The sequence below is a fragment of the Liolophura sinensis genome, chromosome 9 (assembly GCF_032854445.1).
Source record: "Liolophura sinensis isolate JHLJ2023 chromosome 9, CUHK_Ljap_v2, whole genome shotgun sequence".
Lineage (NCBI taxonomy): Eukaryota > Metazoa > Mollusca > Polyplacophora > Chitonida > Chitonidae > Liolophura > Liolophura sinensis.
This window is the reverse complement of record NC_088303.1, coordinates 35,356,354-35,483,646: the sequence shown is the minus strand read 5'-3', so window position 1 is coordinate 35,483,646 and position 127,293 is coordinate 35,356,354. Positions and strand designations below refer to the sequence as shown.

The window sequence follows — 127,293 nt, the reverse complement described above, 5'->3', positions numbered from 1 at the left end:
ATTTAATCAAGTTGGGTTTCGAGTTTTCTTGCATGAAAAGGCCTTTAATTGTAACTGATGGGAATAACTGCTCGTTAATCTGTTTGGTCATTTACCACTTTGATTGGCCACTGCTTGTCAGCAAGATAATTCCTGAGGACCAACCTTAACACCTTTTTTGGTGCCTATTTGTCTATGCACCAAATATTCGTTTGGCAAGTAAATCATTGTCTGCTGGACTACTTATACTTCCTAGAATTTAATCCAATGGCTGAAAGCTTCAACTCAGAAAGATTCAGTGAATGTACTCTCTGGTAAAAGGTTAGGTCATTGTCAGAGAGTTAGCTTGGAAGCACTGCGGTGTTACATCTGCCACCATAACTGTATGTTACCGTCAGTAACATAGTGAACTGCCAAGAAAATACAACCAAGACTGTTGCAATGCTATAGAGTTACTGGCGTGGGCGGAGGTCGGGTGTTGGGGAATTGAGGCATTTGTTTTGATCTATAGAAAACCTTCTGGCCAGGCTACAGATTCTATGACACTGCCCACCATGATGGGTTGCTACCTCGATAAGGCTGCAAACACATCTCCCAACCACCCATATACACGTACACAGGATATTTTGCCCTGGCTATAGGTTCAAGGTGTGGATTATTGAGTCGTTGGCACGCAAAGGAGAACATCCCCAGCTACCCTAATTTGTAGGACAGATATTCGTACTTCGAAAGGATTTCTCTCAAAGAATTCAGGAAAGCAAAGATATGAATGTGTTGTTCATTAGATGGACTAACCATGTGGAAAAAAAGGGAATTATATGTATACTGGCTAAAAAGAGCGGATCAGGTGCCCCAAGAATGAAAAGAATTCGGGAAAAATGACTTAATCCCAAGCGGTGTGGCCTGCTGCCCACGTCTTCCTTTGCGACTGTGATTTCTGGGCAAACGTAGTCTACTCATGTATTACCACAGATCAGGGACGGGGGAGCCTCCGTGGCGGAGGGGGTTAGCATGCCAGGCTCAGGAGCCTCTCACCAACGCGGTCGCTGTGAGCTCAAGTCCAGATCATGCTTGCTTGAGTCCTGCGACGTGGGAAGGTCTTTCAGCAACATGCGGATGGTCGTTGACTTTCCCGGGCTCTGTTAAGTTTCCTCCCACCATATTCCTGGTCGCCGTCGTTTAGATGAAATACTCTTGAGTACGCCGTAAAACACCAACATAACAAATAAATACGACACACAAAGTCGTCAAATCCAGCTTAAGTCTTTTCATCATTTCCCATAACAACGGCCTGTGTGTAACTAAAGGATTCGACCTTCTGCGATATTTGTTGCAGCTATTGCGCATCTGTACTTGTTTTCAACTTGTTATACCTGTATACATACAAATACTCTCAAAGCTGCACCCAGAAGATGTCTTCTTATTATGCATAGGGAATAATAATTCTTCCATCATATTGTTAAATCAGTGCCTCTCACCATCCTAATACTTCCTCACTGGGAAGCCATACCATACACAGACTCAAGTCACAGAACCCTCACAAGTGTCTGTTTTCTTTACTCCCTTGCTGTGAACCAAGCCAGTGTGAAGTGCCATGATTTGGGATTTTGAAGCCTTGTGTTGAATCCGATTTGCCAGTGGGACACAGATCTCATCGGCAACAACAAGGAGTCCGTGTGGTGGAACGACATGGATGTTTCGTTGTCTGTAGTGGTTTGCGCAATACCACCTTGAAAAGTCTTCATTGGAGTGAGTGAGTGCTCGGGGTTTAACGTCGTACTCAACAATTTTTCAGTCATATGACGACGAGGAAATCCATAGGGTATATGTAATATGCCTCCTTGTCGCAGGACAGACTTCCACCGCTCTTTTATCTAGTGCTGCTTAACTGAGGCGACTCACCGAAGGCAAGCCGCATTATACTGATACGAGACTCAACCAGTCGTTGCACTATGCTCTTCATGCTGAACGCCAAGCGAGGGTTACAACTTTCTGTTTTGAAGTCTTAGGTTTGACTCGACCAAGGATTGTTCCTGAATTTACCGCTCCCGAAGCGGCTGCTCTACCAACTGTGGTATTCGGGCCGGTGTCTTTATTGGACGACAGATACATGTAATTTCGGGAGACTTATCATTGCTTGCAGGAAATCACATTGTCTTAAACTTAAGCCCAACATAATTCCAGACCAAAGCTGAGCCCATTCCACATGGCAGTATTTGAAGTCAAAATTAAAAACGTTACTCTAAGATACAATATGAGGTTTAGTTTTAAGAATTTTCCGTCCATTTGTCCAAAATATGGAATCTGTCCCAAAGACGGGATTCAAATGAGACACCTGTTGATTCTGTTGACATAGTTATTTAAAATGACCCTCTTACAGCAATCATTACAATTACATCCTCTACAAGATCAAGCTATTTCACATACGCTCAGTCCATCAGTTTAGTTCATACTTCTGTAATACTTTATCCCGTCACAAGACTAATTCTTTAATTTTTTCAGATAACTCAGGTATTTCTGCATTTCTTTAGATAACTCAGATATTTCTGCATTTGTTTGATTGGGGTTGTACAATCAGAAGAAATATCTGACAACTTCAACATATGTTTTTTGGGCGATGCTAGAATAGATTTATTTATTTATTTAGTTATTTATTTGACTGATGTTTTACGCCGTACTCAAGAATATTTCACTTATGCGACCACGGCCAGCATTATGTATGGAGGAAACCAGGCACAGGCTGGGGGAAACCCTTGACCATCCGCAGGTTGCTGGATGACCTTCCCACTTACGGCCGGAGAAGAAGCCAGCATGAGCTGAACTTGAACTCACAGCGGCCACATTGGTGAGAGGCTCCTTGGTCATTACCCTGCGCAAGCCCACTAATCGACTGATCCACGGAGGCCCCTACCAGAATACATTTGTTACTGTAACAGAATGTTAAGTAATGAAGGCACAATATCCTATTACACACACAAAAGAACTCTGTTGGAACACAGTGAGTAATTTAATAGCCTGTAGAAATAACATCATAACTTGTGGTCAACTTCATAAATTGGTTCTTGGAGTGTATACAAGCATATTTCACTTATGAAACAGAGGTCAGGTTTACAGGCAGAGAAAACCCGCGCATGTACTGGAATAGCCTGTTTCAGGCCTACATGCGGTAACCTTACATTGTGACACGTGTGCTGGTGAATGCTTTTAATAGCCTGTTTCAGGCCTACATGCGGTAACCTTACATTGTGACACGTGAGCTGGTGAATGCTTTTAATAGCCTGTTTCAGGCCTACATGCGGTAACCTTACATTGTGACACGTGAGCTGGTGAATGCTTTAATAGTCCATCTTACCTGCACTAAAAACGTTCTTTTTTATGCCTTTTTGGATTTAATTATGAAGGGTGAAGCTGTTCAGATGACACTTGAAAAGTGGACTACTACAATGGTAGTATTTTTTGACAAACATGCCATTAGTCCTTTTGAATGAACCAATCCTCTAAATGTAATCAAATCACAAAGGATTTTAGTATAAAAGTACCAAAAGTGTTAAGATAGCTAGTCCTGAATGTGGTTTTAAATCAATGTAACTTTATAGTCTGCATTCAGCATTGTTAGTCTAGTATATTTTACAGCTGGCTAGTAGTTTAACTCATAACACCGTATAACACTGTTTGCTAACATCAGATGTGCCTTAAATTCAGACTGAGCCCGATACCCAGCAAGCTGTCTGGTTTGATATCACACTATAAAACATTCAACAGAATGACACTGTATTTTAAGTTGATGATGCCAGTGAATTGTTTTCCGATTATAAAAACAACCTTGCAACACTTTCTGTCTCTGTTGTATTTTGAACATTTCAATGATTCTAGCACCCGCCTTTTAAGTGCCTAAAATTAACAAGGTACATTAGTTGGAGAGATGTATATTCAGTTGCAGTGGTCAAATAAGAAAATATATATGGGTGCACTATGTGCACTCAAATTTTCTACATTGGTGCACAGGAATGCATTTAGCTCAACCTTAAATATTGAACTAATGGCTGTAGTAGTGATTAAAGTGACACTTATCAATCTATCAACTGATGGGAAGTGCTATCTCTGTGTCATGAAAAAATAAAATAGTGAACAAATATAATTAAAACACATAACTTTAATCTTCAACTCTATTGAACATCAGTTGTACATGTACATCAATTCTTTGCTTCTGTGATTTAATGCATCCGGCTCTCTCACTAAAACTAATACAATCATGAGGTGTCTCTCATTTGACATGTCATCTTGTACATTCTCAGCTGGCCGATATCTCCTATTAGTCCTAGACCTTCCAATTAGTCCTAGACCTTCTCACACCTCAGGTATGTAATTAATACTTGCCATATTTCATACTGTCAAAGTCCTCCTGTGTTTATTTACATTTTACTTAAAGTTTTAAGTTCAGTTGATAAAATTCATCAGTTGCACTCAGACATCTTGAGTGCTTAGTCATATATTCTCCTGGGCTGAGGCACACACCATGTCGTGCAATCAGCTTACTGCATATCCATTATAACACAAAATGATGGAAAACTGATCAGCTTAGAAATAAATGTTCATAGAAATAGTAATTTCACAGCGACAACAATAAACTTAGTTACTTATCAAGCATAATGCGTGTATTCTATTGTGAAAACCAGCAATTAATATATTTGAAATTAGCAAAAATATAATCAAATTATTTCAATTTTGTGTTGCCCTAGAAGACAAAGCAGACATAAGTATGTTGTAAGCCTGACAGTTTTCAAAACACCATTTTACAGAGAGTAGTAGGATCCGTATTCTTCATGCTGTGTAAAACTGGACCAAGGTACATGTATGTAACACGGAAAATACACTGGTCCAATATAGATAACATGGCCTTTTCACTTTCTCCAAAGGGGTGTTCTCACAAATGTCAGGCACCTGTTTTCTAGCTTGATGTTCTACTCACACAGGTTCTTACCAGATACAAGCGGCTGACATATTTGCAGAGGACAAGCAGCAGCAGTATCAGATAGTAATGGACTCCGTGATTCATCATCCACTGTGTTAACATTTTGGAGATACCCTCCCCCACCCCCGTATCCACATGGCCTTGACAACATCAAAGAAATCTGTCAATACAACTGATAAATGCTAACAAAATATATACATATGTACATTTAAACTTACAATGTTCTCATATTCCATTAACGTTGTCATACATGTACATGAAGCAAGAAGCTTACACATCAGGGGGAGTAACTCTTCATAGAATACTTGCATTGCTGATTTACATATACATGTAGACATCTTCAAATAATTTCAAAACATTTTATGTTTTGCTTCAAACTTTCCAGCAGAAACACAGCCCTGTTTTCTTTATATTTTAAGCATGTAGCCATAATTAAAACTAACAGCTCTCTGGGAATCAATAATGGTATTCCACTTTTCCAGATAAACAAATCAGAGGCATCAGATACAAAAACAATGCACAAACCTTTTATAAATGCTTCATGTAAAGGTGTCACTCCACGTCTGGTCACAGTTTCTAAACAGCATCCTGCCTTCTCCAGTATCTGCAAACTGTGTTAATATCAACATACATGTACACTGGTTGGCCTGAAATATGTAGAGAAGCAGTGAAAGATAAGGCACTTCATCAGAAAATAAAATTCTGTGACATACTGAATGTATTTGTTTTATTTAAGTTCGTCAATAAGTTATTTAACAGAAGACCTCCTCCTTGAGAATAGGGGTCTGTTTCATAATGTGTACTCAGTGTTACATAGCGCTTAGCAAAGTGCACTTCATATGTCTACAACATACTGTGTTGTGGTAGTTAACCACTTTTAACACTTAGCTAAGTGCATTTTGTGAAACTGGACCCAGAGGTGATGAGGTCAAAAGAAATACATGTACATTGTAGCCTGCGAACATTTAGAATGTAAGACAGGGATGGCCTGAACACAATATAAGGTATATAAGGTGGTATAAGGGTGAAATGCTTTTAAATCTGCATTCTTTCATAATTTTTGCACAAATACCAAACAAAATCACAAATGTAATGCAGGAAACACACTTGAAATAATGTCCATAAAACTGCCATTTAATGCAAGTTTTACTTCATGCTGAAGTGGAAAAGTTGTTAAATTTGGAAATAATGTTAAATTATTACAACATAAACTCATCCACATCAATGTGATGTAAAACAAGACTGTCGGTCATTACTTTTAAATAAGTCTGTCAGCAACCTGCAGATTGTCAATGACTTCAGAGCCTTGTTTCTTCTCACCAATATGCTGCTTGAGGTCACATAAGTGAAATATTCTTGAGTACACCATTTAACACCAACCAAATAAATAAATTACTTTTTAATAGGGTCACAATAAAACTGTGATAAAAATGTGTACAAGCACTTCACCCGAAATTATTGAGTACATCTCCAAATACCTTTCCTGCAAATGCACATCAGCCAATAACTTCATTACATTAACTATATATCTGTATTAAATATATCAAATAAAAACAAAGTCATGAATTCTGATCATCCGAAAATCTCCTCTGATACACCTGCACAAACCTTGGTAATGTCCACGAGTCCTCGACGAACAGCCAGGAAGATGGGCGTTTGATCCTGACTCCCTACGTCAAGGACAGTGCCCTGACTTCACGTAGGCAGGGTCTTGACTTCTGACTGCTGCATACAGAGGGGTACTCTGCACATTGTCATAGGTCTGCACATCACAGTGCGAGCTGGGCAGGCAGTCAACCACATCCTGACCAGTGATTATGGTCAAATTCTACAGCAAAAGATGTTTCACCTGATCACGAAAATACAAGTAAAATATTACTGTGCAGAAGAAACAGGTTCCACATTAAGTTTCACGTACATCTATTATAGTTTTAAATCACACCCTGTGTCCTTCACATTTCACATACATGCATGGCAGAGGTGTTTGATGTGGAGTAAAAAGAAAACTGACGCATGTCAACAGCTTTATGTCTCTGACACACTAACTCAGCTACATGTAAATGTTAGTCTATAGCAATATTTCAGATGTCTAGCGCTGTCATCTGCTAAAGCACAAAAACAACGTGATTCACAAGTATTAACGAAGTTATCCAGCAAATGATTATACATGACACTAATACAGTTGTTTTAATACACTTTGCCTACGATTCTTATTTCTGATTTCTTTATTTTTTGGATTATTGCTCATTGCCTAACTCAAATTTTTTTTACTCATACAACGGTGGTCATTATTATTGGTGGTGGAAACTGAGGTGCTTGTGGTAAACCACTGACCTTTGGCAAGTTACTAACAAGTTTTCCCATAAGTGATGTACATAAATGCATATCATACTGTTGGAAGACCGCACAAACAGGAACTTGAGCATTGCCAACTGCTTATTTTCACCAAGGTTCACGCATAGTATGAGCTGGGAAATAGTTGCTGAAGTTTCTGATGTTGGATCAGAGCTGTGTCTCCATTCTCGCCGTATTCATCAGGGTCACACTGTGTGTAGCCTGCACCAGAGGCCAGAATCTCTAACTGCTGACGGGCAAAAGGTTTGGGGAATGTCTGGAAAAAAAAAAAAAATAAAAACATATGTGGCTTCATACACAACATGTACAAAATGGCCTGTCCTACATTAATCATCACAAGAAAAGCAACAGTCGCAATGATTGTAAGTTAACAGAATGAAGCTTAATTCAGGCACAAACAAGGTAAAAAAAAAACCAAAAAAAAAAACCAACTATTTATATAGGGCATGCATACACCTTCATTATTTAACACAATGATATGTTCTGATGTGTTAAAGTTGTCAGGCACCTTTCTGCTCACCTGGCCTGATAGCTCCACATAAAGTTTAACTACAATGGGGGTACAGACAAAAGCTCAGGCGGACTAAAACCCTGTGGACATAAACCCCTCAATCAGTATCAAGTGTACATGGTAAATGACATAAGCTGTTTGCATGTTTGAGAAAACTTGACACATTCTACCTGAACGTGTCAGATTCCAATACATGTTTGCATTCAATAGAACCCCTACTTACTCGTTTAGTTTTCCATGTATTCTAACCATTTTTGACAACATCAGAAAGAGCTATATATCTCTCAGCGGTATACAGAATGCTCGACCTCAATTCCAGGCTTACCTGAAAGCTAAAGAAGTCTATGAGAATGGTAAACATTTGCTGTATTGCAGCTTGTGTTAGACTTTTTTGCGAACTGCAGTAAGCTATAATGTGTATGCCATGCTGAATATTTCAGCCAAACAAACTGAGTATAGTGGTAGAATAAACTTATATTTGCTTGACGAAAAGCACTCAATAATAATATTAAAGACATCAGAGACAGTCATTTTTGGGGATTTTGTTTCGAAAATACAACACTTATGAGAGGAAAGCTGTTGAACCCGAGTGACAGACTGGGGTACAACGTGATGACAAAACTGAGTGACAGAGTTGGGTACATCTTGATGACAAATCCAAGTGACAGACTGGGATACGCTTTGATGACAAAACCTAGTGACAAACTGAGGTACACCTTGATGACAAAACTGAGTGACAGACTGGGGTATGCCTTGATGACAAAACTGAGTGACAGACTGGGGTACGTCTTGATGACAAATCCGATTGACAGACTGGGATATGCCTTGATGACAAAACCAAGTGACAGACTGGGGTACGCTTTGATGACAAAACTGAGTGACAGACTGGGGTACGTCTTGATGACAAATTCGATTGACAGACTGGGATATGCCTTGATGACAAAACTGAGTGAAAGACTGGCGTACAATTTGACGACAAAACCACGTGACAGACTGGGGTACAATTTGATGACAAAACCGAGTGACAGACTGGGGTATGCCTTGATGACAAAACTGAGTGACAGACTGGGGTACAATTTGATGACAAAACCGAGTGACAGACTGGGGTATGCCTTGATGACAAAACTGAGTGACAGACTGGGGTACAATTTGATGACAAAACCGAGTGACAGACTGGGGTACACTTTGATGACAAAACCGAGTGACAGACTGGGGTATGCCTTGATGACAAAACCGCGTGACAGACTGGGGTACGCTTTGATGACAAAACCGAGTGACAGACTGGGGTATGCCTTGATGACAAAACTGAGTGACAGACTGGGGTACACTTTGATGACAAAACCGAGTGACAGACTGGGGTACGCTTTGATAACAAAACCAAGTGACAGACTGGGGTACGCTTTGATGACAAAACCTAGTGACAAACTGAGGTACACCTTGATGACAAAACCGAGTGACAGACTGGGGTACGCTTTGATAACAAAACCGAGTGACAGGCTGGGGTACGCTTTGATGACAAAACCGAGTGACAGAATGGGGTATGCCTCAATGACAAAACCAAGTGATGGACTGGGGTACATCTTGATGACAAATCTAAGTGACAGATTAGGATACGCTTTGATGACAAAACCTAGTGACAAACTGAGGTACACCTTGATGACAAAACCAAGTGACAGACTGGGGTATGCCTTGATGACAAAACCAAGTGACAGGCTGGGGTACGCTTTGATAACAAAACTGAGTGACAGACTGGGGTACACTTTGATGACAAAACCGAGTGACTGACTGGGATACGCTTTGATGACAAAACCGAGTGACAGACTGGGGTACGTCTTGATGACAAATCCGATTGACAGACTGGGATATGCCTTGATGACAAAACTGAGTGAAAGACTGGCGTACAATTTGACGACAAAACCACGTGACAGACTGGGGTACAATTTGATGACAAAATCGAGTGACAGACTGGGGCATGCCTTGATGACAAAACTGAGTGAAAGACTGGCGTACAATTTGACGACAAAACCACGTGACAGACTGGGGTACAATTTGATGACAAAACCGAGTTAGGTACGATATGTGTTACGGTATAGAAAACGGCAACAGAAAACAGACTCAGTGACTCAATATTACAATGTAAACAATGCTTTATATATAAAATGAGATGTACTGTTTTACAGACAGTTCAACAACAACAACAACATACACATCAGTATTACCGGTCTTTACAAGTTTCCAGTTCACCTTTGCATCCCAAGGAATGTATTCCAGGAAATCCAACGTAAAGACCATGGGATAAACACACAATTCACACAAGTCACAAATTGTCCCAGACAGGTACTTCGCTAGGTTAGCGAACACGAACACAGTACACAGGTTACACAGAACTGGAACGGTCAAACCTTTGAATGACGTCACACCCGCAGAGCACAACACAGGGTAAATACAGGCATGGAGGTATAATCCACTTCAGATCAGTCACAGCTCCCGCAGAAGCTCACAAACGAGCCGTTCAGAGACGTAGAGTAATGTCACCTTGTGGCAGAACGAACGTCCTTTGCAAAACTGAAAACTTCAGTTTAGAGTCCTTGACGACCTTGTCGGTCAGGTGAGGTCAGCGTGTTAAACAAATTACACAGTCCACACTGTATAATCATAATAAAGATCCGAACACCAATAAACGTGACTTCCGCAGAAATTCACATAAACCAGACATCAGTACTACTGTGGTACACAAACGGTGCCGGCATAAAAAAACTGTCCTCCCAAATGAAACTGGCATCAGCAGCTCATATCAAAATAATGGACTCGATACGAGAGCGTCTCACACTCTCCTGGCTCCCAGTGGATGCAGCAAAAATACCTCCAATCTGCACAGAAAACACGGCTTATATACGGTCCAGGTGGATTCAACTATTCTTAGACACAGAATTAACAGCCAATGAACATCCAGTTAAATAAACAGAGCATTGAACGAGGTGCTTTCGGCCAGGTCCGCACTGTACATATATAACAGGGCCTGTTATGCTTATAACATACAACACAAAGGTCCGCAGACTAACAGTACATGAAAACGTTAAATAGTCATACATAACACCCCCATCCTTCAGGGAAAGAAAGTTTTGCATAAAACTTTCTTTAACATATTCATAATCATGAATAATAATAACGTTTGCCACAATCTTTAAAAACAAAGCTGCAGAAAACCAACTAGACACGTGACAAACAATCAGCAATCACATTATCTTTCCCTTTTATGTGTCTAATCTCTAGATTAAATTCTTGCAAAAGCAAACTCCACCGTAACAATCTTCGGTTTTTACCTTTTAGTTTGTGCAAGAAGGTTAAGGGATTGTGATCTGTATACACAACAATGGGGTAACTTGACGAAGTCACATATACTTCAAAATGTTGTAATGCTAGAATCAAGGACAAACATTCCTTTTCTATTGTCGAATAATTTCTCTGGCACTTGTCAAATTTGCGAGAAAAAAAACATACAGGGTGATCAACGTGATCTGTTTCATTTTCCTGTAACAAAACTGCCCCAGCAGATATATCACTAGCATCAACAGCTAGCTTAAATGGTAAATTAAAATCAGGTGCTACAAGTATGGGGCCGCTGCTTAGCATGGCCTTTAATCTATCAAAAGATCTCTGACACTCAATGGACCATAAGAATTTAGCACCTTTCTTTAACAGCTGAGTTAATGGCTCACTAACAAATGAAAAGTTCCTACAGAACTTCCGATAATAACCTGCCATGCCCAAAAAACGCTTTAATTCTCTCTTACAACTTGGCACTGGAAAACAAGAGATAGCAACTCCACTAGGATGTATAACATTGAGATCAGTGCTATCTCTGTCTACATATGGCTTTAACATGTTAATGTGACAAAGTTGTCTAGATTTGCGCCGATCAGGAGTGAAAATAATATAATTAAGATCACTTTGCCTCTTGTCTACTACATAAGGTCCAAAATAACGAGCCTCAAGTGGCTTACCACTAACTGGAAGTAAGGCCAATACCTTCTGACCAACTTCAAATCTGCGTCTTACTGTCTCTTTGTCATACTTAGTTTTCATACTCTTCTGAGAAGCTGTAAGATTCTCTCTGGCTAACTCACATACTCTGTTGAGCTTAGTACGAAAACTTGACACATACTGTAATAGGTTAACATTGTCACTATCACCAGACACAAACTTTTCCTTGAACAACTGTTGTGGACCACGCACAGTATGGCCAAACACAAGCTCAAATGGACTAAATCTAAGTGACTCTTGTACAGACTCTCTTACAGCAAACATTAACAAAGGTACACCCTCGTCCCAATCTTTCCCTGTCTCAAAGCAGTAAGTTCTTATCATACTTTTCAGTGTCTGATGGAATCTCTCTAGTGCTCCTTGACTTTGTGGGTGATAAGCTGAGGATTTATACTGGCTAATACCTAGCTCATGCATAACTTGTTGGAACACACCAGACATGAAATTTGAACCCTGGTCTGACTGTACTGACTTAGGCAGACCAAACATGGTGAAGAACTTAACTAAAGCCTTAATTACAGTCTTGGCAGTAATATTCCTTAGTGGAATTGCCTCAGGGAAACGAGTTGAAGTACACATTATGGTTAACATATACTGATTTCCAGACTTTGTCTTAGGTAGCGGACCAACACAATCTATTAAGATTCTACTGAATGGCTCACCAATTGCAGGAATAGGCCTCAAGGCTGCCTTGGGGATTGTCTGGTTAGGTTTCCCCACTAACTGACATGTATGACAAGACCTGCAAAATTCAGTAACATCTTTCCTTATTCCTGGCCAATAAAAATGACTGAGAATCTTATGATAGGTCTTATTAACACCTAAATGACCTGCTAACGGCGTTTCATGCGCTATGGTCAGTATGTCTTTTCGATAAGACTTGGGCACAACTACCTGATGCTTAATTGCCCATTCATCCTCCAACGAAACATCAGGAGGCCTCCACTGCCGCATCAATATGCCAGACTTGACATAGTAATAGCATGGGTCAGGTAAAGATTCACCATCTTTAGCTGCATCATTAAACAAGCAAGAAATACTTGGATCACTGTGTTGTTCAGCAATCAACTCAGTCCTACAAAATGGCTGATCACCACTAACAAAATTAGTATCTACTTCCTGCTGGCTGTCTAATTTGGAAGAATCTCCATCCAACATTTTGTTGAGAAAAGTCTCACTCAAATCAACAGTACTATCCTGGTCTGTACTGACTTTTCTAGACATAGCTCTTGTAACAACACAGGACGGATATAAACCCGCTATCTCGCTTTCAACTGGCTCTGTGACTGAATTCAGAGAAGGCTTATCAACCATTAAGGGATCAACAGTAACTTTATCATGTGCCAAGTCATTTCCCAACAACAAATGAATACCCTCAAAAGGTAATGAAGGCTTAATGCCTACCCTGACAGGTCCAGATATCAAATCTGATGACAAATAAATATCATGAAGGGGAACACTGACAAAGTCACTAGACTCTACACCTCTAATAAGGGCACGAACCCCAGAGTATGACTCTTCAGAAAAGGGCAGAGTATTCATCAACAACAGAGACTGAGATGCCCCAGTATCCCTTAATATCTTTATAGGGGTAGCACAAGACATGTCGCTTCTAAGCGACACTGAACCAGAATTGATAAACGGAGCGAAGCTATCCATAGAGCATTTGGGAATTTTATCCAATCCCGTATCAGCTAACTCAGATCTGCTTTTAACTGCTGATGTAACTTCCGGCAATGTTTTGTGCATTGCAACACAAAGACCTGTGGGCTTAGACTCATTCTGAGCTTCCCGTATCCTTTTCAACTTGTAACATTCACTCATCACGTGACCTACCCGCTTGCAAAAATTACAAGTGACCCTATTTCGAGGACTACCATTCCAATCTGAACTACGTGAACCATGAGCTGCAGAACCATTGGAGCCTGGTGTAGAACTCTTCTGTATAGAGCTACCTCTACCTGTTGCATGTGACTGGGTATTTCTACGTGTAAATGAATTAAATGGCTTACCCGTGTATGTAACCTTATGTGTCAAGGAATAATCATCAGCTAAACTGGCTGCCTCTTCAAGTGTACTCGCCTTCTGCACATGAACGAACACCTTTACATCATTATGAATACAACGCTTGAACTCTTCTACCAGCACAAGCTGACGCAAACTTTCAAAATCCTTGCCTATTTTCTTGGCTATACACCAGCGATCAAACAACTGCTCCTTAGCTCGACCAAACTCAACGTATGTCTGATCTCTACCTTTTTCATAGTTACGAAATTTCTGGCGGTAAGCTTCAGGCACCAATTCATAACCCTTCAAAATTACCTCTTTCACATAGTCATAATTGGAAGCACTCTCTACACTTAACTGAGTGTAAATTTCCCTGGCCTTTCCAATTAGCACACTCTGTAATAACATAGTCCAGAACTCTTTAGGCCACTTCAAACTATTTGCAATTTTCTCAAAATGCAGAAAATACTTATCCACCTCTTTTTCCTGAAAGGATGGAACTAACCGAATGTATTTGGTCACATCAAATCCTGTACCCTGTCTACCGGAAGGACCCAGTTTCTCATCTCTCTCTACCTCTAACTTTTTCATTTGGAACTCCAATTCTCTTTCCCTCTCTCTTTCCTCTCTCTGTACTTCCCTCTCCTCTCTCTGCACTTCCCTCTCTCTTTCCTCTCTCTGCACTTCCCTCTCTCTTTCCTCTCTCTCTCTCTGCATTTTCAACTTTTCTAACTCTATCTCATGTTCCCTCTCTTTCTCTTTTTCTTCATATTCCCTCTCTTTCTCTTTTTCCTCTTTCTCCAATCTCAACTTTTCTAACTCTAACTGCTTAAACTTAAGCTCGGCATCAGACTGACCCTCGAACTCATAATCAGATAATGCAGAACTATCAAACTTCCCTATCTCCACTAAATGTTTCAACAAAGTATGCTGCATATCTCTTTTCCTCCATGAAGACTTTATGGACAAACCTAAAAATGTCCCTAACTTAACCAAGTCTTCCTTCTTTAAACTCTCAAAAACATCCTGATCGGGCACACTAACAAACTGTTTAGGATCAAAATCTCCCATTGTAAATATTTAGCCACTGAATCATTCACCGTTAAAATTAAGTCATCGCTTCTCACTTGTGTTTAACTTCCAATATCCGGTGCAAAACAAAAGGGAAACAATCAGTTCCCGGACAAGCCCCCAATTTCTGTTACGGTATAGAAAACGGCAACAGAAAACAGACTCAGTGACTCAATATTACAATGTAAACAATGCTTTATATATAAAATGAGATGTACTGTTTTACAGACAGTTCAACAACAACAACAACATACACATCAGTATTACCGGTCTTTACAAGTTTCCAGTTCACCTTTGCATCCCAAGGAATGTATTCCAGGAAATCCAACGTAAAGACCATGGGATAAACACACAATTCACACAAGTCACAAATTGTCCCAGACAGGTACTTCGCTAGGTTAGCGAACACGAACACAGTACACAGGTTACACAGAACTGGAACGGTCAAACCTTTGAATGACGTCACACCCGCAGAGCACAACACAGGGTAAATACAGGCATGGAGGTATAATCCACTTCAGATCAGTCACAGCTCCCGCAGAAGCTCACAAACGAGCCGTTCAGAGACGTAGAGTAATGTCACCTTGTGGCAGAACGAACGTCCTTTGCAAAACTGAAAACTTCAGTTTAGAGTCCTTGACGACCTTGTCGGTCAGGTGAGGTCAGCGTGTTAAACAAATTACACAGTCCACACTGTATAATCATAATAAAGATCCGAACACCAATAAACGTGACTTCCGCAGAAATTCACATAAACCAGACATCAGTACTACTGTGGTACACAAACGGTGCCGGCATAAAAAAACTGTCCTCCCAAATGAAACTGGCATCAGCAGCTCATATCAAAATAATGGACTCGATACGAGAGCGTCTCACACTCTCCTGGCTCCCAGTGGATGCAGCAAAAATACCTCCACTCTGCACAGAAAACACGGCTTATATACGGTCCAGGTGGATTCAACTATTCTTAGACACAGAATTAACAGCCAATGAATATCCAGTTAAATAAACAGAGCATTGAACGAGGTGCTTTCGGCCAGGTCCGCACTGTACATATATAACAGGGCCTGTTATGCTTATAACATACAACACAAAGGTCCGCAGACTAACAGTACATGAAAACGTTAAATAGTCATACATAACATATGAAAACAGTCACACTGTATGATTTCCCGTCAACAAATATTTAACATCATGTTTGTTAGACTGTCGGATATGTTTTGTCAGTTAATTAAGAAGATAGGGGTTTTGTCCGCTGGGGGTTCTGTCAGCAGGCTTCTGTCCCCTGGGGCTACTGTCCTGGATTCACAACAATGAGGTTATAAAAATCATATGTGGTACACTGGATTTTTCATGACAAAATTCTCTTGGTCTATAATTTGAGGCTGTTTAAAAAGAAAACACTAATTCCATATAGTGAATCAATGCCTTGTGTATACATTGACCCCATACATTTACTGTGGATACAGCTTAGCTAGATACATAACTATGGCAGACTTAGTTATCTTGGATGTGATGGAGATAAAAACACTCACTTTGTGCCCCAAGAAGAGACATAAGATGTCAGCTCTCCCGCAGTAGGCAGCAGTAACCAAATTCATCAATCTATATCTGACTCTATCAGCCATAAACCTTACGAAAAATACTTTTGAAATGGACATCACTGTTTCTTGTTTGCTACAAGATCACAGACACAAGACTGTACAATCTGAAAATTAAATAAAAAAAATGTTTGAACACAACTGAGGACATGTACATAGATACCAATTAACAAACTGAATTAAATTATTTTTAAATTACTGTAGTACACCCACGAATGAAACGTATATATGCATAATTCTGCATGAGACCCAAAAATAATGCATGTCAAATCTTCAACTCAGTATTCCTTCCTGTTATTGCGCAAAATAATATATAACAAACTTCACAAATTCCACTGCCTTGTAAACATCGATATTTGTTCTAATGGAAAATGTCACCATCGCGGAACTTTACATTACTGATACTGAACTTTAAAGCTGATGGCATTACATAAAATAAGTTCTATGTAACGTGTATAATATATATTGTACATACTGGCTATTCACTTAACCACTAGTACCGGTACTGGATTGCTTTCTGCAATCTTTCATTGCGTGATGATGAACTGAGGAAGGATGTCATGCTTTTAAAGTGTGCATGCAAACAAATAATGTTGTTTGTTTTTTTTTCTAATTAATGCTTGAAGTAATTTTCGGATCGCAGCCGATCGAAGAACACAAAGGTCTGAAAACATAAATGTCAAATTTGGCCTAACAATGCTACCGGCAGCATACACATACATGTACATGTACGCCTACATGTAGCTTGATTATGCAGCATCGGAGGCAGGCACGTTTATTTACTGTACCTTTTCTAGTGCTTTCCTGGTTCCGTTCAGTCCTTTCAAAGTTAGGCACTGAAAAAGCAAAATAAAGTCGCCATTTACAACTCAGATGCGTTTATCTCTAAATGACCCAGTTTAATCGACTTCCACCAGTGTTGATAATATTCTTCGCCGGTCTACTCTCCTGGAGTGACATCACACTTACTCGATGATTCACTTCATGAATAAATTATTTCCGTACTCCGCATGCGCAGCCAAGTCATCATCCGGGCACTTTCGTCATCAAGATGGCGCCCGTCGGCGAAAGGAACGATTCCTTGGTGGAAGAAGATAGCACAAGCGACGAATCGCAGAATTTATGGTGAGTGTCCATCAAGGAGAAGACACTGTATTGCGTTAGCGTACCCCTGTGGTTCATTTTGTTGAGCATATTGTGGTGTGCAGATCTTGAAATTCAGTTTTTGACCAGACAGACTTGCGTTTCCTCTCCACCCGATCTCGCTGCAGCTTGGATGTAGTGTCAAACAGGCAAGCTTTCTGTTGTGATAAATTCCTAAAATTCCATAACATCCCCATCTTATAGAATTTTCCTACTGCCGGTGGTAAAGTGTAAGCTTTGAAAAGGCTATGATCTGTTGTTTTATTTTGTCATGTTTTCCAGATATGTCCCCCAGATATTCAGCGCAGTCAGCCGGCATTTTCATTATTCAAGCACTTCCAGATCTATATCATTAAGCTTGACATACTGGACGAGTGTCATTTTACATTTTCTTGATATCCTCCTGAGTAATTTTTAAAAACATATTTCATTTGCGACAGGTATACTGTTCAACAAAAGGCGATTTATCAACTGACTATTGTATTATTGCTGTAAATGAGTGTTTTTAAACAGTAGACCTATTTAATGTTCCATAAGCTTGGTATCATGCAGCTGTCAAAACATGATCATTAGAGTGTGAATGTTGAAACATTTACATATTATTAAGGAAAGACGATATATTAAGTCTATTCATTATCATCTGTATTTAATAGGCATGCATATATCAAATGCAAAAGAGTCTGGTACATGTGATTTATTGGAGACATATCATCTCCATGAATGCAAGGGCTGGGACAAATAACAGCGTAGCCTTGCTATGTATGGCCTGAAATCTTGCAGCTGATGTGCTGCACAACAATTGTTAAACAAGTGCACTTGATCAGTAGTAGAACTCAGAGATTGCTCTGAAGGAGAGAATAGAGTATAGAGTTCTATAGCCTGAGATTGTGTGGGTAATTTTTTGTCTCAAATGCCATGACAAACCGCCACGGCAGCTGCATCAGGTTTTCAAATGGAGCGAGCTCTGACGTTGGTTCTCAGTGGTTAGCGCACTTGTGCAGCGTAATGACTCAGAAGCCTTTCACCAATGCGGTCGCTGTGAGTTCAAGCCCAGCTCATGCTGGCTTCCTCTCTGGTTGTATGTGTGAACCTGCGGATGGTCGTGGGTTTCCCCCGGGCTGTACCCAGTTTCCTCCCGCCATAATGCTGGCTGCCATCGCATAAGTGAAATATTCTAGAATATGGCGTAAAACACCAATTAAATAAATAAATAAGTATTGTTTGGGATTTGTATAACTCACAAGTCTAAGTAGATTTTTTCCATTAAGGAGGCCAAGATATAACAGATAAAATAATAACAAGTCTTTGAACACTTTATAGATTCTTTTGCAGTGATGTAAAAAATTTATCAAATTTATCTATGTTGAAGCTGGCCTCCACCTGTAGTTTTTGGTTTCACATCTACACATATAATCACACACATATAAACAGGTATGTAAATATGTGGACCCTTTAACAGTAGAATGATTTCGGTGGCCTAATGGTTAGAGCTCGACCTCGGGATCAAAGCTGGGTCGAGTCATAATAAAGATTTCAAAAATGGTACTTCCTGCTGCCTCGTGTGGCACTCACCACTGAGAGGTTAGAGCAATGAAACATGATTGGTTGGCCCGGTGTATGTAAAACGTGACTGGCTGGGGTGTCATGTCTAATGACTGGCGTGATACTTCAGTGGCGACAGCCTTTTAGCAGCATGAATGTGCCACAAGCGGACACAGTATACGTACACACACATAATAATGGAAAAATTGAGTTGAATACTGAGTTGAACCCCAAGCGTAAGATGACTTTTAGTCAGCAGGTTTGTCATGTACTTGACAATTAATGGTGCAATGCAGGTGCATCCACCTGGGCAAAGGCAAATTATAATTGTCAGAAGAATGGAATTTTGAACACAAATGTGGAATGTAAGAAATCAAACTCAAATATATTAACCATGTTTGTGTGAGACGAGGTCTTTTGAATACCTAAGTTATAATGACCTTTACAATATCAACATTATGTGAACTTTTTTTTTTGTTCGTTGATGCCATCAAAGAGATTATACTTGGATGCATTTCTAATTTTGGTTAATTTTCATTTGGCTTATGTTGGGGGCCACACTTTATCAATATCACACTCAAAATAAGTCTGAAATTTAAATTTAGATTTCATGAGGATGTTTGATCTGGGGCAGAGTGCAAATGACTGTTCACCTTGCATGTATTGAGCATTGCGGAAGGTAATTCAGACAAGGCAAACCTTTGCATGTGATACTAAAAGATTGTCATAGTCAGTTTGACTTCATTAATTGTTTTGTTTTTATTATTTATTTAATTTTTGTTACCCTCTTACATCACGAGGTGTCACTGTGTGCATATTTTGGTTTCTATTTGGTTAAGAAAATATATGTTAAGAAGTATGAAGAAGATTACACTGTAATCTTTTCTTTCCAGGGCCACCATCTTGAGTGAAGTCCAGTCTAAATCAACTTCTGCATTGCCAACAAGCAAGTCTCTGATTGTTCTAGGTAAGTTAGTGATCCACAAAGTTATCTCCCTTTAATTGAGCCTTGAGTTTCTATTTATGTACATATTTAATGATTATGATTTTATGTTGCATTGGCAATGTTTCTGTTCTTTTGACGCTAGTTTTATGTACATATAACCATTTTACATATGCGCCAAGTTCTTCTATTTCCGGCTGTTTTTAAACATAAATGTAAAAGTCATTGTTGCACATTCCTTGTATAATAAATGTGAACAGAGCTTCAGGTTTTCAGTTGTATAGTAAAGAATAATTGACATCTTAAAAATAAATTTGTTAATTTAGTACAGTCAGAACAAGAGTACATGTATGGTTTATACTTATGGTTTATCTGTAAGAGTCACATGTCAGTGAAGTGTTATGTGTTCATGTAAACCAAATTACAAGTACATAAATTAAGATTCAACTACCGACACTTAATACAGTAGAATGCAGCATGTGTGTGCATGCTTTTATCGTACTTGCATCACTTTATCTATTCAGGTGATAATGAGTCTGGAAAGACTACACTTATTGCTCGGCTACAGGGAGCAGAAGAGCCTAAGAAAGGGTCAGGTCTGGAGTATTACTACATCAGTGTTAAAGATGAGTACAGAGATGGTGAGTAAAACTCAATTTGAGAATCATACACAGGGATAAACATTGGTCTGTAGAGGGAGAGTCATGGCTAAGTGCATGTATATACACTGCAATACAAGAGACTACATGTGAACAGTGCATCAAAAGCAAGTTCCCCCCAAAACATTGTTCAGCATTTAACCAGATTTTTGCTGAATTGTGAAATTTTGACCACAGCATCTCAGTAATCAAATCAGCGCACTGTAGCAAGGATTACCCTGTAAACACAGATATGCTCAAATGAGGATGCACAAACATATTATTGGTTAGATTTTTAAAGTTTTACAAACAGAGGGAAGATAATTTTGCCTACCTATAATTTTGTGTCAATGAGGCATGTGATCCAAGTTTGAGGAATGACTAATCGCTCCTCCTGAGGAAGACGTCTAACATCATCAAGATCTGACACCGTCGTAATACGGCAGTACAACGCTCGTTTCAACTGGTCCCACAGATGTTCTGCTGGATTGAGATCCGGAGATTTGGTGGGCCATTGCATGTCCTCAGTTTCCTCATGTGCCATGACAAGCATTGTCATCCATGAAAAGAAATCCATTGCCATCTGGAATCTGTTTGTAAAATGTTCAGAATCTGACCGGTAATGCATTTGCACATGCTTATTGGAGCACATCTATATCTACAGGGTAATCCTTGTTACAATGTGTTCACTTGATTACTGAAATACTGTGTGCAAAATTGCACAACGATTTTCACAAATCTTGGTAAATGTCAAGCACAGGTTTGGGGGGAACTTTTGATGCACTCTTTGTTTGTACTGGGCGCTAGTTGACTATCGCAGTAAAATGTCAATGATTCTTTTGAATGTGCTTTGTTTTCCGTACATGTATGTGTCTGATACATGTGAATGAGTGATCGCATGAACTGGGTTGACCAGTTTCTTGTCTACACAGGATGCATGGTTTCATCAGAGTGGACAAAATAATGTCTAAGTATTCTGTTGTAAATGTCATGTTACCTCTCATGAGAAAAATGAAATGATTAGGTAATGTATAAGGTGATAGGATAACATCCTTTTAGCGTATTGTCTGAGTAAGCAGTTGTATTGGTTGTTGTGTTTGTTAGACCAGGACCGCTTAGGCGTGTGGGTGCTGGATGGCGACCCTACCCACACAGGGCTGCTGAAGTATGCCCTTTCAGAGGAGAATTTCGCCCACTCGGTAGCAGTGATTGTAGTGTCGATGGCCCAGCCCTGGACTATCATGGAATCCTTACACAAGTGGTGCACAATACTTAGAGACCATGTTGACAGATTGAAAATACCAGCTGAGCAGCTACGCGAATATGAACAAAGTTGTGAGTATAACTTAGCTGTTTTCACATTTATGCATTTATAAAAGGAAAAATGAAAAAGTAACAAGCATATATTGTTGTGAAATAGTAAGTTGCTTCTATGATTTGTTGCATTTATGACTTGTTCCATGACTCGGTAGTTTCGTGGTAGTCCCATTTGTCACATTTTTACTTTTGGTCCCAATCTCAGACACACTGCCCCCTTTTTGAATATGTTGATTGACTGATTGATTGATTGATATCGTCTGTGGGTAACAGACTGTGTGGCCCAGTGGTTAAGGTCCCTGTCTTCCAATTGCTGGGTGAAGCTTCAATGCTATTCTTGGACAGGGAATTTTCCAGATTTCTTACTTTCGTTGTTCTTTGGGCTTTGGTGGTATTAAACACTTCTCTGGTGTTGTCATTCTCATTGGTGTTCTCTGTTGTTGGAAATCACTTTTCCACCAGATTGACATACACTCTGTCTTTTGAGGAAAAGTTCGAAAGTAAAAGGTACCAAGGTCAGTGGTTACTCCAGGCACCCTTGTTTCCTCAAACCATAATATATTGGCATCATTACATCAGTTAAAAATACTTGAGTTTGGCATTAAACAAGTCGGAAGACAAAAAAACATTTAGTTTTGATTTTAACAATTTAAGCAGTATGTCATCATGAAGCTAGTTTCTAGAATATAGTGGAAAGCACACAGATACTGGGCCTTTATGTACATGTATACGGATGCTATCGGAAAACTTTACCATTGTCTACAGATTATACTCTGCTTTGAACCTCATCTGGCAAATAGTTAACTGATGTATATTTTTGTAAGGATGTATGTGTAAGTAAATTAGATACTTGTTTACATGAGAGTATGTCAACCGGTGCACATGCAGGTATCATAGTGAGGTGCATACATGTATGTCTAATTTTGATCACAGATAATTTATAGCTTACCACATGCATTATTCTACATTAAATACTTAACTATTATGCACCCTGTTATGAAGTTGGATATCAATAGATCTGGATGTTTCTTTTGGGTGGGAAAATTATGTACAGTTGAAAATATATGTCAGAAGTAGTTCCTTAGGAATGTACACATCATATGTGGCTTTACCTGGGCAAATTTGCATACTGGTATTCATGAAACACAGCCAGTTAACCCCATGTCATTGTTCTGTGGACACCTAATTTGGTAACAAAATGACTCGCACAAAGTACAGCCGAAAAATGGTCAATGTAATTCGTGGTAGTTTGAAAACCTTGCTTTAAAAAAGTTTTCTGTTAATGGGAGGTTCCCCATTTCAAAACGCAGGAACGGTAACTCCTCAGCAATAGGATGGCAGTTCTGATTGATAGGATGGCATTTCCGATTGATAGGATAGCATTTCCGATTGATAGGATGGCGGCTCGAGTTGATAGGATTGCGGCTCGAGTTGATAGGATGGCAGTTCTGATTGATAGGATGGCAGTTGCGATTGATAGGATGGCGGCTCGAGTTGATAGGATTGCGGCTTGAGTTGATAGGATGGCAGTTCTGATTGATAGGATGGCATTTCTGATTGATAGGATGGCAGTTCCGATTGATAGGATGGCATTTCTGATTGATAGGATGGCAGTTCCGATTGATAGGATGGCAGTTCCGATTGATAGGATGGCAGTTCTGATTGATAGGATGGCAGCTCCGCTTGATAGGATGGCAGTTCCGATTGATAGGATGGCAGTTCTGATTGATAGGATGGCAGTTCGATTGATAGGATGGCAGTTGCGATTGATAGGATGGCAGTTGTGATTGATAGGATGGCAGTTCAATTGATAGGATGGCAATTGTGATTGATAGGATGGCAGTTCTGATTGATAGGATGGCAGTTCTGATTGATAGGATGGCAATTGCGATTGATAGGATGGCAGTTGTGATTGATAGGATGGCAGTTCGATTGATAGGATGGCAGTTGCGATTGATAGGATGGCAGTTGCGATTGATAGGATGGCAGTTCTGATTGATAGGATGGCAGTTCTGATTGATAGGATGGCAATTGCGATTGATAGGATGGCAGTTTCAATTGATAGGATGGCAGTTCTGATTGATAGGATGGCAATTGCGATTGATAGGATGGCAGTTGTGATTGATAGGATGGCAGTTCGATTGATAGGATGGCAGTTGCGATTTATAGGATGGCAGTTCTGATTGATAGGATGGCAGTTCTGATTGATAGGATGGCAGTTCCGATTGATAGGATGGCAGTTCTGCTTGATAGGATGGCATGTTCCGATTGATAGGATGGCAGCTCTGATTGATAGGATGGCAATTGTGATTGATAGGATGGCAGTTTCGATTGATAGGATGGCAGTTCTGATTGATAGGATGGCAGTTCTGATTGATAGGATGGCAATTGCGATTGATAGGATGGCAGTTCTGATTGATAGGATAGCAGTTCTGATTGATGGGATGGCAGTTCGATTGATAGGATGGCAGTTCTGATTGATAGGATAGCAGTTCTGATTGATAGGATGGCAGCTCGAGTTGATAGGACGGCAGGTCTGATTGATAGGATGGCAGTTCTGATTGATAGGATGGCAGCTCCAGTTGATAGGATGGCATTTCCGATTGATAGGATGGCAGTTCTGATTGTAACGAAATGAAATGTACCTGTAAAGTGACATACTTCATTTAGATGATATGAGAGGTTGGTGACAGATATTTCTCATTGAAATCCATTTGTAGCTGAACACATTTGTACACATATTTGTTGTGTAATCATTGCCCTGAACAGACAACTGTTCACCAGATAATGCTGGGAGATGACTTCTGCCTTACCCGAATAATCATTCGCCGGTTAAACTGGCCTGTACATGTACACACCTGTAGCCTGTTTGGCATGACCATGGATCAAAGAGAATTTGAAGATTTGTAATAGTCATCCCTTAACTTGATCATTGTTTTGGTTTTATTCGTGGGTATAATTAGAGGTGCGCATGAGCTAGTTGGGAAAACTACACACCTCGCTGTCAGTGACTTGACCCCACGTGCCGCGGATTAGCGACCAGGGCTGCCATGCGGGGTAATGAAATGGGCTGCAGGCTAATCTCTTTCTTCTGTCATCTTGCGCCAGCCGTGCAAAAATAAGTGACAGTAACTGACGGGCGAAACTTTGGCGGCATTTATCGTAATTGCTCTAAGTAAACCATTTATGACGACAGCTGTGGGCAATTTTCTGTACATTTTGTTTTTCAGTCAAATATATGTTGTAGAGATACAATTATTTGCTGTGTTGTCAACTGTTTACTTGGGTGACATTTGCTACAGAGACTAGCATCTAGTACTTTTAAATGTACTGGGAGAATAACACTGCTGCACTCAAGCCTGTGACACAGATGGTCTAGCATATGTATCTATTCTGACTCGGCCCCCTCCTACCTTTAATCAATACAATGTAGTGTGTATTAAAGGCTGGTATACACATACATCTGATCCTTGCAGCAGTTACCTTGCTTGATATGCAGATTTTAGTCACTACATGTACATAGTTACTACATGTGTCATTGTCATATAACTGGAAAAGTTTTCAGTGCAACCTAAAAACCTCAAACATACATACATGTACATATATATGATCTGTTCCATCAGTTGTTGAACAGGGAAAGGTCTGTCAGCAACCTATGGATGGTCGTGGGTTTCCCCGGGCTAGGCCTGGTTCCCTCCCACCATAATGCTGGCCACCGTCATACAAGTGAAATATTTTGGAGTACGGTGTCCAACATCAGTCAAATAAATAAATAAATATTCCATCAGTTTATTCAGTTTCACATCTTTGCTCATAGGAGGTCTTAAAGTGCATTTCTGAGCACAGAACACTTTCAACCTCCACCAGTTTCACCTCTGTGTACAAAAGTGCCCCACACTGATTTCACCTCTAGGCACAAAAGTACCCCATCAGTTTCACGTCTGCACAAAAGTGCCATCATCAGTTTCATGTCTGTGCACAAATCTTAACACTTTTATTTCTGTGAACAGAAGAATCTCCACCAGTTTCACCTCTGCACAAAAGTGCCACCACCATTTTCATTTCTGTGTACAAAGCTCCCCAACAGTTTCATCTCTGTGAACAGAGGAGTCTCTTCCAGTTTCATCTGTGCACAAAGTTCCCCAGCAGTTTCATCTCTGTGAACAGAAGAGTCTCCACCAATTTGATATCTGTGTACACAGTTCCCCAACAGTTTTATCTCTGTGAACAGAAGTCTCTCTTCCAGTTTCATCTATGTGCACAAAGTTCCCCAACAGTTTCGTCTCTGTGGACAGAAGAGTCTCTTCCAGTTTCATCTGTGCACAAAGTTCCCCAGCAGTTTCATCTCTGTAAACAGAAGAGTCTCCACCAATTTCATATCTGTGTACACAGTTCCCCAACAGTTTTATCTCTGTGAACAGAAGTCTCTCTTCCAGTTTCATCTATGTGCACAAAGTTCCCCAACAGTTTCATCTCTGTGAACAGAAGAACCTCTTCCAGTTTCATCTATGTGCACAAAGTTCCTCAACAGTTTCATCTCTGTGAACAGAAGAGTCTCTTCCAGTTTTATCTGTGCACAAAGTTCCCCACCAGTTTCATCTTTGTGTACACAGTTCCCCACCAGTTTCATCTCCATGAACAGAAGTCTCTTCCAGTTTCATCTATGTGCACAAAGTTCCCCAACAGTTTTATCTCTTTGAACAGAGGAGTCTGCACCAGTTTCATCTCTGTGCAGAGAACACTTTCAGTCTCCAACAGTTTGACCTCTGTGCGCAAAAGTGCCCTGCTGATTTCACATCAGTGCACAAAAGTACCCACCAATTTCACCCCTGCACAAAAGTGCCACCACCAGTTTCATCTGTGTGCACAAAGTTCCCAAACAGTTTCATCTCTGTTTCCACCAGTTTCACATCTGTTCACAAAAGTTCCTGAACATGTTCATATCTCTACAGGTTTCATCTCTGTGCACATGAGATTATCCATCAGTTTTACTAGTACTTCTATCAACCGACATGTGTGTATGAGAAGGGTGTTGTGTAGGAACCACACATATTGTGAGAGAACTATCCCCCAGTCAGAAATCAGTGTGTTATCATGTGTGGTGCCATGTGGCTCAGGTCACCATGCTCTGTGACTATTTCAGCTGCCAGCTATGTGCCATGCTGGCATCTGGACAGCAGTGGGCTTAGTGCCAGGTCTATTTGTGTGGGATGAGTCACAGTTTTACCTCACACTCAGTCCCACTGGATACAAAGTACATGCCAAGGTGGCAAATGTGACTGTGGTTTTGTTGTAATGTAATTTCATTTAGAAATCATACTTGTGGATTTACTTCTTTGTTGTTGTTAGTGTAATTTGAATACATGTGCATTAATATTTTATTTTAGATTTGCTGAATTGCATTTAGTGTGGCATCATGTGACGATAGTCGTTCAAATAATTAATATTTTTGAGATATTTGCAATGTATGTGAATGCTTTTGTGACATATTGTACGTTATGTAATTGTTCAAATTAAGGATATACATGTACATGTAATTTCTGAATAAACAATGATGTTAGTCGATTTTTTTTAGTGTAACTTTGGACTCTTAACTTAATTTTGAATGCTTTAAAGGTAATGAAAGCATTGTCACTGGTGTAACAAAGTGAAAATCTGTTGGTTTGCACATTTTTTTTCTCCATAGCCACTTGCTTTTACTGAATGAAGTCTTTCCTATTTATTATATACAGTGTGTTATTTCTGTCCACACAGAACTGTTAATAACACTCCCATAGCCCCTGACCAATGGCATTTCTGACCACACAGAACTGTTAATAACACTCCCATAGCCCCTGACCAATGGCATTTCTGACCACACAGAACTGTTGATAACACTCCCCTATCCCCTGACCAATGACATTTCATGTTTGAATCCAGTTCTTGCAGGGTTGACTGTAGACAGGAAGGTTATCTGGTGTCTGTTTAAGTAATCCATTTACTCATGCATACCTTTTACACCAACCAAATAAATAAGTAAAATAGACAGGGAGGCTCTTAAGAAAGTGATTCGCAGCCACCTGAGGCCTGTTACTTCTGTAGAAAATAGAGCAGCTAATCGCCAATGCTGCCATTTTACTTAATTCTCTGCCAAGAATCTCTCTACTTTTCCAGGGTAACATTCTGCCCATAAAGTTAATGAAAGCCCCTGAGAATATTCGTTGTCAAAAGTCACTGGTTTTGTTTACTTTTTTATACTGGTAACAAAATATATAGTTTGTCAAACATATTTGGATGACAGAATGTGATAAGTTGAAGAATAATACTGTGATACGATATGAAAGGCGATAAAAATGCCTGATGCAGTTAAATTAAAAAACTGTACAGTGATTCTGTTCTACCCGATAAAAGACCAGGGAGTGTTACAAAGCAGATGCAAAACAAAGCCTGTGCATTCATGTACATGTAAATACAGTATGTCTATAAATACAGTGCTTGACATAAAATTTTGATCTGGACTATTAAAGTTGTCCATTTTGATGGATTCTGAGAGATAGGATGATATCCTACTGAAAAAAACGAGATTTTCATCACCCAAAGTAGTGTTGTGTGACTTTTAGTTGCCACTATAAAAGCATTCCTTCATGCAAATTTTTAGGACCAATACAACACTTGCATGTGCACACAACACACTGTAGGTTCCTCATAATTTTTACCCGATTTATATGTTGCTGTGATAAATGACTAGTACACCATCTGTTGTTTTCAGTGGTACGGTTCTTCCAGGAGTACACAGAGCCTGAGGACGGTCAGGCTGCATCCACGGGGATGAGAAGGGAGGTAAATCCTCTCCACCCCTCCTCCAGCAGCACAGACGAGGAGAAAGTGCTGTTACCTCTAGGGGAATCCACCCTCACACAGAATTTAGGTATACCTGTCATAGTGGTAGTAACTAAGGTAAGTTACACTCTGCTGTTAGCCAGACCAGCCATAAAAATATGTTTTCTGTGTGTAACAAGACAGTACCAATCCATAAAATAAACATGCTTCAGTGTGCCCAACGGCACGTCAAGTAGATTTTTCTGAAGACCCAATCGTTTTGAAGATTGGTGAAAATACAAAAAAAATTCATCAGCATCTTGAGTGATGTTTCATGCTGAAAGGGTCTGATTGCACACGATAAACATACTTGAAGGATGGAGGTGCTTCCTTTGGAGCGAAAGCTTGGAAGTCTATAATAGTTGTGATACATGTACATTTGTATGTATTATTTTCTTGAAAATGGAAATAGGGCTTTAGTATACCATTTGAGAATTGGTACACGTATATTGATTTGTAATTACATATATGTGCAGTATTGTCCTGACTTAAAGAGGCTATATGTAAACGTAATAATTCTGTTCCACGATTCATCATTTTGATGTCAATAGCAAAATTAAGAGGAAAAGTTACATGCTTAATTTTTGAATAGAAATACTAATCTACTATCTGTGTTTCAGAGTGATGCAATCTCAATGTTGGAAAAGGAGCACGATTATAGAGAGGAACATTTCGACTTCATACAACAGCATATTAGAAAGTTTTGTCTGAGTTGTATCCTTTTACCAGAACAGTGTATGTGAAGGTGTTGGGAAAAGATTTTCATATTAACTTTAATAATAATTTTATGATAAAAATTTTATTGGACGCTCAGTGAATAAAACGGGAGACTCTTTACCACAAGGCACATAAGGTGCATGCCCAGTGCCTGCCATGGTGACAGTAACCAGTCAGCAGTGTTTGTAGGCCTTTTCCACTGTTGTGCCTTGATTGAAGATTGTTCACCAATATGCCATGCCAGTCCATATGTTACATGTTTTAAATTTTATCAGCAACTTTGCACAAGTCAGTGGTTTACCCTGGTGTTGTGGTGTTAAGAAAGAATCAGATAATTACACTTTTACATTTGAAAGGACAATGCCATTCATATTGCCTTTGCTGTAGTGCTGTAACATAGCAAAAACAGTTACATGTTGTTAGAATTGACTCTCCCCCCCCCCCCCACCAATAAGCTGCACTCTCTCTGAGATTTAATACATGCATTAATATATTTACATGTATGTATGTATGTAGCATGTGCTGGAGTCTAATTCACAAGACTAAACCACACACTTTCAGATATTTATAAAACCTTAACTTTTTCTCAGACGGTGCTTCTTTGTTTTACACGTCAGTCAAAGAAGACAAGAACTGTGATTTACTGCTTAGGTACTTGTGTCACAGGATATACGGTTTTCCATTCACCTCCTCAGCTTATGTGGTAGAGAAAGACAGTGTGTTTGTGTGAGTATTTGACTTTCTTTTTGTGTCTCGAAGTGGCAACTTTTGAACATTTTCAAGTTTTTCACGTATACGTGGAGTTCTATCTGATGTTTCATAGAGAACTATATGAGGAAGGAAATTAAGACAAAAAGCCTGTTTCATAACATTGTTTGCTGCACTCAGCTTACTTCATGATTTTCAAAGCGTTAAGGTTTAACTGGTTGCATCTCTTTCAGCTTACTGGATTAACTGGTTGCATCTCTTTCAGCTTACATGACATGTATTGTGACTTACCACAAAGCTACAGGCACATGTGCTTTTGTTTATTCCAGGAATAATGCTGTGTTTTTTGTTTTTTTTTGTTTTTGCAGACCCTGTGGCTGGGATAATGAGAAGAAAATTAGTATTCTGTATGAAAACTTGAATAGTATGAAACCTGAAGATACTTATGGAGAAGTCATAGTTAAACCTATAACAAGAAAGGTGAGTGGTTTTGCTGCTTGGTGCAAGATATACTTGCTTGAAATATCCAGTCAGATACTTGTTGACTGATACCATTCATACCAACAGCTCCTCTCCTCCCCGCCCCCCCCATCCTCCCCGCCCCCCATCCTCCCCGCCCTTCATCTTCCCCAAACTGATTTAGCCCAAGTTCATAGCACAGCTAACAATTTGTTTGACATCATTGTCCATGTCTGGGTTGTCTGCCTGTGCACATGTTTCCGCTCAACCGAAGGTAGATAACATAACATGCAATCATTTCACTGGTGACGAAGAAGAAAGAAGAGAACGTGTGAAGGAAAATGTACAAGTACATTTAAATACAAGCATTATCTATTTTACACTTACATGTATATAGATGTACTTTACATGTCATACTTAGAAAGACTGTATCAGAGATTTTGGACAAAAAAAATTGTTCCATGCAAATCCAGTCAAATATTTCGCTTTTATTTTAGAATACCCCAAATAATTAGCTTTGATATGTGACTATTTGGAATTGGTAATGAACTTCTTTAAAGTTATAATGTGGGTTGCTTTATAACATTTTCAAACTTCAGAATCAGTTTAACTTTGCCATTTGCTGGAAGGTAACAGTTTGAGCTATTCTTGGTAAAGATAGAAAATTTGATTAGTGAATATAGATTTTTTGCCCAAATCTCTGGTATAGCCTCTTAAACTGGATGCACGTGTATTAGGTATTCACTGATGCCATTGCATGACAGTGATGTTACCAGTACAGGACTGTGACTGACACACTATTACCATACTGGTGCATTATGTTAAATATCAATTCCACCTCGCCAACTCCTGTCCTATGTGAGCATTGATAACATTATGTCCCACCATCTGAATACTAACCTACATGTATTGCCACTAATTTCAGGCCACCCAAAGGGGCACCGTTGAGGTTGGTACAGAAATCTAGTCTCTTAGATTACCCTTTTAGTGGCACCCGGGTTTTCACAGTCCCAGTCCCAAAAACTGTGCAGTTTGCTATAGAAATGGTAGCTGGTGAGGGGAATTTTAAAAAAGGTTGTAAAATGCCTTACACACCAAGTGAATTTGACAGCACTCGCACAGAGGATGGATTTGTGGGGTTTGGTTTCGTATGTTGTTTGTAGGGGGTCATTGTAGAGGCAATGAACAGACTCACACAATAAGTCTCTGCACCCACCTTAAGAACTGATTTGTTGGAAATGGTTTTGTATGTTGTTTGTAGGGGTATGTTATGAGAGGCAATGAACTACCTCAAACAATACATTTACTGCACCCACCCAAAGGTTTGATTTGTGAAATTCCATACATGTATATCCTTTGACGAATATTAAGATCAAAAAACTTTGATCAAAATAAATCAAGAAATGAATATTCATCTGAAATTTTATGTGATTTACGAAAATCACTTATATCTTAACACGGTTTTTCACATTTTCACTCATTCCTGTGGTTAATATTGCAGTTGGTGCTAAATTCCACAAAATTCTGATTTATATCTCTGTAGGTGTATAGTCATGATCAAATTAGAAGGCATACACTTTACAGGTGCACGTGATGAAGTTTATAGGCTCACCCTGCATGTAAGCACAGATTCTGCCCTGACCAGTCACATAAGCTTTCATTTTTGCACTATCATGTTCTGTAAAATATACTGTTATTGATCTAAAAAATTGCTCAGGAACACCGTATTTAGAGGCAAGTAATCAACAGAACTCTCAGAAACAGGCAAAATGAGTAATTAAGTCATGGGCAAAATTTTGCGTTATTTACAGTATGTACATGTAGTTACAAGTGCGCATGTATCGTCTATAATATGTAAAATTTTGTAACCGTAAGTATTATTTCATTGTTAATGGTTCTTTTACAGATCCACCTCAGGTGTGATTTGATCATTAAATTTGTGTGTCTTATGGTTTTATGTGATAACTACATGTACATGTACTTAGGACCGACATGGCTGAAAACTCTCATAGAACAGTTACAGGTGTTCAGGGTGGCAAGCATGATCAACTGGCACAAGGTCTACCCTCCCTGGTGTAATCTGAAGAGTGCTGCATGCTACCCATAACGTCAAACCCTTACTTCCTAATTAGCCAGATGCATTGTCAGTGGACAGGTGGTGAAAAATACCTCTGGTGTTTCATCTTACCAACAAATGTTATGCAAACTGCACCTTCTGACTTTCAGATTGACGTAGAGATCATTTTCCAGGCTTGCTGGGATCTTGATTTTGGTATCGTGGGCCCCTTCTGTTGTGTGTGTTTATTGTTGAATGATTCATGAAAAGGAACTTTAAAGCAAACATTACAATTATTTGGGAAGTAAAGAAAATTATGCCAAAAAAGTAAGTTTTTTTTTTTTTGGTTAGCATATTTTGTAACTTTCTATTATACCTCTATTTTTTGCAAATTTTCCGTCTGTGGTCAGAAATTTTGGAAATGTTGCCAATGGAGAACTTCATACCCCCTCCAATGTATGTTTCATGAATCCTTCAAGTGTGACTGTATTGATGTAGTCTTAAAATACTGCAGTGCTCAGGTGAAATGGTTGAATAATAATTCAGATCAGATTATTTGTCTTTTATCTTAGAGTTTGTTAAGTAGGTTATTTCAAAAGCGCTCATATACAGTAGCAACCGAGGAAAATGAATACAAAAATGAAAGTATTGATACATGTGAATGACGTTGTTGCAGAAGTGGTCAGTTTTCTAGCAATCCAGCATGAGCATGAAAGAAAGGAAAGTCAGCATCTGGTTTCCAGCTTGTTTGTGACTGTTGTGTTTTATGTTTTATGTTTTTCAGCCAGTACAAAGAGATGCAGAAGTTACAGCTGAAGATGAACAAGTGTTCCTCATGAAACAACAAAGTCAGCTCAGTAAACAGCCAGCTGCAGGAGCTGCTGGGGTAAGTCCTCCACAGCTGTCTCCCTTGGTTTAGATGTAGGCTTATTTTAACCTGTAATTGGTAATTGTTTGTAATTGGTATACAATTCATGTTGCTGATGCTTTATTGCATAGTGAGATTTGCACATGTACTTGCAGAGTTCATTGAAATGAAAAACTGTGAATTGGTTTAGTCAAAAGGTAAAAATTGTGTGAAATAAACTTGAAGTGTGTTCTGTTTTCAATAGAAAAGTAAAATATTACAGATCACGCCATGGGAATGCATCTATAGGATTTATAGATATGTTTGTCATGCGATTTTAATAGAATTTATGCTACTTTGTTGTTCAGTGATGTGTATATCTGTCATTTTGCAACACTGAGATGCACACTAGTCATATCTGTAATATTTTACTACACCCTGATTTAAGGTAAACATATACCTGATATACCGGGTAACATACGTTTTTTTTGTGATTTCTTATAAATGTTAGTGAAGACATGGCAAGTTAATATCACATTAGAATGATCAAAGCTTGTTTTTGAGCCTCCACTGCTCAACGGTAAAGTCAATGAGGCTACAAAAGACATTATTGACAAGACATTTTGTAGTAATGCAGGAAAGCACATAATTTGTTACCTTAATTACGTATTGAAACTATTTGAACACCAGAAGTTAACTACCTGACAAATATCTCTTATCTTCATCATAATTTGTAATCTTCTGTGTAAGAAGTAGTTTTTTGGTTTGATTTTGCATGATCAAAAAATGCATGACAAAGATCATTGAGTTTGCATTTATTATGCCATGTAAGCAGTTGTGGTTGCTTGTATGTTGTTTGTTAGGAGTCCCCGATAAGGACACCAGGGAGTCTCTCACGAAACGCTTCCCCGAAGACGCCATCAGGAGGATCAGGATCATTATCAGGGACGCCAAAGAAGGTGAGGCGCAGACGCTATCCAGGGACCAAATCGCAAATCAGTTTTTCTGAACTTTCATCATAAATCATGTTACTTTATAGCTCTATTGTATAGACAAAGTCTGTTTTTTTCTTTACTAAATATGTTTGGAGGATTGGGACTTACATGTACAAAGGTTTGTAAAAGTGGTCATAAAGGTTGGCACCTGGAATAGTATTGTCTTCCCCCCTTGATAATATTTCTTCTTTGGTGTATAAGACACAGACCATTTTATCAAATAGTCTAGAAAAAAGTTTAAACCTCGTATCTTTGTGTCTTCTGGTGAGTGGTGTAACCCGAGTCTGATGGCATTCTCCTCTAGACCTGACTAGCCCATGACCATTGCCTCTCCTGTAGTTTGGCCACATGCTTACATGTATATGAGGGAATTTGTCAGGTATCTGGCCAGGCAGAGTTACAGATTACCTTTCACTTTGCAGTACCATATCTAGAGTCACTTTGGTTCTGGAAAATGTTTGGGCTCGCAAACTGTTGACTGCCCAAACTAAACAAACTGTGTTACAACCCACAAGTAAATTATAAACAAAAATATGATGGTTTACAAAAAAAAGTTAAGTTTTCATACAAATTTCTTTCAATCACTGACTTAAAAGCTCTTAGAAAGCAAGGGGCCTCCGTGGCTCAGTCGGTTAGCGCGCTAGCGCAGCGTAATGACCCAGGAGTCTCTCACCAATGCGGTCGCTGTGAGTTCAAGTCCAGCTCATGCTGGCTTCCTCTCCGGCCGTAAGTGGGAAGGTCTGCCAGCAACCTGCGGATGGTCGTGGGTTTTCCCCGGGCTCTGCCCGGTTTCCACCCACCATAATGCTGGCCGCCGTCGTATAAGTGAAATATTCTTGAGTACGGCGTAAAACACCAATCAAAAAAAAAAAAAAAAAAAAAAAAATCTTAGAAAGCATGATTTTTAGTTGCATTTGTTATATTTCTTCATGCACAGTCATAATGTAACTGTTAAAGTTTGGGATCAGAACCTTTGATGTTTTTCTAGATATGGCCCTGCTTTGACTGCCTGTTTAAATGTCCGATATTGTTTAACGGAGTACAGCACCTCAAGAAGTGATTGAATTCATCAGTTTTTGGGTTTGGTGATTAGGATTATGAAAAATGTCAGGTACTTGGCAAAAAGAAAGGGTGGGTGTTAATGTGTGAATGAAATGTTTTTCAGATGGATGGTGCCAAAGGTGCTACCGGTGAGGGAGTCTTAGCCAACTTCTTTAACAGTTTATTAACGAAGAAAACAGGGGGTGCTGCTGGTCCCCCTTCAAAAGCAGGTGAGGAGGAAGTGAACAATCTATGGCAACACCAATTTTATTTTGTGTTTAATGGACGAGCCGACGCTAAAAAATCGAAAAATAGTATAACAATTTTTCAAGGCTTTCTGATCATGTAAATATGTTTTTAACATAAATAATTGCTCTGCGGATGGTTGTGGGTTTCCCCCGGTTTCCACCCACCATAATGATGGCCGCCGTCGTATAAGTGAAGTATTCTTGAGTACAGCATAAAACACCAATCAAATAAATAAATAAATAATTGCTGGACCAGTCCACATTTCCCACATAGTTTTATTTTATTTTTATACCTGCCTCAGACATTAAGAAAAAAATATTTCCGCCTACATAACATGGATTTAAATTTGTGTGGCCTAATGCATACAAGAATTGGAGAATCAAATTTGATCCCAGCAGCGACCTTATGTCAGGAGGTCCGTCAGGTAGTGAACCTGGCAAAGTAGGGCGACTTTCTCTGTTGGTGTTGTACTTTAGTACGGTATAAACTAGGATAAATAAGAAAAGAATTCACCCCTAAGGAGTTCAGGTTTTTGTGATTGCTCTCAAATGGCAAGGTAGACTTTAAACTTCTAATATGTTAGGTTTGTGGCTCCTTTGGTAGAGCCTTGAGGCTAATTCTTCTGTTTGTCAGCAACCTATGGATGGACATGGAGTTCCACTGGGCCAGGCTCGGTTTCCTTCCACCATAATGTCAGCCACCGTCGTATGAGTGAAATTTTCTTGAGTACGGTTAAAACACCAATTAAATAAATAATAAGTCTTGTGTTGGTCATGATTATAGTGTTTATATCTTGCATTAGGCTAGCTGCATGTTGTATTCCCCTTGCATTATTGCCCGTTATACGGGGAACACAACAATCATTCTGTGCTTAAAAAGCAGACAACTTTAGAATCTGTTCTTGCAATGAAATAATATTTGTATGGGTGTAAGTATTATCCTCTGAATCAGAAAATTATTGAATGTGTGATTGGAATAGTACAGAATCTCTAGCATGTTAAACTGTTGATTCTGTCGCCATTAAGAATTGAATATTGGCTTTTGTAGTTTAGACCCCATACCATTTTTTTTTTTTTTGGGTGGAATTTAGATATTAGAACTATCTTTTTGCAGAAAGTTTCCAAACTCTTTTCAGCAATAAGGGTGATGAATTAAAACTTTGTTTTTTAACAAAGTGAATGTTTTTCTGTTTTAGATAAGTCTGGTGTTTCTAGGGAAGCAGCTGCAGAGTATGAACGGATGAGTCGAGCGAAGAAGTCAGCTAGTGAGCTCCAGACCAATGATACAAATGCTTCATCACCGTCGTCCTGATTGGCCACGCCCCGTTGTATCTAAGCTACCATATTTCTCACTGTCTGGATCTTGTCATGGGGCACTGACTTGGCCTGACTGTCTCGGCTGAAGAGTGTGGCAATTCTCAGCTCGAGCTCTGCCAGCGAAGCTTCGTTGTGTCAATCAAGGCCTCATTCAGTGATGCTTGCCCTTCAACTCTAGTCCAAATGTGATGGGCGTAACTAACTGTTGCCATGGTGTTATTAATGCCCCTTCAAGCTTCCTTCTTGTGTGAATCATGTGTTTGATTAGCGTGTCAACTGGTGTAACTTACATGTAGGCCACGCCTTCAGGCCACGTTGAACACATGTACCGCTCGGCTAGAGAAAACAGATACTCCGAAAACAAGGCACGGGCAAAATATTATGTTGTTATGTATAGTTTGATTTAGTAACTTAAGAGCCTTGGTAGCAGCATTACCTGTCTGCATGGTCTTGTCCTCTTCGCTTGGTGTCTTTGGAGTGCTACAATACAAATTGGCATAAAAATTTCCAATAAATTATATATATATATGTATGTAAATTTAGCCATTTCGTCTCTCTCCAAAGCTCTGAAATGGCATCCTGTATAAAGTTCAATTGCCTCTCCGATAACAAATATAAATATATATATATATATACATACATATTCACTTATTGATACATGTGTAATTGATATCTTCTATTTTTTTGGAGAAGCTACTTGAATGACACTGTAAATTTACTTGCGTGTTAATAGAGGTGTACCTGTCCTCAAAAATGGCTTGTCAGACTGATTAATGTTGGGAATACGTGTACTACTCACTCCCAGGTAGGAACAATGGCTCAGTCCATTCTCTGGATTACATGTGTGATGTGGTGCGGGTTGATTCCAATAATGTGGAGAGTGAAGGTGTGACTCTCTCTCTGACTTCATATCCATGACTAACTCTAGTCCCACCCATGTTAGGCACATTTTGATTACCGATATTCCTGAAGCAGCTGGCCATCATACTGTCATTCAGGTGCACTGCCTAACAGATTTAGTTGCATTCTCTCTAATACTCAAAGGAATTTTCTCTTTGTAATCATAACATTGCAGATAACCTAATCAGTGCACGCTATGAAGAGTGAACATCACTGTTGTAAGCAGTGACTGTAATATGTCTATGAAATGACAACGCTTCCACATCATACTGGCAACTTGAGCTAGTTAAACTACCCTGATACATTCAACTGTGTCACCAAATCTCAAAAGAAATTGTCTACTTAATGTGGATGAAAGGCTAGCAAATAATTGCGATACAGTATATGGATTTGTAGTTGTGCTACTTAAGAGTTTCCTTTTGTGGAATTCAGTGAATTAGCTCTTTTATTTAAATCCTTTTGTTTATCAAAGCACAAAAAGCCATAAACAGAAGGATGTGGACCTTGAATATCTGAACGCTGTCTGTTTACAGAAAATAAGTTAAAGCGAATAATGTACTTGTTCATTTACAATAGGCTTTCAAGCCACTGTAACATTTGTCTATCTGCTCCCAAATTGCTGGTAAGTGTTCACTCACTTTTGTATTGATAAAACTGGTCAATAGTACCCTGGAAATTGTTGGATTTTTAAACTAACACGTCAGATCACCCCTTCGTTAGTCTGACAGGCAGATTGGAGATATTGTAGAATGTACACGTTCCACTGGTACATGTATGAGCAATCGTGCAGACTGAGAATGAAGTATAAAGAATGCTGAATTGTCCACAGACTTTCTTGGCTGTGTCTGATTGGGATGAGAGTGAGGTACATTCATGGATAATACTAGACTTATTTGTTGTCATTCACTGGCCTAAGTGACACAGTAATTCCACATTGATATCATTTGTCTCCCATAAAAGGGTAAATACATCTGGTAGATAAATACTGATGGTGTAGGAATTCCCCTGATGCACACAAAATTGGATGAGTTACTTCTCGCTGTCACAGAGGCACATGCACAAGGCCAGCTGAAGAATATCTATGTAGGTTCTGTAGGCTCATTCTACAAGTCCAGATAACTAATTGTAATGTGATTATTATTCTTCTATTTCTTTCCGTTGATACCTCAAATTGAGACCGTATTATGGGAAGCATAAAAGATTTCAAGTACAAACCCTCCTCTTCATTCAATCAAGCAAGCGTTATCACCGCATCATCGATTGTGCTGCCTGTGGCAAGTATCATCCTTGCTGACTGGAAGATGTGAACCCTGGGTTGTTGGTTTTTATCATCAGATGTTCGAATGAATTTTTAATTTTATCATTTATAGCTTGAGTTTATTTTAATAGGTACAGATTTCATTCAGGTGCAAGCCTACCCAGCCCTTATTTGTACAGGATGGTGATCTGCAGTTCATGTTAATAATGGTTTATTAGATGTATCATTGTCTAATATGTGTTTCCTAATTTATTTTTTGCTGTGTTGCTGTTAAAGGGTATACCTATACATGTTTTGTTTTCTATTTTTCTACGTTTTGAAAGCAATCCATATGAAAACTGCTATGCTTTAAATTGCTATACAGGTAAAATAGGGCATTTTTGTCACCAAAATTTGAGGAAGTTGCAAGGTATATGTACATGTACATATTATGTAGTACAGGAATGCCAAGGACACATTTAAATAAAACACTACATGCTCAAAGGCTTATTAACTGAGCATGCTAATTGCATAGTATGTTTGTGAATATATTGACTTGACCCAGTCAGGTTTACCTGGACAAGGCAATGTGTTTTTCTCATTGTATCTTGCTACTTAATGGAGACAGTCTGTTTGTGAGTTGACAGGTTTACAGACCAGTGTATTAATTGGGATCATGTCATAAAACATGCTTATAGCCGTTACATTGATTTCGCGTCTTCCTTTAATAGCTGAAAATTTAATATAGTAGCTTCGTAAGGGGAGGTAAGGCTTTGGTAAAGGGAGACTACTCTTAATCTAGTATCTTGTTTTGACTTCCAATCAGATAATGGTTCTATGATGCACATCTGTAGATTCTTTGTCTCGAGTATACCAGTAAGCACATTCCATCAGTCTTAAGGTCTGTTTTTTAAGGACAGATAGTATTTTGCCTATGTAACCAATCATCCTCATATGGCTAGAAATAACATGTTACAATCTGCTTCACAAAGGCCCCCCACAGCTTTGTTCCAAATTTACAGCATATATCTCTGGCTTTTCCCCCATTTTACAGTGTAAGTCTGGCTTTCTTCCCATTTTACAGCATATATCTCTGGCATTGTCCCCCATTTTACAGTGTAAATCTCTCTTTCTTCCCATTTTACACCATGTCTCTTATTTGAATAGAAGGTACTCTATACACCTGAAACAACTGAAAACCATGCATCTTTTTGATTCTACCATGCACTTGCAGGTTACACTTTTTTGGGGGATGTGTTACTTCTGACATACCAATACTGATAAAAACATCTTTGTTTATTGTCTTTTATATAAAGGCTGCAGGAAATACCAACGATACAGTGTTGAAAGGGACACGTCATTAACACACACGCAAAACTTTAAAATTCTGCGCATCAGTAGAACCGTGAAAAGCACCATTTTGCTTACTTGTAGATGTTGGAATCCCTGTAAGGTAATCTGGTGCCTTGTGGAAGATTTTTGTGTGTTAAATATCTGTGCGAAAGGTCCCAGGTATTACAGCTGAAGTCTCTGCTGTAATGCTTAATGTACCATGCTTATCATCAACCTGCCCATCAAAGTCTGTTAGATAATTAAATTGGTTGAATCAAATAGGTATATTATGATTTTTTTAAAATTTTTTTTTGCCATATTTTACTGGTGTTAGCATGGTTTAACAGAATTCCTGACGTAATATGTAGGTTTGGTAAATGTATAATAATATCTGCTTAAAAACATCTTGAAGGCTTGATAGGAACTGTCAACAGATTTTGTATTCTCCAGTATGGATCCGCTATTATTACATTTTTGTTTTGTTTTCTTTTGTTCTGTTTGTTAACTTATTCTCTTACTTTGCATGATGGTGCTTCTGTTATAGTGCAAGTTAGTTGTGACTTTCCAAAAGAACAATAACTATTTATGCAGCTGAAATGTACTGCACTGATACAGAAAAATAAAACCGCAATATTCTGTCATCTTGGAGTAGTATAACATGATCACTGCACTATAAACATACGTAAACAATATCATGTATTAATTTACGTGCATAATCCAGAATTATGGAATATAAAGTAATTTTCATGTCTTTCTGTCGAGAGCCTCAGCTGTTGACTTGTTAAGAGTGAATGTTAGAACACTAAGGTTTTCTCACACTGGCATGACCACTCCTTGCTTTCCGAAAGAATGTACATCATTAGCCTGTTGTAGAGGTAAAGAGTGATACCAAATCATTGTGAATAAGTGACTTTATATGTATGTCTATAGCTTAAACAACCCTGGGGTAGACTTATTTTGTCAGATGTAGGATTACTTAAAACGAAATTTGAAGTAGCAAAGCTGTAAGATTGAAACAGTAATTTGTCAGCTACTATAAATATTCTTATCTAAAGCACAAGTTCTGAATATCATCAAGAAATTGCTGGAGTGCCTGCTATATCATGTTATGATTGGTTAATATAAATTATGCCAGGGACTTGTATATTTATGCTTTCATTAATAGCCAATCTCTTACTGTAATTATAGGCTAACAACATCATTTGTGTCACGAAGTTTCAGGCTGTATTAAGAACGGATTGAAGCATCATCGCATCCTCCTTCAATGATTTATGTAAATATATGTATTTAGTGAATGTTTAACTTTTGTATTGCTGCAGTCATCCAAGAAGAAACTGTTCAATTTGCTTGCTGCATGGTGTTTGGTTTGTGCAATTAGCAGGCATGAAGTAAAGAGTAGACTGCATGATGTTGATCATGGGACACTGAATGAGAGGCATCAGGAACTGGCAGATCAGTATGTATGTCTCTTTAATAATCATGCTCTACGGTACAGGTATTTGATTTCGCAAAGAGACAGGAGGGAGTTCAAAGCTATAATGGAATAGCCTGTAACGTATGTGATTTCTTCTCTCATTTCGTTGTTTTTTTTTTATTTTTTCGATAATGGTGTCAAGTATTCAGGTTTTTCAATTCTTGGCAGTCGGAGATGACCCCTAAATGCCAGTGACCAATGTGTGCCACCATCCTATCGTTGCCATGGCAACATTATGAAAAATACTGTAGGCATTTCTGGGATATGGAAATTAATGTTTATTTGCAAAATAATAAAATGGTCTTGAAAGACAATTAAACTTCGTCTTTTTTCTTGTGCTTTGTGAAATGTAAATTACACATATAAAAACAAATTCTGTGGATATGAGCTTGGCTAATTTGCCAATTTCTATTTTCATATCCTGGGTAAGGAATATAATAAATGCTCTTGATCTGTTTTGACAGAAAATTGTGCATATTAATGTTGACTTATGAAACAGAAAAAGCAGTCAATCCGAATTCTGCAGATCTGTTCACCAAGAGTTCTAGAGGTTCATATCTGACTAATGTCAGTGTTTCATCCTCCAAGCTGCCACCAGGTTCACAGGCCTCTGATGTACCCGGGGTTCTGTTTGCTTACCTGTCTCTTCTCAGTAGAACCAGCTGTGACCAATGCTTGAACCTAGCTTTTTGCACAGTGCTTCTTTCGTGTGGTCTTCCATGAAGTTTTCGGGAGATCACTTGCCATCCAGGATTACGTGATGTACATGTATCTTGCACATGTGGTTGGTGGTTTACTCCAGGTACTCAATACATAAAATTGGAAACCTTTGTATGAGTGAAAAATTCTTGAGTATGATCCAAGCAATAGTTAAATAAATAAAATAAACACAGCTCATCTTGGTTTCATTCGCACTGGCTTTAGAGTTCGGAGGTTTGGCCATATTGGTACAAAAAGAATATCTTGGTACAAGGACAGCTCCTTGTGAAATAGGCAGGCTACTGTGGTTGGTTGTTAAATATATAAAGGCAAATAACTGTTGTTCCTTCGAAATTGCATATAATACTTCCTTTTCATTCCACACGTGCGGTTGAAACTGATCTCTACTGACGACAATAAAACACGAACAAAATAACTGAAGAGATTTTGCAGACGTCCACTGCTTTTACTGGAAAAAATGGGTTGCATATGATCACCAAGACATGTACATTATACACTGACTTATACAATGTTCTCCAAAAGCAAATTTCTACCATTGTAATCTCTGAGAAATCATTTAAACAGTTCAATCAGAAGACATGGATTACAACAAATTTGCATAATAACAAAAAAACAGAGGATTAACCATACTCCTAAATTCAAACAAGGGAGTGCAGCCATAACTGACACATACATGTATGATCTCCCTGAGGGAAGCCTGTGGATTCTCTAGCTAGCTTCACGTTTTTCAGGAACTGAAACGTTTTGCTGTTCTTTAATAGAACACATGACATCTGAGAACACATACAGTACATAGCATTGTACACAGCAGATCTACACAGCATTAGACTTTCAATACATGGTACCTGTATGTTGACTGCAAATAGCATGCAGCTTAAATGTTAACTGTAAAGGGTTTTGAAATAGTATTGCCAACACACGGCAAGTGTACACAGCATACACTCGCCAAGCATATATATTTATAATTATATATACAGTAATGCTCGACTTGAAATTTTCTGAACTGTACAGTTTGGTTAACAGAATCTGTCCTGCATGATCACCACTGCAATTATACATTAACATTCTAAACCTGCAAAAACACTCTTTTTATGAATACTTCTTTAACAGACTTTTGCATAAACACAATAGAAAAAAAGGTCTTTTCTTTTAAGGGTGGGAATGATTGCAAACCAAATAGTGTTACATAATGAATGCAAAAAAAAAAAAAAACATGACACAAAACTGTCTCTTTTTAGGGTGTTTCAGATGAGATTCATCATAGTTCATCTCAGAATCTGTAACTGTGACAGGAAGTCAATATCTCATTACAAACAGAATTCCTGGTTCATTATATCTGTGGCAATACCGTTTTTATTCAGCCTTCCATCATGTGAGCCTGCCATGAAATGCAACGTTCCACTGAAGCTCTCTTGCCAGATCCTAAGATCACCAAATGAATAAATCCAGCTATAAAATTACATGGTCTCAGTAAAGACTTACTTCCTTGGTTTGAAGGCAAAAGAATCATAGCACAGCTGAGACAAGCAATTTTATTGATATGGATGGTTTTTGATGCCTTTCACATAAAGAGGCAATGAAAGATGGGTATTCAGATGGTACTTTTACCGTTTTCTAAGTGATCTGTTGGTACAACAAATGCACATAACATACTAGTATACTGCAGGTACCTTAACTGATAAGACCTACAGCTATAAGGCCATCCTCCTCCAATCAAATATTTTAATCACAGCGGTTCTGAAATGTGTAGTTTATTACTGCAATGGAAAATCTTTCCTGCCTGAAGTAATTTTCACCAAAGATGTGGTTTCTATTGTTCATTCCTGCCTTTGCAGTGACCTTTTTGTGAGCAGATTGGTAAAGTAATTTACTTGTGGATTACAAGGGAACAAGGGTCAAATTCAGCCAAGAAACCAGATGCCATTGCGTGGGAAAAGGCACCCCATTACAGTTACATAATTGTGTTGTGGTCAATGGCATACTGGTTGTACAATAATATGGTTAAAACAAAAGGGGAAAAAATCCATATTACTGTATTTACCCTAATAATTTGCCTAAGAATGCATTTTTAGAGACTCATAAAATATTAACTTTGGTGGTTGAACTTCCTATTTTCCAGTAGGATTTCATCCTAACTCAAAACACCACCAGAACTCTCAGTCTGGCGAAAAGAGTAAATTTTGTCATGGACGAAATTTTGGGTCAAATAGTGCAAAAAGTGAAATTCAAATACGCTCATCAACACATTGTGAGTACCACACTCCTGTAAAAAATTTAGAAAAAAAAAAACAAAAAAACCACAGTAGGGTCAAATCTGCCTAATTTAATTTGTCCACCCACTTTATTAGATCCGCATATATATCCACTTGTGGCAGCTTTTACACAGATATTATTGATGTCTGATCAATAACAAACGTGTGTACAATGTGGGAGGGATTTAACTTTCTTGACTAGGAATCTGTCGGTGTTAAGTTTTCAGTGCAGGTTCTCTAGGTGTTGTAGTGGCAGGGTAGATTGATGGAACGTAGTAAAGACTGAATCTACAACTCAATCAGCGGAGTACTTCCAGCTTTGATTTATTTAACTGGTGTTTTACGCCGTACTCCAGACCATTTCACTTATACATGTATGAGCACGGCCAGGATTACGGTGAGAGGAAACCAGGGTTACCCCTTATAGCCTTCAGGTAAAAAAAATACAAAACATTAGTACACAGTACAGGAAGATAAAATAAATCTTATTGTAATATAGCTTGTGGCTGATCATGATCTCAGATCTGTATTAAGAATAAGGAGAATTCCAGTAATAAACAAAAGAGTAAATAAACATTTAGTTATATCTAAGAAGGGAGCAAACCAGTAGAAGTAGAACCTAAACAGATGCATATGTATTATGCTTACAATGTATAGTGTTCATAAGGCTGGCTTCCTAAAAATATTTGATTAAAAACCTTATCCATAAAATTCAAGAACCTCTAAAAATGTTTCAGCTACTGGTAAAAATAATCAAACACAGCAAACAGTTATGTGAATATGGTGATTAAATATATAAACAATGTATAAGATGAATATCAGAGGCTATAACATCCGTGTACACATGTACTTACTGAGTTTAAGGTAAAACCTTGTCACATTATTATGGCAGACATTAGGAGACAAAAGTTAACAGTTTTTGGTCAAAATGATCACAATTAAACTATGCATTCATGTATGAAGATTTGGTCCATCTTGTAATACATTAATCCATCCATCAGAAAAATCTGATTTCTTTCTCTTTCAAAAAAAATATAAGATACACATATTTACAGTGAGAAACATTTCTTAAACCAGACCTATGTTAACATGCATTGTTTTACCCTTCAAGAAAAAAAAAATTAACACAGTTATTTTATTTTACAAATATTACTTATATTCTTTGAAATGTCTTTAGGCAATACTTGTATAAAGCTTATCCATTCATAAGCTGTAATGCTTCAGTTTTAGCCATTTCATATTGGACCATCAGTGCACGCACACATATTACTGTACACTGCCAGATGCATGTTCACTGAATCATCAAATATTATGCAGGAACTTTTTCAGGTCAGCAAGCAACGGTCATTTTGTTCATTTCTCCATGACATGGTCATTGAGGAATCATCACCATACGAATTATTCATCATGCAAGTGACTTAAGCTATGCACGTACATGAAGGTCATGTGAAAGGTCCTATCCTTTTCTGCTACTTAACTGTATGATTGTCGAAGCAATAATGCAAAGTCATGCATATTTTGAAAACAGCATTATTCAATCAAACTGCATAAATTGCATGCAATTAAAATTTACACGTTAGAAAAAAAGGTTGAATGAGTCAATGAACGCACGATTATATCGACGGATAGGCCTGTCATCAGTATTTCAGCCATACTGTGGTGAAAACATTAAACAGTATGACAAAAGGATTTACTAGTAATAATCAAAATATATCCATTGTATATGTCAGGAGGCTAGCTGCTGATGACTTCATAAAATTGTTTGTCATTATTAATGACAATCACAATTTCAGGATTCTTTTCCTACTTTAAATAGCACAGTCACAATATGGAAGGTAAGTACAAACAATACCATTTATTTATTTCATTAGTGTTTTATGCCGTACTCAAGAATATTTCACCGATATTTCATTTGTACATAACAACTGAATCAACTACTGTGAGCTTCCATCCTTACTGTAAACAGCTTTCTGCATTTGCAATGTGGACTATATGTATATTTAAGACAACATGTCAATTTTGTTGGTGGGGTTTCCATGGTAAGATTTAAAGCAGGCCTAAATCCTTAATTATCATAATTTACTTTAGTGCAGAAATGTATGTGGAATACATTACCAAAGTTTGTTTGTTGGCACCTAGACTTCCTATAGACTTTCTATGCATTTCCATTCTTATTTATAATTAATAATTCCTTCCACTCTTGTTATGCTGGTCAGTCAAGTTCTATATTAACCCAACAAATGCCTGCATGAATGCACAGTTTTGTATTTTAATTTGACAATGCAAGCCTGCATTAATTCTGCAGCTCCAACAATTTAACCACTGCTATTTTTCAAATCATACAAAAGTTAAGTATTACTTCATTGAATAAGCCTGCAACTTTATACAACTTCACTGCCTGGCACTAATACCAAGCTTCAAAATTTCAGAAGTCCAAGATATTTGTGAATGTTTTTCATTTGACTAGAATAACAATAGCACTTTTAGGAACCACGTTTATACAAAACACTTTTTGTTCAAAGCCATTCATTATTATGTATAATTCCATCTTTATTTTGAGCTGTGTGTTTCGTTTATCTTAAATTAAGTCTCACAAAACCTAAAATTCTGATAGCATTTAAATTTGCTCAAATAAGAGAAAGCTAAATTATGAAGTAGGGTTCGTCATACAGACAACAGCAAACTATGTGTAAAAATACTTTCATTTATTTTTTAAGACTTCTTGTAGGAGTGTTGAAAGGCATTCAAATATTTGAATACTATGGTGGGCCATACTGACGATATCTAGGAATGTTACAAGATTTTCCATATCTTCACCAGAAGGGAGGGATAGTTGGGAACATTATTTCAGTAATCTTTCACTCATAGGTAAAAAGAGTTAGTCCAAACGTTCAGTGTTGTGATAAGAGTTGGATGAAACCTGTGACGTCAGAGTTTCTAACCCCTGATAGTATGGTCCATACAGCCCACCTTAGAATTCAAATTTTTTAGCGCCTTTTTCACAAGAATAACAAAAAAAAAATAAATGAAAATATATCTATGCATAATTTTAAATGGTCTATTTAGTGATCTTATTTGTGGTCAGTCCAATAGTCATGAATGTTAAAACCTTATCCAACTGCAGATATTATGTCATGCTAAAAATGCCTCAAAACTAAGGTCATTTTAAAAACACTAATATTGTTCAGCAGCTGTGAGTTATGATAAAATATTAAAAATGGCATTTGTCAAAACAACTGAGAAAGGCACAAGTATATACGTATATAGTATCCAAAAACATAAAAAAAAACGTGCACGATTAGCATGCATAGCTTATGAAAATATAAAAATATACATTTTCCTATGCAAACTAAAATCTATACGATCAAAATTAAAATTTGGACATGTGCATCAAATCTTACAGTTGTTACACTTTTGCTTCTTTTTTATGACGTCATCTTTGTTAGAGGTTGGGACTTGTAATACAACCCCTCTCGTAACGTCATTCTGGTCTCGAAGTCCTTGTGGAGGATTTTAGCAATATCCATGAACATTTCCATGACGCCACTATTGTCTTTACACGAGATTTCATACACCCCTGACAAAACATCTCCACATTCGCGCACAAAAACACTCAATTTCTGAGTCAGACACAGAGTTATCTCCCCTGCAATCCGCCATTGTTCCCACACAGAAATATCTTGGCCCCTTCTGCATTCATCACAATGTCCAATACATACTGAGAGAGGAAACTAAATGTCTCTCGATTGGCTATGCTGTAACATAGCAAACGCTGCATGCGCTCCGCGATAATAGCTCGCGCCAATGAAACTCATCCGCTCCATACCTCCTGTGTCCCCATAGCAATAGCTGGAAGAGAAAGATACAAAAAAAATAGTATAGTGATATAGCAAAGTACATTTGAAGAAACAAGACAAGACGGCAAAAATGATTTAAAATATTCCACGACACAGAGTTGAAGCATTGTGATTTGGTGACTTTTAAGACTCAGTGACTGTTTGTACAGAGGACAGTACAACTGTTCAGGGCCAGCAAATCGCAGATCGCTATGCCAACCGATCTTCCCACACACAACCGGAGAGGAAGCCACATGAGCTGGACTTTGAATTCACAGATACCACCCAGACGAGATGCTCCTGAGCCATCCAGCACACAATAACCCCTCAACACGGAGGCCCTTACATGAAGTATTATATCATAATTATTCTCTTTTTTTTTTCTACATTTTTTTTTATGTGCAATTTAGGTACAAGGATGTATGGCATACACACATTGAAAACAAATTAATGCTCTCTGCTACGTTCCAATCACAGATACACTATATCAGAATAATAAAAAGATGATTTCATGTCTGTTGGTTCCCAGGTCCCAGTCCGTACAGACTGACAGATGAAGGTTGGCGTTATGGTTAGTGCCAGATAAAAAAGACCCACTGTTAACTGGACTGATTTGAGGCAATCTTCCAGAAACCAGCTGTGAATACAGTGGGTCAAGCACTGTGCACAAACACTGGCTCAAGACACAAGGAAGTACCTACAGCAGATTACTGGTCAAAGGCATTCCAGATTATCTCCAGATACAGCAAAGGTACAGTCACATCAGCCATTTTCACAGACAAAAATTGCTTTTCTCCCACTACCAATCCTTCTTACTTTTCCTTCCTGCACTGATTTCTTTCCAAATTTTTGTTCACTTGCCGTGGCCACTGCAAATTACAGGGATGCACATGCATTAAAGAATTTAGCCAAAGACTTATAAAAAATGTTGCCTCAAGCAAATTAACTACAGAGAATTAGTACGAAAAATCTTTGAGGCTCCCAAGAATGTTCATCATCTTTTTTCTCGTAAATAGAGATCAACATCCACATAATATCATTCTCCTATTTTTCCATCCTGTCTTATTTCTGTTCACAATAACGCTACTGTCATATCTGCTCTGCAATTTGATGTATACAGCTTGAGACAACTAAACAAGGTAAATCAACAGTGTTTGGCAAACTTATACTGACAAACTTTTCCATTGTGATGTAGAGATATGAACGCCACCTTGGTGGAAGAAAGGTGCATGGTCTGAGTAAATGGTCATACAATTGTCCTTGACCTTTCATTGTTGCCACAGCTCCACAACCAATGAAAGCATTAGAAGTATTCATGACAAAATGCTGGCAAAGGCCATAATCATATAAGTTCTCCAAATGTCTTCATCTTGTAAACTGCAATTTATCTCTTCTGACTAGATTACATTAAAAAATGGCGATTTGTATTGATCAGCCTATATATATATATATATATATATATATATATATGTTTCTGGTTCCCAGTTATTGTATTGTTAATTACTGTATTTTACCTGAAAATCAGCATTTTTAGAGTGACACTTTTCCATGATTTTAACTTATTCATCTACAGGGCCACATAAGAGTTTTTTTGTGAAGTTTTGTGTAATTCCTTACAAGAAAAAAATTAAATGTTGGTCATCAAAAGTATCATTTTAAGGTCTTTATGTACTTCTGAATGTGCATTTTTACATACTAAACTTTAGGTAAAATACAGCATCTGTCAAACAGCTTATACAGAACAGGATATTGAGAATGATGCTTGGTCATGCCATTACTATGACGGTACTGTTATGAGATACACATAAACCTTGCAGTGACCACTGACCCAGACTCTTAAAAATCTGGAAATAAGCACTAGAGACATCAGAAACCTGCACATACTAGATGTCACGACAACCTATCTACTGATGAGGACAGTACATGTGTGTATAGGTGATGAATGTGTGAGTATGTACATGTTAATATCCTATACCTCAATGAATATATCATTTGTGTAAATATACACATTAGGCAAGACCGCTTTCTTTTTGTGTCTTACAGGTAAGCCTATTAATCCAAAACTGGAAAACAAAACTGAAAATCGACCTTTTTAGTTGGCCCTCCTAAATGGTTTTAATCATTTTCTTGTTTTTCATGATTTTCTGTTCAAAAGGAAAATTGCTGGCACAGTAAAAATTCCCCCATAAACAAGAAGATCTTTTTTTCCATCTCATTTCCGACAGCCTGTCCGACATTAAAAAGATTAATCTGCCTCCAAACAAAAATATTATTTGGTGTTGCCTTATGATGAACAGAAGGTGAAAATTATCTATATGTTTCCAGGATAATATCTATAAAGAATATCAGAATTTTTGTGCTAGGCTTTTGGTAAAAAATTTTTTTTTTTTTCTTTCTCTCCTAATTTCTATTTTTGTATTTATTTTCTTTGTTTCCTTTTTTGACCTATTCAGCTTTTGCTTTTGAGCCAAAAAGAATATGTTGGTTCTGTTTTATGACTGATTGAATACAGTAGCCTCAGGGTGATAAACAATAATGAATTAGAAGGAGTTCACACTCTACCTACATGTACAGACCCACTTTTTGTCTAAACCCTTGTTGGCTAGAAAATTATTTATGCACATTGAAAAATGATTAATAACTGACACGATCATGAAAATAATCCTAATGTCTATCAGTACTGTACATGTGCATGCAGTTGTGGTCATTTTATATTGGATAGAATCACCAAGGGCTCAGTCTTTCAATGTAACATGTACCTACAATTAATACTGCCAGACCATATACATGTAGATTTTCAACCACAATTTTCACAATTAAGCATGTGTGTTTGTTTGATTTTTCTTTATTGGCTTCTTTCTATTTGCTTATTTAGTCTGGGCTTGTACACATGTGAAGTCTCCAAAAACATTCTTGAAATATTTCTCATGAAAAGAGAGGGCTAAGTTGCAACGAATGACAATGCATGGTAAAAATGGGTAGACATTTGGATTTAGCTACAAAACTTTGGTGAAGCTGACTAAGAAATCTCTGGTAAATAATTTAAATGCTGATCTGGAATGGTAATGGGATTGCCACTGAAATTTCAAAACAAAAAGTCAATACCTTTTCATGACCAAATCTGACCAGAATTTATATGATTTCAACCATATTAAATGGCAAAATCTAAAGACCACTATTCCGCCATTAAACAATGTAACTCAGATGTTTCACCACCAAACTGGAATAGTGAAGACAGAAAAAAGCAACGTATAGCAGCTTTCATTCATAAACTTCAGTACATATGTGAAAATGCACAAAGAAGGACAAAATTCATGGCTACTTCATGGTGTTCTTGAAAATATTCCAATTGTTGACATTGTGACTTGAATTCTTAACAAATCATGTGTAGAAGATTTAGTCAACCCAGGCCTAGGGTGGCTTATTAACAAGTATAAACAATACTGGTTCTTAGGTTTTGCCCATGCATGCACAACTATCAAACTGTGCGTAAAATATCTGTGACAAATACACTGCTTCAGGTGCTATTAAAATGATTATAAGCTGAGCTATCAGTTACACCAACTGCAAACATATGTACAGACAAACAGTCCATATCTTTGAACAGTGTAACACTGTAGTACATGTGACAGCAACAAGGCCTGGCTGAGATATGTCATCTGGGTCAGAGAGTGTTTACACTTATGATAGGCAACGCCCACACCTGTTAGTAATGTCTTGTCCCTCAATCAGCAAGGGAGATGAATTCTGTTGGTATGTGGCTACTGACAGATGAATGAGACAGGAGCTAACTGGACCCCAGATGTTTTACTGGCCAGTCAGAGAGATAAACTGACAGATGGTAGAGGGACACAACAGTCAGAACTTGGTTAGTACATGTAACACAATACCCCAGACTTCAGCCCCTCCATGAAGGACAAACCTATAACCCTGCTGTATGTACATCCTGTCTGAAATGAACAACAGCTATTTGAAAATATTCTTCCACAATAGTTTTGCAAGGATAAAGGTAGGAATAATCTGAAAGCAATTTTCTGCTTGAACTGGAAATACTTTTTTTTACGCAGATCTAATGTAGGGAAATAAGTCACCCCCAAAAATGACCTGAAATGTTTGGATCAGACTAAGGTAGTGTTATTGAATATACTGTAGCAAAACAAGTATTAAAATGTTAACAAACTCCATGACATGTTTTTGCACCAATCCAGACATTATGCCAGCTTTAACCAGTATGAAAAAAATATTGCTTCATGTCAAATATAATAAATTAAAGAGGGCTACACTGAAGATTATTGACAAAAAAAATCTATATTCACTAATCAAATCAAATTTAATGTATCTGCCATGCAATAGCTCAAATCAAATTGTTGCATTTCAGAAAATATCAGACTCGTATTTTTGATAGTAGTTAAAATATTCTAAAGTTTGAAAAAAGTATGAATTTTATTATGCTGCTCTTGAATGTGCAGATGAGCCTGACATTTGGGATATTCTAAAATAATAGCACCCCTCTGATCTGCAGTGAGTGCTTTAAGACAAAAAATCTCTAGAATACAATCTCTTAAATACTTTTCCAAATATTGCAATATTTAGATAATCTAATGTATATAATCATCCCTCATCTATTAACATCAGCTCTCAGCAGACTACTGTCCCAGCTTTACAGCATTGGGATGAGGGCAAATTGCAGGGAGCACTATTCCCTCCAGTCCTGTTCTGCAGTGTACAAGAATAAACATACTTGCCCTGAATACAGTATTATTATGACTGAACAAACCAGTAGCCTATTAGCATATACATGTAGTTACAACTGTAAATATATCAGGTTGTGTATAATCAGTCCATGTCTTAAAAACAAAATATAATCAAGGAAACAAAAAAAGCTGATTTAATTTCTTTGTATAACAATTCTGGTTTGATTTCCGGCACAATGACAACTTTATGGTTCAACCCAATAAGCCATAAAACAGCCGTATGTAGCATGTTTCTTATTTTCATATTTTAAATGCAAAACATGCAATAGTGTATAGGGCCTATAAACTAAAAAGTTCCCTCCTATTTTCTGTAATATAAGTGACCACCCTATAACATTACTAACCTTAACATCAGTGCTGTTAACACTGAAAGTCCGTGAGCACTGGTCAAGTCCTACTGTTGACCGGCGATCAGATCTAACAGTGAAGCTGTTGTCCAGAAAACGGCGGAAAATGGAGCTTTTCCCCACACCATATTCTCCGCAGAGAATGATCTTATAGGTGGGGACCCCTAGAGCCATCCTGCACTGGTTTTAAGCCCCCTGAAAATTAGAAAAACAACACTGAAACAATAATTTTGAAGACAGAAATATATATACATATATATATATACTATGGGTTCAAATAAAAGCAAGGGGGCACGTCGCATTACGAACACGTAACTTCCATGGCAACCAGTGCTGTACGTGCTCCATCCTCATGGTAAGTTATGTGAATGTAGCACTGTGTGCGCTTGTGAAACAAGGCCCGGGTACTCTTTTAGCCAGTCTAAAGCAGATTAACGAGAATGAATTATTTATTTACTTATTTATTTATTTATTTCATTGTTCTTTAATGCTACACTCAATAACCCTCTGGAGTCTCTGGCTCTGTTTCTATCCACCACAATGCTGGCTCCCATCATTTACACTGAATATTCTTGAATACAGCATAAGACACCAATGAAATAAATAAATAAACAACATACTCAATTATCTGTCTGGGCATATTACCAGCAATACTATATACATGAACTCACTTTAATAATATGTAACAACATAATATAAACATATTGTAAATTAATATATGCAGAAAGCGTACTCTTTAATAATGATAATACTGTTATTTATTGTAAATTGAGGCTCTAAACATTAACATGGAAATAAAGAAATGCATCCTGTACAAAATGTTCAGTACAATCAACTAAACACACACAGGTTTTTATATCCTTGAACTTCGGTTCGATACAGGATGAGACAAGCCATTTCCTTCCTGCTACCAGATATCTTTTGGCACTATACTGCTATAGAGTTCATTTCCCTATAGGTACTGATGACACACTATAGTACAGCTAGCGCATGTATAGAAGAACATGAATACATAAACACTCAAATACAATCACAGCTACCTACACATAATTAATATCATTTACTTACACATATATCTACATCAAGCCCACCAACAACAACACAGTAATTTCAGTTTCTGATGGAATTCCTAAAGATCGATCTTTTCAGTCCCTCTGGAAAAACACCACTTTCATTACATTCCTTGGAACTGCAATACAGTGTGCAATAAAGTGTGAAATGAAAACCATGGCCTCAGAGTTCTTTGTGTATACTATGCTAGTAGGTCACTGGTACTTAGATGTAGCACAACTGCAGCTGACTGGCAAATATAGCTCCTGCACTACATGTATGTCAGCATATGTCCCAGTGCCTCCCTGTGATAAGGAGTTTGTAGGGGGGGGGGGGGCAGAGGGGCAAAGGGGCAGGGCATAACAAAGTGGCAAGGGAGGCAAGAGAGACAAGGCAGCAGGAAGTAAGGCACAAGTACAGATAGCCACAAAACAGGGCTGTATACTGTCCTGGCTGGATCTCAGCTATACCACTGCAATTACCTGGCTGCACCTCAGCTATATCCCTGCAATGTCCTGGCTGGATCTCAGCTATACCACTGTAATAACCTGGCTGCTTCTCAGCTAGATCACTGCAATGTCCTGGCTGCACCTCAGCTATATCCCTGCAATGTCCTGGTTGCACCTCAGCTATATCACTGCTATGTCTTGGCTGCACCTCAGCTATATCAATGCAATGTTCTGGCTGCACCTCAGCTATATCAATGCAATGTTCTGGCTGCACCTCAGCTATATCACTGCCATGTCCTGGTTGCACCTCAGCTATATCACTGCTATGTCTTGGCTGCACCTCAGCTATATCAATGCAATGTCCTGGCTGCACCTCAGCTATATCACTGCAATGTCCTGGCTGCACCTCAGCTATATCACTGCCATGTCCTGGCTGCACCTCAGCTATATCACTGCAATGTCCTGGCTGCACCTCAGCTATATCACTGCCATGTCCTGGCTGGATCTCAGCTATATCAATGCAATGTCCTGGCTGCACCTCAGCTATATCACTGCCATGTCCTGGCTGCACCTCAGCTATATCACTGCAATGTCCTGGCTGCACCTCAGCTATATCACTGCCATGTCCTGGCTGTACATCAGCTATATCACTGCCATGTCCTGGCTGCACCTCAGCTATATCCCTGCCATGTCCTGGCTGCACATCAGCTATATCACTACCATGTCCCGGTTGCACCTCAGCTAGGACTCTGATATGTTTAGTGATATACAGATAACCTAATGGCAATCCGTCTAGTGGTACTGATTTTCTCAAACAACTGACTTTTGAGGAAGAAGAAGCCATTTTAAATGAGACAGTGAGTATAATATACAAACAAGGGCTTCCTATTAAAGAACCACTTATCTGTAAATATGGTAGTTCTACTGATACTGATACAAGAACCTCACAATTAAGATTTGCAACAATTAATCTGCATACAACAATTCAAATCAAACTGAACATTCACATTCTGACTTCATTTAATGCATGTCACTCTTTTAAACTTTAAAACTCATTCATTCATGTGGGAAATATGTAAACATCTAATAAACTACTATAAAAATATTTTTCATTGTTTATGTCCGTTTCACAGAGGACATAATATGAATTGAAACATTTTAAAAGCTACCATGTTGAGTTCAACAGCAAGGGACATACATGTACCTGTTAGATTTATGTTTACAAAGAGCAAAAGTGTGATAACTGGTGAATATGGCTAGCAACTGGCCCTGAACTTAAATATGACAAACTGGTCATCCTGTGCACACAAATTCAACCCAAACTCCTGGATATAATCTTACTGACTGACAGATGCATGGATAAGTAAACAAAAACACAACCTCCTTAATGGAGATACCTCTTTGGTATATTTATGTCTGACAGCCTGGGAGATATCTGAGAATAATATAAGTCTCAGGATATACGGAGCATGCAGAAGATAACCTGGCCAACAGCTGGACTTGTACTGATCAAGGGAAAAAAATCAAATGTCTCAGAACTTTCAGTGAACAACAGCTACAACACTTTGGTATATTTATGGCAGTGTGGTGTCTGCAAGCCTGAGACATGTACAAGGAGCATCAGCAAGATAACCTGGCCAACATCTGGACATACACCGATCAAAGCCAGCCAAGAAAAAACAACATCTCTGGTCTTCCATGCAATCAGAAACAGAAACATTTGTAAGTGCAAAATTCTACAATGACCATAAATGTGGTCTCCAATTCTTTGATATGCTATGCATTATTATATATTTTACATCTATACAAGTATCTATTAGCTGCTGACTTTGTACATCTTAAAAAGATCTCAAATTTCCAGGCTTTTTCAAGGTTTTCTAGGCTTAAAAAAATTCACATTTTACACTTCACTTGGTGTAAAATTCTAGCCTTATATCAGCTTACGGCAATGTAAAATGACAGTAACTGGCTGAACTGATCATCTTTCACATATACACAGCAATTTCAAGAACGTTGGAAAACGAATTTCAAAAATTCACAAATTTTGAAAACAGAATGTCAGCATATACCATATATACAGTATCTTGAGGCTGGTTTTGCTAAGGCTCAGTTTCAGGACTTTTTGCAATCCAATTACAATTTGCCCTGATAAGCCCGGGAAAAGACAGAAAAGTTACCTTTTAAAATTCCAGGCTTTTCAAGGCTGCATATGAACACTGTAGCTGTCTGGCCTATATGGGTGGAGGAAAGTGCTGCCCTACTATTACCAACCTTTACCATACACTACACTGTCAAGATACTTCACAAACCTCTTGGCTTGATAAAAGCCTTAGTCCCGCCCACCAGCTGGAGATGAATTTGAATATGTTACCACATCATTGATAGACTGATCACATATTGTAAAAAAAATAGTTCAGTGTTTACCTTATTCTAATAAAAGCTGGTATCTATCACCTGTGATCAATGTAATTAAAGTCATGGCCTGTGTTAGTAACTAAAGTCATGGCCTGTGTTAGTAACTAATGTCATGGCCTGTGTTAGTAACAAAAGTCATGGCCTGTGTTAGTAACTAAAGTCATTGCCTGTGTTAGAAATGTTAAGAGGTATAAATTGCACATCTGAATGTCTGCAGTTAGTCTTCTGTTTTAGTTTTCTGCATTTCTGATGTACAGTTTAAGCTGGAGTAGACCTCCATCCTTGACACCTTGTCTAAGCCCCACTATTTACTAACATGACCCCCTCAAAGCAGCCCCTCCTCCCATCATCAGCTGTAATCAGGCACACATCATGTCAGTGATAAGATTAAGTGTGCATTTCACAGACATACAGCTCTAATTCACTCAACATCAACATCCTGAGGTAAACACCCCAAACAGCTGCGCTCCAGAAAATCAAAACTACAGCACTGTCTTGTAGAATTGTACCACTACATTCATTTTCTTTGAGGGGTTAAAATGGGTTTGTATGATTGTATTGTACAACAAAATTCTCCTCCTTTCCAAAACCCAATCAAAAACCAACAGAACAAATTATTTTATCACCAGAAATGATATGTGACAGACCTAGTATGGTGACTTTAATACAGTTGTTTCAACATAACCCTGTTCTAACTGGTGTAATAAGATATTAACATAACCTTTAACATAACCTAATAAGATATTAACATAACCTGTAACACAAGCTAATAAGATATTAACATAACCTGTAACACAAGCTAATAAGATATTAACATAACCTGTAACACAAGCTAATAAGATAGTAACATAACCTGTAACACAAGCTAATAAGATAGTAACATAACCTCTAACACAACCTAATAAGATAGTAACATAACCTCTAACACAACCTAATAAGATAGTAACATAACCTGTATCACTCTGAACACATAAGTGTTAAATTTAACAGATTAGTTTTTTAGAGTGTATATTATGCACCAAGCAAACTGCCTCAACTTTTTGCATATGAAAGAGTAATTTTCAGTGGAATTTATGCAAATGTTTAATTTGATTTTGGAGACAAAAATACATTGGTTGGATTGGCTGATCTCAGGGTTTCACAAAATCAGTCAACTCAGAATAATGCTTTCTAAATATGCTTACATAAACATCTTACAAACATGCTATAAGATTGAAGGAAATCAGCACTCTATTGACACAACAACTTGGTGACATTGGTGAAATGAATCAATGCCTCATCAGATATGATAGGTCTACTTGCCTATCTTTAATATGGCTGAAATTAATTTTGGATAAAATTATCAGAATATCAAGGCTGTTTTCACAAATTAATACCCAAACCTACTCAAGAACACTAATTCAGAAGGTAAATCTAATCCTGTTTAATTTAAACTATATATATATATATATTTATATATATATATATATATATATATATATATATATATATATATATGTATATTCGTTCTACCACACCATGATGGAATTGGGAGATAGACACTACAATGCTGTAAAAACAACATATCGGCACTGGATGTGCAAGCACGTAAAGAGACACATTGCCGCCGGCAAAAACAAAATGTACTGTTATTTTAAACATCATCAGCATAAAGTTAACACTTCAAAATGTCTACTCACATGCATCTAACTTTGAGTGGACGATCGAATGCTTTGTCCGGGGTTTCCCTTCCATCATCCTTTTTGTCTGGTCGCTATATTTAGAAACATGACCGAAGGTGACTTTTTGGACTGGGTTACCTCCCTTTGTTGTTTAGATAACAGGAGATATTCAGTGAAATGTCAGACTAGTTCAGCTTGTTGTTTAGATAACAGGAGATATTCAGTGGAAAGTCGGACTAGTTCAGCTTGTTTAGATAACAGGAGATATTCAGTGAAATGTCAGACTAGTTCAGCTTGTTGTTTAGATAACAGGAGATATTCAGTGAAATGTCAGACTAGTTCAGCTTGTTGTTTAGATAACAGGAGATATTCAGTGGAAAGTCGGACTAGTTCAGCTTGTTTAGATAACAGGAGATATTCAGTGAAATGTCAGACTAGTTCAGCTTGTTGTTTAGATAACAGGAGATATTCAGTGAAATGTCAGACTAGTTCAGCTTGTTGTTTAGATAACAGGAGATATTCAGTGGAAAGTCGGACTAGTTCAGCTTGTTTAGATAACAGGAGATATTCAGTGAAATGTCAGACTAGTTCAGCTTGTTGTTTAGATAACAGGAGATATTCAGTGGAAAGTCGGACTAGTTCAGCTTGTTTAGATAACAGGAGATATTCAGTGAAATGTCAGACTAGTTCAGCTTGTTGTTTAGATAACAGGAGATATTCAGTGAAATGTCAGACTAGTTCAGCTTGTTGTTTAGATAACAGGAGATATTCAGTGAAATGTCAGACTAGTTCAGCTTGTTGTTTAGATAACAGGAGATATTCAGTGAAATGTCAGACTAGTTCAGACACAGAGTTATGTTGTAATTATGCTGGCAACTATATAACTTCAGTTCTGCTATACAGCTAGGTTGCTGGGAATTACAAATACTTTACAATACATTATCGATAGAAAAATAGAATTTGGTTTACTAGACTAGTAATTTGCTCTATCAAATTGTTTACATGTGCAATCCATGAGCGAACCTTGCATTATGGGAATTTTGCATTGCCTCATTTGCATTTTATCTTGTTGGATGGTCAGCTTAGGCCAGTGACGGATTCTATCACCTTATAATTCGCAATCTTAACTGACATTTTTAGGAAAATAAAGTATATATCTGTGCATCATGTGACCGTTATTGTCCAGTGAAAAGCGGAGTATTTTGTGTGATGCAGGACAAATTCCATCCGATTTGTAAACAGAGAAGGTGAAAAGTTAAAGACACATATACATAAATAATGTAGATAAATCAGACAGTGATATGTGGCACCCCATATATATGTACTTTCATGAACACAAATCTGAGGTGGTGAACAAAACCCTGAGAACAAAACTGTAGGCCTAACAGTGTATCATATATTAAAGAAATTTTTCTTTTTTTTGGTTGAGTATAAAGTAAAATATATCAACTGAATCAGTTATATACTGGTACATGACATAAAATATAAATAAACGACATGTTTATTTTCAGATATCTGTGGTCACCAACCAAACAAACAAAAAATGTGAATAATGCCCATTAAAATTGGGCTGGCACAATTTGAGTACACATACATGTGCTGGCATATGTATGTGCATTTGTGTACCTAAATATAGGTTTTCGTTTTTGTGATGGGAAAACTCTTTGATCACAGTTTTTAGCTGAACATCTCCCGAGGTATAATAGTGGACTTATATGCATTCTGACGAAAATTCTATCCCATTTTTTTCTTCGCAAACTTATGGTAGAGCATCAGGTCAAGAGACCAGGTTCTCTGAGCCCACTCATGGTTCTCTACCAAACACATGTAAATGTATATACCCCTCAATCAGCTGACCTGACTGAACTCACTCTATCTATATCTCACCCCGGGAATCTTTGGGGGGTAGGGGGCAGTTTTTTTTGACTGGGGACCATGACTGCCAGATGTAAACCCATACCACATGACCAAAAATATACCCACTGCCATCATCCTAAATCAAGACCCAAAGAGCAGATGTGCCCGTAATTAGGGGTGACTTTGAGCCCACCTATGTCAAGTCTAAGCTATGCACTCAGCAGCTGCCTCTGTTCAAAAGTCTTCAAAAAGCAACTCTCAGGATTTAGTGCATGATCGAACAAAAATATTTCAACGAAATGTTTTGCCTAATGGTTTGGTTTCCAGACCAAACTGTCATTGGCATCTTCATGATAGGTTGGTGTTATACTGGGTGCAAAACCCCATTCAGACCGGGCAGGTAAAGGAGAGTTTTTTTGTCAACATATATGTATCTTCAAAACCTAATACCTGTATTTCGCTTTGAATGTTCAAATGTGAAAGTGCATTTGCAGAGGTAAATGTACATTCCTTTTGGTGCTGAAATATGCTTTTTCCCATTATGATATCATCTGAAACATGCATTTGTCCCCAGTAAGATATCATTTGAAGCATATATAATTTTCCCAGAAGATTATCACCTGAAATATACATTTTCCCAGTAGATCATCTGAAACATACATTTCCCCATTAGGACATCATCCTACTTTCCAAAAAAGTCTACTTTCTATACACACACCAATCTCATTGAATAAAAACATTCAGCACTTTTACAACAAATTCTATTTTTATGCCTGTCTTCCTGCCTGTTAACCTGGTAGATGTGCACACTCACCAAATTCTTAGTTCATACCTCACACTATTCGTGATTTTCATGCCAAGAAATACACAATGAATCTCAATGAACTAAGCAATACTTAGCCTTCCTGTCGTAGGCTGGCATGTCAGGACAATCAGGCTAAATGTAAGTGTGCCAAGATTGTGAATTTCCACCATTTGCTATCATCTAAGCAACAAAGTAAGTTAATCCTTCATAGTAAATGTAAAAGGGAAGTGGGAAGTATCTGTAAGCATCCTGGAAGTATAGTGAAAGCAATACATGTACCCAACCCATTTGAGCCAACAGTATAATATGAGCCATCAGAATATTGAGCCAACAGAATACTATGAGCCATCAGAATATTGAGCCAACAGAATACTACGACCCAAAAGAACAATATGATATTTTTTTAGTTAAAATACAGCATTTGTAACAGACTAGTTACATATAAATATAGTTAGAATAGCATAACACAAACTCTCCCATAAGAAACAAATGTCTGTGACCCTGAAGGAAAGCTCCAAGATGTACAAAAACAAAGCATTGAAGTGTCACAAGCTCTTTAGTCATTCAGCTAGCTTCTTTCAGAATCATGGCATGAAGCAAGCTTTGCATGGAATTATGAATGAGGCTAAAGGATCATAAAACAATTAGTTTTGAGATCATGACGCAAGTTCTAGGATCATGATGAAGGCTCAGGAATCATAAAACAATTAGTTTTGAGATCATGACACAAGTTCTAGGATCATGATGAAGGCTCAGGAATCATAAAACAATTAGTTTTGAGATCATGATGAAAGTTCTAGGATCATGATGAAGGCTCAGGAATCATAAAACAATTAGCTTTGAGATCATGACGCAAGTTCTAGGATCATGATGAAGGCTCAGGAATCATAAAACAGTAAGTTTTGAGATCATGACGAAAGTTCTAGGATCATGATGAAGGCTCAGGAATCATAAAACAATTAGCTTTGAGATCATGACACAAGTTCTAGGATCATGATGAAGGCTCAGGAATCATAAAACAATTAGTTTTGAGATCATGATGAAAGTTCTAGGATCATGATGAAGGCTCAGGAATCATAAAACAATTAGCTTTGAGATCATGACGCAAGTTCTAGGATCATGATGAAGGCTCAGGAATCATAAAACAATTAGCTTTGAGATCATGACACAAGTTCTAGGATCATGATGAAGGCTCAGGAATCATAAAACAATAAGTTTTGAGATCATGACGAAAGTTCTAGGATCATGATGAAGGCTCAGGAATCATAAAACAATTAGCTTTGAGATCATGACGCAAGTTCTAGGATCATGATGAAGGCTCAGGAATCATAAAATAATTAGCTTTGAAATCATGACGCAAGTTCTAGGGTCATGATGAAGGCTCAGGAATCATAAAACAATTAGCTTTGAAATCATGACGCAAGTTCTAGGATCATGATGAAGGCTCAGGAATCATAAAACAATTAGTTTTGAGATCATGACACAAGTTCTAGGATTATGATGTAGGCTCAGGAATCATAAAACAATTAGTTTTGAGATCATGACGCAAGTTCTAGCATCATGATGTAGACTCAGGAATCATAAAAAAAAAATGCTCTATGTATTTTCTTTCATCAAAATTTGTTTTCTCTAAGCCTGCACTTATGGTGATCAGGCAGTATCTAAATTGTAAATTAAAGATTACACAATTTAATTCTGACAGCCACAAAACAGCCTCTTATCTGATATTCATGTGTTGGTGAGCAGAGAAAAAGTACATGTTATTACATGGTTGTGACTTCGATCACCATCACGAAGTCTGATGTTTAAAATTTATCATAGCCATCTAAGTACACTATACCCCATGTACACACATGAACGTGACACGGATAAGCAGGTGTCAGATATGTATATGAAGTGACCTGGGGGTAAATAAAGGAAGATTAGCTGTATTTACGTGGCTAATAAATCATGCTATTAAGTGGATGCCAGGAAGCTATGCATCACCCAATAATATGCACAACCGTTTGGTTTGTTTATCAGAAAACACCTAATGTGACTACACATACTTATATTATCAATGAACATAGTATGACTAGAGTAAAATATAATATTTGTAAACACAGGTGTAGATATTTCATGGAAATAATCAATTCACTTCCACACAGAAAAAAAGAAGGAAGGAAAGAAGGGAAAAGGAGTACAGGTCAAACCGAACTATCGGCTGACCTGATTATTCCCATAAAATCATATCTCAGCCGATGAATACGACAAATTTACACGGTCAAAAGACTGATGTTTTACCCAACACGTACCAGTGCAATGGTGGGAGGAAACGAAGGAGAGCCTGGAGGAAACGAAGGAGAGCATGGAGGAAACAAAGGAGAGCCTGGAGGAAACTCATGACCATACACAGGTTACGACCGCATTAGTGACAGGCTCCTGCCTTATTGTGCTGTGTTGGTACATTTACCACTAGCCCCCCTCCCCTACCCCCCCCCCCCACTACCTCCCACCTCCACACATATTTAAATGCTTCAATATGATTTATTTTGTGAAAATGATTTTCTCTAAATCACAGAAGAGAATGTCCTTAAAGTGCCACTCTGGTCAGAATACAAATTGCGTAGAAATATTACAATGATATGAAAGAAATCCTACTGACTAAGCCTTACACCAATAGGATTTTGATGAATACCAAAATAACTGATGATTCCTTGAAAAACAAACTCTTCGGCTGTGTCCGTAAAATTTCCCTGATGTGATGTGATGATATTCCCTGTATGACGTTGAATCAGGCAGATGTGATGTTGAGTAAGGCAATTATGCTGGGGTGATGTCAAGAACGTTTGAAAGGGCAGCGTCATTGGTGAATATACGTCAGTGATTGATGATGTCATGTGTTCGTGGGTGATATCACACCAGGCAAAGTGGAAGGGACAGAAATATTTTGTTTCCGTGTACTCTGACAAAACGTACAATATCGGTTTTAATTTGCTGCAATATTTTGACAATTTAGGAAAGCAATTCAGACTATCCCAGTCTTTATCAATTCACCTTGGTTTAAAACACAGATGTTTTGACACCAAAGAGCTCTTTATTTGTGAGAAAAAACTGCTCCCTAGACTGGAAATCTCCTTGATTGACATCTTTAGTGATTTGAGTCCATTCTGAGGAAAAGTGACAGCTCCCTGCAACACCTGGCCAGTCCACAGATCTGACAACTAATAGATCAGAGTTGTAGGGCAGAGGCTAAGTGAACAGGGCTACCCAGATGTCAGGCCTAAATTAACAAGATGAGATAAGTCTTTACCCCTAGAGAGACCCTATGTAAACAAACCTTAACAGAGTGAGCTATTGGCACACAACACTGTCATTGATAGGTTTAACAGCCAGTGTATAACTGGACTCACTGACACATCACTGTGGCAAACATTTTTGACCATCCTGGTAGTCACTGACCGCACAATCATTGACAATTTTTGGTATGATTTTGGTCATCCTCCTCCTACCTGACAGCAAATGGACATTTCTTGGTAAGAGTTTTTGATCATCCACCCAAAAGCTGACTCAGCATTAACAATTCTTTGTATGAGTTTTTCATCACCCCCCAGTAATTGGCAGCACATTTCCAGTTGTTGGTATGGGTTTTTGATCACTGCCCCACTGACGCCACATTGAAAGTTTTTAGTAAGGGTTTTTGATCATCCTCTCAGTGACTGGCAGTACACTAACAGTTCTTGGGAAGGGTTTTTGATCATCCTCCAAGTCACTGACAGCACATGGACATTTCTTGGGAAGGGTTTTTGATCATCCTTCCCATCACTGACAGCACACGGACAGTTCTGGGTAATGGTTTTTGACTATCCTCCCCATCACTGACAGCACATGGACAGTTCTGGGTAAGAGTTTTTGATCATCCTCCCGTCACTGACAACACATGGACATTTCTTGGTAAGGGTTTTTCATCATCCTTCCCATCACTGACAGCACATGGACAATTCTGGATAAGGGTTTTTGATCATCATACCAGTCACTGACAACACATGGACAATTCTTGGTAAGGGTTTTTGATCATCCTTCCCATCACTGACAGAACATGGACAGTTCTGGGTAAGAGTTTTTGATCATCCTCCCCATCTTTGACAGCACATGGACAGTTCTTTGTAAGGGTTTTTGATCATCCTCCCTGTTACTGACAACACATGGACAGTCCTGGGTAAGGGTTTTTGATCATCCTCCCCGTCACTGACTGCACATGGACAATTCTTGGTATGGTTTTTTGATCATCCTCCCCGTCACTGACAGCACATGGATAGTTCTTGGTAAGGGTTTTTGATCATCCTCCAAGTCACTGACAGCATATGGACAGTTCTTGGTAAGGGTTTTTGATCATCCTCCCTGTCACTGACAGCACATGGACAGTTCTTGGTAAGGGTTTTTGATCATCCTCCCTACTACTGACAGCACACAGACAGTTCTGGGTAATGGTTTTTGATTATCCTTACCATCACTGACAACACATGGACAGTCCTGGGTAAGAGGTTTTGATCATCCTCCCTGTCATTGACTGCACATGGACAGTTCTTGGTATGGTTTTTTGATCATCCTCCCAGTCATTGACAGCACATGGATAGTTCTTTGTAAGGGTTTTTGATCATCCTTCCGGTCACTGACAGCACATGGACAGTTCTTGGTAAGGGTTTTTGATCATCCTCCCTGTCACTGACAGCACACGGACAGTTCTGGGTAATGGTTTTTGATTATCCTTCCCATCACTGACAACACATGGACAGTTCTGGGTAAGGGTTTTTGTTCATCCTCCTCGTCACTGACAGCAAATGGACAATTCTTTGTATGGTTTTTTGATCATCCTCCCTGTTACTGACAACACATGGACAGTCCTGGGTAAGAGTTTTTTGATCATCCTCTCAGTCACTGACAGCACATGGATAGTTCTTGGTAAAGGCAGTTAGGAAAAGCCATCAATGATTCAGTCCTTGATGTCACATAACAGCTTCACCGATTACATACTAAAAACTTTTTTGTTCCACATCGAAACATACAGTGGTTACCAAGAACAAAAGAACTTTGAATTATTTAAGTACCTGTACTCAAGGGTTTAACAAATACCTGTTGCTACACTCTATCACTTCCAAACATTCTTGAAAGGGTACGTTCAAGGTCTTGTGGCAAATATTAACTAACTGGGGACCATCATTAACGACATGTTCGTTTGACCAATGCTTCACATAAGTTTTTTAAAAAATTTTTTTATTTTTCTCTCTATGTTAATTTCCTTTTTTTAAGTCTTTTTTCAGAGACCATAAGGAGTACACTCATGAAAGTCATGCGAAAAACTTCTCTCTATTTCTGTACTTCTGGTTACAACTTTTTAGTGACAAAAAATTTATTTAGGATGGTTTTTCTACATTCCAATCCAATTTGAAGTAAAGCTGTACATAGGCCTACTGTCATTTGATTTTCGTGACTTAAAGGACAAATTATTTGAAATCTTGTTCAGCATAAAAATTGGTATTATAAACATGAAGTAAAGAATACTCATTCCTAAGACAAAACACAAGTGGAAACTTCGATCTTGGTGCAAACTTCAAAACATTAATCAACTTTAATACATGTCATCAATAAATATACAGTTGTGCTTTAACAACCCTCATATCACAACCAGTAGATGTCACATTCATATGGGGGTGGTATTTCCTATCTACACATCCCCAATAGAGTATAATCGGACCAACCCACATCCATCGTGCTTACTGCTATTAACATCTGCATTGATTATAGGCTGGACAATTACTTTTAAATGCTTAATAAGGTAGATGAAATCAGCTGTCAATTACACCTGTCATCTTTATCACGTACCTGCATGAATGTGTAAAGAATTCTCCAAAATAGCTTTTATCGTGTACAAGATTCAGCGTGTCAATTAACATCGTCAAGGTGAAAAGAGTGCAAAGTTAATCCAACCATATGTCTGACCTTGCATAATTTTCCCTGCCAAGTATTTCATCCCAAACAAGCTTGCATGCTCATTTGGCTACACATTTCTTACATTTAAAAAATAAGCATACAGTATAAACAATTGCATATTATTTAAGTGCATTTTGCATTTATTTTGCATACATTTTGCACTTTCAATGTATTTCATTTTTTTGTATTATACCCTAAACGACAATGAATTTTGTCTATAAATAACTTTTTCCTGATTCTTAGAGTTGGGTGCATGTAATTTCTGACTTTTTTTTACCCCTCACTGTCTTACTATTATCATATTAGTGAGAAATTTGTGAACTTTCATAGCAAGCACATTTAAAAATTTTTTTTTTCATTTCACAGGCAGCCCGGTTTCTATCTTGCAGAGAGCAAGGCCACTCCAGGACTAATACCTAATATGTAGTTTTACGGCCTACGTACAGCATAGAGTGTGAGCTTTGAAGACAACAGGAAATATTTCGACGCAAATTTTATTCATGTAACTGAACATTTTACTCCATGCACCCCCACCCTCCCCTCACAACCCCACCCACTACTTCTGCCCTCAACAAGTGTTTATATAGCCCAGAATATGTAGGTCAGGAAAGCACAACTTGTTTCATTGTCCATACATAGTGTCGGTAATGCCAGGTTTCCAAGCCCTATTTTTTTTCAAAATCTGGCATGAACAATGAACTGTTCCCATAAGAATCATTCCGTTGATTACGTAGAGAACCTTTGCATATCCCATCGGTGAAATGGAACGGTCACACACGATCTTCACTGAAACTCGATGTACATGTAATGTACAAATAACATCCATTTACTGTGTCACAATTTCTAAACAAAATACATACATGTACATTTCCCAACTCAAAACCATGACAAACTATGTTCTGGAGCGATGGACAGCAAGTTCACAGCATAAATATTAAACCAGGCAGCAGTTTGTTGTACCTATCCTATCATCCTTCTCCTCATCACTTAAATAGCTCTGCGTAACCATCTGCAAAATCGAATGACCATTCTCACCAGAAAATTTGGCTTGCATCTCTTCTTTAGTTTCTATGCTGTCCCAACATGCAGCAAACAACTGCTCTATTTGTCCTATTCTGTGCTCATAGGGCATGTTCAACATGAACTCAAAAAGTGCTAAATGATCACCAAAAGTAATAAATTCTTCCAATAACTTTTCAGCTGATGCATGTATGAACAACAGAATTATTACGGTTAAATAACGTTTTCCTGGCCTTTAGATTACATTATTTTGGACATATATCAGAGCCACATAAATTTTGAATCCTCTGAGCCACATTAAGTTTGAGTCCTCTGAGCCACATTAAGTTTGAGTCCTCTGAGCCACATTAATTTTGAGTCCTCTGAGCCACATTAAGTTTGAGTCCTCTGAGCCACATTAAAAAATAGCAAGCTCACAATGAACGGGAGTGGGGTTCTTTCTTAATGTCATATTTACATGTACATGCATTCTTTACAATGACCATCTCAATTATCAGTTAAACAAAAGTAATCAAGCAAGGAATCCATCAACTTACCATTTTCATTCATTAAAATTATGATTAGATACTCATATATTATGATTTATCAGATATTGAAGATTTGCCTTCATCACACTGCAGATCAGCTGTCAATATCATCACACTGGAGGTAACCTGTCAATGTCATCACACTGGATTCAATCCGCCAATGTCATCACACTAGAAGTCAGTTGTCAATGTCATCACACTGGAGTTCATCTGTCAATGTCATAATGCTGGAGATCAGTTATCAATGTCATAGCACTGGAGTTCATCCACTAATGTCATCACACTGGAAGTCACCTATCCATGTCATCAGACTGGAGGTAACCTGTCAATTCCATCACACTGGGGTTCATCTGTCAGTGTCATCACACTGGAGGCCAGCCACCAATGTCATTGCACTGGAGGTCATCCATCAATGTCATCACACTGGAGGTCAGCTATCCATGTCATCAAACTAGAGATCAGCTATCCATGTCACCACACTGCAGGTCAGCCATCAATGTCATCACACTGGAGTCCATCTGCCAATGTCATCACGCTGGAGGTCAGCCACCAATGTCATTGCACTGGAGGTCATCCATCAATGTCATCACATTGGAGGTCAGCTATCCATGTCATCACACTGGAGGTCAGCCATCAATGTCATCACACTGGAGGTCAGCCACCAATGTCATCACACTGGAGGTCAGCCACCAATGTCATCACACTGGAGGTCAGCCACCAATGTCATCAAACTGGAGGTCAGCTATAAGTGTGCTCACACTAAAGGTTAGCTGTCAATGTCACCACTCTGGAGGTTTGCTGCCAGTGTCATCATGTACACTGAATGTCTGCTGTCAATGCCTTAAAGGACACATAAAATGCTTGGATTTTGATCCCTAATATTAAGTATATCACATGGCCTAACATATAAAAGTGCAAAAAACCTTCTCCACATCCTCCACTTCTTGGGGTGTATACATGAATTTAAACCACATTTAACTATCATCTGAGTAACATTTTGAAAACATTAACTACACATCTCAATTTTCAGTCCTGTAAATTATTGATCATGTATCATAGCATAACACACACTGTCACTCTGGTGTAATAGGAAATTATTAGCACTTAGTCCTGAAGGGTTTAAAAGTGAACCAACATGACTCTTACCTACACAGTGCACAGTACAATCCCAGGCTTGGACAGAGAATTCCTATATTATGCTGGCAGTTCTCATTGTTTTTATGGCGAAGATCACTACAGCTCCTATGGGGCAGTTTAATGACAAGTACAGTCACATAACACGCTTATTTTGGAAACTAATTTTGTCACCTAGTTAACTGCATTGTTTATATCCACTATCATACAAACTTTAAATCATGCAACAGGGTGTCTATTGTTTTGCACAGACTTCATAACAATCACAGTTGACAACATTATATTACTTTGTATACAGGGAGAAATCAAAAACTATTTTCAACCAATGTCATATATATATCCCACTGATGGACAAGAGAATGTTAAGGGAAACAAGGGCTATCTGACAAAGTGGGTCTGACTTTCACGCTGATGTCAGCTGTGCATTGGTACTGGATCCAATGGATATTCTATCTCCACACATGTGTATGGTGTCCACGTTCATTTTATGCATATCACCATTGCCCTGGCAGATGAATATCAGTTAATGTCAAGTCCAGGAAGTACATGTAGGCCTATGCCTAGGCTTTCTTCTCACCTAGACATACTATACATTTTGTCACTGAGCACCACACAGCTACATTGTGTTCAAACCCAAGTCCGTGGTTTATAGCAGCACATTGTAAGTTTTAAAGAACAAAGCCATTGAAATGTGGAGTCAATTCTTAACATATGACAATACTTAACTGGAGTGACGTTGGTACACTGGTTAACTGAAATTCAAAAATCTGGAGAAATTATCAAAACAAATCCTGTGAAATTCATTGGCTGAAATACTCACTGGGGTTTCGTCTGGCGAAAACTCTGTGATATCGCACATTCAAATTCCAGTGTGCCCTGCCATCTGTAAGGAATACGATACCATGTATACAGCCTGTGGGAAGTGACCCAAAGGGCAGTCTGCACGGTATGTCAGTAGAGCGACCTCGCCTGTAGAGGTCGACCACTCTGGGCGGCCGGAGACGGTGGGCAACACGCTTCCTTCCGTGCTTTTATCATGCAGCACATAGACTTTTGTCTGCGTCGACACAGGACAATCACAGCTCGCTTTTGATAAACCGCTCCCTCGAAAATGCAGGGATGAATAGGATGCAGTGACACATCTCTGCTAATAGCGACTTGCAGCTGAGGAAATCCCACTAGGCTATCCTGTATGAATTGAGTGTGTATATATACGTGTATCTCGTCCCAATGCACTGGGTAGACTAACCCTGCAGTCAGGGATGAAGCGAGCCAAAAGTGACGTAGTGCCTGTTCAGACTGTGATCTGCTCAACCGTGCGCATAGCTGGTACTCCTCTCTTTCTCCATGTCTGTGAACGCAAAACATCTCTGTCAGGAGTTTGTCACAAACTCCTGGGCCAAACCACGTGACGGGGTTTCCGTTCTAATTTTAACCTTTGTGTGCTACCCTCGGTATTACAAGCCGATTATCACATATGTTACACTAATTTTGGCGAGACGTGGTTGAACGCAGTTTCAATTAGTTCCAGGGGACAGCTGATGACATAACAAGATGCAAACGAGGGGATGCAGGGGGAAATCAGTCTGCATTCATCGATGCCTGCATGCGCCCTTAGACAAAAGGCAGCGTGCAGTCCATATGTGTGTAGTTTTGTACGGTACACTTTCATGACCATTCCTACACCCGATATTTACACTGCTTATACATTATGTAAGCCATGGCACACGTGTCCACTTACCCAATTCTAAACATTACGTACGTGCAACTAACAATATATGTTGCGGGTTGTATACAAACTAACTGGGATTTGTCATCAAGTATACATAAGGTTGTTAAAAGGCTCACAATAAAAAATGTGATAGCTAACAGTAAATCCTCAGTCGATGTTTGTATCTCACTTTGGAAAATGTGTAACTGGCAAAACGTGCTTTTAAAGATTGTTTATTTATTTATTTATCTGATTGGTGTTTTATGACGTACTCAAGAATATTTCACTTATACGAGGGCGGCCAGCATTATGGTGGGTGGAAACCGGGCAGAGGCCGGGGGAAACCCACGACCATCCACAGATTGCTGGCAGACCTTCCCAAGTACGTTCAAAGATTGTAGATTAATCCACATGCATCTAGCAAGGGATTACTTGAGGGTACAGGATGCAAAACATAAATCAGACAAATAATTCCATATTCTATCATATAACACACAAGGGGAATTATTTCACACGTCTCAAGCTTCATGGTGCGCGCTAGCGCAGCGTAGTGACCCAGAAGCCTCTCACCAATGCGGTCGCTGTGAGTTCAAGCCCAGCTTATGCTGGCTTCCTCTCCGGCCGTACGTGGGAAGGTCTGCCAGCAACCTGCGGATGGTCGTGGGTTTCCCCCGGGCTCGTATAAGTGAAATATTCTTGAGTACGGCGTAAAACACCAATCAAAAAAAAAAAAAAAAAAAAAATCAAGCTTCATGGTCATTTTGTGAAGGATCTCATGACACTCTTTGGTTTGAGCTTTCAAATGAAACCATAAAAATATAACCAATGTTCTCAATCAAACAAATAAAATATTCTTTAAGCCACACAACACTTTAAAGCAATAAATTAACACTATGCCTAAATAATATGAAAACTTCAGTACATTTATTTTTTTCTCTCTAAAACGTCTTGTAATGATCCTTATTGATGATCGCACTTAATGATTTGAGGTCTGGTTTCCAGTATTTTATGGGTTCCTTTGAATAATAAACACTCAGAAGGAAGATTTAGAATATGGCCAAATGGAAAGACATCTTGTTGATCATAACTGAAGCTAAAAATGTGATGATTAATCCTTTGTATATATGCAAACAAATAAAGCACAATGTAGTACGTGTTTATATTTTAGATCAGATTTCAGTCATTTCTAAGATGAAAATATAAACATCTGAATACAAAACAATGACATTAGTTTAAATGTTGCTTTTATTACATTCTTAAAACACTGTTGTACAAAGTATACCAGTCTGGTATGACAGCTGGAGTAGCCTCCCTTGTACGTGCCTTTTTGGGGCTGAAAATTTCATGCTTAAACAGCCGATGTGCTACCGTCTGAACCAAGAGCACTGGGGCATTACAAATTAATCAATGACTAATCGACCTTAGTACAGTTAATCTACTTTCAAGTTAAAATACATGTGGTTTATGAATGAATTTGAGGTTTGTTGTTCTTCATACTGTATCATCTCTCAACTTCTAAATATAAATATTAATTGATTTAAACTGAACAAAAGGGGCAATTCATTACTAAGGGCCCATATATAGGATAAAAGGACATCTGCATTTTGTAATCCGAGAGAATACATAAGTACATGTATTTTACACTCATTACCGTCCCTTGAAGATTCTGCAGCTAGTGAATTGAGAGTTTACGATATAGACCATTTGCACTAAATGATTTAAATTAGATTTATATTTCAACCCAAGACAATGATTATATTAAAGTATAAAAATGTGTGAATTTAAAGATATACTGATATTTAAAACATTTCCGGCAGAATACAACACAGTTGCTTTATGTACAATGTTTATTTATTACGTTATTACTTCATTGGGAATACATGCAATAATAAAAAAAAAATTGGCAATCAGTTTTTGTGGCTGGAGGAAACCATAGGCTCACTGAACCTTGGCAAGTCAATGGCAAACTTTTCCACCTCTTCGCACACATATTCAACCAGTCAGATCAACGTGAATACCATAATGGTGGCAGGAAAGCAATCTTGCACAAACTCCTGTTGAAAACACATTTTTTTTTTTTTGTTTTTTTGCCAAGGCCTTAAAATTGAAACTGAAGCTGAAGAATAGTGAGAATATCCTGTTCATGGCTGGAATTAAACTCTTACCATAATAAGTTTCTGCCGTTGAAGAGTTCGCATCTTAACCCCTTAGCCATGACCCATCCCGTTTACATTTTATTATCTATAACAATTCAACGGTGTGAATATAAAATCCATATATATGCAAACAAACATTCATCCTCATCAAGTTTCTTCCATGGCTGCTCTTTTACGCTTACGATAAGTCTGCACCAATGAGGAGGTTGTTATTTTTTCCGTTTCCCTTGATTGCCAGCGATGGAAGTCATTTAAGGAAGACTGTCCTGTTTTGAACAGCGTCCGTTCCATATCATCTAGTTTTTCTATCAAAGGTGTCGTGTCTGTGTTGAATGAATTCTGAGCAGAGTCCATTATTTTTCTGAAGCGACCCTGGAAGGCCTGAAGAAAAAATTATATTTATCATGACTTTCTTTAAATAGACTATACAAGAGATTTTTGGCCAAAAATCAATCAGCAATCAATCCAATCAACACATTTTTTTTTCTTTGCTGTTAAGCCACACTAATTTAATTCTCTGCTTCATTTATTTAGTTGATTGGTGTTTTACGCTATCACTGAAGAATATTTCACTCATACAGCGATGGCTTCTTTGCCTTACAGGCAGAATGAACCTTTTTTCAATGTCGTTGCAAGGAATAAAGATAAAAATACAAATGAAACATCATTTAATCTGTGGGAAGGGTGGACCGTGTCAGTAATTGTTAAAGACAGTTTTGTGATTTGACTAACCTTGAGAAGACACCTAGCAATGGCAGGACTCTCAGGTGTCTCAAAGTTCAGTAACTTTGTTCCAAAGTTGTAATAGTTGGGTCCAAGTTTATGAAGGTTCACCACGGTGGGATCAGCCATTAAAATCTCCCTATAGCCCTCCTTGTAATGCTTGGGAATGTCTACAGAGATGATATGCCGGTTGCGTCCATGTAGAGCTTTAGCCATCCAATACGGCAGGTCAAGTTTTGTGTTCGCTTGAAGATTTTCATTGTCAGAGCCAACATCAAGATATCCTGGAAATAATAAGAAATGTATTAAATTAGGCCCTCAATAAAAATATTTTTGTTGGGTTCAACCCAGCCGACTATCCAAAAAGCCTTCAAAGGCCCTACTGTAAAGTTTTTCTGGCCTTTTGATGGAAATTATTTCTCAGTGTTAATTTCTTTAAAATCCCTATCTCTTATATGATTTATCCAAAATGAAAAACAATTCTCTACACCAACCTACTCTATTTTTTCAGACAGATCTGTGTTCATCCCAACAATTTTAAAAATTTAATAAAAGCATTTGCATCCCAACAATTTTTCAGTCATGTGACGACAAAGGAACCCTTAGAGTGCATATAATGTGTTTCCTTGTTGCAGGACAGATTTCCACAGCTCTTTTACCAAATGCTGCTTCAATGAAACGACTTACCAAAGGCAAGTAAGCTGCCCCTCCCTAGTCATGATATTGATACAGGTTAACCAGTCATTGCACTATCCCCTTAATGATGAACGCCAAGGGAGGGAGGAAGTTACAACTTCCTCTTTTAAGGTCATAAGTGACCCAATTCTGGATTGACCCTGGATCTACCACTTCTTGAAGCGGACGCTCTACCAACTGTGCTATCCGTGCCGGGTGTCATAGCTGAGCTTAGTGCCATTTACCAGCACACTCTTTGGTGATGTGGCTAAAGTACTGGGTGGGAAAACAAAGCTAATTTAACTCAGGTAAGATAGCTTTTAGATAAGGAATTCTGTCTGGACAAGTAATCAGTACTTTGAACTTTGAAGGAATCAGCAAACATTAGGATTTGGTCCAATGTCCTGGTTAATTGCTTGCCAATAATCTGACATACCCAGCTACGACTTTGGTTTTTTTCTGAGTGAGCTACCATACAGGAAGACCAATTTTTTGAACAATTATCCAGTACATTCAAGCATGGCAAATGCATGAGAGATGATGCTTGTAAGTCTTTTGATCCAGTGCATGTTTGCAAGGCAAAGCATATCACAGACTAAGCAGACATATATTTTTATTTATTCATTCAAACAATGGACGCAGGAGTGGCCACTGTTTACCGAAAACCATGTCATACAACGAACAAAATTTGGGAACTTTGGCAGACTAGATTTGTCCTCAGATGTTCAGCTGGTTCTTAAATGAAATGATGTCGCTCTACCATGGGACAGTAACCTCGGATATAAAATTTGGGAGTTGTTAAGACTAGGGTAATATTTACATGTTCATTTCCATGTACATTCTGATGTCATTCTGTTTTTTTTTTCCCCACCATCACATGCTTTAACTGATTTTTCAGTTAAAAAGATCCTAGAATGTGGTTTTTAGACGTATTTTAGAACATGATAAGAGTTGAATGTGCGTGTGCGTGTGTCACATGCTTTTGGTAAGCGTGCTAGCGCAGCGTAATGACCCAGGAACCTCTCACCAATGCGGTCGCTGTGAGTTAAAGTCCTGTACATGCTGGCTTCCTCTCCGGCCATAAGTTGGAAGGTCTTCCAGCAACCTGCAGATAGATGGTTGTTGGCTTCCCACGGGCTCTGCCCAGTTCCTCCCACCATAATGCTGGCCGCCGTCGTGTAAGTGAAATATTCTTGAGCACGGTGTAAAACAACAATCAAATAAATAAATAAATCTGAAAAGGGTCTCCTGCAGCATTTTGCCAGCGTCATTCAGAGAAGCATCTCTGACGTAAGTAGTGACGTAGAAAGTCAAACTTAAATGTCATCCCAGTCTTTACAACTTCCTAAAATTTCTCATCATCCTTTCGTTGAGCACAGAATACAGAGAACCACGCAGTGCAAGGTAACTTAGCGCTAGCCCCACTGAGCCAGACTACATCATGTCATAACAGTGTGGTTGTTGTAGCCATTCTTACCCATCCTGTTGATCGTCATGTCTATTTTACAAGGGACCCGCTCCTGGGTCGTTAAGATATCTTCAGTGCTGAAATAGCCATCAAGGTGAATGGCCGCGGACCGTTTTGATGACATCTTACGAACTACAAGAACTGATCGCTACCCCCATTTTAATTCTACATGTAGTTCACTTTATTTTATCTCAAACTTCCCCGCCAAATATTTACGATGACGAGTTGAAAGTAGTTCTGACGTCATGTCATTCCTAAGCTAACCTACACATTCAATGATACTCCCACGTGCAAAAATACCTCTACTCCAATCATTAGTCATCTTTGTCAAGACGGATAACTCAGTCCTTCAATATTGAACTCTGCATAAATACTGAAGTCATATGTCAGTCTTACTATGCTATCTGTTTAAACGAAAGAAGTTGAAATGTTTTACGTGACATGTGTTCTATCGATATCACTGGGTAAACTAAGAATCCGAATCAGCGCTCTCTGGTTTGGAATGGCTTGCAATGCGAAACGAGGTTTATTTCCTTTGTGCACAAAACTTGCAAGACTACGAATACGACTAAGGTCGCTTTCTCCGCATTCATTTGGTCGTAATACACATTTATCCTATCCTCTCAACAAATGACAGCCCTAAAACTGAGAGAGCTTGCCCTTTAACCTAATACCTATATCTTAAGCCTGTAGTAAAAGTAATTAATCACCAACAGATACTGTAAATTGTGGGACTACTTTTCTGTCGCTTGCACTTCCGTCTGGAAACTTCGGTCTTGTTTACAAATCAGTCGTTTCAGAAGAGGTGCTCTTTGATTTATCGTCTGTGTGGAAAAGTTGGACCTGATTTTTAATAAGTAATCGTCAGAAGGAAAGTTAACAATGCCAGTGATAATACTGGACCGAATTCCTTTGCCAAGTCTTCAAGCTTACACGGCATTTAGTGTTCTTCTGCTGTCGTGTGCCTTATTTTACACCCACCAGATAGTGAGCAATGTCGAGACAGACATTGGCGAAAACAACATGTCACCGGGAAGTCAAACTGTCACACCCGTGGGACAGGTGACCCAGACAGGAAGACAACCGCGGCAAAACATCGCCCAGTTAACAGAGGAAGGGGAAATGACTGAAAAGCCAAACCATGAAGCTGGAGAGTTGTTCAGCTCGCCGGCAGATCCATTTAGACCACCGGAGAAGGGAGACAACCCTGGTGTATCTGAAATGTCAGAAACTGATAATGTTGAAATGGAAGAGCTCGATGAACCTGTGAACTACACCCTCCCATATGACAACTATGTAGCAAACATGTTTTATGTGATGACAGTCGAGATTTGGTGCGTATGGGTAAGTATTCTTAAATGGTGTCCAGGCCAGGTTTTATGAAACCTTCACATCATTACAACTTCACGGGTTTATTAGTTCAATTAAATTAAACGTTGAGGTCTATTTTCAACAATTTCTGATATTTACCTGCCTCAGTGGTTAATCGTTGAATTCAAAAACATGGCAGGTCCATTCCACAAGCCCATGATATCCACTCCTGAAAGGTGACACATGCCAATTTCTGGTGCGCATTGGGAGAGAGGTCCTAAGAGATTAGGACCTTTATTACCACTCCTGCAAGTGTGAATCCATTCCCGAGTCAAAATGTTGTTGAAATCCCCAGAAATATTTCCTTCTCGCTCATCAAAATAATCACATGCTGTCATGTCAAATCTGGACAGGGTGTACTAAAATCTTGGAATCAACCTCACAAGATAATTTTCAGCTTTTCAGTCTGAGTATTTTTGTAGAGCTTACGTATTGTTTTCTTGTACAACCAAGGCTTACTGTTCGCTGTTTTGCCTATATTTCGTCATGAGGTGGCCATTTTGCATTCACTCACACTAAGACAATCACATGATCAGAACAGAGTAAAGGACTAAGAACAATATTCTCAGAACTATGCGTGATGATACTGGAAATTATAGTATGTTAAGTAACACAGCAATCTGCTTAGCATGCACAAATTGTGACCATAAATAAAACATAGTTTTGGACTAATGGGGCAGAATCAGAATAGACAATACAGCATGAGAGGGGGTGGCTGCACATGAGGCCGTTACACAGAATCTACTGCATGGATATTTATCTAGGCAAGAAAAGCATATTTCCAGCTATCCAGATATATACAAGTCATTATGTGTGAATTTAGTTCAGTTTTGTGCCAGTTTTATTGGACCAGACGAACGAAAAACGTGACTACAAATGCTGCCCTATTAAGCCATTTTGAATGGGTTATCTCCCCTATTGGCCCTGCCAGTTTTGAATACATGATTCAAACAACATGGCACCTGAATGGAGGAATTGCACTTGTGATATTTTTTAGTGGGGCCCAAGAAATATATCCCCAAACAAAGACACTTCCTAAAACAAGGTCTTAGGCTGAAGTAAAAAGTCAAGTGCGCTGTTGTTCACACATATTTTAGCATTTCTGTACTTTTCCGTAAGATCTCGGCAGTCAGTGTGATGTGACAGAACTATGGAACAGCTCCAAGAAAAGTAAATAAAGGTCGTGTGTCATACATGTATGATTGCAATGGAGCATGAACATCAGTGTATTTAAGATACAGTCTTCTGATGAAATCATTATGGAATGGATAAAGCAGATGCCCTTATTGTCTTACTATGCTGACATGATCTTAGTATTCAAGACATTACTAGTCTTACAGTTTTGCAGACCTTATTCGCCACAACTTTGATGGTACCGAACCACTAACTCCCAGATCCCATTTCGTTAGTGCCTCACCTGTCTTATCACAAGTTCAGAATATACAGCTTGAAAAAGTTACTGAGGGGCCATGCACTACACCTTCCCACTCATGCACGTATATGTCTCTGTTTTAAAATTCACTAGGATACTGAATCTGTAAAGATAGATTACCTGATTTTAGAAGTCAGTACAGCTTCAGAATGTTATAATTCTAATTTTTTCTTTTTTTTACATAAAGGAACTGGCAGAAAGCTTCCTTTTGGCTGTTTACAGTTTGTTTGTTTGTCACACCTTTTTTTCCCCCGCCTCAATACATAGGTAGCTTATATGTCATACATACTGGTTTCCTCTCCAGCTGATGTGGGAAGGTCTATCAGCAACCTCCGGATGGTCGTGGGTTTCCCCCGGGCTCTGCCCCGTTTCCTCCAACCATAATGCTGGCCGCTGTCATAGAAGTGAAATATTCTTGAGGATGGCGTAAAACATCAATCAAATAAATAAATAAATAAGCGTTCAGTAACAGGGAAAGCCGTGTTAAACAAAATGCTACTGGTGCTGAGATCAGGTCTGCACACATATAGAGCACAATAGCACAAGGGGAATATTCAGTTGTTGATTTAGTGTGTACATATGAAATACCACAAATTACTGAATTCCTGACTTAGTGTACTGTGTAAAAGAATCAATGTTAACCAAAATTTTATGGATGGTGTCTCAAAAAGTACTGCATCATCCATGTATTGATTATGTAGAGCACAATAGCACAAAAGAGCATAACAGAGTTATGGATACTCCATTGTTGATTGGGTGTGTACATATTACATACCGTAAATAACAGAATTCTTGACTTAGTATTTTGTGTATTAAAATCAGTGTTAAAACAATGTTAGGTTTGGTATCTTAAATAATACAGCATGTATTGAACTCAGGATTTGCACATACGTAGAGCACAATAGCATGAGGGGGTTATTCTATTGTTGATTTGGTGTGTACTTATTAAATACCATAAATTACCGAAATCCTGATTTAGTGCATTGTGTATTAGAATCAAAATTAAACAAACTATTAAATGTATTATGTCAGAAAGTACATGATGTATTGAGTTGAAGTTTTACATGCATATAAAGCACACTGACATAAGATGGATGTTCCATTGATAATGCTCAGTGTGTATATTACTTACCGTTAATTACCAAATTCACGATTTCAGTACTTCATGTATTGAGCTGAAGTTTTGCATTCATGTGTTTCTCAGAGGCAAGCTCTGTGGCAACCTTCCTACCAAACCTAAGTTAAATCTGATATTATACTGTACCTAATTTTAATACATTAATTAAACAAATTTGTAACAGATCTGTTTCAAACTGTAAAGTATACAGTTCTTAAAAATCACAGCTCCCTGATACACCTTTTCTTCAAAGCATGCTGTTCTGCATTAAAACTTTCCCATTTGTGAGACCAGATGGTTTTACCCAAAATCTGTGGATTATGACCTACATGATTTGGTGGTAAATGGAGCAGAAAATGAAAGCTAATGCAATTAATTTGAACCCTGATAATCTGTCTGATCGGGCTGAGTTTATAAGAACATAGCATCAGATGAACATGTAAACATGTACAGTAAATCTGGTGAATGTCTTGCATTTTGTATTGTTCTTATTTGTTTTGGCAAAAAACTTTGAGCAGAGGCGTTCAACAGGTTTAGGAACTGCACATACATATACATCCACATGTCAAATGCCAAAGAAAATATCGCCACCCTGTTTTAATTGTTGGCTTAACTGTCATGTTAATGTGCTTGGTCAGAATATGGTGGCGTAACATGAAGCTGAAAATGTACGAGGCTAAAATGCAAACTTACTCAAATTCAAATTAGAAATTGTTGGGTGCACTGCATGTGTTTAGATTAACAATATGAGGGCGCAGTTACTTGTAAGCTATAAATTTTGAACCCTAACCTACAGTTTTTTATATTTTATTTTTATTCTTCATTTATTTCAGATAATTTCATGTTCCATTTTTGATTCTAAACGTCTGTTGGTCAGTGTCAATGTTATTCAGTATTCTGTGTGAAGGATTGACCTAAGGGTGACCTCATAATGACCCATGTCGTCTCGACATGTACATGTATGCTCATGTGACCTAGAATAACTTGTACATGTTACACGGCATGACCTACATGCTTGTTTTTGTACATGTTTTATTCTCCTATGACACTTTTTTTTTTTTTTTCACTTATAATCCGCCACAGGCCTACATGTATTGCAGATATACAAGTAATTATGTACAGCTGTAAATTGGTATGCAGGGCTTTACTTTCAATGGGAATTTGATACTCATCATAATTCTACAAGTTAGAATCTGCTTGGATTAACGTAGAAAAGTCACATTCAAACGTTTTAGTCTTTTTTTTTTTCAAAGTTTGTATTGCAATGGAATATACAATGGTTTCACAAAGTTAAAGTTATAAACAATGGAATTGCCAAAATCTGTACACTTTTATATGTATGAAAACCTTTGCCTGGAGATCCTTTTTTTTACATGTAGGTTAGAACTAGATTCTTGTGGATTCCCCACACAAGGTTAACCTATGGGAATCCCTTTCAAGATTGTGGTTAAAAACCATGAAAATAAACACCTGGTCTGCAATTGGTCTCTGACTGTGTGTATGAACTTAGTGTGTATTTAATGACTTGGAACTAGTTCATATGTTATACACTGTACATCTATGTGAGGAAAAAATTTCTTTCAACGGTATGGTCAGGTGTAGTAGTGGTGGACTTTAATGTTCTGTAAACGCATCAGTGTAAACGTACAGTGTATAATTGTTGGCTCCTAGTGGTTACAGTCCTCTGATGTGCAGTTGTCTTGGTTCAGATAGATGAGTCTTTTGTTTACAACAGGTTGCATGTTGTATTTTGCATGTTTTATTTTTTATCCGATCAGATATCAGGTAACTCTATCAGATATAGTAGAGTCGGCTGGTCATGAATGAAGTAGAGATTTCCAAGAAATTGACATTGAGAGTAAATTAAGAAAAGAAATCCCAAAAAACTTAATTGACATTAGGGCCCTTTTTTTGAAGGCTCGGTCAGTTATCCCCCAAACAAATATAACCAATGGAATATCTCATTTCCATTTTTGTGATCCTTTGAGGATGAAATTGTTGGAATACTTTTGTACATGGTTTTGGACGTAGTTTATTTCTTCTGGTATAAATCCAGAAGACTCTGTCTGAGTATAAAAAGTTGTTTCACGTACAATATACTGCACTTTTTCTGAAATAGGGTGATGTCATTTGTACGCTTCTAGCAAGAAAACTATTAATTGTAGCTCAAAAATGTTTGGGTCCCATAGAAAGTGTATATCTTTGGTTACAATTTGGTGCCAATGACAACTTTCTAACACTCATATTTTGAAATTTTACAGGCTATATAAATGGCTTTGAATGCCTAAAGTTATTTTATTGTGCAGGTAATATAAACTACAGGGCAAGATACTGAGCGATATGCTCGATGTAGGCCAAGACTGTCTTCTGGTGCCAGTGGTGTACTGTGAGCTGCCTGTTTAAACAATATGCTTGAATATTATTAAACAAACAGGGAGGCTTTGTGAACAAGGATGTGTACATTATATACAACACTGTACACATGTATATCTGTTGACATAATTGATCACATACAATGTCAGTATGGTCCATAAGCAAATTCTTGCAATCGAGACATTTGACTACATTTGCTTGAGTGAAAAATTTAAAAAAATTAAGGTATTTCCAGATATAGTTTTTTTAATGGTCTTTCTGTGGATGCTTGTAAATTTCCTTTTTAATGTTTCTTTTCCTGTAAGATGTTTTGGAATTTACCTAATATAAAAATATGTAGCAGATGACCTATACATACGTGTACAGGTCATGATCATTGACTTTCCATGTGTCCATTTTACTGCAGTATAATAACAACAACAAGAAGCTAGATTATACCTGGTACAGTCACAGAACATTAACCTGGTTTTCTGTCAACTCCTGATGCAGTCTAAACATAGCTTCTGCCATTACTCAACTCTTGTTTTCTTCCTAATTTTATCTGGTTTGAGCAAACAATAAATATTTTTATTTTAGCACGAGACCGTGTCTCCCAACTTTTCTGCGCAGCATTTGACCGCAGATTTCAATGATAGGGCAAGAAGTAAGCCACGTGCCACAGGGATGTACATGTACATGTAAACATCATTACCATATGTCTCATATATTTTTGTTTGTCATCTGACACACTTTTTACACCTGGCTGCATTGTGAGGTACTGATTCAGTGTACACACAATTGTATGGGCTGAATGGCTGGTTTACAGCATATTAATTCATATGTGTAATGTATGTGGAGCAGCTGGACACAATTACCTGTAATGTGTACCTGTAAATGTTAAGCTCATGGAATGAAGAACTGTGTACAACACGGATGAGGTCATGCACTGTGTTACCGGTCACAACCCAAGTGGACTACCTTATTTCCAGACGGGAAGCATGTACATCAGCCAGTAAGCCTAAGCCCTCTATCCAAATCTGCTATACATGAATACTGCTCTGTGTGCAGAACTGAAAGGGGAAAGACAGTTGAATGTGGATTTTGGGGAATTCCTGAAAAATTCCCAGGACTTAAACTTAGGACTGTTTACGTGATGTATTATGATGAGAGATTTGCATCCACCCGTAGACAGTAGCCAGTTAAGTGCTGTCAAATGTGATGATAACATGGACCTGCCATCAGAGGAGATGAGTCTGAAGTGTTTATTGGGATGTTTTAATATCTTCAGTGACATGCTAGTTGAGGTCAGTACGATCTTAGAGTACAGATAAGGCACAAATACATGTACATGTAATTTGACATGCACAATGTTGTATGTACAGTCTGGGACTACTGTATTAGTCCTAGGTACAATGTATATGTTCATGTATTCAATGTAGCATGGAGTTAACTGGGGATCAGATACTCAGTGTATTTATGTATTTGATTTTTTTTAAAAATCCGTACTCAAGAATATTTCACTTGTACAACGGCGGCCAGCATTATGGTGGGAGAGGAAGCCAGCATGAGATGGACTTGAACTCATAGCGACAGCGTTGGTGAGAGGCTCCTGGGTCATTACGCTGCGCTAGCGCGCTAACCAATTCAGCCTCGGAGGCCTCATACTCATTACAATTTATTCCCACAAAACGGGACATGTACAAGTTTGTTTTATTGCACATGTACAATTGTGTGCATTACATGTACCTGTAGCCGGGCTCTGAAATCAACACATATTATACCCATTTTTTCTCCCTGGTCTCCCATGTTAATTTCATCAGAATAGGGTATCTCAAAGACACTGAGAAAACTCTCTCGTTAAACAAAGATAGCATTATTTTGAATGTTTTGGGAGCAGAACTGGACCAACTTCCTAAAAAAGTGCATGCCATGCATTTAACTCTCATGTTTTTTTCTTTCCTAATCAATTTCTCCTAATCTAGTTTTTTAAGGATTGGCCTACATATATTTGGCTGCATATACTCATGGTGTATTATATCCATGTATTTTCAGACATTAATCAACATGGCATTTTGTTGCCTGATCCTCCTGGGGAAGGTCATCCAGAAGGTTGTGTTTGGGGAGCTCCGGGTCAGTGAGCTGCAGGTAAGCACAGCTGAATCAATCACTGTTGCTCATCACTGTAGGTTTTATGCATTTATTGACCAAGTTACGCTGGTGACTAACAGATACTTCATTTCGATCTAATATGTATGTTTTTTAATGCTTTATGCAACATGTAATAAGTACATATATATGGTTACGTGTAGCGAGGTGTAATATATATGGTTGAAGAAAGGAATCTTCATCTTGCCATTCAAGTAGAACTTTTTTCTACCGTAGAAGCTACAGGTGAATTGACCTTCTGAATTCTTTATGATTTTTCATGACATATTCCTAATTCTGTTTGATCTGTTTGTTCTAGCACCTGAAGGACAAGTTCTGGAACTTTGTGTTCTATAAGTTCATCTTTGTCTTTGGCGTGATGAATGTTCAGACCATGGAGGAGGTTGTGTTGTGGGTTGCCTGGTTCACCATGCTGGGCTTCTTTCACCTCCTGGCACAGCTCTGTAAAGACAGGTTTGAATATGTAAGTAACCAAACAACATACATGTACTTCTTCTTCTTAAGGTGATCAGTTATAGAGTAATCTTTAAATCACATTACCGCGATGATATTTGTGGTATTGACTGGTCAGATGTAATTCGTTTCATATGATTGGTACCAATACTGAAAAACGAATAACTGTTCACACAGATTCATTTTGTTGAATTCCGCATGGTGGTGCAACATAAATGACTGCGTCAGTTTGACTTTTGATAACATGTGGTGCACTGTTTTTCTAAAGTAAAGCAGATTTCATGCATGGTCAGTGTGGTGTTAAACCCATTCATTCATTTATTCATTCATTCCTTCCTTCCTTCCTGGAAGGGTTTCACTAAATAGTGTATAAGAATAGTGTTTTGAATAAATTTAACGTAAACTCCCAAGCACATAAAAAAATTTTTTCCACTATGGTGAGCTTGCATTTTTATTTTTTTTTTTATCCCAAAGTAAGAAAAGCTGGATGAGAACTGAAGACTCGTCTTGGTAAAATTTTAATGCCGAAATGCTTGGAAGGTCATTTAATTATTAAATAATTACCAGACATTTAGCTACAGTGCCAGTAATGAAATATTTAACTTACTGTTGTTCATTCAGATGAGATTTAAATGTAAGAGAATAGGACACTCTTTCCTGTACACGTTAACCTGATGGCTGTCATACAGGTCAAACATTTTTAAGCACCGCGTAAACTGTAAAATGTCACTGATCTTGCTACACTTACCTTCCTCGCAGCTGTCTTTCTCTCCGACCACCCCGAAGTGGGTTCACATCAAGCTGCTGTCGTTGTTGTTCTGTATTCTACTGGCTTGCGTGGGGTTGATGTTGGTCTGTGTACTGGCTGGTCTTCAGGCTGGGATTACAATTTTCTGTTTTATGACAGCAGAGGTGAGAAACTATAATCTCTTAGCATTTCACTTTTGATGCTACCAGTTATGCGTAGTACAGTTATCGAATTGCATTTTATCAGGTCTCCAGCTGTAAAACTGAGTATGATCGTAAAAATGCCTTATTTTCTCAACCTATTTCCATGTTTACAGGCAACTTTAAATGCGATTTATCAACTTTGGTTTATTCATTTTGGCAACGGTTTAGGTTTGATGAATATTGCCTTATAGAAAACATGCAAAAAAGTTACAGAAATAGAGTACTGTGAAAATTCTTGACTACATCTACTTGACTGTATATATAGTGTTAAATGACAATAAAATAAATGAATTAATAAAAATGTAAATGCTAAGATAATATGATGGCACAGATTTCTCCAGTTTGGGAAAAATATAAATTCTAATAAAATTTTATCTCAACCTGTTTTGAAAATCTGTTGCAATTCTATGATCTTTAGTCTTATAAGCATATGTGTTGATTGTGTCTTTTCTTTTTCCTCAGTGCCTTCTTCTCAGCATTAGGTCACTCCACGTCGTAGTAAGGTTAGTAATTTGTGTTTTCTCCTAGTCGACTTTAAGAGTTATAAAGAGAAAAATACAGTGTTACAAGATCTCGTTGATAAAGAATATATGCTTTTTTTTTTTTTTTCAGAAATAGGTTTTCAACTTTCTCATAAGGCAGAATTTGACCATACATGGAATTCTGTTTGCAGGTATGCCATCCACCTGTGGGACATGAACCTGGAGGGCGTGTGGGAGAATAGGTCCTTTATGGCTTACTACACGGAATTATTTTTCGAACTGTCAGCTCTTTCAATCGATTTTGCCCATCACCTTCATATGCTAGTGAGTTATTCCACTGCTGTGTTAAAGGTTATCACATTTACCAGTGTTGAAAGGGGAGTAGGACAAGTGACTTGAAATTTCTATTTTATTTCATAAGCAAATTAATGTAAAAAAAAGTATTACTTTTGGTGCTGAGATTTACATTTTTCCATTTAGATATCATTTTTTCTTTCAGATAAATGTCACAACTCCCACCGTGATTAGTTAGAACTCTCAGAATGTGCAATGTTAGGTCATGTACCATAGTTAAATTTCTTTGCTTGCAAGTTCCCCACATGTAATGAATTTGAGCAAGAGTAATCTTCTAGACAGTCTATATGTAAATGTTCCTTCTCTTGAATGGATGTGAGTTTATGAGGAATGTAGTGGATGTAGACAGACCCAGAGTATAAGACAGCATTCCTCATTTCTGCTTTGTGCCTATTTCCAGCTGTGGGGGAACATCTTTTTAAGCATGGCCAGCCTTGTGATCTGTATGCAGCTGAGGTATCTTTTCCACGAGTTCCAGAGGAGAATCAAACGTCACAAGAACTACTTACAAGTTGTTCATAACATGGAATCAAGGTATTTCTTCTCACTGGGGCAGGATGGCGATGTCCAAGGAATATCTTGGACGGAATCGTAAAGAAAAGCAATTATTTACCCTAATTCCTCAACCTTTTCGCATGTGAAAGAGCAACTTTCACTTCAAGTTATGCACACTTTTGATTGATTTTGGAGACAAAACTACATTGGTTGAATTGGCCAGATTCTGAGGTTTACAAAAAGTATAATGTTAAGAATCTACAAAAAATGATGCCTTCAGAATGTGCTTGAAATAAACACTGTGCAAACTTGGGAAAAGGTTAAAGAATTACAGTCGACAAAATATTAGTATTTCTTTGCTCTAGCCGTAGTTTCTGACAGATTTGATAGTGTGTGTCACAATAACTAGTCAATCCAATGCCCTAAGTAGATGCGCGGTTGAGTTTTGGTCCAAATACCAATTGTAAACCAGCCTGTGTGAATGTTCTAAATTCACCATTGACAATATTATTTGAGATTAAAACATAACAAAGTCCCTCTTACACATGTAGCAGCAGTGGTACATTGTTTATTCCCCACTTTGCAGATTTACCATGGCATCAAAAGAAGACTTGGAGAAGAACAATGATGACTGTGCCATCTGTTGGGAGAGAATGGAAGTGGCCAGGAAGTTACCCTGTGGGCACCTGTTTCACAAGTATGTGTGCTCATTAGCGAAAAGAGATCATTTAAAAACAGTTCTACAAACATTTTATTTTTGTTGTTGCGGACCAGATTTTATCTTTGCAGTTTGTAAGTATATAGAATATATTTAGTGTCAGTATAAAAATTGCCTTACATCTACATGTATGCATGTCTTGCCAACAATGACTTTCAAACTTGTGAATCCATACAGGCTGATTTTTATTGATTTGTTTGAGAAGGACACAGAAGGAGAGAAACCTCGACTATTAATGACGTCATCTCACTTCCTAACATTTTCTCTATTTGACTACAGAACATTTTGGAAAATATTTTCAGTGAAATCATCTCTGAACTACCTTATCATCATTCAGTTGACTTTTAGTGGGGTCTTCGGCACAATAATGTGTTTAAACGTGGCAAAACCGACCTCAGATAATAAATGCTTTTGTGAAATGTATTGGTAAGAAAATGAAGGTTAAAAAAAAAAATGCCTGTTAGGGGTCCACGTCTAAATGTTTCTGCACAAAGTTCTCTGTTCAGATAGGTATAGATGTCATTTAGAAAGTGGATTAAGTAACAGTATTATCGTTAATAGGGATTACACTTTCTGAATATAGCACAGATTCTAGTGCTGAAATTTGGCTGAGACCACTGCGGGTTTCGAAAGTTCTCTGTTGCCTTTCATTTGGGGCAAACATTATCAATGTAAACTTTAAGATCACCGTCTCAACAAGGATAATGGAATCTGTTTTATGATTTGCATGTCCATGTGTGAAAATCCCATCGGATAACCATCATGCCTGTTGCTGTGTTGTTGTAGTTCCTGTCTGCGATCCTGGCTAGAGCAGGATACGTCCTGCCCAACATGTCGCATGGCGCTGAACGAAAGACCAGAGGGCGATCCCAACGGCAACAACATTGATGGCAGAGGAGATGCCCCTAACAACGTGCCACAAGCCCCGCCTGGCAACACAGCCACCACCAACCACTTCTTTCACTTTGATGGTACGTGTTCACACTGGCCTTAGGGCCTGTCATGGATCTTTTTACTTTTTTTTTATAGCCCCTCCAAACGGCATGTCAGGAAACCATCAGTAACAAACTTGTCTCAGTCTCATGGCAGTGATATCGTTTTTGTCGGCATTTATTTGTCTATCTGTTTTTAGAAACTTGATTATGACAGTCATGTATTAGTATGAAATTTCATAAAGTTTGAAATTATATTGTAGTGATGATCCCTATCTAGGAATTTTTATATTATTTATCAGCATTTTCAAAAAAACAAAAATCCATATATTTCTTTTAGCTTGTAATACTGCATTGTATTCTGTTAGAACTCATCACATGGTAGTGAGTGGCTGAGCAGTAATGGAGAAATTTGTACATTTAACCGTTTCAGAAGCGTGACGTCCAGGAGTGCCTTCTTGTTGTTCATATTGTCATTTTGTACGTAAACATCGCAGTTTTCATAAATTTTAAAAAGAAATGGCTGCAGTTGTACTGAAGGAGACTGTCATCTCTCACACTGGCAGTTTCACTCAGCTGCTTGATTTCAGAGTAATTATCAAAACACACACTGATGCTATTGAGGTCACATACACAAAAGTGCCTCAATTGGTAACTGGATACAGTATTGCCACAAACCAAATTGCCAGTCCTTGATCTTTTTAGAGTACATACATGTATTTGTTGACAGCTTCCCGTTACGTGTCCTGGCTACCAAGTTTCTCCGTGGAGGTCACTCACACCCAGCTTCTGCCTGGTCAGCAGATGAACAATGCCTTCCAGACCTCCCAGCTGGACAACATGGTGAGTGGACAGTACTCAAACTCCTGGCCTATACTGGGTTTTGATTGTGACGCTGTTAGTTGGATGGTGTTTATATGATAATCATTATTCCCATGGGCCCTTATAATCCCTGATTTTTGTGGAATGATTTCACAGATCTTGAAAGAGATCTCATTTTCAGATAAGGCCTTGAAAATACCTTAGTTTTTAGTGCTAAATATAGGATTTTGCTGTTTGTTTGAGATGGATTGATAAGTAAGCCTCCACAACAGTATCAGTTAATTTCCACATGAAGGCTTGTGCTTAAACCTATCGTACTTAATGATCATTAAAAGTGCTGGAAATGTAAGAAATTAGGTCCTTGAAAGCTATTGAAAACCATTTTCTTGTCTGGGAACCAGATACATGTAACATTGGGCCTTGGTATTTGATGGAAACTTTCAGGTTATTGGCAAATCCGGCATTATGAACTTGCTAATTCAGTAATAACACTATATTAAGAATGTATGTAAATGTAATTTAATTTTAATGTTTTTCTCATGAAGAAATGACAATCCTGGCATTATTTTGATTCGAGATCTGTATGGACTAGGTTTCAAGTTTAATCACCATCTGGAGGTTTCTATGAAATACGCAAAAAATGGTGTGATATTTAAGATGCTCAAGTGGGTTAGTTCAGTCCCATTCTCGCATAGAACTTCCCTCTGCCCCCACTGCCTTTGGAACTTTGGTTCCATAGAATGAACCCATTCTAGTGACAAGGGACACTGTACAAGTGAAAAATATTTGAGCACAGCCGTAAACAACAATGTAGAGAATTAATACATACAGGTATGATTATAACAAAAGCAGCCATTGATTGGTTAACAGTAGTGCTGGGTGTGGGAAAGTGCTGGTGCACATTGTCCATTAATATCTTGTGCATCAGGGCTTTGTCTATCTTGTGGATCAACACCTTGTCCATGAACATATACATGTTGTCAATCAACAGACTTGCCCAAGAGCATTTAGTCAGTGAACAAACTTGTCCAAGAGCATATAGTCAGTGAACAAACTTGTCCAAGAGCATATAGTCAGTAAACAAAATTGTGCAAGAGCATATAGTCAGTGGACAAAATTGTGCAAGAGCATATAGTCAGTGGACAAAATTGTCCAAGAGCATATAGTCAGTGAACAAAATTGTCCAAGAGCATGTAGTCAGTGAACAAAGTTATCCAAGAGTATATAGTCAGTGAACAGAATTGTCCAAGAGCATATAGTCAGTGAACAAAATTGTCCAAGAGCATATAGTCAGTGAACAGAATTGTCCAAGAGCATTTCCATGTACGTCTACACATTTTCCATCGAGAAAATGACCATGAGCATATTGTCCTTCAACACATCATCCATGATCATAGTGTCCAAGAACATATTGTACATGAACACATTGTCCATTTCACAGGCCCGCCAGGTACAGAACGTATTTCAGCACATGCCTCTTAATGTAATCATGGATGACCTTCACATCACCCGATCCGTCGACCACACGATTGACAACATTCTGGAGGGAAGGCTTGTGGCTCCATCAGTAAGTCTGCCACTCTTAATATGCACTACTTCTGTAAGCTGACATTGTCTAAACAGTTTGTTCATCACAGCGGAAAACTCAAATCAGTGGAATAAATAAATGAATCACTTTATTGGCTGATTCATTCAATTAAAAAAAAAAAAAAAACATACCAGTTTATAAACCTGTTACGTGACTGTTCTGTGCTGTATAACAGACATCGTCAAAATTTACTGTGTTTGATCCAGAATTTTGTTTTTGACTGTTACTCTTTGTGCTCACGTCTTCTGCCAAAAAATAAGTTTGGGCATGAAAAGTAACATTTCACCATCATATAAGTGACCTAGCCTTGAGTGCCAGCATAGCCTAGAACACTTATCAAATCAGTAAATTAAAAGTAGGATTTTATCACTTTTATTTCCCCCCGAGAATGTACATGTACTTTTTAAGGTGAAATACAGTAAGTAAAATAAACTTGGAATTTGTGGAATAAATGAATAAATAAATATATAGCTCTTACAGGTATATCTTTGTGTTCTATATAGTTCCTACATGTACATGTTTGTGTTCTATATAGTTCTTACATGTATATGTTTGTGTTCTATACATTTCATACATGCACATGTTTGTGTTCTGTACAGTTCCTACATGTACATGTTTGTGTTCTATATAGTTCTTACATGTATATGTTTGTGTTCTATACAGTTCCTACATGTACATGTTTGTGTTCTACATAGAGCCTACATCTGCATGTTTGTGTTATTTATGATTCATACATTTATACACATGTTCAACTTGTCATGTTATATAATTGTCAACATGCAAATCCTGTTCTTGCTCCACAGAATGGTACATTTCCAGCTCGCTCTACTGTTGACCCGTCTGGTTCAGAAACAGACGTTGATCAGGATCGACAGGTACACTACCTGGGAAATTATAGCATTAGATCTTGTAGACTGATGAATTTCTGTGATGTGTATTTTTCCCCTGTAGTATGTACGAAGTTATATGTTTCCATGCAGAGCAGCATTTTTCTATTACTGTCTCCGGGTTTTCTCACCACGATATGGCTGCAGTGGTGGTAAGCCATGGTCATTCATTCATTCTGATTTACCTTTTGTGAGCAGGGAAATATTATTCCCATGTAAATAATTTTATAACATTATTTGATACTAAAAAGTACATATGTATGTACATGTATGGTTTAAGGTATACAGTACATTGCCAGTTTGCAGGTCACATATTCAGCTGTAATAATTCTCAAAAAAATAATGAAAAAATAGCAAATAAGATTTTGTAGCTCTGTGAGACTTTCTTGTTTCTTCTCCATTACTAGATCGTGTTACCCTCGGTAGTATCAAGGACAGGGGCTACCGCGTTACAAGCGGAGATAGGAAGGAGGTCCAGCGAGCAGTATGAACATGTGTCACCTGACCTCGCTGCTGACACGGAGGCTTCTGATTCTGACTTAGCAACGTGTAGAGGTGTGGCCAACCTCATGGAGAGGGTGCTAGAATCAGACACAGATAATAACACAAAGTAAGTCCCTGGGGACAGCTTGAAACAGAGCGAATGCGGAGTAAAGTAATGATCTGCGTTTGAAATGTCTGCTATGGCGTTAGTGTTCCCAGTAAGCCGTTTAGTGATAATTGACCTCCACAAAAAATCTCCGGAAAACCAGAGGGTTCTATGAGATGGGGTAACAGATTACTATTTAATCCAACCCCCCTTTTTTATTAGCAAAATGGAACTGTTCGAGTGTTGAAGACAACGACGGCAGCTGTGTATAAATTGTCAATTTGAGAACACTTCACTCGCTTTTTTTTTTTTTTTGGAGGTATGTGAGAATGAAAGATAAATCATCATCATATTTTTTTATGTGTTAAATCTTTCGTGCATTTTTATCTTGAAATGCATGTGGATTAGTATCAAAATAAATAGTGGTGAAAAGTTGCACCTACCATCCATGTAAATTGAATAAAGTGACGGGTCTTCATGAAATCTGTTACCCCTACTTACAAAATTACCAGGCTGTTTCAAGATTTCCATTGAATACTTCCTAATAATGGGCTGTATGTTGAAAATAGGCTTTACATCGAGGAATATCCGTGTAGAGCTCCAACAAGCTGAGTGAAGCCGCTCGTTATTGTATAGGCTCTCTGGCTATGAAAAATGATAAAACAATTTACATTTTGCATGACCATCAGAAGAAGTAAAGTGGTCTCTGAACACAGTCAGGTGAAAATTGTCTCCTTTGTTGGGAAGTTATGGAAACTTTTCTGTGAATGTAAACAGTTAATAGAATGAAGAAATACAATTGCTATGTAAATTAGTTTCAGCTTCCACTCCGGCAATACGTGGGAAGCAACCTGCGGATGGTCGTGGGGTTTCCCCCGGACTCTGCCTGGTTTCCACCCACCATAATGCTGGCCACCGTCGTATAAGTGAAATATTCTTGAGTACGGCGTAAAACACCAATCAAAAAAAAAATAGTTAGTTTCAACCCTTTTCATACATTTCAGAAGTCATTTTCCTGTATGTCTATTATTGTGAAAGACATGTTGGGTTATGCCGGACACAGCAGGCTGTTGACTAAGGAAAGGGCATGTTCCATTCCTGCTTCCTTTCAATTGGCTGCAAATTTCATATCAAGTGGTTTGTAAGGGCCCCTGGTGAAGGGAAATGGTGTCCTCTTGGTTTAGTTTTCTTAGCTTAGGACAACTTGCATGAAGCCCTTAACTTTAAGACCACTAAATTTCCATGGTGATGTAATACCTACAGTGTGGCTTGCCACGGAAGTTACATGCTTGATTAAAGAGGTGTAATTCAATTAAAGAGGGCTTCGTACTAGTGGGCCAATATGTCTGTTATTTTTACTTCTCTATGAACTGTTCTTGAGTATGGTGAATGCTCCCAGTCAAGTGCCTAAAGAGCTATGTATTATGTTGTGATAGTGTACTTAGAGGAGGAGAAATGCCATCAGCCACAGGGAGCCGGTTCTCTAAGTCTCCATCAGAGAGAGAGACAATGTTACAGGACAGGAAGAATGCCCTCATGGAGCAAGCCAGAAGGTTGGTGTGACAGTACCAAGAGTGTAGCATTCATCGTGGTAACAATTGAGTCAGTTTTCAGCATGTTATTCCCCCCACCCCCAATGGCCCTCGAAAGTAAAGGCAATTATGAGTTTCTCAAAAACACCAAACTGTGAAATCTTTTATACCTACTTTATGAATTTGACTGGAATTAGCAGATTAATTTAGCTTGCCCCTTACTTTTTCATCAGCCAATTTACTTACTCTGTCTGACTGAAAATCTCTTTAATGATGCAGTCAGACCTTTTGAATGAGAAGTCCTCCAAATTCTGGAGTTCTGATCAGCTCACGTACGGTGAAATCTTTTACAAAAGTAATGTCATAAAGTGATAAAAAGCTGCCTGAAGTCTTAATGTCTTAGTGTGTGTCAAAATAGCTCAAATAAGTAAGCTTAAATGAGATGAAAAAAAGAAGGAATTGATGACAAAAAGTACAGAAATTCTCAAATCATAGTAATAATTGTTGAGGCATTTTTTTAAGTGAATGAATTCTTAATTCTTAAAAAATGAGTGACTTTAGTAGGCAAATTTTATGTCAAATACAGGAACTGTACATGCATGTGTGTTTTACACAGTACTATCCTGAATGGTGACTTAAAGGTGAACTGTCTCAGTTTTACTTGCATTGGTCACTTTACCTAACTGAATAGTATACCCATGATATGGAATAAAACTGCAGCAGGTGCAAAATTAAAAATATATCACCAAAAATTCTGAGAAAACAAAAATCACATCACTTGTCTGCCCTTGAATGGCGTTAGTGTGCCAAATATGTGTGACATAGCAGTGGTACTCTGGTTTAAAGGCACAGTGTTGCCTGCATTGGATTTGATCTAAGCTTTTTGACAAGAAAACTGCTTTTGTGACCAGGAATGCTGAAAATATTTGGTACTGCTTTCAGTTTCTACTGTCGTCAGATTTTTTATTTTTCATTCCAATTTGGAATCGAATTTTAAGCCCCATTTTTAGCCTGTAAGCTGGATCAAAACATGCCTCCTCACAGTGTTTGGAGCATAATGTTAAGGTTTTATCCTGCCTGAAACGGTCTTGTCGCATGGCAATAATTCATTTTCGTCGTATGGAGGGGTCCGATGGGAAGGCATGAAAACGAATCCTATGGTACTTTGGTGCGCGATTAGCACAGTTCACAGCTGCACAAAATGGCATGGCTCCACTGTGACGTCATAAACGAGGGAGACATCAAGGGCAGATAAGCTTGTAGAGAATACCAGACTTCATAAAAGTCGGCCTATCGGCCTTGAACAAAATTGTTTTTGTTTTTTTTACATCTAACGATTTTAATTCTTCAAATCACTTCTCAGATTCTCAGATTCATCTAGGATATACTCTGTCAATTTTGCGAGAAAAATTTGATCAACTTGGAACAGTTCATCTTTAAAAGAAAACGCAACACTAGACCAAATATATCTATGCAGCGATAAAGTATTCTGTTTCAACCCGTCCTACCAAATACATGTAACTAAGGTTATTTTTTATTCTTTTTTTTTTCAAATCAGTCTGCTTTATTTTACAGGCGATTTTTAGCCATGGAGAACTCAAAGCCCGGTGAAACAAGCTCCTTGAATGACTCAAATTCTTCCCCTGACCCCGAGGGGTGGCTTAGGAGACGTGGCGAAGGTGATCAGCGTGACCCCAGGGAGCTGGCCTTCCTAGCAGCACAGAGACGGCTGTATCAGCAACACCACTGATACACAACACTCACATATAGATCTCGACTTTTTTTAACTTTATTGAAAGTGAGTTTTGTTTCTGATCTATAGAGCAGCCACAATGCATTGCAATACCTAGGGAGCTTACATAATTGTCACAATTTCAGTCGAAATACTGTACATGTATTTTCCTGATCTAATAATCTATTGATTTCCTTTTTTGTTAATTGTGATACAGAGTTTTGTTATACTCTTGACTTGACCTGCCTTCATAATTGCATAACTACTGGTAGTTATGTGTGAAGTTGTAATATCAGTCTATATCATTTGATCACCCATAAATATCATTGAAGATTTTTTTGTACATTATTTATCATAGTTCTTTTCTGCTAATATTGTCAGTGATGCTAAGATAGCATGTACGATTTTGTTTGAATCTGTAATTGTTGTAGTTTCCTGCCACTAAAAGCACTTTGTTACGGTTAAATGTTATACAGTGTATTCATCTTGTAAATATTGATATAGAGGAACTAAAGGTTATTCTACAAATCATGTGAAAATCTACTGATTAAAGGAGAAGAAAACATAAAAATGACACAAATATGAGATGAAAGTGTCAAAACTTATTTGCAGATATGATTAAATTTTTTTCTTTCAGGAGAAAGGCATTTGAAAATATTTTTGTATGGTGAATACTTCGGGAGCACCTCTTGGTATATATCCTCTTTGCATAATAATGTTCTAAATACGGATGTGATGCCTGTCTAATAAATTTACTTCAATGCAAATTTGTTTTTTGTGTACAAAGACATGAATTTAATCTTAATTTTGATAATATTTATGAACATATTAAAAACATAAATATGATTAAAATTCAGGTTGAACACATTTGTTAGCTGAAAAGACCAAATTCTAGCATATATATGTTTATTAAACGTGCTTTATATCCTCATTTAGAACATCATTAAGCAAGAGACAATATACACCAAGAGTTGATCCCAAAGAGCCACCATAGAAAAATTCACTTCAAATGTATTTTTTCCATTAAAGAAAAATAAAAAAAGAAAAATATTTAAGACCATATTTATAACTAACTTTGCAAACCCTTTCATCTGAACTTCGTGTATGTTTTAAGTTTTCTCCACCTATGTGTTTCAATTATTTCTGTAGGATATTGTTGTATATAATTGATGCTCACAGTGTTGACTTCTTATATGGATTTATCTGCGCATTCCTTCTGTAGGAAGCTCTGATTGTGTTCATCACCCAGAATTGTTCATCAACCACTATCAGTCACATGATCAGTATTTAACTTCATCTATTATTACATCTATTATTAGAATAACTTAAATATAGACAATACAGATATGAAGAGTAGGTGTATCCAACTTACACATTTTAAGAGTCAACATACTGACTGTATTAGTTTGTTTGTTTTTTTTTTTGCATCTTGATTTGCACCTTCCCATGGGTAGATGTGTTTGTGTGGCCTGATCACATAATCTTGTGTGAGAGATACCCAAAATAACTAATTAAGACTGCACAAGATGGGTACACATTTTTCACAGCTTCTGCCATGATCAGAATAATTTTTGTGGGACATTTCTTCTTCATTTTTACCAAATTTTACATATTTTGGATACATTGAAATATTTTTGTGCTGTCACAAAGGCAGAGTGTCACCAATTCATGGAAAAAACTGATTTTCCTTGTGGTCATCTGAGAAGCGGGTCACCGACAGACAGACAGCACTAGACACAGTACCTGATTCTTTAATTGTTCCCAGATTTTTGGGGGTATGTTTCTGGATATTTCCCACAGGTACATTTTGTAGAAGTGATCAGACTGTCATGTCATACAGTTGTATCATTCATAGCTCTAGTTCATGTAGTTTCACATCATCTCGCAACGCACAAATTGACAGACATCGGTGTAAATCTGTTCACCATACAAAGCTTGGAACACCATGCACCTTGGATTGGAATAGCTTCTGTTTACATGTACAGGTAGCAGATCTCAAGTGATAAGGCTTGACCAGGTGTATGCTTTTAGATATGGTGGATGTTTGTCAGAGGCTTACGCAACCTGTATTTTGTCAAATAGTCTGTGGCCAACCACAAAAAGATATGTATGGTGTCATCATATTGTGGAGTCCTGGTCACAGTTTTTGTATTCCATAATAAAGGAAAGTTAAATGTTACCAGATTCACGTCCCGTAAGGACATATTTCTGGCATTGGTCGGAGTATTTTGTACTCGGCACCATAAACATTGTTTAATATTTGCACAAGTTTATTACAATATTAACTTTAAGTTTGTCACTGCCATGACACGTATGCCTATAAAATAAAGTCAGCTATAATTTCATAGAATTTTTCGTCCTGTTGTGCAGAAGGGCAATTGGTTGAAGAAAGTAACATGTGATTTACTTGCCACATACATAAAAAAAATTTTGTCTTTTGACCGAAATGGGGTTAAGCCATTGTCATTTGTTTGTAAAAATTCACCTGATTTCCTCCAACTTAGTACTGCCTAATGGTTATATATGTAGTTGGTGTAAACTCCGTGAAAGTGAAGACGAATTACTGTACTTTGTCTTTCTGGATTAATATATTTTTTGTATATGCTTGGGTTTTCCTAAACTGGTTTGTCTACGCTGTTGTCTATACTTTGATGTAGACTTTCATTCTGTCTAAAAACACCTTCCTGCTGCTATAATGCAAATCTTGGAGAATTGTCTGATAAATTGTGACTGATACGCATGTAATGGGAAAGTTTATAATTGAACTTCCCAATTCTGATCTTATTCAGCTATGTACATATGTATATTCTTTAGCAGCGGAACATGGAAATATGCGTACGGGCTGTTTTGTTTTTGTTTTTTTAGAAATAAATTGTGCGATATTTTAAAGTAACTTCAGTGTTTAATTGTGTTCAGAATTACTTTGCGAGATGAAAAAACTAGTAATGATCGATTTTTTCAAAGCCATTAACTGAAGTTTATCAATATTGTGAGACAAATATCTTCACAAATCTCGAGGGATTTCAGGCAATCTGCACACTTACTGTATAGGCCTGTACCGGTTTTGATTACCAGTATTTGAAGAAACTTATCCTGGGGGTTCTTAATGGAAGGTAGGAAATTTACTAATAAATTTTATGCGTAGCATGGTTTGATAGATTTTTTTATGAATTCAGAAAATCTGCAACCTCTGTGAATAATCATCTTTCGATTTTTGGGATTATTCTGGGAATGGAGACATATCGCCACGACATCTGAACATTACTTTGCTTGGAGTTAAATCTTTACTTAATCATTTATTTGGTCATCACATTTTCATAAATTCTTACCAGGCTTACAAATTTGATTATTGCTCACCGGGACACCAATGCAAGAGATGTGAAACCTCACTGGATTATATAATGGTGTCCCTTTATATGCGAAAGCTGGCCCTCATTGGTTCAGATGGTTATAAAGTGCTCTCGGGTCAGGTTGACCTATGGTCACTGCAGTTCCCTCTGCCCATAAACCTGACCCCTGTCACGTAGGTGAACAATTTTTCAGTAGGGTGTTAAACAGATAATTAAATTTTGTAGTAAACTCCAAACCAGGAAAGTATACTCAATCCTGCCCTGTATTTGAAGACTGAGGCTGCACTCCCCTGCTTCCACTGTTCTCAGGGACTTGATGACAAAACACTGTGGACAACACTGTCCTGTGAAGCTCCCACCAGACCTGACAAGCCACATGTCAGAGGGTTTGAAAGTAACTTGCAAAAGGTCAATTTTTTTGCTAATTGTAATAAACAATTGACAAATGTAAGGATATCTGCTCAAAACAAAATGGCCAGCATTATGGCCATGAGGAAACTCGGGAGAGGCAGCCAGCATGAGCTGGACTTGAACTCACATCGACTGCATTGGCGAGAGGCTACTGGGTCACTGTGCTGCATTAACCACCCTGGCCCCTTCTGGACAGTAGTATTATGAACTAAACGTATCATTCACAGGGTAAGGATTCAAGTGAAATACGGTCACCTAAGTGAGATGCACTAATCTTCTGTCAGGCTTCATCATCACTAACAAGCCTGACTGCCATTATGAAAATACATGGATATGGAAGAAGAGTGAGTGCTTGGAGCTTAACTTCATACTTAACAATTTTTTAGTCATATAATAACGAGGGAATCCTTAGGGTGCATGTAATGTGCGTCCTTGTTGCAGGACGGATTTCCACCGCTCTTTTATCTAGTGCTGCTTCAGTGAGACACTTCGCCGAAGGCAAGTAAGCCGCTCCGCCTGAGCCATTATACGGGCCAACCAGTTGTTGCACTATTCCCGTCATGCTGAATGTCAAGTGAGGAAGCTACTTCCTCTTTTAAGGTCATAGGTGTGACTCCACCCAGGATTGACCCTGGATCTACCACTCCCGAAGCAGACGCTCTACCAACTGGGGCCGGTCGATGTGGAAGAAGATCCATCAAATCCCCTACCACCACCTCATCACCCAACCTGCCCTATACGCTAAAGCATCAAGCAAGGTCTTCAAGTCTTCTCTATGATAACCAGAGTCGAATTTGCACCCAAGTCTCCCACATACAAGAGGGATGCTGTAATCACTTGGCCATCAGTGTCCAAAAAAGTGTAGACAAAACCGCACGACTCCGTTATAGTGGAACATGGCATCTGTTTACCGAAGTTTTGCAAAGATAAAACAAAACAATGTTAAGATTACATGTAGATCTGTACAGTTTTAATGATGGTACATTATTAGGAATTTTTCTTTACACATGATACATATGAAATAATGAAGACTGTAGATGCTCTGTTCTTCAGTCACCTCCTATTTGCCCTTTCATCTTGAGACTTCATAGCCCGTTCAATCTCCACTGAAATAAAACAACATTTTCTTTAACACACATAACTGGATAATTTTTTAACAACCATTCCTGACTCCTGACTTCTGACTTGTGCACATATATTTCTCACCAGAACACAGAAATGGCTATTCCCAAAAGGGCTGGGTGATACGAAAATCATCACAGGTGTCTGATACATGTATCATATTGATTCATTTGATTAAAGTTTTATGTCATACTCAAGAATATGTCACTTATACGACTGCAGCCAGCATTATGGTGAGAGGAAACAGGGCAGGGCAGGGCTCGGGGGAAACCCACAATCATCTGCAGGTCGCTGATAGACCTTCCCACGCCGGAGAGGAAGTCAACATGAGCTGGACTTGAACTCACAGGGACTGCACTGGTGAGAGGCTAGCACAATAACCAATTGAGTCACAGAGACCCCCCCCCCCCCTCCCTCACCACCACCACCCATGTATTCTACGTTTTATATGTTGGATCATCTTATTTTTGTAATGAAAAATATAGTTTCTATAATGAACAAAACTGAATTTCACTCTAAAGAAAAACAGGGCACATTATTTTACTGAAGCTTGAAACATAAATCCTAATCCAAACCCAAACATTTAAATAGCAAATTAATTCCTGGTCAGCACAGAAACTGCAGACTACATTCCTCTTATGTGTGTACATGACTGGCGTTTTTATTCTGTTGCCAAGGTTATAAATACAACAGTAGTCTGGTGTAATGCTTGAGAAGACCTGGGGCTAGTTCCATACAGACACTTCTGGTGTGGATCAAAATTCAAAAAAAAATTTCAGAGCTTATATTTAAGCCACAGAAATTAAGATTTTGACTGTCTCTTTAAAAAATATATGAAACTCTTAGTTTTTATTGTTTTTTTTTTTTTCAATAGTTTTTATCTTATCTTGGGGCGTAAATATGTTGGTGGTACAAATAGGAGGCACTAAGCTGGTACCGTGTTACTGGTATCCTCATCGATGATATAATTATAGTTTCCGATACAAACTATGCATAAAATAGACAGGTTATTAAGAAATATAAAATATGCCATATCTTTTTTCATTTTTCTTAAAACCATACTGTTTGTTTTATAGTACTTTTTCACGTATCTCATGATAAACAGAAAGCACTTTATAAATAGCTTTATACGTACATATCAATCACATAAAATACAAACCTGTCAGAAAAGAAGTTCTCAACCAATGAAGTTCATCACCACCAAGTGCAACACGACGTGGGCAAAGATGAAGTCGGCAAAAGCTCTTTCTGGTCCAATGTTCTGGAACTCATTTTTATTCTGTGGATTGACTTGTAGCCTCAAACATACTGGAACACACAATAACAAGAAGGATTTTGATGTGCTGGATAACAGAGTGACTTACACACAAGTCACAACGTCAAATATTAATAAAGTGATATACATGAATTACATCACACAGGACCTTGTCATTGGCCCAAAATTCAAGACCATATCGTAAGTGATACAATGTTTTACTAAAATCTGATGCACTACAACTGCTTGAAGTGTTTTTCAAGAGACAAATCAAATTTTGATTATGTTTTCTGAACAGTTGGAGAATTATTTTAAAGAAATCCATGTGAATGTAATAAAGTAGATACATCAGGCTTGGTGTGTGCAGGTGAATGGTTTACCATTTGCTTCCGCTGTGGCTAGGATACTTTGCCAGCCCGAAAGTGAAACAGCCACCTTCGGTGAGGACTTGTGTGAAGTTAGCCTAATGAAATTGACGTCGAATGCCAGCGAAATGGCATCTAGCAGAGGGCCTTTCCTAAAAATGCTGGGTACTTTCCTATGTGCACTTAGAACTTACGTTAAGAATGTTTCCTGCTTGACATTTTTTAAATCAGCCATGCACAGCTGAGGGGATAGCACTTTTGTTGAACCAAAACAGGCTTCTGTTCTGCTCCTATTGGTTCTTTGAAGACCGAAAACATTGCAAAATTTTGAACAGGTAGCCATGTTTGCCTTCTCCAAGCTTTGCAAAGTTTCCATAATGGAGACTTTTCACCATGCTGATTGATTTTCCTTACAGTTAAAAATTGTTCACTGTGTAGGACAAATGAAAAATCCCCATCTTGGAGAATAGTCTACCCTGAAGCTAGCCACAAAAGCTATGGCGGTTACTGAACAGGCGTACGTACCCTCACTGCAAATGCTTCCTGGTTCAAAACCGAAAGTTTGTCCCTGCACCTAATCTTATAATCCCCACAATGTCAGAGCAACTCACTATCAAGGAACTATCGATCACACACTCAGCTGAGAAAAAGACTGGCCAACATGCAGCCACCTGCACTGCACTGTATGCACCAGCAGCAAGAGTAACAAATACACATCTTCTATCCCATGGAATTTGGCAACTCGCTAGTTCTGAAGATGACAACATCGTGGCCAGTCACACGTGCAGGTGAGACAACAGTGACATTTTGCTCCTTATGAGTTAAAGCGGTGATGTGGGGAAAATATGATTACGGAGCAGTTGCGGATAGCTCTGCACCATGAACATGCGTGCAATGGATAAAGATGGTAAACATGCCTGGGCACAACAAAGTGAGATCCTCACCAACAGGGATTGTCAATTGTGAAAATGTCACGCAAAAAACGCTACAGAGATTCTAAGTCCAGACAGTAAAATACCCTTTATTCACCCGGCCATTCTCGGAAATCAACGTCCCACGTTAAAGCAAAACCTCTCCATCATGATGGCCACAGTGAGTGTACATAATGTCACCTCCCGTGTATGGAGAGTTCCCACTGAAGCAACATTTTGCCACGCCAACATAATTCATTTTGAAGCCTACAACTGCTTAGCACAATTCCAGGGTTAGCCTTTACAGTCTAGCCCTACCACATCACTATGCGTTAACCTGGCGGTAGGCGAGGATCCCACTGAAGTGCTTAGAGAGCTCCATCAAACTTATGCTCTGAATGTTCCTACATGAATTTTCAGTAAAACCCACACATTGTTTGGTCGTTGGCCTACCTTGTTAGAAAAGATAAACACTAAAACTGTGGTTCGACATTCTCCTCTGTCATGTTTGGCTTCGTTTTGAAGTCAGTACAACTACTCTAGGAAAATGTCCACCTCATTCTACTTAATGTAGCGGATTTCTCTGTTCATCATGACTTTCCACAGAATTCCGATTGCGACAGGGCATAGGACAGTCTGGTAAAGTGGCAATTAACAGTAGACAGTTGGAGTTTGTGTCGTCGGGGTCGGGGGGTATGAATATGAGGGGTAGAACTGGAAGTTTTCCTAGAGTAGATGTAGTCTACCCACGTCAAAATGAACTGAAAGCCAAACATGGCGGTGAAAGAGAACATTGAACCAGAGTTTAGATGTTTATCTTTATCTTTGGTTTTCTTTCTAACAAGGTTGGCCAAAGACCAAACTGTGTGGGTTTTACTAAGAACACATGTAGGAACATTCCGATCACAAGCTTGATGGAGTGCTTCAGTGCAATCTTGCTTACCGCCATGTTAAAGCATAGTGATGTGGTAGTGCTTGACTGTAAAGGTTAGCCCTAGCATTGTGCTAACAACTGCTGCAATATTTCACAGTAGTGAACTACATGTATTAGTCAAAAACCTGCTCCACCTGTGTGATCAAAAATCTTTGGTTCACAAAATTTTAAACAGATCCAAATTTTTGAAAGTCGAAAAGACATTGCTCAAATATGGGAACACGGCCACCAACTGGGGCTGGTAATTAACGTTGGAGTGATAATCTTCGAGATCACCAGATTGCGTTGGAATAAAGGTGAGGCCGCTGAAATTGTAGCATGCATTCTGAAGGTCTGTACTTTCACTGGAGATACACTAAAAGTGCCTGGGGTGCTAGGCGGCAGAACTCTGGAACTACGTCAGAGAAAATAGATATAAGGATGCAGGACTGCAAATGCACTCTGCAGTGCCGTTATGCAGGACTTCGTAAAACGGATAGGTTGAATGTTCCAACTTGCAACTCTCTCGGCATGAAAAATCAAGTCATTGCAATTTACCCATTCTCAACTACTACTTAATTTATGGAGCCTTATTTACGTTAATTGATCTTAGTGGAGCAAAAATGTGTATCGAAATTGACTTACCACCTAAAACAAACGATCCAACGCAAGAAATAAAACCTGACAAAAATGAGTTGAACGGGAAAGTTCCCACCAGGGCACAGTACACAAACTGGAAAATGCCCGTCAACATGATGTAAAATAAATATGCATCAATAAGTTTGAGCTTTTTGGATGTGCCCTGGATGTATTCATCGTAAAATTTGGCCAAAACGACGGTAAATTTCTCAGGCATTTTAGAAGACGTGACAACAAACGTGGCAAACACCGGTTGATGATGACAGGAAGAGAGACTCGCAGCGCCACCTACCGAAAGAAATGTACAAGTGTACGGCTTATTACTCGTACTTTACTATACATTTTCACCAGCTGCAATAGTCTTTCTGTTTCTAAAATATTAAGAGAGATAAAAATGTATGCACCAGATGAAAACAATTTTAACATGGTGCTAAATTCCTGGTTTCTTCATGAATGCCCATGTAAGGTCACGAATAGACCATGTGATTTTCTCTGGTGTACAAACTGATCACGTGACTTGATTTGCCCGCCATCTTGAACATCGCGAGAAGCCTGTCAATGAAATCGTTGATTATTTTACAAAAGAAGGTAGGTTTTAAAGTATTCATTAAGTTTATTTTTGTGTCAGAAGTTACACTGGTGATAGCTGGCGTCAATATGATTGGCATTAGTGCTGGTGTGCTGTGGACGTACGATTGTTTTTCTGATATTTACTGAAGGCACATGTCTCCGTATGTTTACCGCGTTTCGAAAGCGGCTACTTAGTTACGGATCTCACAGCCCCATTATCCTGATGAAAAGATCGTGTATTGGTAAACACATATTCGTTACATCTGTGTATTTTATGTAACCAGTTAAGTTTAACAAGACTGCTGAGAGGGAGCTCTGTTAATTGTGGAGGAATATTCTAAAGATTTGGCTTTACACGAGCAACTGAGAACACGAATAGTGCCCTGGATGGCTATGTTCGCTTTTTTATGTTTGAATTGGCGCTGGCATAGTCATGGCCTGCTGCTATTCACCCATGTCTTACAGTGGCGTACATCATAAAGTTTCGGCGGCACAATGACCCAGGAGCCTCTCACCGATGTGGTTAACGGCCCAGATAGTTGGTAGAGCGTCCACTTTGGGATTGGATTAGATCCAGGGTCAATCCTGGGTCGGGTCACACCTTAGACATTAAAAGAGTCAGCTACGACGTTAAACCCCAAACACTCACTCACCAATGCAGTCCCTGTGCAGCTCAGTTCAAGTCCAGCTCAGGCTGGTTTCCTCTCCGGCTGTATGTGGGATGGTCGTGTGTTTCCCCCTGGGCTCTGCCCAGTTTTACTCCCACCATAATGCTGGCAGCCGTCATGTAGTAGGATCTAAAACACCTGTCAAAAAAATAAAATAAAGTTTCTGAAAGCAGATTGTAACTAACCTCCTCGGCTTGTCCACTTACTGCTTTACAGTGCTTAAGACTGACTATACTCCCGAGGTGTTGATCTTCCCATCCACATTTCATTAAGTTCAACCTCTCCACTGATATCAAGTTCCCAAGATGGCGGCTGTCTTTAGTGTATTATGATGCTGTATAAGTGGTTATCCTGGTTGTTGAGCCTTGTGACTGCAAACAGTAGGTATGTGTGGCCCAGGAACCGGGATGTGATGTGTGTGTGATGGGCATCCATTTTTGTGAAGTTAAAGTAAGTGGAGAAGTTGAACTTGATGGTGTATGTATGGATGGACATTTACCTTTGGAATGATCAACAGCTCGTGATTTTATCTGCCTGGGGGTCTAGGGCCATAACTGAACAGCCCAAGGAGGTTAGTAATTAACTGTTTCTGAAATTTTATTAAGCATCATACACGGGTGAATGGTAGTTCAAAAAGTCAAATTATCCACTGGTTCTTGTCGGCCAGCAGTGTAACCTTTCTGTGGCTAAAAGAACATTGCCTGGTTTTAATTTGAAACATTGTATTCAGTTAAATGATTAATCAAACCATTTTAATATCGTTGTCAATACCTGAGCCTTCTGATAAATTTAAAACTGAAACCATATAAAAACCATAACCCTGGCCATGCCTGTGCATTGATAAAAACAAAACAAAAGGGACTTGACTCAGAACTCTAACATGTGTTTTACTGCTGTATGTTAGAGTGACATAAGCAGCCACACAGGCACATGTTGATCAGATTTAGCATAACTTAATAATGTATGTATGAAGCATTCAGCATCATCATTTGTTTGAAATTATAGTTGCCCAATGTTGTTTTTTAAGAATCCTAAAGCAAGGTCTGTATTTCCATTACCCAGAAGTGAGATAGCCAAATTCATTGCTCAGCGATTCTGCTGCGATGAAAGGCGGTTCAAAATGACTAGAGTGAAAGGCATGCGAATGCCAGTCCAAACCGTCTTCATTTAATCAAGCTAGCAGTGTCCGACGTCATTAACCCTGATTTACTGGGCCATATTAAAACAAATATTTATGATTCATGGTCCAATCAGATTCCATCATGGTTAATGACACTGGCAGGAGTTCAAAACAGTTCGGAGTGAATTTAGGGATCAAAAAAATTATAAACAGGACATCAACTTTTTTGAGGAAACAATGAATAGTTAAGAACAAAAATTTGATGAAAAGTGGTATTTTTGTTTTGTTTCATGGCCTCGTGCAAATCTAGCCTATCACCCTTGACATATTTACACATCTGTATGAACCCATGATACATGTACATATAAAAATAAGTGATAAAAACAGTGAACATATTCAGAGAAAAGTGATCGCCTAAGCCATATCCAAAGTTTATCTGGGCTCCAATAACCCTGAAAATCAAGAGGCCAGCTGGGCCACTTGACATGGAAATCAATGGGCCCTTCCTCAAAATAGAAAAAAGCAACACATGAATAACATTTAACATTGTAGGTTGTTCTGATAGGTCCCCTATATAGTGTATTGTTGTCTCTTTCTGTTATCTAGCTGTAGCTGATAAAGTTGCTGGCATTTGTAATGAATTTGCTACATCGCTGTGACATTGCTGTTACCCTGCATGGAGTATTATGTCACAATAAAATTTTCCATTTAGTTCCAAAAATGTGATCAAATTTACAACCAAAGAACCAAACGCCGCTTCCAGTGTTTCATCGCTGTTTAATACAGTTACCAAAATTTTTTTACAAAAATGTCTTCATGCACCCCTTTTAATAGCTCTATGTTGCAGTCTTCCCAATAATTTTGAATATGATTCAGTTTTAAGCGTCCTCTGTTGCCAGACAGAATCACTACCTCTGCTGTAACCATCAAATCGCCTGTGCATTGTTGACATTTCAAACAATTTCTTAGAAGCTCACTCATTGGTCCATAGCAGAGACACGGCCAGTGGAATGACGTGTATCATAGCGACATTCTCTGGAAGCCAGCACATGTTGGTATCTACTATTCTTTGAAATCAGGCTGTCTCATTTCCAATTTTCTCATATTTCCCCTATCTCTCCCATGTTAATTTTGTCAGAATAGGGCGTCTCAAAGACACTGAGACAACTCCCTGGCTAAACATATGTTTCTGAAGATATCTGTATGTATTGTAAAGCAAGGGTGATAATGAAGCCTTTAGCAAGTATCAACCTTGCTGACAGGAAGATGGTCCAAACATGAAAAAGTGAACAGTCATCCAGGGCTAGGCCTTTGTCAAGATTGAATAAATGTAAAATGCCCAAAAAATCAACTTAGAATGGACTTGATAATTCTCAATCCAGCCAGCCAATTCTGAAAAATTTCAGAAAGAAAAGACAACTAATGAGGTATTCACAGTTACTTTCGAAAAAGGGTTAGAAGAGATCTACAGGGCCCCAGCCATTTTTTTTCATGCACATGGTAGTTCTCTAAAATTATAGATGCTAGGTTTTAATCTGAATTCGTATGACACCATAGCAGCATCATATCTAGAGCCATTTTAGTTCTGGAAAAAAGTTTAGGGTCCCAAACTGTTAAGCGATGGGGAAGTTGTTGTAAATTCAAGGAATAAGTATCAGTGTGGCGCTGAATATGTACTCAAATGATCCCTTTGCGGTAAATAGGCCTCTGCGTGTATCTTTTTAATAATGTCTACATAGGTATTCTAAATTATCAATTTCCTCACTCAACCAGTGTTTGCATACAGGCTACCAAAAGGTATCTTACGTTTAAAGTCGGCCATGATTTAAGAATAACAAGTCATTCATTTTACCCTGTCAATTACATGTAGGCAACAACAAGGGTATTCCATGAATCTGGGGTTCTTACCGAAAAAAAAACAAAGAAAGACAATTCATAAATATCAATAGTGAGATAAACTTGGAAAGGAATTGTTGATCTGAAGTCTTATAGGTCTATACACTGCTTAAGATTCATAGTTGTACATGGGTTCAATAATAATAATGAAGTCAAGGCATCACCACGTAAATGTGACAAGGTTTCACAAGCTTTCGGTCTACGGGATCGTCGTCAAGTGACTAACCACTTAATTTCAAAACATATTCATGGTGTATAGTGGAATGTTTATATATACAGGAGCCAATCATTGGTAGTGTTTATCTGTAACTACGTTATTACATCCCAATACAATTAGAACGGTTATGGAAAAAAATGACATGTACATGAAGTCTAGAATAATGTTACAGTACAAGGTATTGTTGAATGTCAGGCAGTTTACAGTGCGTCTTAGATATGTGGAAAAAATACGGAATTTAAATAAAAATTGTTAACCTTGCCTAATCACTCCTAGCAATATTAAGTGACTTCACACTTGCATTCATGATTCTCTTGCCTGTTACTCCAGGTTTGTAACACTTCTTGTTTGATAAGATAATGCAGAAGTTATCTCCCCTTCACCAGGCTCTTAGAATGCTTTATCCGAAGTTCAGATTGCATTTCTGTTTTATATCAAAAAAGAAACTATCTTTTCTATAACACTGATTTGATGTCATAATGGAATTTTTTTGATAGTTGATGATATACATGTACATTTAGTTTGGAGTATATCCAAAGCCCAAAACCAAGGTCTTTTAAACAATAAATTGCATTTAAATTTCTAGCATTATGTTTTTAATAACAAATGCCATGAAAAATCCAACATTTCTGTAGTAGTGCTGAGGGACGGCTGGAAATAAAATAAAATAGTCCCTTTATTAAGACCTTAATAAACTGACTTCTTGTCTGACATAATTTGACAAATCTTTGTGTCTATGCTGGAAACACTGCGGTTTCATCTCTTCAAAACCTACCACCATTCCAGAAGTGAAAAATTCTTGAGGTGGGCATTAAACATCCATCAGATATAAAATAAATAAAAAAATAAATAACGATGTGCACAATGAAGACTTAAAAGGACTGTGGTTTAAGTACGTAAAATGAGATTTTTTTTTTTTTTTTGACATTTTATTGGCATATCATTCTATTATATTCCTTAAATTCACTCTCTTCGTTTCATAGTACCTTTTCGTTTAAAAGAATTTTAAAACTCAACTGGACAGCATTTATGACCTTGTTTGTGGCGGAACATTGTAAGAATCATCCATAGAAATGTCATTTACATCAAGTACCATGTAGTCAAACACTGCTGGATATAGTGTCACTCTTGCTTCTCGCCTGGTACAAAACTCTCCCATGTTAAATGCCACATGGTATGTGGCTGTCACCCTCTCCTAACACCTGCACGAGGCCATTTTCGGAACAGATGTTATAGCCAGATTAAATCACTAGAAATTGTTATAGAGATATTAAATGCTGACCAGTTCCAATTATGAATTAGTTGATCACAGGATGGTTGTGCTCGGTTTCCAAAGTAGTTCACTTCGACCTATACCCAAATAATTTACAGGGGAAAGAAATCAGTCGTTTTTTTTGTTTTGTTTTTGTTTTTTTTCCCCCCTGTGTGCAACATTATTTTACTAGACTTAATACACACTATTGCATGGCGCATTATCCCAGGCAGGGACAGTTTGATATTAAAAACTGAGCAGTCATAAATACCTGATACAACATCAACATACACAGTGTGAGCTAATCTTTCCTCTCCACAGATTGACATACATGTACATGTATACTCAGATGTGTTACCTTCCCTCAAACAGAAAGTATTGTTTTAAACTGCTAAAGGTTGTTGGTATATTTGAAACTTTTTAAACGTTCGGCAAGCAAAGAGTTTTTTTTGCTAGACTAAAGGTAATGTTAGACATACACATTTCTGCCAGAGAGATTGCCAAGTGTGCCTGCTTAAATATTGAAAACAACCCGAATGTCCACACATCCACTTCATAGGCAGAAGATTTCAAAGCAGGTAAGCTTAAAACAGGTACTGCAATGGTCATCTCATATTTTAATGCAGGAAAGCTATAGATACCACATTAAAGATTGTCTCCAGGCCGTGTTCTCTGGTACCTCTGACAAGTAGCCATGTATCATATTTTTTCTAATCACACATATAAAATTGAGACCCCGTCACTATACCCATACCACCAACTAGTCGCCAAACCTGGTGATATAGTGATATACAGCTGTGATATATTTGCTCTGGATATATTATCCAGGCAGAAGTTGCATATGTTATTACATTATTGCAGTTTTCACTTACATCACTTTTATTGATAAGACTTAAAGAAAATGTTGGGGCCTCCATGGCAAAGGGGGTTAGCATGCCAGTGCAGTGCGATAACCCAGGAGCCCCCATCAATACGGTCGCTGTGAGTTTGTCCAGCTCATGTTGGCTTCCTCTCCAGCTGTAAGTGGGAAGGCCTGCCGGCCACATGTGGATAGTCGTGGGTTTCCCCGAGCTCTGCCTGGTTTCCTCTCACCATAATGCTGGTTATTGTTGTATAAATGTAATCAGTGCGTTGTAAAAGAGCATCAAAAAAAATTAAGGAAATGTGCTACAAACAGCTTTTAGGACATTTTTACAGTACCTACTGGTTCTCGGCCTTGTTTCTTTCCACCATAATGCTGGAATTCCCTCGGATAAGGGGAATATTCACAAGTAAGACGTAAAACACTGATCATATAAATTAAAAAATAAATACAGTACAATTGTGTTCTGGGCTTATGCCAACTGCTGGCCATGTGCGATTCTCCAAAGCTTTATACACTTTTGCTTTCAGGTTACCTAGTGGGGAAATTTTTAGGAGAAACCCTTTTAAAAATATGCCTGTTGTCTACTGTTAAATTGAAATTAGACTATCACTAAAAGATGTGTTATTTGGGGTAACCCAATCTATCAGAAAAAATAGAGTTGGTTGATGGGTAAATTTTGTAATTCTGGCTTGTGAAAGAGCTTGGGATTTTAAAGAAATTAACGGAGAAAGAAAAAAGAAATTCTAAAAATTATAGCTCTGTTTTTGGCAGATGCATGTAGATGGTGTTACTCCCAACAAACAATATTAATGATGGCCTTATGGGGATTTTTTTTAAACTAGTGATCAACAGATTTAAGTTGTTTTGGGGGGACAAACACATTTGCTGTAGAAAACTGAACCCATCCTGCTTTTGTGTGCAGATTATGTATAATGACATGTTTATTAATTGTAGGGCGGATGACAAGATGAAACTCTCCTACAGCAGTACAGTTACATAGTGATTTGCTAACTCGCTCAGCTGGAAATGATCTGGTTACCCTAAGATGAATCTCAAAATGAACAGGATCTAAATTTCAACAGATGGAATCTCACTCTGTGACGATTCAGTCAGTGTAACCCACAGAAACCCATGCCATAGTGTTATTATGGCAACTCTGTCTGGAAGTAAAGAATCTCCTGTTGTGGCAGAGAAGATCTGTTCAGCAGCTTTGGAGGAAAGAAGTGTTCCACAGACAGTGTTAATCTCAACTAAGTCCATTCTTCCCTTGAATTCCAATCTGGTTGACAGTGTCTCCAAAATTATATCACTGCCATCAAGTGTTGCCAAAGGATCTCCAGGTAAAACAGCCATAGCATACTCTGCCACTCCTGTTGTCAGCGTTTATACGACAAAATCTGTAGTTCCCGCCACAAAGCTTGCACCTGTAGTTTTGGTAGAGGAGCAAGCGGCCGACTCTACAAAGTCACAAACTGTTCTACAACTTCAAAGTGACAGTCAGTCTCAGGCTGGACCGAAAGAACTGTTGAAATGTGAGGAATGTGAGTACTCAACCACAAATAAACATTATTTAAAACAGCATGTGGATTTAGTACACAGCGATGTCAGGCCATACAAGTGCCCATTCTGTGATTATGCAGGCAAACGCAGCCACTCTTTGAAAGAGCACCTAGTGGTTCATTCAAGTGACCGACCTTATGAGTGTCACTTGTGTAATGCAACCTTTAGGAAGAAAGGCCATCTGACAAACCACATTAAGATGCACTCTCCCCCAACTACTGTTCAACTGTTAGGTGGCACTGGTGTTTTCGGCAATGAGATTGATGGAGCAGGGAACATCTTCATATGTGCACAGTGCGAATTTGCTTCAACATCCAAAACAGTTTTGATGAAACATTTGAACTCTTGCAGTAAGAAGGTTGGTGGTGATGCTGGACAATCTTGCGAAAGCACCTGGGTTACAGTGAAGGAATCTGAAAGTTCTAGCAGTAAACTATTACCTACAGGTATTCCGTCCAGTTCTCCTAATCCGCCTGTTGTGTTAATGAAATGCACAGAGTGTGGGTTCACCTCTAGTGACAAGGATCTGTTAAGAAAGCATATGTGGATTCACATTGAGCAGTCCTCTGGCAGCTCTAGTCAGAAGTCTTCGCCTGTTTCTGATAACCTGGTCAAACTTGAGCAGACTCCTGTTAAAGAGCAGGCTGCAAACACAGCTTTCAAATGTGGCGAGTGTTTCCATGAAACTACAGAAGCGTATAAGTTTATAGCACACATGCTGACGCACAAAGCTAGTCCAAAGTCAGGAAAGGCAGCAGCAGTGGTCACTACTAGCAACTCTGTTCTTGTGTCAACTGAATCTGTTAAGGAAACACCTGCCTCAGCCGGCCAGTCAAGATACAATGACATTGTCTCCAGTTCAGAATCATCTGGCTTCACTCATGACAAATCAGTTGGACGATTTTGCTGTAACATCTGTGGGTATACATGCGACCACCAGAGAACAATTAAAGCTCATGTGTGGAAACACTCTGGTCATAAGGATATAGATTATCCTATGTTTCAGAATGGACCCATGAGTATTTATGATGACATCACTCAGGAGAACTGCAGCAAAATGGTGACCAACCCACCCTCCGCTTCCGTTAAGGTTGAGGTATGCACACAAGAAAATGAAATTCAAAACAATGCAAAAATTTTAAATGGAGTGCCGACAGTTGACACTTCAGTTGTCTCAGAAGCTTTAATGAAGCTGTTAGGCTCAAAATCCTCTGGTTTAATATCAAACAAATCGGAGACCATCGATGTGGTTACCTCATTGCCACTCTTAGGGAAAGTCAGCAATATGGTACAGGTAGTGCTGACTGAATCTGATGGCATTACGGATTCTCATGATGATGGTGAGAATCCCGACAACTCTGAAAACATCACTTCGAAGGATTTTTCAGTCGGTTCAGGCGCTCATCACAAGGTAGAGCCTAAAGATACGGATAAGTCTTTACTCTGCGACAAGTCTGGCTCGACTGTTCCCAGGCTTGGGCAAGAAGTTCTTAATAGCAGTCCACCCAAGCGTCCTCTTCCCGAAACAACACCATCTACAGACTCGTCATCAGTGTCAGTGGTACAGGCCGCAAAGAGGTTCTGCACTGGGGCTGTGGAATCCAGCCCAAATGTGGTAGTCGAAAGAATAAATGCAGTTTCTCAGTCTTCAACGTTGACAGGCCTTAGAAGTCAACAAAACAGTCCCAGGTGTCCGGAACTGTTGAACTCGGTTGATGGAAGTCTTCAAGCGGAAGCATCGCGCTCATCCAACATGGACATTGGTGATTCAGAAACATCAGTACTATCTAATGAACTCCCTTTTGTGCGTGAGGTAACACCTGCGGAAACATCAGATATATCAAAGGAAGCAGACAGTACCAATACAGATATTGTTATTTTAACAGTGTCGGACGGTAACTCTATTGCGCCAGTCAGCGGGACACAAGTATGGACCCAGGCAGATATCTCGACGTTGATAGCCTCTCAGAATGTGAGACAATTGAGTGCAAATGTTCTTCAGACTGCGATTGAATTTGGAGAAAGCTCTGGAAACCAAACCGAAGGCCCTGAGAAGCAGTGTGTTACTAAGTCTATATCTGTCGACGATGAGTCTGCCCTTACTTTGCTGTCTTTGTTACAAAAGGGTTCGCAGAATAATGTCTGTGATACCACTGAAGATGTAGCGGACATTGGAGTACAGTTCCAGGATTGTCTCGTTGAAGTTCACGAAGAACAAGTTGTCTCCGTAGATGAAGGGTCTCAGACAACTGACGACAATGTTAAAGACGGATCTAGTTCTACAGAACTTGAAGACCCATCTGATTCAAATAAGCCAAAAGCAGGGATTTGTTCCTCACTCTTAGCTGTTATAGAGCAGCTGAGAGAACGGTCGAAGTCGGAGAGTGAAACCGACGATTCCTCCCAACTCAATATTTTAGGGAAGAGAAAGCCTCGACGTAGAAATCAGCGTAACTCCAGGGACACTCCTCTGCATGTGGAAACAATGGAAAACGTAGAGAAGTTGGACGAGTTTGAGCCGAAGTATCGGTGCAAGTTATGCCATTACACCAACTCAAGTCCACAATTAATTAAACAGCATATGCGCTTGCATAAGACGAAGAAACCCTTTGAATGCTCTTTGTGTGATTTTGTGGCTGATTCAAGCGAAACTTTACAAGACCACATGATACAGCACTGCAAAATGCGGACGTATCAGTGCAAACTTTGTCCATCCGCCTTCAACTACAAGAGCCAGCTTCGAGCACACATGAGAGCCCACTCCGAGAAGGACCCGTTCCTTTGCGACACATGCGACTTTGAAACAACAAATCCTATAACCTTTAGAAATCACACCAGATTGCACACTGACAAGAATCTCCTAAAGTGCGACTCGTGCGGCAGCTTTTTCAGCGACAAGAACGACTGGGCTATTCACAGGCGTGACGGGTGTAAGGCCGAAGACGTGTACTTCTGTGAAGAGTGCACCTTTGAAACTCTATCACAGCCAGATTTGAAACACCATCAAAAGGCACACAGAAAACAAAACCTACAATGTCCTCACTGCGACCTCATTTGTCCATCGCAATCTAGTTATCGTGTCCACGTTCGCGCTCACGAAGAAGCCAAAGACATGAAGTGTGAACTCTGCAACTTTCTGGCTGCCTCTAGCAGAAGTCTCAAGTCGCACATGAAACGACACATCAACGATCAACGCTACGTTCAACAGCCTCTGGAACAATACAAGTGTAATCTGTGCGGCTACGTGTGCCACCACTTGCCCTCCTTGAAGAGTCACATGTGGAGGCATGCGAGTGACAAAAACTACATCTATGAGTTCACCAACGAAGTCATCAATGCAGCCATAGATTATGATTCTCGACAGGATAACACCAACACGGCTGCCAAAACCACTGTCTGCGATTCGAAGACTGACGATGTGGACATGGAAGAGGAGACCGATTCTTCAGATTCACCAACAGATAAACCCATTGGTGACAAGAAGGCTCCTTGTCTAATCACCTTCCGTTGCTGCCAGTGTGGCTTTGAGACAATCAGCAAATCTGACCTCAACCAGCACATGAAAATGCACTCCGATATCATTCAGAAAACTCTGGAAGTGTCAAAAAGCCTTTCACAAAGTGGTTTGAGTGCAAAGCGTGTACACCTTGAGGCTGTGTTCGATTCTAGTCCGATTAGTCAAGGAGAGGACTCAACTTTGTCTGGCTGATGTCGAGATTATTATAGTAACCCAGTATGAGAAAAATAACTCATTTGTATTTAAAGTGTAGTTAAAATATATAGATTTTAAAGCGTATTCACAGTGCAGCACTTAATTAATTTTTACGTTTGTCTTACGTAAATAACACATAAATGGCATTAAGGTTTATTTGAGTGAATTTTTTAATTATACAATTGTGTACTGTAGCTAAGACACCAATGCTGGTCAGTGATAGTAATAAACTGCGTTATAATCGCTTGCGTTACTGACTGTAGACGATCTACTGTAACGGTAAAACTTTAGCATTTCATAGATTAACCATTTTGTTAGACGAGTTCTGGCACGGTACACGCGTAAATATAAGGATACTTATTCCAACTGGTTACCAGATTTCTGTTTAATAAGGTTTGCCAGAGATGCAAACGCCCGGAAATACAATGTCATAAACAAGCTTGAAAATAAGTGCCTGGCTTTCTTAAAAATACCCTTTGGGAAGTATGATATGATCTGTATTGTCCATGACACCAAATGCTGGACCAAGAATAATTGACCCAACAAGGCTTGGTGAATGTAGCAACAACAATTGCTCTACCTTCATGCTAAAGTAAGGCTGTATTTGACAACTGTTATAACAGGGAAACAATTGCATTGAAGAGAGTTAGAGTTTTCAGGTTTTTGGAAATTTTCTAATCTGAGATTATACGTTACAATAATCCCAATGAGGGGACCATGGTTTACATCTCGTCTTTTCGGCCCGTTACGAAACAGTTTTCCGGACTTTTGTTAAAAACGTTTCACCGTATTGAATTGATTACAAGTGTATTCAATTAAGTTCAATTCTCGGGCAATACATAATACTGAATTGAAAACAGGTTACAGGCCGTTTCGCCCATTTTCAACAAATTTATTGAGTGAAATCTGTTGAGGACTTCGTCATAGGTATTATATGACTGTTGAAACCAAGTGGGGCCATACAAGCAGTGCATCCAGGTTACTTATTTACAATAGTAAATGTATATTGACAAAAACTTGAATTCAAAATTTGATGTTCCCTGGTAACTAGCAAATCAACATTAGTAATTAACATGGTTAGAATTTTGATTTACACAGCTTTTCATAGATTATTGAAAGACATAAACTAGGAGAACACATTTCCTAAAGGCAGAATTTCCATTATGCTGCCAGTAACAAGTTGAACAAGTGAAACCTGTATTTTACTGAGCTTGTAGACATGGGGTACGTGCCCCAGTACAATGGCGACTGTGCCCAACATGAATTGATCTTTGTCCTTTCGCACAGCATGAGTAATGCGTTATCAGTTCGGTCGCAAAACATCGCGAAAGCAAGAATGAATCATGGGCTACACACCTTAGGCCTGGATTACTTTAGGCGGGAAACCTTTTCCATTGACATTTCAAAGCCCGTATTTTCAAATTCTCATCAGCTGAATGTTTAGTATATGTGTCATTTGAATTTTTAAAGTTCTTATTTTTACCATATAATTTGATCTGAACCACTATTCGTCCTTACTCCCATCCATCAGATTGCGAGAAATTTGCTGTCGTTAAGACTGATGTTCTTTTTATCTGTTTGATTGGCGTGTTCGCACGTGTCAGCCCTATCATTTTGAAGGAAATTGAGAAGCTCTGTTTCGCATTTATAAACTGTATCCTGTACAGTGCTGTATTTTTGTTTATTTTCTATAACTCGAGATCTGTGTATGTTTTTTGGAGGTAAACCTTGATAATACATTAATGCACATGTCATGCTCACGGCTACCTGCAAGTTCCTTCCGGAGTAATTCTTAATTATCTTGGTTTTAATATGGCGGAAGAACTAATGAAACTTTTGGATTTTGCGTGTGTCTGGTGCCTGTCCTCAGTTTAGCTTCTCAGCACAAGAATTTTGGCAATATTGTTTGTCCTTGCAGTGTGTCACAGAACTGACACTATTTAAAGCCATGCTTGTTCGTATTCCGATCATCTACTTGTCACCCGCTGAAGTTAAGTTAACCAACGTATTCGTCGCGTGTGTCACAGTATTGTCAGGTTTAAGCCTTAAGAATTCATAAATGCTATCTTTCTGCAATTTCTCTAATTTGTGCAATTTCTAACAGGTGGCAAGAGAATCTGACCTACGACCGGAACTGTTAATGGAATCGCTTCCTGTAAGATAACCTTTTTTTGAGGAAGACAGAATTCACCATGCCTTTGCACAGGCACATTTTCCTAAAATCCATGTACACGTGATAAGGTCTAATATAGGGAAGAGAACCTTTTCTTTTTGATACGTTTTGTTTCGTAGTTGTATACTAAAGCAGCCGCACGTGCCTATTTGCTCATGTATTGCTGAGTTTTAGCGCTATTCTCATTTTTAATTTTTTTTTTAGATAATTTCATCAGTGGAAGCTTAATAACTTTGAGATTATTTTCATATCGACTCTTGGTAGGCTTCTGTTTTTTTATTCTTTTGCGTCATGGAATCGGTTGTCATTTTTTGTGCAGTTTCCGGTTTCCTATCTTCTTTAGGGATGATCTTTACTTTTTAAAGGTGCTAACATTCGTTTTGCTTACTACATAATGCACAATACTCTCAAAACTGTATCTTGGGGAGGTATTTTTGTTGTAAATTTAGTTATGTGGTACAAGTTGTTTTGGTTGTCATTTATTTTGTGAAATATGTAAAAAAAAAACAAAAAAAAAAACGTTGTTTATTGGTCCTTAATCTGTAGGAAAAAATCTTGCTTTTGTTGAAATCTCCATCCTACAACTTCATGTTGTAACAAAAGGACATGTATTAGAATTTATCTGTGTTTTAAAATGTGTACATTTGTGTCTAGCGTAAATTAGCAAATTCAGTGATTTATTAGTTAATTAGGCGATTGTAAGATCTATTTTGTAGCGCCACAGCCATGGCTACTGCATGGTAAATTAACACTGTTGACCACAAAAATGTCATTGTCGAATGGCGCTTTGTCTACCGCCTTGCATAGTTAGGTACATTCTTAGAGTTGGCATTATTTACCTAGAGGTGGAGTTATTTTCAAAATTTTGCGTGTGTCTAGGTATCTTTTGATATGTCTCTACTTGAAATAAACATCTCAGGTCAATATCGCCATGTTATATTTCCAAGTAAGCTTCAACATGTAATGATCTAAAGAAGTGCGTACATGGTGGAATGAGTTGGAACCAGGCAGTGATATTGAAAAAAAAAAACACACACACACACAACTGATGTTCCAGTCGTACATGCACGTATAGTTTTTAATTGGTTTCGGGCATAAGTCATCGCGTATTTTTGGTTCAAAATTAACTATAGTTCATTTGCACACCTTGATAATGGCGAAAAGTATGTTGGCTGAAAGTGTATAACAAGTGAAGTTTTCTTGGAGCCATGATCAAACATGGACATTGTCAGTTATGGAAAGCCCTGACACGCGTAGAGAAATGTGCTAGTTTGAATCCCACTACAGTGGCCAGTTGTATTAAAACTTAAGCTCGGATTAAATCTTAATACCATCCTCATTTTAATACATAGTGAATGACACTTTAGAATGGACTTAAGATAATACCGGACTCGTATACAGCATGTAATACTATATACACTTTTGATCAACAAACCCTGTTTTTGCCTTTGACATCATCCAGCTGTCACTGACAACATTTTTCGTACTCGCATTACTTAATGTATATACGTGTTAATATGTATCTCATTTATACTTTAGTTATATAATTATCATCTCTCAGCTATTAAATTAAGCCAGTTTTTTGAGTTCCTGTGAGATACATCATCGTTTGTCTTGTATAGCTGACTTTGCATTACTTTGTTTTGTACAAGTATAGTATAGCAACCCCGGCCCCTAGAGACCTCAATGATTTATCCAGCACCGATAACTTTGCTGGAAGAATTAATTTGGAACTGTTTCCTTTGAGTCAATTATTTTTATTGTATAATCTTTTTTCATAGACCTCTGTACTTACTGCTGACAGCTTTATGGTCATTGTATATATAACATTTCTAGTCTCGCGTTTCTCTGTTAATAAGACAATACAGGTGTTCATGTGTCACCTTCATTTCGGGATTTGAGATAAAGCGTCAGTAACATGATGTCAGTAACATCGGCTCACCACAGCCCACAGTATGATGGTCACTGTATCTAGTACACACAGTGCTAATACAAATTGTTATAATGCTAACGATTTTCTGTATCCGAAACATTTGATTAAGGCCAATTAAATATTAATTTGCAGCTGGTTGTATTGATTGGAAATTTTATGAACAGAATTGTATATAAAACTAGTAACACTGCAAGTCTAGTAAGGAAGTGTAAGACTGCGGGAAAAAATTTGGTTTGTGCACGCGTGCAGTGATTGGATGCTTAAGCAATGTTTCAGTAAAATTTAACAGTAATTAAAAATTACTCATGCGTTGTTCTAACTTAATATTTTTTATGATGTGTGGGAAAAAAATCATCTTGGCGCTGACCAATTAGGTCCCAGACTTGAATCTGGCTCTCGCTGATTCGTCTTCATTTTAAATTCAGAGGATTTGCCAGGGAACTGATAATTGATCAGATCTTACAGAAAAAATACTGAGTACTGCGAAAAAAAATCAACAAGATGTAAATGAATGAACTTTATAGCCAAACAATGTCGCGTGTGACGCATATACCTGAATAATAATAATATATTATTATTATTATTATTATTATTACTACATGGGTAATAATAAGCGTTGAAAACACCAATATGGAGTGTATATCTATACACGTCACACGTGGAAAAGTTAGTAACTTGCTAAAGGTCGGTCGTTTAGCATGGGCACTCCAGTTTTGTCTCCCTCTAAAACGGACTGATACTGTGTAAGTGAAGACTTGAAAGTAAAAATGTAACTGATGATTTCGGACATGTAGGTCATGCATAAATGTTATTGCTATTAATCATTTAGAAAATGGGGAAAATGTGACAACTGAAGTAGAATATAAATGATTTGAACCCGAGACTGTCGTGTACCTCGTACAATGCACCTACTGCTGAAGATTAGCGTAGTAATGATGTCTTTGATCTTCAGCTCATGTAGCCGAGAGCAAAAGACAGAAGGAATACATTGTTGCAAGGTTCATACCCGTTTCTGCGGTAGACTGCCGTGATTAATTTTTATGCGGTCTTACACAAAGTAGGCGTATTAAGTATTGGAGAAAGCTCTAATCAATCATGAGGAGGTTTTTTTTTTTTTTTTTTTGGCAACTGCCTGAAACCAGATCTTGAACGGAAACAATTCTTTCAAATTCATAATCATGAGATCAAGAAGCACCAGAAAATGCCTTTGTTTCATCAATTTAAAGGGCTTTTAGTTGAACTTCTTTTGCGCTGTTGTCATATTGGTCAGGCAAAGTCTAATTTACATGTTTCATAATATTACATAACTTCCTGTTATGTAATATTAATTGTTCGTATAGGGTGATTATGTAGACCAAATATGAAGCTAGTCATGAAGATAAACTGAAAGGTTTTCAACTAAACCCAATGTCGCCGCCACTGCATGTAACCAAGGCCACAACATTGTTGATATGCAATATTTCAGACCATGTGAAAGCTCCTCGTAAAGCTGCAGCCTGCCAATAAATTTGGTGGTTATTAATAATTAGTAATACTAGAGAATAACTGGAACGATTTCAAAAGGGTATGACGCAGAAAATAAGCAGTACCTTAAAGAAAAATTGCTATCGACAATCCGGTCATAGCGCCGAAGATACTAGCCTTCAGCACATGTTTCTGTTACCGGTAGCTATATATTCCTATATCTGAACAAACGGGAATGAAAAGAGTTACAATCGCTATATTGTACGCCTCTTCCTCCACTGTTAGCTGGCTTGCAGCCACTATGGTTGATTGATTCCCCTGGGTCACACCCGGATGCCCTGACACCTACAGACACTGTCACGCTCACCGCACCGTGCGGTCCACAATCATCCTACTTCGCACAATTACCACGACAACCATATTATCGGCTTCCTGTAACTAATATTAGAGACAAACATGGCATCGTTTGCCGTGGGAGGCAGAGTTGTCAACAAAGTGACCATGCGCATAATAGATATAATTAAAGATGCATGAGGTAAATTGCTTGCAATAAGTGGTGGAACAGTTTTTATTGGTGGCATAACTTTCATACACCAACAACAGAATGATTACATTTCACATTGCGATGACCAAGTTGATAAAGTGCACGTATGCAGAAGAATCCGAATCGATCAGTTGTGAGTCACAGACAGAAGGCTGTAAAATTGGCACGTCTTTGTACGTCTTTGTTTGACAGTGCACATCAATATAAGAGCAGTTCACATTTCAGCACAGATAGAATATTAACACTAAAGACGACAAAAATGGTACACTTCTTTTTCTTTCCACATGTGTGATAACAGTTCCTGCCATAGCTTCCGAGTCAGGCTGGGGTACATTGCTACATATACACATGTACTGTTTTGGTGAACATATACTGGCGAGATTCTACGCGGTTGTCGTCGCACATGTAAGAAATTAAATTTACTCTCAAGCCCCTAAACCTTTTCGCGGACATAGATTGTGCCTTGACTTGTGGAAGCAGAATTCACAAAAATCTTGTAAAACGCTGAAAGAGAAAAATCAACGAAACTAGAGCGTCCATATCACTGGATAAACTTTGCTTGAGTCTGTGACTAAAGGTCGACAGGAACCCCTTTTTTCGAGAAAAATATCATAGTCTCGAGTTCGAACTTTCTATCGCTAAAGGTAAAAAAAAGTCCTGTATCATGTGACCTGTCAGAAATGTTACAGGCATCTGTTTTAATTACATTTACTTTAACATGGACGCCGTAAAAAAAGTTTCACAAAATGTCATTTAGAGTAGGCGAACGATGGAGAAAATTGAGGAGTTTGTGAACTTAAAAAGTTCCAGAAGGAAGATGTGTCATTTGTTTCTCCGGAACACTGTGAGATTGTTGATCGATACATTAATGTTAAGAAAGGTTGCCTAACATTTGTGCTAAGTCACATGATACAATAGGACTGTTTTTACCTTTAGCGACCAGAGTTCGAAATCGAAACAGTGACCATGTAAACTGTAAGGATCACTATCTCGACACAGGCACTCGGTGGGTTCCGTATTGTGGAATGTTCTTTTGTCGACTAGTTATTGGCGATATGACTATACTAACACTGAATGAGCCTCCATCTACTTTCTGCTAACTGTAAGTTAGCAGAATTGTTGGCATCATTCTGGCAGGCTGGCATATTTGTGCTGGTCTTTACTTTCACAGGAGACACACAAAAAGTGCCTAAGGTGACAGGTGGCAGGATTTTGACACTACTCCAAGGACAGTATAGTGACATCAAAATATGGGAGAGACGATGCCGTCTAGTAGGGACTAAATATGCCGTATAACTTAGTATACCGAAATAAGTTTTAAATTATTTAGGCGGTATGAAACCAAGTCACCTTTCCCTTGAGCATTTATAATTCATTAAATCAGTCTAAGGATTGTTTAACAGACATTCTTATGTCCATGGCCATACGTGGAAAGGTCTTCCAGCAACCTGCGGACGGTCGTGGGTTTCCCCCGGGATGTGCCCGGTTTCCTCCTACCATAATGCTGGCGGCCGTCGTATACGTGAAATATTCTTGAGTTACGGCGTAAAACACCAATCAAATAAATAAATAAATAAATAAATAAATATACCAATGGATGCAGAATGGACGTTCCACGTCATTAACAGCAAACCAATTATCAAAAAAACCCAAGAATTCAGAAAATATAATGGAAATATAAGAAATGATCAAAGAAAGGTATGCTGTCAACAGCTTTCAGTGTTGCTGGAAAGAAGGCTAGGACTGATCTAAGGGTGTAAATGTGATCAGTATCAAAACTGCATATCATCCTAGTTTATCAGTTATCGTTAATCCAAAATAGGATCTCATTTGCGCATTGATTGCAACTGTTGATATATTGATATCGAACATGGCGATTATAATAAACATATCCAGGGGGAAGCTTGGCATAATTGTATTCTACTAAGATATGGTTCCCTCCCGCCACGACTGGGTCCCGGGTCAGCCTTATTTATCAGACATCAAATTATACTGGTCTCAGGCCGTGGTTTGTGATATGTATATCTTCACAGTTGGCAACAGTGTGGGTTAAAAGACAGCTGCTAATCAGACAGGCCACGAGCGTTGTCTTAGGGTTGAATTGCGGTAGAGCACTGACGGATATTAGTTAGGAGTAACCGGTTTGCGTTGCTCTTTTCGGGTGTAGATCTGCTGACAAAGACGTTGTGGAGACGAGCAGATGTCAAACTGTGCCAGTTCCTCCGAATGACGTGTGACTATACACTGTAAAAACTACTCTGTTAAAATGACAGAATACGGTGTAAGTTTTCTGAGTTATGCTATAGAACAGTGAAATGTTATTATTACGTACTCTTACATTACATATGGCAGGTTTGTTCTGTCATTCAAACGGAATATCTTTGTTGGTGTAAAAGGGTACTGCTTTTTACAAAACGTAATATTATGTTGCAGTAACATTATGCGACACCATCATTGCATTATTGCAGGATGGAACATCGAAAATTGTCGTCTCAAGACCGGTAATGTACACCAACGCTTTCGAGCCGACAATTACAC

The 127,293-nt window shown here is 38.3% G+C and overlaps 6 protein-coding genes and 1 long non-coding RNA gene across 7 annotated transcripts; 3 read left to right on the top strand and 4 right to left on the bottom strand.

Annotated features, from left to right (window-relative positions):
• Window positions 1-8,040: 8,040 nt before the first annotated feature.
• Window positions 8,041-17,467, bottom strand: LOC135475910 (uncharacterized). The gene is made up of 3 exons (XR_010445074.1): window positions 17,329-17,467; window positions 16,475-16,647; window positions 8,041-8,142 (listed from the first exon to the last, which is right to left on the bottom strand). It is a non-coding gene; the product is annotated as an uncharacterized LOC135475910 (long non-coding RNA).
• A 124-nt stretch (window positions 17,468-17,591) lies between these two features.
• LOC135475014 (cytoplasmic dynein 1 light intermediate chain 2-like) lies at window positions 17,592-38,795 on the top strand. Its single transcript, XM_064754742.1, has 12 exons — window positions 17,592-17,665; window positions 20,119-20,192; window positions 20,693-20,809; window positions 21,911-22,141; window positions 28,872-29,059; window positions 29,602-29,695; window positions 30,289-30,424; window positions 30,775-30,886; window positions 33,706-33,807; window positions 34,632-34,727; window positions 35,929-36,034; window positions 37,249-38,795. The coding sequence occupies exons 1-12, from the start codon at window positions 17,592-17,594 to the stop codon at window positions 37,362-37,364; spliced, it is 1,446 nt and encodes a 481-aa protein (XP_064610812.1). The 3' UTR covers window positions 37,365-38,795.
• Window positions 38,796-45,174: 6,379 nt separating this feature from the next.
• Window positions 45,175-54,395, bottom strand: LOC135474859 (ras-related protein Rab-1C-like). The gene is given in 6 exon segments (XM_064754490.1): window positions 45,175-48,895; window positions 48,897-48,944; window positions 48,946-49,053; window positions 49,055-49,120; window positions 49,122-49,133; window positions 54,219-54,395. Coding segments are annotated over 6 exon segments (597 nt in total). The 3' UTR covers window positions 45,175-48,709.
• Window positions 54,396-55,366: 971 nt separating this feature from the next.
• On the bottom strand, window positions 55,367-56,564 carry LOC135475814 (phosphatase and actin regulator 4-like). The gene is made up of 2 exons (XM_064755754.1): window positions 55,754-56,564; window positions 55,367-55,410 (listed from the first exon to the last, which is right to left on the bottom strand). Exons 1-2 carry the CDS (start codon window positions 56,562-56,564, stop codon window positions 55,367-55,369), a joined length of 855 nt encoding a protein of 284 aa, XP_064611824.1.
• Window positions 56,565-74,113: 17,549 nt separating this feature from the next.
• On the bottom strand, window positions 74,114-78,032 carry LOC135475541 (DNA replication complex GINS protein PSF3-like). The gene is made up of 3 exons (XM_064755464.1): window positions 77,852-78,032; window positions 75,709-75,983; window positions 74,114-75,357 (listed from the first exon to the last, which is right to left on the bottom strand). The coding sequence occupies exons 1-3, from the start codon at window positions 77,964-77,966 to the stop codon at window positions 75,124-75,126; spliced, it is 624 nt and encodes a 207-aa protein (XP_064611534.1). The 5' UTR covers window positions 77,967-78,032; the 3' UTR covers window positions 74,114-75,123.
• Window positions 78,033-78,630: 598 nt separating this feature from the next.
• Window positions 78,631-99,104, top strand: LOC135474900 (E3 ubiquitin-protein ligase AMFR-like). The gene is made up of 15 exons (XM_064754569.1): window positions 78,631-79,186; window positions 86,167-86,259; window positions 86,579-86,743; window positions 87,493-87,645; window positions 88,147-88,187; window positions 88,358-88,490; window positions 88,921-89,054; window positions 89,602-89,712; window positions 90,520-90,704; window positions 91,396-91,508; window positions 92,929-93,054; window positions 93,879-93,950; window positions 94,370-94,572; window positions 95,988-96,104; window positions 97,659-99,104. Exons 1-15 carry the CDS (start codon window positions 78,725-78,727, stop codon window positions 97,831-97,833), a joined length of 2,283 nt encoding a protein of 760 aa, XP_064610639.1. The 5' UTR covers window positions 78,631-78,724; the 3' UTR covers window positions 97,834-99,104.
• An 8,210-nt stretch (window positions 99,105-107,314) lies between these two features.
• LOC135475257 (zinc finger protein 507-like) lies at window positions 107,315-122,979 on the top strand. The gene is made up of 2 exons (XM_064755083.1): window positions 107,315-107,369; window positions 114,324-122,979. The coding sequence occupies exon 2, from the start codon at window positions 114,517-114,519 to the stop codon at window positions 118,636-118,638; it is 4,122 nt and encodes a 1,373-aa protein (XP_064611153.1). The 5' UTR covers window positions 107,315-107,369; window positions 114,324-114,516; the 3' UTR covers window positions 118,639-122,979.
• Window positions 122,980-127,293: the final 4,314 nt, after the last annotated feature.

What these genes read in the sequence shown, in the direction of transcription:
- LOC135474900 (XM_064754569.1), top strand. Translation starts at nt 78,725, where the DNA reads ATGCCAGTGATAATACTGGACCGAATTCCTTTGCCAAGTCTTCAAGCT. An exon ending in TCCGGGTCAGTGAGCTGCAG is followed by an intron (nt 86,260 to 86,578) that starts GTAAGCACAGCT and finishes TGTTTGTTCTAG; the next exon opens with CACCTGAAGGACAAGTTCTG. An exon ending in GACACAGATAATAACACAAA is followed by an intron (nt 94,573 to 95,987) that starts GTAAGTCCCTGG and finishes ATGTTGTGATAG; the next exon opens with TGTACTTAGAGGAGGAGAAA.
- LOC135475814 (XM_064755754.1), bottom strand. Translation starts at nt 56,564, where the DNA reads ATGGCTTCTTCTTCCTCAAAAGTCAGTTGTTTGAGAAAATCAGTACCA. An exon ending in TATAGCTGAGGTGCAGCCAG is followed by an intron (nt 55,411 to 55,753) that starts GTAATTGCAGTG and finishes ACTGTATTGCAG; the next exon opens with TTCCAAGGAATGTAATGAAA.
- LOC135475541 (XM_064755464.1), bottom strand. Translation starts at nt 77,966, where the DNA reads ATGTCATCAAAACGGTCCGCGGCCATTCACCTTGATGGCTATTTCAGC. An exon ending in CATGACGATCAACAGGATGG is followed by an intron (nt 75,984 to 77,851) that starts GTAAGAATGGCT and finishes TATTATTTCCAG; the next exon opens with GATATCTTGATGTTGGCTCT. An exon ending in TTGCTAGGTGTCTTCTCAAG is followed by an intron (nt 75,358 to 75,708) that starts GTTAGTCAAATC and finishes TTTTTTCTTCAG; the next exon opens with GCCTTCCAGGGTCGCTTCAG.
- LOC135475014 (XM_064754742.1), top strand. Translation starts at nt 17,592, where the DNA reads ATGGCGCCCGTCGGCGAAAGGAACGATTCCTTGGTGGAAGAAGATAGC. An exon ending in TTAAACCTATAACAAGAAAG is followed by an intron (nt 30,887 to 33,705) that starts GTGAGTGGTTTT and finishes TATGTTTTTCAG; the next exon opens with CCAGTACAAAGAGATGCAGA. An exon ending in TGGTCCCCCTTCAAAAGCAG is followed by an intron (nt 36,035 to 37,248) that starts GTGAGGAGGAAG and finishes TTTCTGTTTTAG; the next exon opens with ATAAGTCTGGTGTTTCTAGG.
- LOC135475257 (XM_064755083.1), top strand. Translation starts at nt 114,517, where the DNA reads ATGGCAACTCTGTCTGGAAGTAAAGAATCTCCTGTTGTGGCAGAGAAG.